The following is a 110,096-nucleotide window of genomic DNA, read 5'->3' on the forward strand; positions in this document are numbered from 1 at the left end:
TGGGGGGCAAGAGGCTGGGGCCAGACTCTTGTCAGTGGTGCCCAGGGCCAGCACAAGAGGCAACAGGCACAGACTGGCACCCAGGAGGTTGCATCTGAGCAGGAGGAGAAAGTTGTTTGTTGTGAGGGTGCTGGAGGCCTGGAGCAGGCTGCCCAGAGAGGTTGTGGAGTGTCCTTGTGTGGAGAGCTTCCAAGGCCAACTGGGCACTGTGCTGCTGGGCAAGCTGCTGTGGGTGCCCTGCTTGAGCTGGGACTTGGACTGGATGATCTCCAGAGGTCCCTTCCCACCCCACGCTGCTGGCACTCTGTAGGTAAATGTGACACCAGGCTCCAGAGGACTTGTCAGAGTCTAGCCCAGCAATACTGATTTTTATTGGTACATTTCTGTCATGATGAAATATTCTTCTCACTCTCAGTGCTGCAGCTCCCATTAAGGGCATTGGATGCTAAGCAGGGCTTCAGTGCCTTTAAAATGTAACTATCAGCAAGAAAGGCTATGCCTCCACATCTGCTGCCCTCCCACCTGCCAGCACGACATGCATGACAAAGAAGCACTCCTGGATGGAAAAGAATGGGATCTGAAGAGGTCAGTGGACTCCTGAAGGATTTTGGAGAAGGTCATTTGCTTTAGAACTACTTTGGATCACAAAAGGGAAACCAGCACCAAAACCAGCTCTGAGCACACCACTGCCTGCTGTGGCTGTGGGTTGGGATCACACAGGCTCAGCACTCAGAGGGCTGGAGCCTGGCTTCTGGCTCTGGGTGTTATTGCTTAGTGACTGTTTTCAGATTGGAGCTCTGGGTGTGGAAGACCTGGCTGAGGTTTGGGACCTTGCAGTGCTGCAGTGTAGGAGCCACAGGACACTGGCCCGCAGCAGCCAATGATCTGCTCCCTGTGCCCCTCTGCACCTCCAGCAGCACTTTGTAGGCCCTGCCCAGGCTGTGGAGCTTGGGCTCCATCTCTGGGGATTAGTTTTAAAACTGAGATGTTCTCGTTGGAGCTAAACCACTCTAAGCTGGTGGCTTGGGATCTGCCCCTGAGCTGCTCTCAGCCTAGACCTGCAGCAGCAATGCCACACCAGCGAGCACCCACTTGGCAGGATGCTCTTTAGTCTTAAGGTCAAAGGTCCAAACGTAGGTCGGTCCCCTCTGGCGTGTCCTGTACAGGGGGCACGAGTAGAGGCTGCAAGTTTCTGCTTTGCCAGCAGGAGTGGCTCTGAGGAAGATGAGAGGCATGGCTGGGGTCAGCTCCTTCAACCTGGCCTCCGTGATCAGCCCAGCCTGCAAGGAAAGGGAGGGAAAGCTTGGTTAGAATGCAAGACATCCATCAGCTACAGGGACACAGGAGCCTCTGTGCCAGCTGCCCTGCTTGGGGAGGTCTGGAGAGCCTGAGGGTGCTGAGGATGAAGAGCTGGAGATGAGCCAGGACTGCCAGCCCAGCCCCAGCCTGTCCTGGGCTGATCCCAGCAATGTGTGGGCAGCAGGGGCAGGGAGGGGATTCTGCCCCTCTGCTCTGTGCTGCTGAGACCTCCCTGCAGTGCTGGGGCAGCTCTGGAGCCCTCAGCACAGCACAGACAGGGACCTGCTGGAGCAAGGCTAGAGGAGGCCACAGCAGTGCTGGCAGGGCTGGAAGGACTCTGCTGTGAGGCCAGGCTGAGAGTTGGGCTTGGGCAGCCTGGAGAAGAGAAGCTCCAGGGAGACCTTCTGGAGGCCTTGCAGTGCTTCAAGGGCTGAGCAGAAAGCTGGGGACAGAGTTTTGAGCAGGGCCTGTGGTGCCAGGACAAGGGGGGAGGGTTTGAACTGACAGAGGGAGATTGAGAGTGGAGAGAAGGGAGAAATGTTTGTCCCTGAGGGTGGGGAGAGCCTGGCCCAGGCTGGGCAGAGAGGTGGGAGCTGCCCCATGGCTGGCACCAGTCACCAGTGCAGGTCAGGGTGTCTGGGGCTGTGAGCAGCCTGCTCTGGTTGGGGATGTCCCTGCTGACTGCAGGGGTGGGTGATGCTGTCTGAGCTGAGCAAGCTCTGCAGCAAGCACCTGCTCTCCTCAAGCATAGCTTATCCCAGGGGCACAGATGCTGCTCACACCTCTGCAGGACCTAGTGAGGGACAGATTGCTGTTCCTGGACACCTTCTGCTGTGTCACCCCTGTGCAGCTCTTACTCCAGGTTTTGCCAGAGCAGAATAACTTTGTGGGAACCAATGCTGGTGCTATAGGACCAATGAGGACAGCTGAGGAGGACCTGGGCTGGAGTAGAATGCTCACCTGAGCTGAGCCTAGGGGACACCAAGGCAGTGTCTCACCACGGCAGCTGGAAGCATGCCCTGGGTCAAGTCCAAAGCTCACCTAGAACACAGCTGCTGAGCCTCTGCCACTAACCCAGGTCCCTCAGCACCACATCCACACAGCTTCTGAGCCCCTGCAGGGATGTGGACTCCAGCACCAACCTGGGCAGCCTGTGGCTGTCCTGAGAACCATCGCTAGGAAGGAATTGCTCCTAATCGCCAACCTGAATCTCCCCTGGCACAGCTTGAGGCTGTTTCCTCTTCTTCAGTCTCTTGCTGCATGTGAGCAGAGCCCAACCCCCACCTGGCTCCAGCCTCCGTTCAGGGAGCTGTAGACAGCAATGAGGTCTGCCCTCAGCCTCCTCTTCCCTGGCTGGACCCCCACAGCTCCCTCAGCTGCTCCTCATAAGAAGCTGTGTTCGGGACCCTTCAGCAGCTTGGTTGCTCTTCTAACATCCTGTGATCCTCCCTGAAGAGAGAAGCCCAAAGCAGAGGGCCAGAATGCCCTCAAGGCAGGAACTCAGCAGCTTGTCTCTGTGCCCTGGGGCTCTGTGGCAGCCTGCTGCTCTTTGGGACAGGGAGCTGTCCCACAGCACAGTCACTTCTCAGGACCTCCTGCAAAACTGCTTAATGGAGGCTGGAGAGGCCAAATACAAACAGATTTTGATGTGGAAACAACTTCTCAGTGCTGGAGAAAGCATCTGCTGCCGCAGCTCAGCCTCACCTCCCATTGTTATTGCAAACGCTCTCAGAGCAGAGCTGTGGGATGAGGCTCAGCCTCTCCAGCAGCCCGTTTAGATCTGCAAATGAGTGCAGGGGAATAATCCCTCTCCCAACACACCTCCCTTTAATTGTACTAATGCCATCTGTTAGACTAAGCTATGATAATTCCAGCTCTGATTTAGGATTTCCTGGATCCAACCTGCTGAACAAACATGAAATAATTCCTATAATACCTTGAGAAGAAGCAATTTATCCACCAGCACGAGGAGCCCTTTGCAAGCCCACAGCTGGCTGCTCTCAGCTGCCTTTGGGTCAGGTCTCCTTTTCCTTTTGCTGCTGACAATTCTCCAACTCAAATTTCCAAGAGGGCTTCAACACACAAGAGTGGGAATCTTGCTGAGGTGGCCTGTAGTGGGCTCCTCTCTGCGAGGACATTGAGGGGCTGGAGCAGCAGTGAGGGCTCCTTAGTGAGGATAAAGCTTTGCTTGCCTCAGCTCTTGTCAGATCTCACTGCAAAACTCCTGTGGGTCGAGTGCTGCCCAGAGCCAACAGCTGGGGGGGGTTGAACATGGAGAAGAGGAGGCTGAGGGCAGAGCTCATTGCTCTCTGCAGCTCCCTGAGAGGAGGCTGCAGTCAGGTGAGGGTTGGGCTCTGCTCCCAAGTCTCAGGTGATAGAAGGAGAGGAACTGGCCTGAAATTGTGCCAGGGGAGGGTTAGGTTGGCTATTAGAGGAAGAGCTTCTTTGGTGCAAGAGTGGTCAGGGATTGGTAGAGGCTGCCCAGGGAGGTGGTGGAGTTCCCTGGGGGTGTTTCAGAAAGGTGTGGCCATGGCACCTGGGGCTATAGTTTAGTGGCCATGGTGGTGTTGGGTTGCTGGTTGGGCTAGGTGATCTCAGAGGCCTTTTCCAGCCCAAACAGGTCTGTGACTTGATGGGCAGCAGGCACAAGTGACCAAGCTGCCCCTCAGCCACATGCTTGGGTATGGCTCTCACCATGGCCACCCCGAGCCTGGTTCTGCTACAGCTGAAAGGTATCAGGCCAGGCAGCCTGTGCCAGTGTCTGAGAACAGTCCCAGGGCAGAAATATTTCCTGAGATCAGCCTGAGCCTCCCCTGGGGCAGCTTGGAGCCATTGCCTCTGCTCCTGTCCCTTGCCACCAAGGAGCAGAGGCTGCCCCCTCCTCACTGCCACCTCCCTGCAGGGAGCTGCAGAGAGCAATGAGCTCTGCCCTCAGCCTCCTCTGCTCCAGCCTGACTCCCCCCAGCTCCCTCAACCCCTCCTCACACTCAGCTGCTCCAGGCCCTTCTCCAGCCTCACTGCCCTGCCCTGGACAAGCTCCAGCCCCTCAATGTCCTTCCTGCAGTGAGGGCCCAGAGCTGGGCACAGCACTGGAGGGGAGGGCTCAGCAGTGCAGAGCACAGGGGATGATCCCTTGCTGTGGTGAGCATCTCTCTGGAGGGGGAAGCTGCCCAGAGGAGAGCAGCAGCCCCTGGGGAGCTCACCTGTGCGTCCCAGCGCGCACCCTCCATGAAGAGCCCATGGACGTAGGCCCCTTCCCGAGGGGGACTGGCCACATCTTCTCTGCTCTTCTTGGTCACCTCACACTGCAAGGTCATCTTGTCCAAGGGCCACTGGTTCTTGCGGGCCGTGGCCTGCATGATGGCTGTCAGGAAGGACTGGGGGTTGAAGAACCCAGCAAGCCACACTGCAGAGGGCAAGGAGAAGTCTCCCGTCCAGGCCTCCAGCTCCTTGATGCGTGTGAGGAGGTCAGCAAACCAGGTGCCCAGGCTGGCAGTGGAGGGGTAAGCCTTCCTCACCCAGGCCTCGGGCACCACGTCCAAGAAGAGGGCATTCTGCAGGCTCTCCATGTCACTGGTCATGGTCAGCTCTCCCTGAGAGAGAGAGGAATGGTCAACACTGAGTGTGGGGTGACAGAGCACAGCCTGCCTGAGAGCAGCAGCTCAGCTGGCACCTGGGGAGGGGCAGGACACCTCAGCCTGGCCTCACAACAGAGCCCTGCCAGCACTGCTGTGGCCTCCTCTGGCCCTGCTCCAGCAGGTCCCTGTCTGTGCTGTGCTCCAGAGCTGCCCCAGCACTGCAGGGAGGTCTCAGCAGAGCTCAGCAGAAGGACAGAATCCCCTCCCTGCCCCTGCTGCCCACACTGCTGGGACCAGCCCAGGACAGGCTGGGGCTGGACTGGCAGCGCTCAGTGCCAGCTCATCTCCAGCTTTGCACCCTCAGCACCCCGACCTGATGTGGCCCTGAGCAACCTGCTCTAACTGGAGTTGTCCCTGTTGCCTGCAGGGGGTTGGACAAGATGGACCTGGTGGGTCCCTCCCAGCTGGATGCATTCTGTGACTCGATGAGTCTGTGCTGTGCCTGCCCCTGCCCTGGGCAGAGGGGTGGATGGTCTGTGCTGTGCCTGCCCTGGGCAGAGGAGTGGACTATCTGTGCTGTGCCTGCCCCTGGCCTGGGCAGAGGGATGGACTATCTGTGCTGTGCCTGCCCCTGGCCTGGGCAGAGGAGTGGACTATCTGTGCTGTGCCTGCCCCTGGCCTGGGCAGAGGGATGGACTATCTGTGCTGTGCCTGCCCCTGGCCTGGGCAGAGGGATGGACTATCTGTGCTGTGCCTGCCCCTGCCCTGGCCAGTGTGGACTTGGTGACCTCCAGCCCTGCGAGCCTGAGCCACTCCAGCCACACAGTTTGCAAAGGCAGAACTCGCAGACACAGGCTCAGTTTGTGCTGCTGTGGGATGCCCTTTACAACCTCCTCTCTGCACACCCTGTGCTGAGCTGCAGGGGTACAGCAGAGCAGGGCAGAGGGGAGGCTGAGAGCTAAAGCTGGTGACTGGTTTGCGTTATGGATGCTGGCTTTTGTCCCCTCATCATCTGCCCAACATTTATCTGACTTCCCTTTGCCTCGGGCTGAGTGCTTTTGGAGAGCTTATGTGAAATCACTTGAGCCCTGGCTGAGGAGGAGGGTGAAGGAATTGGGGCAGTCTATTCACAGTCAAACAGTCCAACTGTTCCTTCAGAGGAGTACAGTGCCTCCAGCCAGCAGGGCAGCAGAGGTGCCCTTCACTGGGGCCACAAAACCCCAGGAAGCTTTAGCAGAAAGTTTCAATCCTCTTAAAGCAAGCCCAGGAGGTGTTCAGCAATGCCTGGCAGCAGCCAGCAGCTACACATCTCTGCAGCTTATTCTTCTGCTGACCATGCCCTGCAGAGCTCTCATCTGCAGATCACACTGACAGCCTACAGGCCTAGAAATGGATAGTCTTGAGGGTCCCTTCTAACCCAACCCATACTGTGATTCCATGACTCCTTCATCCATGTCACTTCAGTTCTCATGGAATAGCAGAATTGGTTTGGTTGGAAGAGACCTTTCAGGTCATCCAGTCCAACCCTTAACCCAGCACTGCCAGGGCACCACTGAGCTATGGCACTCAGCACCATATCTGCACAGCTTTTAAGCTGCACCACTGCCCTGGCAGCCTTGATAACTGGTTTGAGGAAGAAATTTGTCCTCATGTCCAGCCTAAACCTCCCCTGGCACAACTCTTCTTGTCCTGTCACCTGCTGCCTGGGAGCAGAGCCCAACTCCCACCTGACTGCAGCCTTCTCTCAGGGAGCTGTAGAGAGCAATGAGCTCTGCCCTCAGTCTCCTCTTCCCCACACCAAACACCCCCAGCTCCCTCAGCTTCTCCTCCCCAGCTCTGTTCTCCAGACCCTCTGGACCTGCTCCAGCCCCTCCATTGCTTTCTTGCAAGGAGGGCCCTACAACTAAACCCAGTACTTGAGGAGTGCCCAGTACAGGGAGATCATCACTGCCCTGCTCCTGCTGCCCACACCATTGCTGCTCCAGGCCAGGCTGCTGGTGCCCTTCTTGCCCACCTGGGCACATACTTTCTTCTCTTTACAGGTTATCAACCCAGACTCCTCCTCCCATCATCCCAGTGCATCGTCTCTCATTTCAGGAGACCTCAGACACTGAGAGGACCTATTCCACAGGCTGGTCTCTGGCTAAAGCCACAACAAGACCCTGCAGGAAGGAAAAAAAGCTCTGAAGGGCAAAGTTCTGCCCTGACCATAGCAGGGCAGAGAAGCAGGAGGCCTTCTAACGGCAAGGACCAGGGAGACTGAGCAGCCAGAAGCATTCTGCTCTCCAGGGAAGGTTTTCAAATGGGGGGAAAGAAAAGCCTTGCAAACTGTGTGCAAGGAGTGAAGTGGATTTAAACCCCAGCCCTGATGGTCATAGATCATGTCTAGCTCTGTTTTCAGGAAGCCAATGAATTAGCTGAGGCAATGCTCAGGAAGGCTGAAGCAAAGCAGTTTTTTGCAGCCTGTGCACTCGGGCATACTGGTTGGGATCTCCTGTGAGGGTTCAAAGCATCTGGAGCAGCTATCTCATGGAGCTGGCCAAACACAATTATGCATAGATTTGCATTTCAGTTGCTGAATACTAAGATGTGTCAGGAGTGATCCAAGTTACTTCCTTTCTTCTTCTTCTTTTTTTTTTCTTTTCTTATTTTAATTTCCCAATGCTGAGAGCAATTTTCATTAGAGACTCCCTGGCAGGGAGCCCTGCTCAGGATGAGCAGGCTGTTGGCACAGGTTGGTGTCTCACCTAAGGTTATGTTCACAGAACCACAGCATGGTAGGGGCTGGAAGGGACCTCTGGAGATCATCCAGCTGTCTCCAGAGTCTCCAGCTCTGCCAGAGCAGGGTCACCCAGAGCAGGCTGCACAGGACAGCATCCAGGTGGGCTCTGACTCCAGAGCTGGAGACTCCAGCACCTCTCTGGGCAGCCTGCTCTGCTACTCTCAACAAGAAGTTCCTCCTCATGTTCAGATGGAACTTCAGATGTTCAACTTTGTGCCCTTTGCCCCTTGCCCTGCCACCAGGCACCATGGCTCAAAGCCTGGTCCCAGCCTCCCTTGCAGGATTGATGAGCATTGATCAGATCCCCCACAGGCACTTCTAAGATTTCCACTTGAAGCAGAGAAGTGCCCAGTTGGGCTGGCACCATCTGGGCCTACTGCCTTCTTCTAAGGTATTTATTGTCCTCATTTTGAAGAGGTTTCCAACACTTTAGTGACCAAACAGTTTGGTGGCAGTGTTGATCTGCTGGAGGGCAGGAAGCTCTGCAGAGGGATTTGCCCAGGCTGAGCTCAGTGGGATGAGGTTTAGTAAAGCCAAGAACTGGGGGCACAACAACCTCAGGAAGGCTCCAGGCTTGAGGCAGAGTGGATGGAAACTGCACAGCAGAAAAGGACCTGGGGGTGCTGGGTGACAGCAGCTGAAGCAGAGCCAGGGTGTGCCCAGGTGGGCAAGAAGGGCACCAGCAGCCTGGCTTGGATCAGCAATGGTGTGGGCAGCAGGAGCAGGGCAGGGATTGTCCCCCTGTACTGGGCACTGTTGAGGCCACAGCTTGAATCCTGGGTTCAGTTTTGGGTCCCTCACTGCAAGAAGGACATTGAGGAGTTGGAGCAGGTGCAGAGAAGGGCAATAAAAGTGGGGAAGGGTCTGGAGAACAGGGCTGGGGAGGAGCAGCTGAGGGAGCTGGAGGTGTTCAGTGTGGAGAAGAGGAGGCTGAGGGCAGAGCTCATTGCTCTCTGCAGCTCCCTGAGAGGAGGCTGCAGCCAGGTGGGGGTTGGGCTCTGCTCCCTGGGCTCAGGTGAGAGGAAGAGAGGAACTGGCCTGGAGTTGTGCCAGGGGAGGGTTAGGATGGCAATTAGAGGAAAAATTTCTTCGCTGCAAGAGTGGTCAGGGATTGGCAGAGGCTGCCCAGGGAGGTGGTGGAGTCCTCATGCCTGGAGGTGTTCCAGAAAGGTGTGGGGATAGCCCTTGGGGCCATGGTTTGGTGGCCATGGTTTGGTGGCCATGGTGGGGTTGGGTTGAAGGTTGGACTGGATGAGCTTGGAGGTCTCTCCCAACCCAAACAATGCTGAGATTCTGTGCAAAGTGCCCAGAGAGTGCCAAGCAGCTGTGTCAGCCCAGGCTCTGGTCTCACCCGAGGCACCCAGAGCAGAGGGCTCAGAGGCACCCATCCCCAGTTGTTCCTGAGAGCCACCAGGCTGTTGCCTTTTCCCCTTCATGAGCTGTCCTATTTCTGGACCCAACAATCACTTTCTGCTAAACAGACACAATGAATAATTCAAAGATTCAAATCAGCCCTGACATTTCCAAGCTGCCTCCTCTTAGCTCAGTCAGCTCCCAAGCACCAGCCTCTGCCTCTGGCCTTGTTTATTCTCTTCTGACATCTGTGGTTCCTGTTGTGCAAATATCCTCCTCCACACACTGCCACTGAAGATGCCCCAGCCCAGGGCCATCTCTCAGGGGAGCTGCTCTCTGAAGGGACAGTTCAGATGTGGTGGCTCTGCCCAACTGGGGCAGCACTGCCAACAGAGAGCCAACAGCAGGGCCAAGGCTGCCCTCTTCATTAATTCAGAGATCCCCAGAGTCACAGAATGGGTTGGGCTGGAAGGGACCTCAAAGCTCATCCAGCTCCAACTCCCTGCCATGCCCAGGGACACCTCCCACCAGCACAGGCTGCTCAAGGCCTCATCCAGCCTGGCCTTCAACACCTCCAAGCAGGGCACATCCACAGCCTCCCTGGGCAACCTGTGCCAGTCTCTCCCCACCCTTACTCTCAACAGTCTCTTCCTCATCTCCACTCTCACTCTCCCCTCTCCCAGCTCAAAACCATTGTCCCTCAGCCTGGCACTGCCAGCTCTTGCCCAAAGTCCCTCCTTAGATCTCCTGCAGCCCCTTCAGGTACTGGAAGACTGCTCTGATGTCTCTTTGGAGTCCTCTTTTCCCAGAGCTTTGGCATCCCAGACATGGGAAGGACCTGCTGGGGATGCTGGGCAGTGCTGGGGGTCATGCACATCTGTCTCAGCTTTTCAGGGACCCACACACTGCCGTTGCTTGCAGGCACAGACCTGTCCACTGCTGCTATCTCAGACCTTTCAAGGGAGTCTCCTCAGCACAGAGACTCTTCTGCAGGCTCTCAGCCCCAGGGCTCTCAGCCTCAGCTCCTCACAGAGCTGCTCCAGGCCCCTCAGCATCCTTGTAGCCTCCACTGGACTCTCCAGTAGTTCCCTGACTCTCTTGAGCTGGGAAGCAGAGAACTGGACCCAGAACTCCAGATGTGGTCTCAAGAGGGCAGGGCAGAAGGGGAGGAGAAGCTCTCTCCTCCTGCTGACCACTCTCTCCTCCATGCCCTGCAGTGGAGCAGTGTCCATGAGGGCACACTGCTGTCCCATGGGTAACTCACTGTCCTCAGCACTCCCACGACCTTCTCCATGCAGGAGCAGCTCACTCCCTCCACTGTACTGGTGCAGGTTGTTATTCTTCTTGCTGAACCCAGTAGGTTCCCTCTGCCCAGCTCTGCAGCCTGCCCAGGTCTCAGGGGACGGCAGCACAGCCTGGTGGGGGCTCAGGGACTGCTCCCAGCCAGCAGACTGGCTGAGACTCCACTCTGTCCCCTCACCAGGTCACTGGTGATGATGTTGAACAGGACTGGCCCCAGTCCTGACCCCTGGGGAACACTTCTAGCTGCAGGTCTGCACCTGCACTCTCCATGGCCAGCCATATCCCTCTGAGGTCTGCTGTTCACCCAGCTCTTGACCCATCTCACCATCCCCTCTTCTAACTCACCCTTCCTCAGCTTGCCCAGCAGGATCTTCTGGGACATGCTGGAGCCAGGGTAAGTCCTGGCCCTGAGACGCTTCTGTACAGCTACTGAGGCCATTGGGATCCCTCCATGTAGCCACGAGAGCTGCCTTTGCTGCAGGCACCATCTCACCTCCCTGCCTTGATGTGTGCCAGGGTTTGGGGCAGAAGTGCCTGCTGAGCTCTGGGGTGCCTGTGCTTTATTGAAGCCCATGAATCCACTCCCTTCCCGTGCTGAGCAGCTCTTCCTCCCCCAGTTAATCTAACTGCTGCACATCGTCCCTGTTACAGCTCTGCCTGCAGGATTGAAGCATTAAATCACTTCTGTTTACTTGTCTCAGGAAACAGCTCTCACTTCCACCACCTCGTGCTAGAAGATGAAGGAAATCTGCTGCTAATGGCTGAGTACAGAAATATCAGCCCACTGCCAAAGGGACTGGGCATGCTGGCCACCACCAAGCCTGCCTGGCTTGTCTCTCTCTTTAATCAAGACATGAACATCAGCAGGGAATGGAAGGCAGAAACGTCTGAGCCACCATGGACCCAAGCTGCTGGCTTCACCCTGTGCAGCACAGTGTAGCTGGGATGTAGAAGCAGCCAAGGCTTAGCTCTGCAGCCACCCAAAATCATGGACACATAGAATGGCAGACTGGAAGGGACCTCAGAGATCATCTGCTCCAGCCTCCTGCCATGGGCAGCGACACTTCCCACCAGCACAGGCTGCTCAAGGCCTCATCCAGCCTGGCTTTCAACACCTCCAGGGAGGTTGTGATCACAGAATGTGATCACAGATTCTGTGATTCTGTGATCCACAGACTCTCTGCAGGCACTCTCTGCAGGCACAGGCTGCCAGTCTCTCCCCACCCTCACTCTTAACAATCTCTTCCTCATCTCCACTCTCAGTCTCCCCTCTCCCAGCTCAAAGCCACTGTCCCTTGGCCTGGCACTCCCAGCCCTTGGCCAAAGTCCCTTCACAGCTCTCCTGGAGCCCCTTCAGGCACTGGAAGGCTGCTCTGAGGTCTCCCTGGAGCCCTCTCTTCTCCAAGATGCACAGCCTTAATTCTCCCAGCCTGTCCCCACAGCAGAGGTTCTGCAGCCTCTGATCATCTTTGTGGCCTCCTCTGGACCCTCTCCAATAGGTCCAGGTCACTGTTGTGTTGAAGACCCCAGAGCTGGAGGCAGTGCTGCAGGTGAGGTCTGAGCAGAGCAGAGTAGCTCTGCTGGACTGGTAGAGAGCTGAGCCTGTCCCCACCTGCATGTGCTGAGGGCACTGCTGGAGCTGCTGTTTGATGTGAGCCTCTCAGAATGCAAACACTGCCCACAGGAACACTGCCATGGTTCAAGCCCAGCCAAGTTCCACACCTTGACCAGCTCCCACCTCTCCCAGCCTGTCCCCACGTGGGAGGTGCTCCAGCCCAGCCTCAAGACCCCTGAGGTCCTACCTTCAGCCCCAGGTCCAGCTCCTGCAGCGAGTGCCTGATCTCACTGGTGAGGATGTTCATGCGCTCGCACTCCTGCAGGGCAACCACGACGAAGGGTGTCCTCTCCTCCACCTTTGCCAGCAGCTCTGCAATGTTAAACTCATCCACCAGTTTCTCTAACATCTCTTCCAAGAGAGCTTTCACCTGGGAGCCGAAGGGAAATGGGAGAGGGATGTCAGTGACTGCTCTGCAGAACTTCTCTAGCTGCTTGTGTGCAGAGTGGAAACTCCACCTGCCAGTTGGTGCCTCCAAAACAACAGCTCAGCTGTGCTGGGCAGCACAGAATGACAGACTGCATGGGGTTGGAAGGCACCTCTGGGGCTCATGCAGTGAAATCCCCCTGCCAAAGCAGGTTCACCTAGGGCAGGCCACACAGGAACACATCCAGGTGGGTTTTGAAGGTCTCCATCCTTTCCCTGTCCTAATAAAATCCAAAAGCTTACAATAGTTAATGCCAGAGGAGAAGCCTTCAAAATGCTGGTTTGAAAATGTCACTGTGACATGCAGCAGCCTCTGGGGCCTCAGGCCTGTGTTCTCACCTCTGCTAAGGTCAGATTCAATGCAGATCTATGGGGCTGCAGCCTCAGCTGAGCCCCAGGACAACAGAGCTTCAGAGCTGGGTTGCTGGGGTGTACAGCCAGAGAGGGGAGGACATGGAATGTAACTGTGAGCTGCACTGGGCACTCTGAGCTGGCAGTCATGGAAGGGGAGCACAAGGAAACACCAAGGGGCCACATCAGGTTGGGGTGCTGGGGGGTGCAAAGCTGGAGAGGAGTTGGCACTGAGCACTGCCAGCCCAGCCCCAGCCTATCCTGGGCTGATCCCAGCAGTGTGGGCAGCAGGGGCAGGGAGGGGATTCTGTCCCTCTGCTGTGACCTCCCTGCAGTGCTGGGGCAGCTCTGGAGCCCTCAGCACAGCACAGACAGGGACCTGCTGGAGCAGGGCCAGAGGAGGCCACAGCAGTGCTGGCAGAGCTGGAAGGGCTCTGCTGTGAGGCCAGGCTGGCAGAGTTGGGCTTGGGCAGCCTGGAGAAGAAAAGCTCCAGGGAGACCTTCTGGAGGCCTTGCAGTGCTTCAAGGGCTGAGCAGAAAGCTGGGGACAGAGTTTTGAGCAGGGCCTGTGGTGCCAGGACAAGGGGGGAGGGTTTGAACTGACAGAGGAAGATTGAGAGTGGAGAGAAGGGAGAAATGTTTGTCCCTGAGGGTGGGGAGAGCCTGGCCCAGGCTGGGCAGAGAGGTGGGAGCTGCCCCATGGCTGGCACCAGTGCAGGTGAGGATGTCTAGGGCTGTGAACAGCCTGCTCTGTCTGGGGATGTCCCTGCTGGCTGCAGGGGGCTGCACTGAGTGAGCTTTGAAGGTCCCTTCTCACTCAACCACTTTATGACTCTACAACCTGCTGTGCAATCCCTGCGGTGCTGCTGCCGGTGCCAGGCAGTGGCCAAGGCACAGGCAGCTCAGGGTAGTTTTATTACCATGCTCACTGCATTCATATTTCAGACTTTGTGCTCCTTTTCCAAGTGCTCTTCCCAGTCTCCCCGATGGTGTCAGACAGAGAGGTGCTGATGTGTGTGGGCTGCTGCTGCGCCCAGCTCGGTGGCTGCAGCTGGAGACACTCTGCAGCTGCACCCTGAGTGCAGGACACAAATACCCTCCAGCGTGACACTCTCCTGCAGTCCCTCTGCCTTTGCCTTCTTCCCACACCAACTACAGTGCATCTTCTGTTAAGTGGCCTCAGAAACCTGTGGGAGTAACTGGAGTTGACAGAGCCTCAGGAAAATGCCAGGCTCACAATTTCCCTGCACACTCCCTGAAACCACCCTGGGCAGAGCAGGGGCTGGAAAGCCTCAGCTGGAGCAGCTCAGGGACGGCTCTGAGCTGTCTCTCACTCAAGGACCAAGTGAAAAGGATGCAGCCAGCACCAGTTACAGCGCAGATAAGGAAGGACACAGCCTCCAGAATCACAGAACGGGAGGGGTTGGAAGGGACCTCTGAAGATTATCCAGTCCAGCTCCCCCTGCTAGAGCAGGGTCACCCAGGGCAGGGCACACAGCTACACATCCAGGTGGGATTTGAATGCCTCCAGAGATGGAGACTCCACAACCTCTCTGGGCAGCCTGCTCCAGGGCTGAAAACAGTTATTTTAGCATGCCTCATCCCTCTCTCCAGGCTCCTGGAAGCACAACATCCAGGCCAGGGGATTCCACTTCTCCAGCCAAATCTTTTGTCTCTTAACTAGAGCAAGAAAATGAGCTGTGACAGCACCTTCCCAGGCACCAGGCAGTGCCACACTCAGATTGCTTTCAGGGAGTTTCTCAGAGAGAGCACAAAAGCCATGAGGGCTTCTGTGTTCCTGTGACACTCCTCTTGGCTGTCACCAAGGGTCTGCAGGGCAGCCATGCCCTCTGACACCACTGCTGGGGCACCTGCTGACGATTTTGCTTCTCTGGCCAAGGAGGTTCATTGCATTTGCAGAGCCAAAAGGCTGGAAGGGGAGAAGATGTAGTTACACTGGGACACAGTTTTGAGCAGGGCCTGTGGTGACAGGACAAGAGGGCTTCGTCTGGAACTCAAAGAGGGAGATTCAGGCTGCAGAAAAGGAAGAAATGTTTGCTCCTGGGGGTGGGGAGAGCCTGGTCCAGGCTGTGCAGAGAGGTGGGAGCTGCCACGTGGCTTGGCACCATTGCAGGTCAGGGTGTTTGGGGCTGTGAGTAACCTGCTCTGGTAGGGGATGTCCCTGCTGGCTGCAGGGGATGGACTGGAGTAGCTTAGAAGGTCTCTTCCCACCCAAACCAGCCTCTAACTACAATTCTATGATTTGTTCTCTGAGCATCCCCTTTGGCTCTGCTAGCTCTGGATTAATTCCCTCACATCACATTGCAGCAGGAACTGAAACCTGAACACTCTGAGCCCTTCTGAAAGCTCTTTAGGTGCCAGCAGTAAGGTCTCCAGCTGCACACCAAGCCAAAGGAAGCATGGTGAAATCAGAGGCCTCAGGTAAGCCTTCTGCTAGCCAGCTATTGAGTTACAGAGCCTGCAACAGAGCTGGGCCCCTAGGACAGCAGGGACACAAACCTGGGCAAGTGGGGGCTGCTTTCAGAGCCTGTGAGGAATGTTTGGGGCAGCTCTTACTGAGCTGTGAGTTTTGAGAGGAAGGGTTGAGATCAGCCAGTACATGGATGCAGCAGTGGAGATCAGCTGGAAACAAGGAGTTACAAGGCCCCTGGGAGCAAGGGAGTTGGGTGGGAGCTGGTGGGAGCAGCAAGTGGTGGGCTGAGCTCTGGGTGGCACACGGCAGCTGGCATGCTGAGCAGGCCCATTGGTATGCCAGGCACGGCCTGGTGCACAGGGACTGGTGGCTCAGAGACTGCAGAGGCCACAGAAGGTTTATTTGCAGCGTCCTCACAAGATGATAATGAAGGCACTGAGGTTCAGGGGGTAATTAAAAGCCACTGTCCTATTACTGACAATACTCCAATTACATCCCACCCTGCTGATGTGCTGCATAATATGAGGCTGCTGGCTTTAAAGAGGTGGTTTGCATCCAGCCAAGGCAGAAGAGGCTGCAAAGAGCAGCTGTGAGACAAACCTGAGCCAGGCAGAACCAGGGACAGGTCAAAATGCATCCATGGAGTGGATGGGGTTGGAAGAGACCTTAAAGCTCATCCAGCTCCAACCTCCTGCCATGGGCAGGGACACCTCCCACCAGCACAGCTTGCTCAAGGCCTCATCCACAGCCTCCCTGGGCAGCTCCCCACCTCACTCTCAACAATCTCTTCCTCATCTCCACTCTCACTCTTCCCTCTGCCAGCTCAAAGCCATTGTCCCTTGGCCTGCCACTCCCAGCCCTTGTCCAAAGTCCCTCCCCAGCTCTCCTGGAGCCCCTTCAGGTACTGGCAGGCTGCTCTGAGGTCTCCCTGCAGCCTTCCATTCTGCAGGCTGCACAGCCCCAACTCTGCCAGCCTGTCCCCAGAGCAGAGGTGCTCCACAGTGAGTCATGCTCAGTGACCTGGAGGTCTCTGCCCCTCTCACCGTGTCCTCCCTGGTCACCACTCCTCCTTCCCCGGCGCTGCTGTCCCGGGGCTGCAGCTCCAGCACCACGCGGAAGAGCTTCTCGGAGGTGTGGGTGAGGAAGCCAATCTCAGCGTTGGGATGGAGGCCATAGAGGTAAGGAGACTCTGGAGGCAGGGCATCATCTATGTACTGTGCAGAGAGAGCCAGGGGCAGGTTAGAGAGACACAGACTTGTAGAACCACCGAATTCTTGGGCTGGGCAAGCCCTTAGCTCACCCAGCCCAACCATTCTCTAACCCTCCCGCGGCTGCTGCTGATCCACAGCCCCCAGCACCACAGCTCTGCCCTTCTAAACTCTTCCAGGGATGGACATTCAACCACCCCCCTGGGCGCCTGTGCCACGTTTTGAGAACACTTTCAGTGAAGGAGTTTCTTCTAATCTCCAACCTAAACATCCCCTAGGGCATCTTGAGGCCATTTTCTCTCCTCTCACCTGAGCCCAGGGAGCAGAGACCAACCCCCACCTGACTGCAGCCTCCTCTCAGGGAGCTGCAGAGAGCAATGAGCTCTGCCTCAGCCTCTTCTTCTCCACGCTGAACACCCCAAGGCTCTTCAGCTGCTCCTCCCCAGCCCTCCTTTCCAGACCCTTCCCCACCTTTGTGCCCTTCTCTGGACCTGCTCCAGCCCCTGAATGTCCTTCTTGCAGTGAGGGACCCAAAACTGAACCCAGGATTCAAGCTGTGGCCTCAACAGTGCCAGTACAGAGGCACAATCCCTGCCCTGATCCTGCTGCCCACACCAGGCCAGGTTGCTGGTGCCCTTCTTGGACACCTGGGCACACCCTGTTTCTGCTTCAGCTGCTGTCACCCAGCACCCCCAGGTCCTTTCTGCTGTGCAGTTTCCATCCACTCTGCCTCAAGCCTGGAGCCTTCCTGAGGTTATTGTTCCCCAAGTGCAGGACCCAGTGTTAGATGCAGAGCCCAGGGCCCTCTGGCTGCAGAGCTGATGGTGCTGGAGTCCACACCCAGCAGAGCCAGCCCAGGCTACTTGTGCTGGACCCCAGGGAAGGGCTGGAGAAGGAGCAGTGCAGGGCTCCCAGAACAGCTGCTGCTGCTGCTGCCATCACACTGCAGGCATCGGTGAAGTTTGCCTCAGCTCCATCCCTCCTTCCTGGACCTTCTCTAGCACTTATCCACTCTGTGTTTCAGCATCAACATCCTGCAATCTTGCCTGGGAGTTTAGCTTTCAGTAGTTAAGTTTCATGCCCAAGCCCCAGCCTAACAAGAGCCCATCTCTGCTGCTGTCTGTGTGTACCAGGAACAGATGAGGTCAGTGAGAGAGTGGAGCAATAAGACCCTTCAGTGATTTCATCAAAGCTGATGATCAAAGGAGCTCAAAAGGGCCATTTTGGCAAACACTGCCTGGATGTCATTTTCCAGGAGCCCTGCTCCAAACTCAAGAGCTGACACAGTTGTTCCCTCCTGAATGAACAGAATGAGCCTGCAATGAAGCAGCAAATCACCATTAGGCTTGGTTCATCCAAGGGAATGCTGAAACATCTCCAGAGACACAACAGAATGGAAACATTATTGTCCCTAGGCTCAGGTGAGAGAAGGAGAGGCAGTGACTTGAAAGTGTGCCAAGGGAGGGTTAGGTTGGAGATGAGGAAATATTTCTTTGCTGCAAGAGTGGTCAGGGATTGGCAGAGGCTGCCCAGGGAGGCGGTGGAGTCCTCATGCCTGGAGGTGTGCAAGAAAGGTGTGGCCATGGCACCTGGGGCCATGGTTTAGTGGCCATGGTGGGGCTGGGTGGAAGGTTGGACTGGGAGATTCACAGAGACACAGATTGCACCAGGTTTGAAGGGACTCTCCAAGGGCATCCTGTCCAAACCCCTGCAGGCAGCAGGGACACCTCCAGCTAGAGCAGGCTGCACAAGGACACAGCAAGGCTGACCTTAAATGGCTCTAGGGATGGAGCCCAAGCACTTCCCTGGGCAGCCTGTGCCAGTCTCCCCCCACTCTCACTGGGCACAACTTCCTCCTGATGTCCAACCTAACTCTGCCCTGCTCCACTTCCAAACCATTGCCTCTCATCCTATCCCCACAGGCCCTTCTGAGCAGTCCCTCCCCAGCTCTCCTGCAGCCCCTTCAGGTACTGGAAGGCTGCTCTGAGGTCTCTCTGGTGCCTTCTCTTCTCCAGGTTGCACAACTCCAACTCTCCCAACCCATCCCCACAGCAGAGGTTCTGTAGCCTCTGATCACCTTGGTGGCCTCCTCTGGACCCTCTGCAGCAGCTCCAGGTCCTCCTTGTGTTGAGTCCCCCAGAGCTGGCCCCAGCCCTGCAGGTGAGGTCTCCCCAGAGCAGAGCAGAGGGGCAGGATCCCCTCTCTCCACCTCTGCCCACGCTGCTTGGCCCAAAGGCCAAGGGCTGTCAGTGCCAATTGCTGGCTCCTGCCCAGCTTTTCTCCAGCCAGCACCCTCAGGTCCTTCTCTGCAGGGCTGCTCTCAGTCTCATCGGCTCCCAGCCTGGACTGGCACCAAGGGCTGCCCTGACCAAGATGATCTTAAAGGTCTCTTCCAACTGCAACACTTCCCTGACTATGAATTCCCAGCAGCTGTGTCACTCTCTGCGCCGCTGCTGCTGCCTCCTTAGGCAGCCCTCAGGGCACCTGTGGAGACATCTCAGTTGTGTGGAGACCAAAGCACCTACCTGATGGTAGCCATCGTAGTCCATGTTCCCCGGGAGGGGGAATCCTGGAGCCAGGAGGAGTTCTCCCTCCAGCATTTCTGGCTTAATAAACTCTTCCAAGTAGGTTTTGCAAAGCCTCCTGTCCCAGTCATCTGTGATGTGGCCTCCATACATGATCTCACCAAAGAGGTAGCGTAAATCATCGTAGGGGACCTGCAGAGTGAGACAGCAGAGAAAGGCCTGCTTGGGAAAGAGCTGGAGATTCACAGTCCTGAAGAGGTTGGGTTGGAAGGGACTTCAAAGATCATCACCTCCCACCAGCACAGGCTGCTCAAGGCCTCAGCCAGCCTGGCCTTCAACACCTCCAGGCAGGGCACATCCACAGCCTCCCTGGGCAGCCTGTGCCAGTCTCTCCCTGCTCTCACTACCAAGAATTTCTTCCTCATCTCCACTCTCACTCTCCCCTCTCCCAGCTCACAGCCATTGTCCCTCATCCTTGTACTCCCAGCCCTTGTCCAGAGTCCCTCCTCAGCCTGCCTGGAGCACCTTCAGGTACTGAAAGGCTGCTCTGAGGTCTCCCTGGAGCCTTCTCTTCTGCAGGCTCACAGCCCCAACTCTCCTAGCCTGTCCCCACAGCAGAAGTTCTCCTTGTGGCCTCCTCTGGACCCTCTCCAGCAGTTCATCATGTCCAACCATAATCTAACCAACCATAATCCCCAGCTTGTCCCTGTACACAACTCTTAGACCATGTCCCTAAGCTCCTCATCCAACTTTTTAAACCCTCCAGGGATGGTGACTCCACCACTGTCCTGGACAGCCTGTGGCAGCCCCTTAGAGCATGACTTCAGACACCAGAGCTCCACCAGCCCTGTTGCTGAGCTGCAGGTACCAGCACTGAGCTCTGATCTGCACAGTCAAGCCTTCCACTTGGCTGGTTTGGTTTTCTGACTACACAAACCTTAGGAGCAGTTAAATCCTGCCCAAGGAAACCTGGATCACAGCAGAGGATTCCTGCAGCTTCCACTGAAATGCAAATCTCTTCTAGACCCAAGCCTGCTCTGGATTTCCAACAAAGGAGGCCACAGGCATTCTTTGCTCTGGTTTGCAAGGTGCAGTGAGTGGCACTGAAGGCTCCCATCCCACCACAGAGCTCTCCTGGACTGTGAAGTGAGAAACCCGAAGGAAATGGCATCTAAGGACACTTTCCAGGAGCCTCAGCAACAGGCAGCAGGTGGTTGGGCAGCCACTGGACAGCTCCCCTGTGCTTCACACACCTTGGAGCTGGCCTCCAGGTAGTTGTAGAGCACGCTGGCACAGATGGTGAGGTCCCCAGCGCTGAAGGGGTAGGAGCGGTTCCAGCCCTGGGGGCCGAACTTGCGCCTCTCAGCCACCACGGCGTGGAAATAGCAGAGGGCAAAGAGGATGCTCTTGAACTCGTTCTCCCGGCTGCACAGCTCCAGGGTGTCCTGCAACACACACAGAGGGGACAGGACAGGTGAGTCTGCACTGTGCTCGGGCCCAGCAACACTCAGGGGTCTCAGAAGGGCACGGACCTGATGGAGCAGGTTCAGAGGAGGCCACAGAGATAATCAGAGGCTGCAGAACCTCTGCTGTGGGGACAGGCTGGGAGAGTTGGGGCTGCTCAGCCTGGGGAAGAGAAGGCTCCAGGGAGAATTTAGGGCTGCCTTCCAGGACCTGAACAGGAACTCAGAGCAATGGGCCAGCTCAGGCCCCTTCAGCCTCTCCATTATACTGCTCCAGCTGCAAGCAGAGCTCCGCTGCCTGTGCAGAACCAGGGCCCCTCTGCGAGGCCGCTCAGCTGAAAGCTAAATTGGAACATCCACTCTGAAAGGAGCTGGGCAATGAGGTGTGAAGGGGTCCCACCCACTTGCTCCAGGGCTTCTGACTGGAGACTCCAGCGATTTAGAAAATGCTAATCACTGATTGAAATGAGCAGAGGCAGGATGAAAATGTTACTTGGGCTGAAGGCTCTCCCCTCCCATGCTCTCCAGGACCTTCAGTGGAGCTCAGGATGATGAATGGCAGCAGATAACGGAATCATTCTCCCTGGCTGCTGGCATCAATCCTTGCCTGCTGTTTCTCGAACCTCACCTGCTCAGCACTCAACATTCCCTCCCAGCCAGCATCCAACTGCAAAACCCATGAGCTGCCCGGTGGAGGTCCACAATAGGCTGGGGTCACTCTTGCCTGGTCCCAGATGGCAAGAGATTGTATGGAGAGAAAAGCAATCAGTGCTGCAATGTCTGCCACAGTGCTCCTGGCACAGGCACCGTGGAATGGAGAGGGCAGAGTAACTCTCAGGGCTGGGAGAGTTGGGCTTGGGCAGCCTGGAGAAGAGAAGCTCCAGGGAGACCTTCTGGAGGCCTTGCAGTGCTTCAAGGGCTGAGCAGAAAGATGGGGACAGAGGGCCTGTCTCTTGAGTGTGGAGAGAAGGGAGAAATGTTTGTCCCTGAGGGTGGGGAGAGCCTGGCCCAGGCTGGGCAGAGAGGTGGGGGCTGCCCCATGGCTGGCACCAGTGCAGGTCAGGGTGTCTGGGGCTGTGAGCAGCCTGCTCTGGTTGGGGATGTCCCTGCTGGCTGCAGGGGTGGGGCTGGAGGAGCTTTGCAGGTCCCTTCCCACCCAAAGCAGTCTGAGATTCTGTGCCCCATCACTAGTCAGGGCTCCAGACTTTGCATCCTCTCTGGGGGAAGGGAAGGGGATGCAGAGCCCGCAGCGTGCCCGGAGACTCCCAGGCTGCGGGGCCCGGGAGCAGCGATGCCCGCGGGCAGCCTGCCCCAGCAGGGCTCCTGTAGGCTGGCACTGCCCTGCCGTGCTCCCGCTCCCGCTCCCACCTGGCTGAAGCTGTCCAGGGCTGCGTGCAGGTTGGCCTGCATGCCGGTGGGGGCCTCGTTGGTGATCTTGATGGAGTTCTCCAGGATGCCCTGCGGGATGCTGCGGCTGTCGGGGGCCGGCTGGGCGCTCATGAAGAGGCGGAACTGCGGGTGGCTGCCCTCGGCATGCCGCTCCAGCTGCTTCTCCAGGGAGCTCAGCCACTTGGCCACCAGGTGGATGTTCTGGCAAGGAAAGAGGGGGCAAGGCTTCGTTAGCCATCCCTGATTACATCTGCCCTGAGCAGCCATCCAAGCCCTGCGCCCAGCAAACACTCAGGTTGGTGGTGTCCCAGCAGTGCCCAGGTGCAGCTCACAGCCAGGACACCAAGCAGCCTTGAGGACTGAAAGCAGGCAGCCATGCAGCAAGTCATGGTTGGGTCCTTGGGTCCACGGTGACAATCACAGAGTACACAGAATCAGAGCACGGTTGGAAGGGACCTCTGGAGATCTTGCCCAGCAGCACAGTGTCCAGCTGGGCTTGGAAGCTCTCTACACAAGGAGACTCCACAACCCCTCTGGGCAGCCTGCTCCAGGCCTCCAGCACCCTCTCACCAAACAATTTGCTCCTCCTGCTCAGATGGAACCTGTGCAAGCCTGTGCCCCATTGCCCCTTGTGCTGTCCCTGGGCACCACTGACAAGAGCCTGGCCCCTTCCTGGCACCCACCTTTCACATGTTCATAAACATCAAACAAGATCTCCCCTCAGGCTGCTCTTCTCCAGGCTCAACAGCCCCAGGGCTCTCAGCCTTTTCTCTCAGACAGATGCTCCAAGCCCTTCATCATCCTCACACCTCCCCTGGACTCTGTGCAGCAGTTCCTTGCCTTTCTGGAGCTGGGGAGCCCAGAACTGGACCAAGAACACCAGACGAGGTCTCATCAGGGCAGAGTGGGGGAGAACCTCCCCTGACCTGCTTCCCATGCTCTTCTTTATGCACCCCAGGGCCCCATTGGCCTTCTTGGCCACCAGGGCACAGTTCTGGCTCATGGGAACTTGGTGTCCCCCAGCACTGTCAGGTCCTTCTCCACAGAGCTCTTCCCAGCAAGTCCCCTCTCCCCTGTCCTGCTGCAGGAGGTTGTTCCTCCCCAGGGGCAGGACCCTACCCTTGCCCTTGTTGACTCTCATGAGATTCCCCTGCTCAGCTCTGCAGCCTGGCCAGGTCAGGCACTCTCCTTGTTGCCATTCCAAAGGGCTGCTGAAGCAGAGTTATTTCCCCAGACCCACCAAGCCCAAACAAAAACATTTCTTCATTTTTAACAGAATGAGGACCCTCAAAATCAGTTACTGGGGCGGGGGGGGGAAGTCAAATAGGTGCTTCTGCAAAGACCTTTAGCATCAAATATTTATGTCTCCTTGCAGCTGATTGTACAGGTCTTAGAAAATTCAGCAGGACTAGGGTGAAATGGATGAATCCACCAAGAATCCAAGACAGTGTTGGGGTTTCCAGGCAAGAAAACAAGTTTGTGTGTATTAGGATAGGGATGGGGCAGGGCAGAGAGAGCAGGGGCTGGCTGGTGTGGTTGGTGAGACTGAAGGACCTGAAGGACAAAATGTTACACAGGAGCTTTGACAGGCTGCAGAGGTGAGCTCAGGAGAACCTCAGGAGGGTCTATAAGGCCCAGGGCAGGGTCCTCTACCTGGGTCAAGGCAACTCTTGGTACCAATCCAGGCTGGGGAGAGAAGAGATTGAGATCAGCCCTGCAGAGAAGGACCTGGGGGTGCTGTTGGGGGAGAAGCTGGGCAGGAGCCAGCAATGGGCACAGGCAGCCCAAAAGGCCAAGGGTAGCCTGGGCTGCATCCAAAGCAGCATGGGCAGAGATGGAGAGAGGGAATCCTGCCCCTCTGCTCTGCTCTGGGGACACCTCACCTGCAGGGCTGGGGCCAGCTCTGGGGGACTCAACATAAGAGAGACCTGGAACTGCTGCTGGAGAGGGTCCAGAGAAGGCCACCAAGGTGATCAGAGGGTGCAGAACCTCTGATGTGGGGAAGAGCCTGAGAGAATTGGGACTGTTCAGCCTGGGGAAGAGAAGCCTGCAAGGAGACGTGAGAGCAGCCCTCCAGTACCTGAAGGGGCTGCAGGAGAGCTGAGGAGGGACTGTTCAGAAGGGCCTGTGTGGGTAGGATGAGAGGCAACGGTTTGGAAGTGGAGCAGGGCAGAGTTAGGTTGGACTTCAGGAGGAAGCTGTGCCCAGTGAGGGTGGGGCTCTAGAGCCTGGCACAGGCTGCCCAGGGCTGTGTCCCTGGAGACATTCAAGGTTAAACCTGAGCAACCTGCTCTAGCTGGAGGTGTCCCAGGGGCTTGGACAAGATGCCTTTTGAGGGTCCCTGTGACTGTGTGGTGGGAGGGTTCAAAGCAGGCTGCGTGGAGCTGGCTGTGCCAGCCAGGCTGTGGCTGCAGCACTCTGCAGGGTGATTTATCCCATCCAAAGGCAGGACAAGGAACTTGCTAGAGCAAAATTAAAAGCGGCCGCCAGAAAGACAAACTGCTCACAGGTGGTGAGGAAATTACATCAAGGAACCATATTAGAGGCTTAGAATAAATATCTATCACCTATAAAAGGGAGCAGAAAGGAGCTCTGCTGGTTAAATAGCACAGTAATGGAGACCATTAGGAGCAAAATGACCCTCCTCAGGAAGTGGAAATTGTGTCCAAATGAGAAAGCAGAGAACAGCACAAACCCCAGGCATGCTGCAGCCAAACAAGGCTGCAAGAAGCAATATTCTGAAGCCATAAACATCATCATAAAGCCTTTCCCAGACCCCTAGCAGAGAGCCCATAAAGCTGAACGATGGGCAGGGTGTTCAGGGAGTGCCCCACAAAGGCCACCACAGAGCAGCGCAGTTTCGCAGCGGTGCTGACTGCAGAGCCTGGGAAGGGTCCCCCCTGGCCAGCTCTGCAGCCTGCACAGCTCTCACGGGATGCCAGCACAGCCTGATGCTCTGCCAGCCACTCCTCCACCCTGGGATCGGCAGCAAACTGCCCCAGGGTCCACTCCATCCCTTCGGACAAGGCATTGCTGAGGATGTGGAACAAGACTGGACTCAGCCCTGGCCCCTGGGGACACCACAAGCTACAGATCTCCAGCTGCAGGCCTGCAGGGACAGGGCGAGGGCAACGGTTTGAAAGAAGAGCAGGGCAGGTTGAGACTGGATGTGAGGAACAAGTTCTGCACCAGGAGGCTGCTGGAACACTGCAACAGGCTGCCCAAGGAGCTGGTTGGGGCCCATCCCTGGAGATATTGAAGGTGAGGCTGGACAGGGCTGTGGGCAACCTGCTCCAGTTGGGGATGTCCCTGCTGAGTGCAGGGGGCTGGGCTGGATGAGCTCTGGAGGTTCCTTCCAACCCAACCCATTCTATCACTCTATGATTGTAACTAGCCAGCAACTGCTGGAACACTGCAACAGGTTGCCCAGGGAGGTGATGGAGGCTCCATCCTTGGTGACATTCAAGGTCAGGCTTGATGAGGCTCTGAGCAACCTGCTCCAGTTGGGGATGTCCCTGCTGAGTGCAGAGGGTTGGACTCAACGACCTCTAGAGGTCCCTTCCAAGCTGATGCATTCAGTTATTCTAGGATCCTATGACCTGAGCTCTGCACCACTGACCACAGCCCTCTCAGCTCTGCCCTTCAGCCAGTTCCCAGCCCACTCCCTGTGCAGAAGAAAATAAACAGGAATCTAACCACTTCCAACTCTTCCTACATGGGCAGCAGGGGAGCATCTGAATCTGAGCTCATCACCTGAAACTCTTTCTGCACTTCTAGAGGGGCGAGCTCCAGCAGGCAGCTCACCACAGTCACTTCAGATGTTAGATGATGGAGGAGTCAGCTCCATGAGGCCACACCTGAGATGCCTTCAGTTTCAACTCTTTATCCTGCAGCTATTGAGGGTACTGCTGCTAAGACTGAAAGTCTCACATTTAGTCTAGAGAAGAGGAGGCTGAGGGAGACCTCATTGCTCTCCACAGCTCCCTGAAATTAAGCTGTGGTCAGGTGGGGGTTAGGTTCTGTCCCTTAGGCTCAGGTGACAGGAGAGGAACTGGCCTGAAATTGTGCCAGGGGAGGGTTAGGTTGGAGATGAGGGAAAATGTCTTTGCTTCAAGAATGGTCAGGGATTGGCAGAGGCTGCCCAGGGGGGTGGTGGAGTCCCCATGCCTGGAGGTGTGTGAGAAGCTGTAGGTGTGGCCCTTCAGGACAGAGTTTAGTGGTGATGGCAGCTGGGTTATGGATGGACTGGATGATCTTAGAGGTCTTTTCCAACCTTAATGATTCTGTGGTTCCATGATAAGCTACCAGCTGGCTAAGGCACAGAAAGCAGGGGTGGGAAGCTCCTGATGGAGTCTGAGCTGCTCACCACATTCAAAAGGCTCTCGAAAGAGCAAATGATTAGTGAGCTGCCAGAGTTAACCACAGGACAAAGTAATTGCAACTACCGAAAACAGCCCCTGGGGGTACAGCACTGCAGAAGGCTGTCAGGTGCCTGAATGACTGGAAATGGTGTGGCAGAAGTCCTGTGCTGGAAGCTGCAGAGCAAACAAGCCTGGGCTCAGAGTGAGCTGTGGACACTCCAGGAAGACTCTCAGGGCCTCCCGGGGCTTCTCTGCACAGCTCAGCACTAGACAATGGCAGAGCAAGCAAGTGCCAGCCAAGGGACCCAGTACACAGCTGCACACCTTACTGCAGCACTACACACACCCACCGTGGGTCTGCACCTAAACACAGTGCCCACTGCACACTTTTCTGTGCCCAAAAGGACAGGAATGCACACAAGGAGACACTGAGCTGGTACAGACTCATACCACACCTTAGGCTGCTTCATGCCATGTCCTGGGCTGCAGCCAGAGCAGGCAGAGCAGCGGCACAGGGAGGGGATTCTGCCCCTCTGCTCTGCTCAGACCTCACCTGCAGCACTGCCTCCAGCTCTGGGGAACACAGCACAAGGACCTGGAGCTGCTGGAGAGGGGCCAGAGGAGGCCACCAAGATGATCAGAGGCTGCAGACCCTCTGCTGTGGGGACAGGCTGGGAGAGTTGGGGCTGTGCAGCCTGTGGAAAAGAAGGCTGCAGGGAGACCTCAGAGCAGTCTACCAGCACCTGCAGGGGCTCCAGGAGAGCTGGGGAAGGACAAGGGCTGGGAGTGCCAGGACAAGAGACAATGACTTTGAGCTGGGAGAGAGGAGAGTGAGAGTGGAGAAGAGGAAGAAATTCTTGGGAGTAAGGGTGGGGAGAGACTGGCACAGGCTGCCCAGGGAGGCTGTGGCTGTGCCCTGCCTGGAGGTGTTGAAGGCCAGGCTGGATGAGGGCTTGAGCAGCCTGTGCTGGTGGGAGGTGTCCCTGGGCATGGCAGGGGCTTGGAGCTGGATGATGTTGCAGGTCCCTTCTAGCCCAACCCATTCGGTGCTTCTATGATTCACCAATTTTGAGAGAGGAGATGAGGGGGGAAGGGCTGAGTGAGAAACAGCAGTGGAAGGAGGAGCAGCCTGCCAGTCTGAAGCACATTGCCATACACACAACCAAGCTGTGAACTGATTGCCTCAGGGCTTAGAGGAACTTGAGAGGATCACAGAATGAAGCTGAGCTTAGATCCGCGCTGGCAATGTTTGTACAGCTCAGAGCGTGGACGTGGCTTCCCACGGGCAGGGAGATGGACTGGCAGCATTTTGGTATGCCCCAGGATGGTGCTTTTGTGGTCTGATCACACATCAGAAACCCTTCAGGAGAACGTAGAAACCCTCTTCTGGCTTTTCTGCTGGAGGTTTCAGAAGCCTTTCATGAGCTGCTTCTGGAGAGATCCCAGCCAGGGCTGGAGAAGAGGATGGACAGTGGTAGGAAATGCAAAGCTGGGACAGTGCTGGCTGCTGGCACAGATGTTACACATGGGGAAGGGATGGGGTAGCACCCAGAGATGGACCCAGATGTAGGAAGAGCCAGATGCTGAAACATGTCTCCAGAGCAGCTGGGGTCCCTCAGAAGAGAGGGGACTAAGAACTGAGTCACACCCAGAAGCAGCCCCTTCACCTGTCCCTGCATGCTGGCATGTCCTGGCTGCAGGAGTCGGAGTCACCTCTCACTCTGTAGAGGGATCCTGCACAGGATCTCAGCTCTGCTGCTCTTGGACCTACTTCTTGTGGCCTTGCAGTGCTCAAGTGGGCAACCAGAGAGCTGGGGACAGGGTTTTGAGCAGGGCTTGTGGTGACAGGACAAGGGGGGAGGGTTTGAACTGACAGAGGGAGATTGAGAGTGGAGAGAAGGGAGAAATGTTTGTCCCTGAGGATGGGGAGAGCCTGGCCCAGGCTGGGCAGAGAGGTGGGAGCTGCCCCATGGCTGGTACCAGTGCAGGTCAGGCTGTCTGGGGCTGTGTTGCAGATGTCCCTGCTGGCTGCAGGGGGTTGGACTGGACGAGCTTTGAAGGTGCCTTCCCACCCATAGCAGTCTGAGATGCCATTGATAGCTGCAGTTACCCTAACAGTGACTGCAGTGCCCTCCTGGTGAGCCTTGGCTCTGCGAGCAGTGCCACTCAGCCCCAAGCACTGGCAGGCAATGCCACCCTGCTCCAGAGGCTCACGTGGCACCAAGCAAGAGCTCAGCTCTTGGCTGCACAGCACACTTCAGCAGCTGCTGCCTTCACGAGGGCGTTGTGCCTCTGGAGCTGCACCAGCAGAGGTGCCACAGATGGGCATGTCTGAGCACAGATGGCTGTCACCCCACCAGGGAGTCCTAGGGAAGGTAGGTCAGCTCCTCCTGAGAGAGATGTGTGCAGCCATGGCTGTGCCCAGCTGCTCTGCTGGCCTGCAGCAGGGCTGTGCTGCCTGGGGCGGATGGAGCTCCTGCTGCTGCAAGGTGAGTGGTGCTTGCAGAAGCCTTCTAGGAACAACACAGGAGGTCCTTCACTCTTGCTGGCTTCAGGAGGATCAGAAAACAGCCCAGCAGGGCTGTGAGGGCATTTTAAAATGGGCACCTGAGGGTTTCCATCTCTTGCCCTGGCTACAAAGTGTCCTAAGGACTCAGGAGAAGCTGAGGAGAAGCTGTGGGGGGCTCAAAGCTTTGGGGGAAATGTGCAAATGAATTCTCTGCAGTCAGAAAACACAGACAGAAAGGGACTGATGACAACTTAGGCAGTCAGGGAATCATGGAAGTGTTTAGGTTGGAAAAGGCCTCTGAGACCATCCAGTCCAACCAGCAACCCAACCCCACCGTGGCCATTAAAACATGGCCTCAGGTGCCATGGCCACACCTTGCTGCAACACCTCCAGGCATGGGGACTCCACCACCTCCCTGGGCAGCCTCTGCCAATGCCTGAGAACCCCTTCAGTGAAGGACTTCTTCCTAAGATCCAACCTGAACCCCCCTTGGTACAACTTGAGGCCATCTCCTCTTTTTGTATCTCTTGTTACTTCACAGAATCCATGTCAGGGCCTGGAAGGGACCTCTGGAGCAACCCCTGCCAGAGCAGGGTCACCTAGGGCAGGTCACACAGGAACACACCTAGGCAGGTTTTGACTCTCTCCAGAGAGGGAGACTCCACAACCCCCCTGAGCAACCTGTTCCAGGACTCTGTCACCCTCACAGTGAGAAAATTCCTCCTCATGTTTCCATGGAACTTCCTATGCCTCAGCTTCCACCATTGCCCCTTGTCCTGTCACTGGGCATCACCCAGCAGAGCCTGGCCCCAGCCTCTGGGTAATCACCTCTATGTATTTATCAACAGTAATGAGGTCAACAGTAATGAGGGGGTTGAACAGACCAACCCCCACCTCTCTACAACCTCCTTGCAGGCAGCTGCAGAGATACAGGAGGTCTCCCCTCAGCCTCTTCCTCTCACTGCGTTTCTCACAGAACCATAGAATGCAGCAGGTGGGAAGGGAGCTGTAGAGGGCATCTTGTCCAGCACCCATGGGCACATCCTCAGCTACATCAGGTAGCTCAGGGCCACGTCAAGTCTGACCTTGAATGTCTCCAGGGATGGAGCCTCCAGCACCTCCTTGGGCAACCTGTTGCAGTGCTCCAGCACCCTCACAGTCCAAAACTCCTTCCCATGCAGTTTTTTACTTCTCCTGTCCTTCAAAGTTTGTCCTTCTGAAACTTTGCACCTTGTTGAGTCTGGACTCACTCCTTTGCTCCAGTAATTTCCCACCCTTGTAAGTACAGATGCTAAAGGAGCTGCTAATTGCTAGTCAGATGGCAGCCTCTGCTTTGACAGATTCATTACAAAGCCTGGCTCCTGGACCTGCAGTTTCTTCTCCCAGACTCTTAATATTCTGGGATAGAGATGATCTGGCCCTGCCAGTGGAGCACATCATGTTCTTTGATCTGATTTTTCCTTCTATTTTTATTAAAGCTTGTTTTCAAGCACAGGCCTGTGTGTGGGTGTCTCAGCCAGCCCTCAAGGACACCACGACTTCCAGCCCTGACAGGGAGCCGCCACTGGGACTCTCACAGACAACATATTCCAGAGCCAACTGCACCAGGTCCAACAAGTCAAAGCCAAGGGACCTGCAGCTGGGTCAGGCCAAGCTCAGGCACAAATCCAGGCTGAGTGCAGAGAGGGTTGAGAGCAGGACTGAAGAAAGAGCCTTGGGGGTGTTGGGTGCTGAGCAGCTCCCCAGGAGCCAGCAGTGCCCTCCTGCAGCCCTAAGGCAGCTGTGTGCTGGCTGCAGCCAGAGGAGTGTGGGCAGCAGGGCAGGAGAGGATTCTGCTCCTTGGCTCTGCTCTGCTCAGACCTCACCTCCAATCCTGCCTCCAGCTCTGGTGTCCCCAGCAGGAGAAGGACACAGAGCTGCTGGAGAGAGTGCAGAGGAGGCCACAAAGATGCTGCAAGGGCTGGAGCAGCTCTGCTGTGAGCACAGGCTGAGGGAGCTGGGGGTGTGCAGTCTGGAGAGGAGACTCTGGGGGACCTTAGAGCTGCCTGCCAGTGCCTGAAGGGATCCTGCAGGAAGGCTGCAGAGAGACTTTCCTCAGGGTGAGTGGAAACAGGCCAAGGGGAAATGGTTTGGAGCTGAGGCAGAGCAGGGTTCGAGTGGAGCTAAGGAGGAAGTTCTTCAGTGTGAGGATGGTGAGAGTCTGGAACAGGCTGTTCAGGGAGGCTGTGGCTGCCTCCTGCCTGGGGGTGTCCAAGCCGAGGCTGGATGAGGCCTTCAGCAACCTGGGCTAGGTGAGACATGTCCCTCTCCATGGCAGGGAGGTTAGAGTAGATGGTCTCTACAGTCCCTTCCAACTTAAGCCATTCACTGATCCCATGATTCCTGGGAGAGAGGAACTTGGGAAGGCACTGCCACTGGAATGGCCCAGCCCTGGCTTCTGGACCTGCTGGCAGCAGGATTCATCTTCACAAGCTCACAGATCTCAGGTGTTGGAAAGGACCCAAAGAGATCATCGAGTCCAACCCCCCTGACAGAGCAGGGCCACACAATCTAGCTCAGGGCACACAGGAACACATCCAGACAGGCCTTGAAAGGCTCCAGAGGAGACAACTCCACAACCTCTCTGGGCAGCCTGTGCCAGTGCTCTGGGACCCTTACAGTCAAGAAGTTGCCCTTTGTGTTGAGCTGGAACCTCCTGTGCTGCAGCTTCCATCCACTGCTCCTTGTCCTATCCCAGGGAGCAGTGAGCAGAGCCTGTCCCCCTCTGAACTCTGTCTTGTAACCAGCTCCTAATCCACCTCACTGCCTGCCCTTCCATCCCACACCTCCTGAGCTTGCTCACAAGGATGTTATTGGAGACAGTGTCAGAAGCCTTGCTAAGGTGAAGGTAGCCTACATCCACTGCTCTGCCTGCATCTACCCATTCAGTTATGGCATCACAGAGTGCTATCTTCCAAGAGAGCTGCACAATGGGAAGGAAGAGACTCTTCAGGCAAGTGTGGGGCATTTTACTTCAGCTGCCCCTCATCTTAGGAACCTTCCACCCAACCTCAGCTGCAAGGGGAAGAGCCCTGCTGCACATCCAGGCCATCTGCCAGCTCTGGCACCTTGCCATGTCCTGTCAGCAAAGCTACTGAATCAGAGATTCAGAGAAGTACTTTGGCTGGAAGGGATGTTTGAGATCACCCTGTCCAACACTGCCCCAGCACTGCCAGGGCACCACCAACCCAGGGCCCTCAGCACCACATCTCCATGGCTTTTAAACCCTTCCAGGAATGGGGACTCCACCACTGCCCTGGGCAGCCTGGACAGCTCTTTGGGGGAACAAATTGTTCATCATGGCCAACCTGAACCAGCCCTGCTGCAACTTGAGGCCATTTCCTCTTGTCAGATGGATTGTTCCTTGGCAGCAGAGCCCAACCCCTGCCAGACTGCAGCCTCCTCTCAGGATGCTGCAGAGAGCACTGAGGTCACAGTATCACAGTATCATCAGGTCTACCCTCAGCCTCCTCTTCTCCAGGCTGAACATTCCCATATCCCTCAGCTGCTCCTGGCCAGACTTGTCCTGCATTCCTTTCATCATTATCAGTGAGGATACAAAACCTGTGACAGTGTTTCCTCTGCCATGGGGGATGCTGAGCTGTCCCTTGCACATCTGCTTCCCTTTTCATGCTCCCTGCTCCTTCCTGTGGGTCTACAGAGCACCACGACACTGGGACTGCACAGCTGACACCACCTGCTGGAAGAGAACCTTCTGCCCCTTCTCTCTGCCTCCCTTTCTGAAGGACACGAAGACAATTTGCTCTGCTGTTCAGAGCCTCTCAGCTGTGACCTCTCTAGAGACCAAACCTTTGCAGGCCACTGCTTGCTGGGGACCAACAAAGAGCTATGGCCCATGTGCAGCACAACAAAGCTGGCCAAGAGGTTTCTGGTACATTTGGCCACAGGCAGAAGAAGTCACTTTGTCAGAGGGAAACCTCACACCAAGAGCTGACCTCTCTAACTTCCTTTTTCTGTTCCCTTTTTTGTTTTCTTTAAGATATTCTGGGACAGTCACACACTTCACACTGCTCTTTGCAGCATAATGAATCCCCTCTCTGCTTTCTCCCCCCACAGCCACTGTTGGCTAAAAAGTGGAAGTTAAAGAGGGTCAAAATAAAGATTCATAGACTGACAGAATGAGCTGGGTTGGAAAGGACCTCCAACATCACCTGGTTCTGACCTCTGCTGCCATGGCCAGGGACATCTCCCACCAGCACAGGCTGCTCAAGGCCTCAGCCAGCCTGGCCTTGAGCACCTCCAGGCAGGACACATCCACAGCCCTCCTGGGCAGCCTGTGCCAGGCTCTCACCAAAATCACTCCCAAGAATTTCTTACTCATCTCCACTCTCAATCTGCCCTGCTCTTGTTTCAAACCATTGCCCTTTTATCCTACCACTACAGCCCCCTCTGAACAGTCCCTCCTGAGCTCTCCTTCAGGTACTGGAAGGCTGCTCTGAGGTTCCCCTGGAGCCTTCTCTTCTCCAGGCTGCACAGCCCCAACTCTCCCAGCCTGGCCCCACGGCAGAGGCTCTGCAGCCTCTGATCATCTTGGTGGCATCCTCTGGCCATGCTGCAGCAGTTCCATGTGCCTGATGAACACCTGCTGCTCCCTGCACCACCCTCAGCAGCTCAGGGTGATGTGGTGCCCTCCCCACTGTGCTCAGCATCCTGGCCCTGCCACCATGGCTGCTCAGAGACCATACCTGCAGGATGACCCAGTGACCCTCCTTGACAGCCAGCTCCAGAGCTCGTTCAGCAACTACCTCTTGGCCTTGCCCAAGGGAAACATTGTGGAGGTTGTTGTTGTTGAAGGTGTACCCAAGCTTCCTTCCTGGAATTGAGAGGGAAAGAGTCACATTCAGCATCCTCACCTGCTTGGCCACACAGCACAGCTCAGCATCAGCAGCCAGCCACAGCTCAGCCTCATTTTCCTGAGGTACCCAATGCCAGGACAAGGGGCATTGGGCACAGACTGGAAACCAGCAGGTTCCATTTAAACAGGAGGAGAAAGTTGTTTGGTGTGAGGGTGCTGGAGGCCTGGAGCAGGCTGCCCAGAGAGGTTGTGGAGCCTCCTTGTGTGGAGAGCTTCCAAACCCTGCTGGGCATTGTGCTGCTGTGAGTGCCCTGCTGGAGCAGGGGGCTTGGACTGGATGATCTCCAGAGGTCCCTTCCCACCCCCACCTTGCTCAGATTATCACAAATGCTCCCAGAAGAGCTGTCTCAGCTCTTATCTCTCACACACTGCCTGCCAAAGCACTGAAACCAGCAGAGGCTTCTCCCAACCTACTTTTAATTACAGAGCTCCATCCCACAAAGGTACAATAATATGCATCAGTACAAAGCTGTTCTTGTTTAAAGAACATTATTCTCCTGCAACCCGGTGTGAAAATACATTTTAGAGTGATAGGAAATGAAAATAATTTCCTGCTGCTTCACCAGGCTGTGAACAAGCCATAGCTGGGTGGGGACAGGCAGCCTGGGACAGCCCAGCAGCAGCAGCAAGGCTAAGAAGCTCTTCAGCTGTGAGCAGGCAGCTGCCATCAGCTCTGTGACAGCTTCCTGTGGCCTTGTGCCTGACAGGTCTCACAGAGTCACAGATTACATCAGGAAGGGACCCTCCAAGGTCATCTAGTCCAACCACTCTGCAGTCAGCAGGGACACCCTCACCAGGGCAGGCTGCCCAGGGCCACACCAAGTTTGTCCTTGAACACCTCCAAGCAGGGGGCAGCCACAACCTCCCTGGGCAACCTGTGCCAGTCTCCCCTCACCCTCACTGCCAAGAATTTCTTCATCCTCACTCTCAATCTCATCTCTCCCAGCTCAAGGCTACTGTCTGCTCCAATCTCTTCTCAAAAGTCCCTCCCCAGCTCTCCTGGAGCCCCTTCAGGCACTGAAGCTGCTCTGAGGTCTACCTGGAGCCTGCTCTTCTCCAGGCTGCACAGCCCCAACTCTCCCAACCCATTCCCATAGCAGAAGTTCTCCAGCCCTCTGATCACCTTGGTGGCCTCGTCTGGACCCTCTCCAGCAACTCCAGGTCTCTCTTGTGTTGGGTGCTCCGTATCTGGCCCCAGCCCTGCAGGTGAGGTGTCCCAAGAGCAGAGCAGAAGGGCAGGTTCCCCTCTCTCCCACTCTGCCCACACTGCTTTGGATGCAGCCCAGGCTGCCCTTGGCCTTTTGGGCTGCCACTGCCCACTGCTGGCTCCTGCCCAGCTTCTCCCCCACCAGCACTCCCAGGTCCTTCTCTGCAGGGCTGCTCTCAATCTTATCAGCCCCCAGCCCAGACAAGGATTTTGCTGCCCTGGGTGCAGGACCTTGCACTTCTCCTTGTTGAACCTCAATGAGCTTTAACTATTACAGAATCTTCAGCTGGAGAGGATCTTGAGGCTGGTCTGGTCCAGCCCTTCTCAGCAAAGAGCAGCTGTCTGACAGCCTGGTGGATACCTCTGACAGCAATTATGGGTTGTGAACAAGAGCAGCTCAGAAATCCCTGCAGTGTGAAGCTCAGTGGGAATGCAGGCAGAGCAGGAAAGAGTCAAATTCCATTCAAACTCCAGATGAAGACCCAAAAACCCTTAAGAAAGAAAGAAAAAGGCATACCAACCCCCCCCACCCCTGCCAACAATCACATCCCTTTCACAATAATCTATTTTTAACAGATTACTCCATTATCTGCAAAGAGATGAGGAAAAGAAAAAGCCCAGCCTGTCCTGTCAGGATAATTATGCAGCAGACAAAAGCAGGGCTGTGCTGTGCCTTCAGACAGCATTTGCTTACCATGCTTCTCCACATCCTTCAGTGGGTCAACTCCTGGGGACAGGATGAAGAACATGGGGGTTGCAGGTCCTGATTCCTCAAAGGTTGTGGCGAAGTCCAGGGATCTCCCCACCACGTATTTGCTGCCAAGCTTCTCTTCTACAAAATCCCTGCCAGAAGGAGCAGAGTTTTGCCAGGCTGCTGCAGCAGCTGGGAAAGGAGCTGGTGCTGCAGACACACACTGGCCCTGGGGGCTGCTAAGGCAAAGACATTGGGACCCAAGGGGAAAAAGGAGGACTAAGGGATTTTAGAGAGGGTCTGCAGGCTGGGCTGATGGAGCTGTCACTCAGTAGCAGTGCTGGCACCTGGATAGGGGTAAAATGAAACATGGCACAGCAATGGGCACAGCCTGGAACCCAGGAGGTTCCATCTCCTTCTCTAAAGACTTTCAAAGCCAACCTGGATATGTTCCTGTGTGGCTTGCCCTAGGGGGTCCTGCTTTGGCAGGGGGGGTTAGGCCAAATGATCTCTGGAGGTCCCTTCCAACCCCTAACATTCTGTGATCTATGACCTGAGCAGGAGGAAAAAGTTGTTTGGCGTGAGGGTGCTGAAGGCCTGGGGCAGGCTGCACAGAGAGGTTGTGGAGTGTCCTCCGGAGAGATCCCAAGGCCAGCTGGGCATTGTGCTGCTGGGCATTGTGCTGCTGTGGGTGCCCTGCTGGAGCAGGGGGCTGGGACTGGATCATCTGCAGAGGTCCCTTCCAACCCCCCCATGCTGGGATTCTGAGCTATCTGACAATGAAAAGAAGTGATAAGGGAAAATGTGGAACCTACCAGCCCAGCACCGTGTTCAAGAGCTCCAAGGAGTGGCTGGTTCCTGGCAGAGCTCTCTCAAGAGAAATCACTTCATAGATCCACAGAACCACTTGGGTTGGAAGGGACCTTCAAAATCTGACCTCCCCTGCCATGCCCAGGGACACCTCCCACCAGCACAGACTGCCCAAGGCCACATCCAGCCTGGCCTTCAACACCTCCAGGCAGGGCACAGCCACAGCCTCCCTGGGCAGCCTGTGCCAGTCTCTCCCCACTCTCACTCTCAACAATCTCTTCCTCATCTCCACTCAGTTTCACCTCTCCCAGCTTAAAGCCATTGTCCCTCATCCTGGCACTCCCAGCCCTTGTCCAAAGTCCCTCCCCAGCTCTCCTGCAGCCCCTTCAGATACTGGCAGGCTGCTCTGAGGTCTCCCTGCAGCCTTCTCTTCCCCAGGCTGCACAGCCCCAACTCTCCCAGCCTGTCCCCACAGCAGAGGTTCTGCAGCCTCTGATCATCTCAGTGGCCTCCTCTGGCCCCTCTCCAGCAGCTCCAGGTCCTTCTTGTGCTGGGTTCCCCAGAGCTGGAGGCAGTGCTGCAGGTGAGGTCTGAGCAGGCAGAGGGACAGACTCCCTCCCTGTGCTGCTCTCCCTGCCCTGGCTGCAGCCAGCACAGCTGTCCCTGCACAGCTCCCACCTGACAGCGTAGCTCATGCGGTCCGGCCGCAGGGCTCGCAGCATGCAGAGGTGCTGCAGAGATGATTTATTCTTCCACTCCTGAGGGAACTTCTCCTTTTCAGGACACTCAGACTCAACAAATTTCTTCCAGCGTTTTGCAGAGCCCTCTATGTCCCGATCCAGGTTTCTGAACTCCTCCATGGACGACAGAGCCTGCAAGAGATCAAGGAAGGTCTTCACAGAGCAATTCCATCTGCCTCTGAGCCTCGCTCCTGGCATTCCTGACTGCTCATCTTCTACTCCACCAGAAGGCTCATAGCTGGAGCCTGGGAGCCACTGCTCACCCCCGGGGCCAGGCTTTGTCCAGCCTTCTTTTGCCAAGCCTGTTGGCAGCAGTGTCACACAAACAGGAGCCCACACAGGCCACTGGCAAGGCCATGGGAAAGCCTGGCTGAGGGAGGAAGGTCCTCAGAACCTAGCCCTGTCTAAAGCCTCCCACAGGGTGGCAGCTCTGGAACCCTGCTGCAAGCAAGAGCCTGTCCTAATGTCCTGACCCACAGCACTGCAATGCTCCACCCTGCGGTGAGCTGAGGCAGAGCCCATCCTGCTCAGAGCTGTCCCTGCCCAGCTCAGGCTGTGCTCTCTGAGGCACTTTCTGCACTTCAGGGCAGCTTGGCACAGCCAGGGGCTGCTGCTAGCAGGCAGGAGCTGATGGGGACACCTCCTGACAAGGGCTGGGATGCAGAAAACCCCTGCCTTGGACTGGCTCTTGGACACACCAAGGGCACTGCCACAGCTTGTGCCACTCCAGCCACTCTGTCCCCAATCTGTAGCCTGCATGGGGTTGTTGTGGCCAAAGTGTAGACAGAAAGTGTGTCCCAGGTGACAAGCCCTTGCTACTCAGAGTTGTCCCAGAAATGCCTGGTTTGGAGGGGAGCTGGGAATGTTGAGCCTGTGTATGCAGCAGAGCACATCAGTGGCACTCCTGGGAGCCATGAGACAGCAGAGAATGGAGCTGCCAAACTCCTAGCTGGGGGAAGAGGGCTCTTGGGCCCAGAGTGCTCCTGCTCAGTGCTAGGCACAGGCATGGCCAGGCCCTGCTCACCCAGTCTGGGCTTTCAGGCATTTCACAGCTGCAGTATTAACTCTCTTCACCTTTACACACAGGCACTGCTTCCTCTCTCCCCTCTTCCCCAGGCAGTGTCTCCCACAGAGAGCACTGAGACTTCCCCTGAGCTCCTGCTGATCATGGAGCCACAGACCTCACCCTGCACCTGGCTGCCTGCTTCTTGCCCACTGCCCTGCACAACAAATCCCAGAACCCCAGCATGGAGGGGTGGGAAGGGACCTCTGGAGGTCATCCAGTCCTACCCCTTGCTCCAGTAGGGCACCCACAGCAGCTTGCCCAGCAGCACAGTGCCCAGTTGGCCTTGGAAGCTCTCCACACAAGGACACTCCACAACCTCTCTGGGCAGCCTGCTCCAGGCCTCCAGCACCCTCACAACAAACAACTTTCTCCTCCTGCTCAGGTGGAACCTGCTGGGTGCCAGTCTGTGCCTGTTGCCTCTTGTGCTGGCCCTGGGCACCACTGACAAGAGTCTGGCCCCAGCATCTTGCCCCCCACAGCTCCTTCAGCTCTTGCTGAGCATTGCTCAGCTCCCCTCTGGGGCTGCTCTCCTGCAGGCTCTCAGCCCCAGGGCTCTCAGCCTTTGCTCCTCACAGAGCTGCTCCAGGCCCCTCAGCAGCTTTGCAGCCTGCCCTGGACTCTCTCCAGCAGTTCCCTGTGCCTCTTGCACTGGGGAGCCCAGAACTGGACCCAGCACTCCAGAAGTGGCCTCACCAGGGCACTTCTCCATGCAGGCACATTGCTGGCTCTGGGGAGCTTGCACTGCCAGCACTCCCAGGGCCTTCTCCATGGATCTCCTTCCCTGCAGGTCCCCAGTCAGCTGTGCTGCTATGGGAGAAGCTTTCTCCCCAGCCTTCTCCCTTGCTGACCTTCATTCTGTTCCCCCTGCCCAGCTCTCCAGCCTGGCCAGGTCTCCCTGAATGGCAGCACAGCCTGAGGGGTGCCAGCCACTGCTCCCTGCTTCTGCCACCCTCCCACACCCTTCTGAGCCACTGTGAAAAGCAGACCACTCAGATTTCCAGGTGTACAATGTAGTCAGAGACTGACTCCAGGTCTGTAGCAGATGCAGGTAGTCAAAGACCAGCCTCAAGAAGAGCTGAGGAAGACAGAGAAGCCCTGATGCTGACAAGGAGAATGCAGCTCCACTTGTGGCTGGAAAGCAGCAGCTCTAAATGTCATGCAGAGGAGGGAAGAGCTCAAATACTCTTCCATACAAGTGGTGGCAGAAAGCACTGCACAGCTTGTGAGGATCTTCTGGCTTTCTAGCACAACTGTGGCTGAAACAAACATCTTCTGGGAGCTTTGCACAAGCTGATGGTGCAGGCAATTGAAGTGGCAGAGATAAGTCAGGTATGACAGAGAGGCAATGATCCGTTTTCTATGGAAACAGAAACACTGAGAGTGCAGCAGAAGCTTGTTGAAGGGCGGAGGTGTTCCACAGCATTCACACATCACAGACTGGAAGGGACCCCAGGGATCATCTGCTCCAACCTTTCTAGGTCACAGCCCGGTTGGAATGAGCTGTCCCAGCACCCTGCCAGGCTGAGCCCTCAAACTGCCCCATGCAGGGACTCCACCACTTCCCCTGGGAGGTGATTCCAGTGTCAACTGCTCTCACTGTGGAACATTTCCTTCTGCAGCCCAATGGGAATGTCCCCAGCAGTCACTTGTCCCCATCCCCCTTGTCTCTGCCATGGCACTCCTTGTACAAAGGCAGTCTCCATCCTCCTGCTGGCCACCCTGCATGTCCTGCTCCATGGCAGTAAAGTCTACCCCGAGCCTTCTCTTCTCCAGGCTGCACAGCCCCAGCTCTCAGCCTTTCTTCAGAGGGCTTGCAGGCCTCTGATCCTTCTCCTGGCCCTTCCCTGGGCACTTTGCAGCCTGTCTGCATATTTACTTCTTTTTTTTGTACGGAGGAGACCAAACCTGCAGGGCAGCACTCCACAGAACTGAGGCTGACAAGCTCCAGCTCACATCCTAAACAGCTCCACTATGGAAAGCTGAGAGAGTTGGGGCTGTGCAGCCTGGAAAAGGCTCCAGAGAGACCTGAGAACTGCATTCCAGTACCTGAAGGGGCTCCAGACAGGCTGGGGAGGGACTGTCGAGAAGGGCTGTGGGGCTAGGACGAGAGGCAATGGTTTGGTACTGCAGCAGAGCAGAGTTAGGTTGGAAATCAGGAGGAAGCTGTGCCCAGCGAGGGTGGGGAGAGACTGAACAGGCTGCCTGAAGGTGTGGTGCAGACATCCAAGTTCAGCCTTGCTGTGTCCCTGCACAGCCTGTTCTAGCTGGAGGTGACCCTGCTGCCTGCAGGGGGTTGGACAGGATGACCATGGAGGGTCCCTTCCAACTCCATGCATTATTTGAAGCTCTCTCAGCCCCACTGCAAGCTCCTCTGTGTTTCTGCTAAAGATGATTTGGTTTCATTCATTCAAGCTCAATCTCCCAGCCTCAGGCAGTCATGGTTGATCCTGACAATGCCAGTAACAAGCAGACTTTGGCTCTGTCATAGCTGGACAGATCCCTCCACCTTTCCTCAGAGGTCATGAGCTCTAGGGCCAGAACTGGAGCTATCAGCAGAGAGGGAATTGTAGATATGACCATAACAGATCCTGCAATACATCAAAGCTTGCCCAAAGCCCAAATATCATTCACAGCTCCACAAAAGGGGAGACAAGAGCAGAAGGTTTGGAATACCACTTGAGAGCTACACTATGGACCTGATTCCAGCTGGTGCTGACCATCTCCATGCCAAACTCCCAGGGATGCTGGGAATTTCCAGAAGAAGAATTGAAACAAAGCAGTGACTGTTTCCAAGAACACAGAGAAATGACAGCTCCACCTTCAGTGCCATGTCCTGCCTTCTGTGGAGAGCTTGGAACCACAGCAGAGAACATGAGTAACTCATTAGCTGATGGAAAACTGCTCAGGAGCCAGCACTGATGGCTGGCAGCCAGAGGATTCTGCCCCTCTGCCCAGACCTCACCTGCAGCACTGCCTCCAGCTCTGGGGAACACAGCACAAGGACCTGCAGCTGCTAGATATGGTCCAGAGGATGCCACCAAGATGATCAGAGGCTGCAGAACCTCTGCTGTGGGGACAGGCTGGGAGAGTTGGGGCTGTGCAGCCTGGGGAAGAGAAGGCTGCAGGGAGACCTCAGAGCAGTCTGCCAGTACCTGAAGGGGCTGCAGGAGAGATGGGGAGGGACTATAGACAAAGGGCTGGGAGTGCCAGGATGAGGGACAATGGCTTTGGGCTGGGAAAGGTGAAACTGAGTGGAGATGAGGAAGAGATTGTTGAGAGTGAGGGTGGGGAGAGACTGACACAGGTTGCCCAGGAAGGCTGTGGATGTGCCCTGCCTGGAGGTGTTCAAGACCAGGCTGGTTGAGGCCTTGGGCAGCCTGTGCTGATGGGAGGTGTCCCTGGGCATGGCAGAGAGCTGGCACTGGATGATGTTGTAGGTTCCTTCCAACCCAACCCATTCTATGCTTCCATGGATCTCTGAACTGAGTCCCACAGGAAACGAGTCCCACAGTTCTCATCTACCCAAACTGTCCTTAGAGCCATAACCAGCTGTGGGCCAGCTCTCCTGGCTGAGCTTCACACAATGGCAAATGTGGAATTCAGTGGAGTCATCACTGCAAGTGCTTACAGAGATCTCAGCACTGTTGACTTTTGAAGTGCCTGACTTGAAAAACGCCTCCTCAGAACCTGGGCTGATACAACTTTGAGAAGCCTTTTGGCTGCTGTGAACAAGGGAGGCTCTGAAAGCTGCTTTCTTCTCCCTGAATGGCAGACCTGCAGCTAGAGCTGGGAAGTTCTCTCTCTCCCTCAACAACATGTTGCAGAATCCAGAGAGCTTTAATTGCAAGGAGCAAGTCCGTGTGATATAAATTAAGTCAGGTTTTCATCAGCCACCACTTCCAATTACATTCATTAGCAGTGATGGTGTTAATGAGAGGCTGCTATTCAGAAGGCAGTGCAGAGCAAGCCAGCTCCATCCCTCACCTTTCCCTCCATATCAGCTGCTTTCCAACACCTCTGCTCTGAAATTTCCCAAGCAGCTTTGGCCAACGAGCAGCAGGAGAGCAAATGTGGATGGAACAGACTGGGGCAGCAGATGGGTCCTGCACATCCACCTCTGCACTGGTTGTGTCAGCACGGTGGAAAGTGTCAGTGAGAGTTGTCATGGGAATGGAGAGAGACAAAAAACACTCATCAGAAGAAAATAAAAAGGGCTGGAGGACTCCAGCTCTGCCTCCCCACCCACACTATAACCACCCCAGAGAGCTGAGCACAGGAGAGGCTTTGGTTTGTGTCTCAGGATGAGAGGCTGTCAGCAGAACAGAGCTCTGCACAGCATGGCAGGGCAAGGACCATTGCTTACCGAGGGAAGAGAAGGCCACAGAGATGGGCAGAGCTGCTGGAGCACCTCTCCAATGGGGACAGGCTGGGAGAGTTGGGGCTCAGAGAACTCCAGCACACATTTGGCTAGCAAAGCCCTCCAAGCTCACCCAGCCCAGCCCTCCCCCCAGCACTGCAGGCTCACCACCAAACCATGGCCCTGAGCACAGCTCCACAGGCTGCTGCAACACCCCAGGGATGCTGACTGCAGCACTGCCCTGGGCAGCCTGTGCCAGTGTCTGAGAACCCTTCCAGGGCTGAAATATTTCCTGAGATCAGCCTGAGCCTCCCCTGGGGCAGCTCGGAGCCATTGCCTCTGCTCCTGTCCCTTGCCACCAAGGAGCAGAGGCTGCCTCCTCCTCACTGCCACCTCCCTGCAGGGAGCTCAGAGAGCAACGAGCTCTGCCCTCAGCCTGGAGAAAAGAAGGCTTCAGGAAGACCTCAGAGCATCCTGCCAGTACCTGAAGGGGACCTGCAGGCAGGCTGGGGAGGGACTGCTCAGAAGGGCCTGTGGGGTAGGACAAGAGGCAATGGTTTGGAACTGAGCGAGGCAGAGTTAGGTTGGACATCAGGAGGAAGTTGTGCCCAGTGAGGGTGGGGAGAGACTGGCAAAGGCTGCCCAGGGAGGTGGCTGAGGCTCATCCTTGCAGACATCCAAGCTCAGCCTTGCTGTGTCCCTGTGCAGTCTGCTCTAGCTGAAGTGTCCCTGCTTTGTGCAGGGGGTTGGCCAAGATGCCCTTTGAGGGTCCCTTCCAAAGCAATGCAATCTGTGACTGTGACTCACAGAGAAGTTATTTTAGCACTTCAATTTCCATTGACAGGTTCTCACCTAAGTCAGAATCATCTTTAAACTGGAGCTGCTGTGCCAGCAGAGCTGTGAATTCCACTCACCAATGCAAAGTGCTCTCCTTCCCCACACATCTGTAGCAAACACAACATGCAGCAGCCACCAGCCTGGATGCAGAAATGCACTGCGGAACTCTGCTGTATGCTTCCAGGGTGTCACTCACCCCCAGCTCCTCAGAGCCAGTGGAGGTGGCAGGAAAGGAGATCTTCAGAGAGACAGTGTATGGGGGGACAGGATGAAGTGCCAGGCAGATGGGCACAATGCAGAGATAATACACTCAGACTGACAGCATGGGGGGGAAGGAAGGGACCTCTGGAGGTCATCCAGTCCAACCCCCTGCTCCAGCAGGGCACTCACAGCAGCTTGCCCAGCAGCACAATGTCCAGCTGGCCTTGGAAGCTCTCCACACAAGGACACTCCACAACCTCTCTGGGCAGCCTGCTCCAGGCCTCCAGCACCCTCACAACAAACAACTTTCTCCTCATCTTTAGATCACAGACTCAAAGAATGTCCTGCTCTGTCAGGAGGGTTGAGCTTAATGGTCTCTGAAGGTCCCTTCTAACATCCTGGGATCCTGTCAATTGTTTGGGTTGGAGAAGCCCTCTGAGATTACCCAGTCCAACTGTCTACCCACCACCAGCGTGGCCCCTAAACCATGGCCCCAGTTGCCATGACCACACCTTTCTGGAACACCTCCAGGTGTTTTCCACTATTTCTACAACTTCAAGCACCCTGCCCCAGAGCCATCTGAGTCCAGAAGAGCTCTGGGGCAAGTGAAGTCCAACCAGCTCCTCAGAAGGATGCCATGCACTAGTAGAGTGAGTGTGGACAAGAACAGAGTGCACAGACTTGCAGAGGTTGAGGCACCTCCTGTGTGTGCAGCAGGGCAAAGCAGAGCAGTTGGATGGCTGCTGGATGCTCGGGCAGAGCCCTGGGTGTTTTCCAAACTCCCTCTAAAGCTCTTCCCCTGCCCAGGTGCACTGCCAGGCTCTGCAGATATTCCTCCTCTTCTTCTCTCTATTTTCTGCAGGGCACCCAAAAGTGGTTGAGAATATCCAGCTGGGAAATGCAGCTCCTGGAAGAATGGGGAAGGCAGAGCTGCATCTGGCTGGGCTTGATGGATTGGAGCATGCAGGAAGCAGAGGCTCAGGCAGATGAATGGCTCCATCTGAGCACAGCTATTAACTGGAAGGATGAATGGAGGAGATGATTAATTCTTTGCCATCTCTCCCATCCTGGGTTGGGGTTTGTATCAGTCATGCTCTGAAGGTGTTCCTTTCTGATTAGCTGCCTTACCTGAATTATTCAACTCATAAGCAAACTCTCTACCAAGGGTGAAAATAAATGCATGGCCCAGAGAGACAGAACCACCATGGCTGGAAAAGACCTTCAGGATTCATAGATTCATAGAATCAGTTGGAAGGGACCTTCAACATCATCCAGTGCCAACCCCTGCCATGCCCAGGGACACCTCCCACCAGCACAGCACCTCCACCTTGCCAGCAAAACAACAAAGTCCACCTTCAAACAGGAGATGTGATCAAAAGCTCTGCTGTATTGCAGCTCACCATCAAACATTAGCAGGCAGGATAAAAGGGAAGGGAAGAAAGAAAAAAGGAAAAGGCCCTCAAGTAGTGTTTCATTGAGGCACTGGAGCATCCCTGTGCCACTGCAGTGCTGCTGAGGAGCTGGGAATGGCCTTAGAAGGCTTCTAGGTGAGAGCAGATGAAAGCAGCCGCAGGTGCGACAGTCGCTGCTGTCTACCAAAGCTGCACATCTGAGGAGCTGAGTTAAGGGCAGGTATTTCTGGCCCTCCCAGTTTAGGAGGGACATTGAGATGCTTGAGCATGTCCAGAGAAGGGCGATGAGGCTGGGGAGAGGCCTTGAGCACAGCCCTATGAGGAGAGGCTGAGGGAGCTGGGATTGTTTAGCCTGGAGAAGAGGAGGCTCAGGGGTGACCTTATTGCTGTCTACAACTACCTGAGGGGTGGTTGTGGCCAGGAGGAGGTTGCTCTCTTCTCTCAGGTGGCCAGCACCAGAACGAGAGGACACAGCCTCAGGCAGTGCCAGGGGAGATTTAGGCTGGAGGTGAGGAGAAAGTTCTTCACTGAGAGAGTCATTGGACACTGGAATGGGCTGCCCGGGGAGGTGGTGGAGTCGCCGTCCCTGGGGCTGTTCAAGGCAGGATTGGACGTGGTACTTTGTGCCATGGTCTAGCCTTGAGCTCTGTGGTAAAGGGTTGGACTTGATGATCTATGAGGTCTCTTCCAACCTTGGTGATACTGTGATACTGTGATTTCATTAAGGCCCTGGCTGCAGCTGTGCTGCGTGGCGGCAGCAAGCTGCGAGCCGCAGCCTTCCAGAGCTGCCCAGCCCCAGCAAAGGGCCTTGCTGTGCACGAAGAGCACAGTGCAGGCAGCAGGCTGGGTCTCAGCGAGGCTCTGACAGGAACGAAGAGGACAAAAAGGCCTTCAAGGCATGAAAAGAAGTTCAAGTTGGAAGAGAGCTTTTGGTTCTGCCGTCAGAGAAACCCAACCCTCCCTCCCAGCTTTCCTCCTTGACTTGCTGGTTTAGCTCCTGAGCCCAACACCCTCCCTGACCATCTGCATGCTGCTGAGGGATAACTACAGAGCTCACAAAGCACTTAGCTGCTCTGCTGCTCCTGCAGGGCTGCATTCAGACTGTAGAGCTCAGGCTTCAGCAGCACAGTCATCGAACAATGCCCTTTCGGCAGCATCTGCAGAGCCACAGGATGGAAATCCTCCCTCTCCAGAAAGGGAGCAGGGAAAAGGATTGGGAGTGAGGAATGCAGTCAGCCAGGAGCTGCGCTGACCCCACAGGACACATCTGTGTGCAGCAGGGAAGGGACACCGCAGAAAGGATCACAAAGGGAATCAGAGCTGGGAACCATCAGTCTGTGCCGAGGGGGTCCAGAGCTGCCTGCACCCAGCCTACAAGAACTCTGCCCTGGGACACAGCTGCAGCATGGCTCACAGCATCCCAGCATCAAGGGGGTTTGGGAGGGACCTCAGGAGATCATCCAGTCCCATTCCCTGCTTAAGCAGGGCACCCACAGCAGCTTGCCCAGCAGCACAGTGCTCACCTAGGCTTGGAAGCTCTCCATGAAAAGAGACTCCACAGCCTCTCTGGGCAGCCTGCTCCAGGCCTCCAGCACCCTCACACCAAACAACTTTTTCCTCAGCAGTGTGGGCAGCAGGGCTGGAAGGGCTCTGCTGTGAGGCCAGGCTGAGAGTTGGGCTTGGGCAGCCTGGAGAAGAGAAGCTCCAGGGAGACCTTCAGGAGGCCTTGCAGTGCTTCAAGGCTGAGCAGAAAGCTGAGGACAGAGTTCTCAGCAGGGCCTGTGGTGCTAGGACAAGGGGGGAGGGTTTGAACTGACAGAGGGAGATTGAGAGTGGAGAGAAGGGAGAAATGTTTGTCCCTGAGGGTGGGGAGAGCCTGGCCCAGGCTGGGCAGAGAGGTGGGAGCTGCCCCATGGTTGGCACCAGTGCAGGTCAGGGTGTGTGGGTCTGTGAGCAGCCTGCTCTGGTTGGGGATGTCCCTGCTGGCTGCAGGGGGCTGTGCTAGAAGGAGCTTCAGAGGTCCTTTCCTATCCAAACCAGTCTGGGATTCCATGATTGTATGTTCCAAGTGCCATGATCTGACAACAGCCTCCCAGCTCTGAAGGTCTATTAGCTCATTCCTATTATTAATCCAGCAGCACCAGTAAAGGATCAGTCCAGTCACAGCAGGCTGGCTGCATACCCAGAGCCCTCAGCATTTAATAAGGTCTCCTTTGAAGTGAATGTGCTCAAAATGGAAGGCACAGAGTGGGCTACAAATGCCAGTATTGATTTCTTTTGGCCTGTCAGCCATGGCATGAGCAGGGCTTTGGGCAGGAGCCTTTGCAGTGCTTCCCTGAGACACCAGCAGAATGCTGAAGCCCGAATCTGAAGCGTCCTTTGCCCAAGCTTTGTTGAAGAAACAATTTATTACAGCTCTTAATCTCCCTGATGAAAGAAAAGGAGATTTTTGCCTGCTAATAAGCTGTGTAGAAGCCATGACTAATTAACCTAATTATAGGAGCCTGTGACAAAATGGGATTGTGCTCAAAGTGTGCTTCCAGTCACGGCGGCTGCCAAACCCTCGGAGGCTAATAAAGCACCAAACACAGGAACAGAGCAGGGACCCTCAGCAAGTTGACACCAGGCATATGATTAGGGCCAGATCAATAGCAAAGCCATCACCAAAGGCAATCTGAAGAGCATCCAGGATCTGAAATCCAGAGTTTGGCATCTGCAAACGCTGAAAGCCATAAAATCAGCCCAGATCCCTGGCATGCAGCGCAGCTGCTGGAGATGTGCAGCTCACAGGGACAGCAGCGAAGGTGAAGGCAGATGGGACATGCAGCAGGCTGGCTGGGCATTGGAACAGCCTGCCAGGGAAGTGGAGCAGTCACCAGCTCAGGAGGTGTGGCCATGGCACCTGCACACCTGGTGTGATGGCCGTGGTGGCATTGGGTTGATGGTAGGAATGGATGGTCCTGGAATCATAGAATGGTAAGGAACTGCTGTGGGACAGGCCATGTGGCACCATAACTCCTGCAGAGCATCCCAGAACAATGTAAACAGGAAAAGAGAATTAGAGCTGCCTTGAGCCTGGATGAAGCTGTTCTGCCTGGTCACCCTCCAGCAACCACAGACATGCTGCATGAAGCATGGTGGAAGAGAAAGAGAAAACTCCATGTCCCAGGTGAAAATTCCAGAAGTATCTCAGTGAACTCAGGATGTCTTCACTTCAGAGCAGCAGAGAAATGTCCTACAGAGGCAGCAAGCTGTGAAGAAGCCCCTGAGGAGAAGGACCTGGGGGTCTGGATTGATGAAAAGCTCAACATGAGCCTGCAGTGTGAGTGCAGCCCAGACAGCAACTCTGTGCTGGGCTGCAGCAAGAGCAGTGTGGCCAGCAGGACAAGGGAGGGGATTCTGCCCCTTGGCTCTGCTCTCCTCAGACCCCACCTGGAGTCCTGTGTGCAGTTCTGGAGCCCCCAGCACAAGAAGGACATGGAACTGTTTGAGCCAATCCAGAGGAAGCCACAAAGATGCTCAGAGGGCTGCAGCAGCTCTGCTATGAGGACAGGCTGAGAGAGTTTGGGCTCTGCAGCCTGGAGAAGAGAAGGCTTCCAGGAGACCTTGGAGTGGCCTTCCAGTATCTGAAGGGAGCTACAAGAAGGCTGGGGAGAGACTATTGACAAGGCCTTTTAATGACAGGATGAGAAGGAATGGAATTAGAGTGGCAGAGGGGAGATTGAAACTGGATGTCAGGGGCAAGTTCTTGACAGGACAAAAGGAACAGCGCCAGATGCGGGCAGGTGCGAAGGACCATGCCGGGCCTGAGGAACAAAGCACACCCTGCTGAACCAAGGCCTCAGCCAGCAGACTCTGCAGCTGCTGGCAAACAGCAGCAAGGATGAGATCATCGACAGCAATCTGCAGTGCCCTTCCTCTCCAGACACCTGGCAGCTGCTACACCTTCTGCTGCCCGTGGCACTGTTCTGTGCAGGAGTTCTGTCAGCTACCTCTGCAAAAGGCCACACAGAACGGTAGGGGCTGGAAGGGACCTTTGGAGACCATGGAGTCCAACTCCATGAGAAAGTCACACAAGAACGTGTTCAGGTGGCTTTAGCATCTCCTCAGAGAGGGAGACTCCACAACATCTCTGGGCAGCCTGCTCCAGGGCTCCACCATCCTTAAATCAAAGAAGTTCCTCCTCATGTTCAGGTGGAACTTCTTTGGTTCCACTTGGTGCCTGTTACCCCCTGTGCTGTCACTGGGCACAGCTGAACACAGCCTGGCCTCATCCTCCTGACACTTGTCCTTCAAGTATTGATCAGATTGCCCCCCAGGTTGCTCTTTTCCAGGCTAATCCCCCCCCCAGTTCTCTCAGTCTTTTGTCACCAGAGAGATCATAGAATCATAGGATGGTTTGGGTTGGAAGGGACCTCCACAGCTCATCCAGTCCAACCCCCTGCACTCAGCAGGGACATCCTCCATAGATCAGGCTGCCCACAGCCCTGAATATCTCCAGGAATGGGGCCTCAACAACCTCCCTGGACAACCTGCTGCACTGTTGCAGCAGCCTTCTGGTGCAGAACTTGTTCCTCACATCCAATCTCTGCTCTGCTTTCATTTCAAACCACTGCCCTCCTCCTGCCCCTGCATGCATTTGCAGACAGTCCTGCAGTCTGATTATGGCCCCTTCAGGCACTGGAAGGCAGCTTTAAGATCTCCCCAGAGCCTTCTCTTCCAGTGCCCTCAGCATCTTCATGGCCCTTTTTCATATCCTCCCCAGCAAGTCCCTGTCCCCTATCTCCCTCATATTCCCACCCCCTCCAAAACACAGCGAAGATGCCATGTCCTGTACAACCTCTAATCACAAAACCCAGAGGATGTCCTCATTCCTGCATTATGGAGAGGTCTAAATCTCAGTGGGAAAAATGTCAGTTTGCTGAGGACACACAGATCAGTCATGAAAAGCTCCCAAAGCTGAGCTACCTACACAACTCTCTGCTCCTGTGCTGGCTTCTCATGTATGCTGAGGACTTTGTTCCCCCAGTGCTCTTAGGACCAAGCTGAAGGCTGCTTGAAAGGCTTTTAGAGGAGCTAAGGGATGTTGCTTCCACATCAGCAAGAGGAGCAGGTACCTTGATTCCTCCCCAGGAGTGATTAGACAGGAACTCCACAGGGCTTGTGACTCCAGTCTCTGCTGGGTACCTCAGGAGGAAGTCCAGCTCCACAGGGTTGATCTCTTTACTCATCAGAAGTATCTGCAATGCCAAACACATAGGGTAGCTGTGAGCAGCCAGGGTACAGGGCAGCACCACACTCCAGCACAGCAACAACTCCAACACAGGACTCACAGGTACCCAGAGGGCCGTGGTGAAACACACCATGGAGGTGCTTTGGGACCCCCCAGCAGAGGAGCAGGAACAAGATTGGAGTTTGGCCACACCAGATCTAGGGGAAAGTGTGCAGAAAGAGCTGTGATGCAGATTCAGAGAGAGCAGACAGGAGCAGGCCCTGCCAGCACAGATCCAGGCTCTTGGCTCTCAGAATCCCTACTGGGCTCTCTGCAGCAGTTCCCTGTGTCTCTCAAACTGGACCCAGCACCCCAGCTGTGCCCTCACCAGAGCAGAGCAGAGAGAGAGCAGAACCTCCCTTGATCCAAATCTGAGTGCCCACACTCTTCTTAGTGCACCTCAGGACCCCACTGGCCTTCTTGGCCACAAGGGCACACAAGGTCACTCTTGGTGAACTTGTCCCCCAGCACTCCTAGGTCCTGCTCCAGAAGATCCTCCCTCCCCTGTCCTGCTGCAGGAGGTTGCTCCACCCCAGGGGCAGGACCCTACACTTGCCTGTGTTGACCTTCATGAGGTTCCTCTGCTCAGCTCTACAGCCGGGCCAGGCCTCACTGAATGGCAGCACAGCCTGAGGGGTGCCAGCCACTGCTCCCAGTTTGAGGACATCTGCAAACTGAGTGAGGGGACTCTGAAGCAGCTGAGCTACAGCTGTAGGATTAGAGTCCATTTTTCCATGTGTGTATCTGTTCCTGACCTTCCCTCTTACACAGGGTATTTGCTTGTGCAGAACCAAGCAGGGCCTGGCAGGCACTGGATCAAGGTCAGCCAGGCTCAGTGTTGCAGCAGCTCAGGCATGGCTCATGGCTGTACCCTTCATGTCAGGGCAGTTAGAGTCATGCACCAAATAGACCTCAGAGCAGCTGCACAGCATCATGCCAGGCACTGCTCAGTGATGGAGTTTGATGTCAGCACAGGGACACACAAAGGGCTCCTTGCTCGGGTGGCAGAGCTGCAATGAGCTGCCAGAGCAAAGAGAGCAGCTCTGCAGCTGGCACCTCTGTGAGACCACCTGCAGCACTGCTGGCAGAAAGGGATCTGAGGGTGGCAGTAGACAGGAGCTGAATATGAGCCAGCAGTGTGCCCAGGCAGCTGAACATGAGCCAGCAGTGTGCCCAGGCAGCTGAACATGAGCCAGCAGTGTGCCCAGATGGCCAAGAAGGCCAGTGGCATCCTGGCTTGGATTAAAAATGCTGTGCCCAGCAGGAGCAGGGAGGGGATTGTCCCCTTGGACTCTGCTCTGGTGAGGCCACACTTCGAGTGTCATGTTCAGTTTTGGGCACTGCAATACAAGAGAGATGTGGAGGTGCTGGAGCAGGCCCAGAGGAGGGCAAGGAAGCTGTGAAGGGCCTGGAGAGTAAATCTGATGAGGAGTGACTGAGGGAGCTGGGGATGGTTAGTGTGAGGAAGAGGATGCTGAGGGGAGACCTCATTGCTGTCTACAGCTACCTGAAAGGATATTGTGGAGAGGCTGCTGCTGGTCTCTTCTCACAGGTAGTTGGAGACAGAACAAGGGGGAATGGCCTCAAGCTGAGGCTGAGTAGGTTTAGATTGGACATTGGGAAGAAGTTTTTCACAGAGTGGTCAGGCACTGGAATGAGCTGCCCAGGGAGGTGGTGGAGTCACCCACCCTGGGTGTCTTTAAGGGTCATTTGGATGTGGTGCTTGGGGCTATGGTTTAAGGTGAACCTCGTAGAGCAGGGTTCTAGGCTGGACTTGGTGCTCCTGAGGGGCTTTGCCAACCTGGGTGTTTCTGTGATTCTCTTTGTATGTGTCCCTGAGGGACCTGCCCTAAGTGATGCTGCGCTGGCAGGGGACTGGACTGGTTGGTCCGCAGAGGTCCCTTCCAGCCCCTACCACTCTGTGATCCTGTGACAGGTACTGAAGAGAGAGGCAGAGAAGGAAATCACCTCCCCAGCCCCTCTGCTTGCTGCTGCCCTGCTGCAGGCCACAGCAGTGTGGGAGCTCTCCAGCTGGGGCAGGCAGCTGCCAGGCTGCAGCGCGTACCTGGAAGGTGAGCTGAGCGGTGTAGGTCAGCCTGTCGCGCTGGAACAGCCCGCGGCTGGTGTACTGGAACAGGCTGAAGGTGATGCTGTCCAGCAGGCTCCGCAGCCGCCCCGCCAGGCTCTCCTCCGCCGCTGCCCTGCCCATGGCCTTCTGGAACACGGTGCTGAACGCCTGCGGGGAGCAGAAGGACACTGCTGGTTTAGAGAAGCACTTTGCATGCCCCTGGGGATGCTCTGAAGTGTCCTGGGTATCAGACCGAGGGATTCTGCCCCTCTGCTGAGCCCCCTCTGCAGTGCTGGGGCAGCTCTGGAGCCCTCAGCACAGCACAGACAGGGACCTGCTGGAGCAGGGCCAGAGGAGGCCACAGCAGTGCTAGCAGGGCTGGAAGGGCTCTGCTGTGAGACCAGGCTGGCAGAGTTGGGCTTGGGCAATGAGGAGATACTGGCACAGGCAGCCCAGGGAGGTGCTTGAGGTCCCATCCCTGCAAACATTCAAGCTCAGCCTTGCTGTGTCCCTGGGCAGCCTGCTCTAGCAGGAGGTATCCCTGCTGTCTGCAGGGGATTGGCCAAGACGCCTTGGAGGGTCCCCTCCAACCTGTGAATAACAGCACCAGCACTTCCCAAGGCTTCAGCTTCCACCTCCAGCCCCTGCACTTTGTTTGTGTTGCGTTTTCCAGCTGCCCTCAGCACTGTGTGGCAATACCCAGGGAATTATTGGGTGCAAAGCTTTTACCTAATCCATTTTGATGACAGGTCATAAACCATGGTGTGAAGACACCAGGAGATGATGTTCCCTGCCTCACCTCCCAGCTAGAAGCCCATTAGAAAGTGGAGCACAGCAGATTTATCTGCTGCTCTGCAGCATGGTAGAAGACAATTTAGAGCCATGTTGAGCAGGGAGATGCATTCTGTGGCTATTTAATAACGCAGAGGGTATCAAATGCTGCTTTCATTTCTAGAGGCACCATTTTTCCTCTTTAGAACCCTAAAATTACTGCTGCCACCACTCCTGCCTCCTCCACCTGGTGCTATCAGTTTGGACTGGCTCAGTTTTTGCCTGGAGCTGGGTCCCTGTGTATGGAACCTCTGAATTCCTAATCAGGACCTTGGCTTTGTTTGCTGTTTCTACTTGCAGCTGGTAATTTGCCAGCGAGTCTTCCTCAAGTGGCTCTGTCAGCTCTTTGTCTTTTCTCATTTAGATCAGAACTGTTGTTCCAAGAGCCTTTAGTATCCTAAGGAAGAGCCTAGATGCAGGTAGCCACCCCTGAGGGGATTCACTGCCTTGTGAGGTGAAGTCCTACCTGCTCTGCCCACCCAGGCCTCTACTGAAACCTGGCACCAAAACAAAAGCTTTTTATTTAGGATTAGGTTGGAAGGGACCCCCAAAACTCATCTTGTCCAATCCCCTGCAGACAGCAGGGACACCTCCAGCTAGAGCAGGCTGCACAGGGACACAGCAAGGCTGAACTTGAATGAGCTCAAGCTGAACATGACTGAACTCAAGCACCTCCCTGGGCAGCCTGTGCCAGTCTCTCTCCACCCTCACTGGGCACAGCTTCCTTTTGGTGTCCAACCTAACTCTGCCCTGCTCCAGTTCCAAACCATTGCCTCTCAACCTACCCCCACAGGCCCTTCTGAACAGTCCCTCCCCAGCTCTCCTGGAGGTCCTCTTCAGGTACTGGCAGACTGCTCTGAGGTCTGCCTGGAGCCTTCTCTTCTCCAGGCTGCACAGCCCCAACTCTCCCAGCCTGTTCCCACAGCAGAGGTTCTGCAGCTTCTGATCACCTTGGTGGCTTCCTCTGGACCCTCTCTGACAGCTCCAGGTATCTCTTGTGCTGTCTATATCTGGCCCCAGCCCTGCAGGTGAGGTGTCCCCAGAGCAGAGCAGAGGGGCAGGTTCCCCTCTCTCCAGCTCTGCCCACACTGCTTTGGATGCAGCCCAGGCTGCCCTTGGCCTTTTGGGCTGCCACTGCCCACTGCTGGCTCCTGCCCAGCTTCTCCCCTACCAGCAGCCCCAGGTCCTCCTCTGCAGGGCTGCTTTCAGTCTCATCACCCCCAGGCTGGACTGGTGCCAGGGCTGCCCTGACCCAGGTGCAGGAGCTTGTGCAGCAGTAAGGGCTGGGTCTCTGCAGAGCACACTGCACACAACCTCCTGCCCACTGCCCTGCTGAAAGCCTTGCAGCGCATGAGTCCAGAGCTGTGATGCCCTGGGGTCTGTTTGAGGCCCTTTCCCTGGGGTACACATGCTGAGACCTGATCTGGCCCTGGGCATCCTGCTCTACTTGGAGGTGTCCCTGCTGCCTGCAGGGGTGGGACAGGATGACCTTTGAGAGCCTTCCAACCCGCTGCATTCTGTGACTGCGAATCGGACATCAAAAAGAAAACCTCTTTGTTTGTGGTTGAGGCTCAAAATATTGCATCCTCTGTTCTGCTACTTTCCAGGTCACTTGGCAAGGTTGGACACCTTTTAGAAGTTCTAGCCCAGGAAGCCTTCTCATTTAACCCTCCAGTCCCCAGTCTGGAGAAGAGGAGGCTGAGGGCGGAGCTCATTGTTCTATACAGCTCCCTGAGAGGAGGTTGCAGTCAAGTGGGGTTGGGCTCTGCTCCCTAGGTTCAGGTGACAGAAGGAGGGGAACTGGCCTGAAATTGTGCCAGGGGAGGGTTAGGTTGGAGAAGAGGAAAAATGTCTTTGTTGCAAGAGTGGTCAGACACTGGCAGAGGCTGCCCAGGGAGGTGGTGGAGTCCCCATGCCTGGAGGTGTTGCAGCAAGGTGTGGCCATGGCACCTGGGACCATGGTTTAGTGGCCATGGTGGGGCTGGGTTGCTGTTGGACTGGATGGTCTCAGAGGCCTTTTCCAACCCAAATAATCCTGTGATTGTGTGAAGACACTTGGAAAACATGGCCCTGCTCTCATTGCCATACAAGCTGTCAGCTTCCCACTGGGTGACTTAGACAAGCCAGACCTGGCCATGTGTGGCCAAATCACAACTGGCAGGTTGGGAGCTGAGCAGGTCACTCTTTTGCCTGGGAGTTCAAACATCTCCCAGAGGCCCAAGATGACACCTTTGGACTAGAGGAAGAGGAGAAGCAGCAGCAGAGGCTCACGGCCTGTGGTTCACAGGACAGTACCTTCAGAGAGAACTGGTACATGGGGTGGATGGCCTGGAGGTCACTCATGGTGAAGTAGAGCAGAGAGGCCCTGGCAGCAGCAGGCCTGTAGTGCTCCCTGGCCTCGTTAATCCTGGCTTCTGTCACCTTAGACTGCTGCACCTGAGGGCAAACACAGGACAGGATTACTGTGAGCACATCCCTGGGCATGCAGCCTGCATCCACATCAAGGTGCCAGGGAGCCCACACATGCACACACAGGGACCAGCCTCTACCCAGCCACCACTGCTGAGGCTGGAGGAGAGCTCTGAGATCACCCAGTCCATCCCCCCACCCACAGCTCACATCCCCACTGCTGCTGCTGAGCCTCCCCACCAAACCACAGCCCTCAGCACCACACCCAGGAGGCTCTGAAACCCTGCAGGGTTGTGAACTCCAGCAGCTCCCTGGGCAGCCTGTGCCTGAGAACCCTTGCTGGGAAGGAATTGTTCCTGATATCCAACCTGAACCTCCCATGGCACAGCTTGAAATGCCCATTCCTACCATCCTCCTTCCTCTGATCTGTTGTCCATGTGACTGCATTCCCATCCCATTCCCAGTCTGTCTTCCTGAGCCCCCTTCCAGGCTGCTCAGCAGGGTCTCTGCTCTTGGCTGACCAGAATTGGTTTTGTCATCAATGTGTTTCTTCTGCTAATTGCTCCCCCTTGCCCCCCTGCACAGGTGACAGAGCAGAACCACAGAACTGTTTGGGCTGCAAAAGGCCTCTGAGACCATCCAGTCCAACAGCAAGCCAGCACCTCCCTGGCCACTAAACCATGGCCTCAGGTGCCATGGCCACACCTTGCTGCAACACCTTCAGGCATGGGGACTCCACCACCCCCCTGGGCAGTCTCTGCCAATCCCTGACCACTCTTGCAACAAAGACATTTTTCCTCTTCTCCAACCTAACCCTCCCCTGGCACAATTCCAGGCCAGTTCCTCTCCTTCTCTCACCTGAGCCTAGGGAGCAGAGCCCAACCCCCACCTGACTGCAGCCTCCTCTCAGGGAGCTGCAGAGAGCAATGAGCTCTGCCTTCAGCCTCCTCTTCTCCAGGCTGAACACCCCCAGCTCCTTCAGCTGCTCCTCCCCAGCCCTGTTCTCCAGACCCTTCCCCACCTTTGTTGCCCTTCTCTGGACCTGCTCCAGCTCCTCAATGTCCTTCTTGCAGTGAGAGACCCAAAACTGAACCCAGGATTCCAGGTGCAGCCTCCCCAAGGACCAGCAAAGGGGCATGATCCCTGTCCTACACTAACAGAGGCTGCAAAGCCCCAGTGCTGCTCTGCAGGCAGTTTCTCCTGAGCCTGGGAGCCGCTCATCTCTATCAGTGTTTGCTGCCACTCCTCTGCAGCATTTCACCTCCCTCACCTTGCAAGCCAGGTGTCTGCTGTGATAGACAGGCCCAAAACCCTTTTGGCAGCTCCACCAGCCCATTATCGTCTCAGCCATGTTCATCCTTTCATTCTACTTCAGCAGCACAAAGTGACATTCTTGAGCCTCTCAGGGGTTATTTTAGGTTCTGTTCTGTGACACAGCCAGTGCTGATCCACCAGCTCAGCCAGCCCTCCAGTGAGGACTGGGCAGGGAAGGGCTGAGGAGAACATTAGGAGTTCAATAAGGCCAAGGGCAAGGTCCTGCACCTGGATCGGGGCAATCCTAGATACCAATCCAGGCTGGGGGTGATGAGATTGAGAGCAGCCCTGCAGAGAAGGACCTGGGGGTGCTCGTAGGGGAGAAGCTGGGCAGGAGCCAGCAATGGGCACTGGCAGCCCAGAGCCAGCTGTGTGCTGGCTGCAGCCAGAGCAGGGAAAGCAGCAGCACAGGGAGGGGATTCTGCTCCTCTGCTCTGCTCAGACCTCACCTGCAGCACTGCCTCCAGCTCTGGGGAACACAGCACAAGGACCTGCAGCTGCTAGATATGGTCCAGAGGATGCCACCAAGATGATCAGAGGCTGCAGACCCTCTGCTGTGGGGACAGGCTGGGATAATTTGGGCTGTGAAGCCAGCAGAAGAGAAGGCTGCAGGGAGACCTCAGTGCAACCTTCCAGTACCTGAAGGGGCTGCAGGAGAGCTGGGGAGGGACTTTGGACAAGGGATGGGAGTGGATGAGAGACAATGGCTTTGGGCTGGGAGAGGGGAGACTGAGAGTGGAGATGAGGAAGAGATTGTTGAGAGTGAGAGTGGGGAGAGACTGGCACAGGTTGCCCAGGGAGGCTGTGGCTGTGCCCTGCCTGGAGGTGTTGAAGGCCAGGCTGGCTGAGGCCTTGAGCAGCCTGTGCTGGTGGGAGGTGTCCCTGGGCATGGCAGGGGGTTGGCATCAGTTGATGTTGAAGGCCTCTTCCAACCCAGCCCCTGCTCTGGATGTCTGATGTTAAAGAGGTCCCAGCCCTGGTGTATCAAGCAGACTCAAGTTCCCTCAGGGCTAGAGGACACTCAGTGTACAGCTCCCTTTCCTCTCCTGGAGGCAGGCAAGAGGCCCTGCCCACACTGCACAGCTCATGCAAGGCCAATTTGCACCCAGAGGGGAGGCTGTGCCACAGCAGGCTCCTGCAGATGGCCTCCAGATTGCAGAGTCAAGGGACTGCAGTCTGGTCAGCACTAAAATCCATCTTCATTGGGAAGTGTGATGTGCTCAGGATTAGACTAGAGCAGTTTAAAGCTGCCTTGATACACTGTGTAAATTTAATTGTCTTTACATCAGGCTCTGACATTTTCTCTGGGCCTTAACTAGGCCATTTAACATCCAAAAGCTCCTAACTGCTGGGTGGCCTGAAGCTGTCCAGAGTAGAGAGCACTCCCATCTATACCTCTTCAGCAGAAGAGGCAGATATGAGCAGAGTAAATCATTTGTGTTCCCCCCTCAAGCCCTCCCAGGTACCATCTCACACAGCTTTTCTCCAGCCTGGCACTGCCTTCCTACCTTCTCTTCAATTTCTGCAGCTGTCTGCTTGGTGATCTCCAGGTTCTCCACCAGGGTAGTGTCTCCCAGGAAGTTCCCTGATGCTGAGGACAGCCTGGACAGTAAGTTGTCCTCGAGGGTCTTCAGGGTGATTTTGAAGCTGTTCTGCTGCTTGGTGAGATCTGACTGCAAGCAACAAATTCAGAAAGTGTGAGCCACAGAACACCTGGAGGAGAAAGGATCAACCTCCTGCACATGGCTACAGGCTTCTGACTGGCACTCCAAAACCTCTCTGGGCAGCCTGCTCCAGGCCTCCAGCACCCTCACACCAAAAAAGTTTCTCCTCATGCTGAGATGAAACCTTCTCTCTTCCAGTTTGTATCCATTGCTTCTTATTGCTGTGCACCACCTAAAAGAGATTGGCCCCAGACACTGACCCCCAGCCCTCAGGTATTTGTACACATTGATCAGATCCCCTCTCAGCCTTCTCTCCAGACTAATCAGCCCCAGGGCTCTCAGGCTCTCTCCACAGGGCAGATGCTCAAGTCTCCCAGTCACTCCTGTGGCTCTCCACTGGACTCTCTCCAGCAGGTTTCTGTCTCTCCTGAACTGGGAAGCCCAAAACTGGACACAACATTCTAGGTGAGGTCTCAGCAGGACAAAGCAGAGGGGGAGAAGACCCTCCCTAGCCCTGCTGGCCACACTTCTCCTGATGCCCCCCAGGCTGCCATCAGCTCTCCTGGCCACAAGGGCACATTGCTGCCCATGCAGAACTTGCTGCCCACCCACACTCCAAAGTGCACTCCATGGAGCTGCTCTCCAGCAGGGCAGCCCCAGTCTGTACTGGTGCCTGTTGTTGTTCCTCCCCAGATACAGAACCCTGCTCTTGTCCTTATTGACCTTCCTCCAGCTCTCAGCCTGTCCAGATCTGTCTGGATGGCAGCACAGCCTGAGGGGTCTCAGCCACTCCCCCAGTTCTGTACCATCAGGACACTTGCTGAGGGTGCACTGAGTGCCCTCATCCAGGTCATTGATAAAGATACTGAACAAAGCTGAGCCCAGCACTGATCCCTGGGGAACACCACTGGCTGCAGTGGTTATCTCCATTAATTCTGGCTTCCACCTCTGCCCACAGCAAGATGCTGACCTCACTTACAGCTGTGCAGCACCACAGGAGTCACCTCCACCTGCCTCCAAGCCCTTAACCTTTTCCCAGCCACCAAAGGCCTGTCCCTCTTGTTCTAGGCTTCAAAGGGTGGCTGAAAACACACCCAGAGAAGTGCCCTCTCCTTTGGGACATCCAAACATTCGAATCTGTGTCTTCAAGGAGTTCTCCCCAGCTCTCAGACAACAGCCTGAGTGGCTTTTTTCCACATCAGTAAATGCAGGAGAGGCAAAAGAAGGTCCTGAGTCCCTGTCCAGCAGCCACCTGCAGAGCTCAGTGCAGCCCCAGGCTTTGTCCCCTCACCACACCAGAGGAGACCAAGCTCTACCTTTTTCCCAGTAGGGAAGAGATTGTTTTGTACTGACTGTTCCCCAGCCAGCAGAACATCTTCAACACCAAGCTGCTTTCCTCCTCTCTGATGCCTGCTGGGGCAGCAGGACTGTAGCAGAAGGGAAGCAGATGAGATGGAGAGCACAGAGGGCTCTGTGTTATCTTGCTCTGCTGAGAACAAGAGGAAGGTCTGAAATATTCTTGAAGGGAAAGAAAGTCATATCCTGAGCACAGCAACCTGCAGCTGCTCAGTGCTGGCTGAAGGAGCCCACAGCTCCTCAGCCTCCTCAGTGCTGGCATCATCATCTGGAATTACGAAACTTCAGTGGAAGAGACCTTCCAGATCACCCAGTCCAACCCTCAGCCCAGCACTGCCAGGGCACCACCAAACCACGGCACTCAGCACGGCATCTCCATGGCTCTGAAGCCTCTCCAGAGATGAAGTTCCTCATGGCCAACCTGAACCTCCTCTGGTGCATCTTGACACCATTTCCTCTGTGTCTCTCACTTGTTACTAGGGAGCAGAGCACAACCCTCTCCTGACTGCATCCTCCTGCCAGGGAGCTGTAGAGGGCAATGAGGTCACCCACAGACTCCTCTTCTCCAGGCTCCTCCCCAGCCCTTCCTTAGCTTTGCTGCCCTTCTCTGGGCCTCCTCCAGACCCTCAATGTCCTTTTTGGAGTGAGTGGCTCAATCCCAGTGCTGAAGGTGTGCCCTCACCAGTGCCTCAGTTCTTGTCCTATCAGTCAGAGCCTTTCCCTGATGCTCTGCCCAACCTCCTTGCCCCACAACACACACTCCCTGTGGGATCAGCGACCTCAAAAGATGCCATCCCTCATTCCCAACAGCCAGTTCTTGTATAGCACAGGAGGGAAGTGCTGCCCATTTGGAGCTGCTCATTTTCAGAGCCTAATTATCCATTTCCTAACTGCTGACAGGGTTAGAGGTTGAATTTGTCTTTCTCCCTGTAACAGTAGCCACCACCAGTGGTGCTGCTGAGGCTGAAAGGGACAGACCTTGACACAGTAGCAGTTAATGACTCCACTGTGCTAATTGTAGGCATCCTCCAGCCACCTTCAGCACAAAGCACTAAAGCAAAGTGGTTCTTTGTAGTGTCTGCAGCCCAGTGCTGAGCCTGTCCCTCACAGCCCAGCAGAAAGCTCTTGCACCTGGGTCAGGGCAATCCTAAATACCAGTCCAGGCTGGGAGTGATGAGACTGAAAGCAGCCCTGCAGAGGAGGACCTGGGGCTGCTGGTGGGGGAGAAGCTGGGCAGGAGCCAGCAGTGGGCACTGGCAGCCCAAAAGGCCAAGGGCAGCCTGGGCTGCATCCAAAGCAGTGTGGGCAGAGCTGGAGAGAGGGGATCCTGCCCCTCTGCTCTGCTCTGGGGGGTCCTCACCCTCCTGCAGGGCTGGGGCCAGGTATGGAGCCCCTAACATAGGAAAGACCTAGAGCTGCTGGAGAGGGTCCAGAGTAGGCCACCAAGGTGATCAGAAGCTGCAGAACCTCTGCTTTGGGGATGAGTTGGGAGAGCTGGGGCTCTGGGGAGACCTTAGAGGAGCCTTCCAGTATCTGAAGGGGACCTGCAGGCAGGCTGGGGAGGGACTGTTCAGAAGGGCCTGTGGGGATAGGACAAGAGGCAGTGGTTTGGAACTGGAGCAGGGCAGAGTTGGGTTGGACATCAGGAGGAAGTTCTGCACAGTGGAAGTTCTTCACAGGGAGAGTGATTGGCATTGGAACGGGCTGCCCAGGGAGGTGGTGGAGTTGCCATCCCTGGAGGTGTTCAAGAAAGACTGGATGAGGCACTTAGTGCCATGGTGTAGTTGATTGGACAGGGCTGAGTGCTAGGTTGGACTGGATGAGCGTGGAGGTCTCTTCCAGCCTGGGTGATTCTATGATTCTGTGGTAGTGAGACACTAGCACAGGCCTGCCCATGGGTATGGTGGAGTCTCCATCCCTGCAGACATTCAAGGTCAGGCTTGGCTAGGCTCATGCAGCTTTTGCCAGGAGAGGTCTGACCACATGCTGATGCTTGAGGTCCCCCCCAAGCTGGGATGCTGTGGTTCTCTGATCTGTGCCCCATGGCACATGAGCCACCAATACCTTGGCACTGCCATAAAAAGCATTATTGGCCACTGCTGCAGCTGTCTGCTGCTGTCATTGCCATTGCTCATCCTTGCTCCCAGTGCCTACCCCCAGCTGCTGACCTTCAGCTGCTCCAGGTCAGGTCTCTCCATGCTGACGACAGCAGCCAGCAGCTGCTCCTCCAGCCCGTCGCGCGTCACGCTGAAGTTGATGAGGGTGCACTGGGCCTGCAGCTCGGGGGGGAAGTGGGGGTTGGCCAGCTTGGTGTGCAGGATGAGCCGGAACGAGGGGCTGAAGGCACACTCCTTGTCCCCAATCCTGATGTACCTGCCAGCACAGCCAAAGCAGCGTGAGGCCCTCTCTGGTAGCTTGGGAGTTTCCCGCTCCCCCCTCCCCCACCAGACTAACTCAGCCAGCTGGAGGTTAAGGACTGAGGCTCTCTTTACACCCTGGCACAAGTATACAAGCACATATACACAACAGATGCAGGTATTTACAACTCTACACAAGCTAAAAGTAATACAGAAGTACAAAACCCCTCCTGAACAGCAGAGCCGCCCGGGAAGCCTTCCAAACCAACTCCTCTCCTCCTTTCCACCCCCACCCCTAAGTCAGAGGCTTTATGTGCAGGGGTGAGATAGCCAGTTAAGGAGTCAGAAGCAGAGTGATTAGTTGGGGTTACACAGGTGCAGGCAGAGGAATTAGTGAAGCAAGCAGCAGCCAGCCAGAGACTGCCTGACTTTGCTTATGTTGCTTGGTTTTGTACCTCTCACCAGAACAGATGAGTGACAAAGACATCACCATTATTTTCTTTTCACAGCCAATGATCTGATTTCTCTCATTAAAATACCCCAATTAGGCTCAAACCAGCACACCCTGACCCTTCCAGGACACTTCACCCAAGAGGAACAGGGCAGGCAGTGGCCCCTCACATTTCCTAGGGACCGGCACTTGGGACACAACAACCCCAGGAAGGCTCCAGGCTTGGGGGAAAGTGGCTGGAAAGTGCCCAGCAGAAATGGACCAGGGGGTGCTGACTGACAGCAGCTGAAGCAGAGCCAGGGTGTGCCCAGGTGAGCAAGAAGGGCACCAGCAGCCTGGTCTGCATCAGCAATGGTGTGGACAGCAGGAGTAGGGCAGGGATTGTCCTCCTGTACTGGGCACTGGTGAAGCCATAGCTTGAGTGCTAGGTCCAGTTTTGGGCCCTGACTCCAAGAAGGTCATTGAGACACTGGAGCAGGGCTAGAGAAGGGCAACAAAGGTGGAGAAGGGTCTGGAGAAAAGAGCTGGGAAGGAGCAGCTGAGGGAGCTGGGGGATTCAGTGTGGAGAAGAGGAGGCTGAGGGAACACCTCACTGCCCTCTGCAGCTCTCTGGAGGGAGTCTGAGCCAGGTAGGGGTTGGGCTCTGCTCCTAAGGAACAGTCCATTTAACAAGAGGAAATGGCTTCAAGTAACCCCAGGCTCAGTTTAGGTTGGCCATAAGGAACAAGGCCAGTAGCAGGTCCGTCTTGGAGCCAGCTGGCACTGGCTGCCCGGGACAGAGGAGAAGCTTCTGGCAGCGTCTCCCAGCAGGCAGCCCTGTGCCTGGCCAGGGGGATGCTGCCCGGGGAGCTGTGCTTTGCTGCTGTGCTTTGAGCAGGCACTGACAATGTGCTTATTTTTCACACAAAGAAGGAGAAAAGGAACTGCCTTCTGCCCCTGCTGCTGACCTCCTCTTGGCTGGAGGGTGACCAGCAGCTGCCAGGAAGCAGTTGGCCTCACTAATGAACACAGATCCTCTTCACACTTACACCTGCAGCTGCGCTCCCGAGCGGTGCCGCAGCCTCTGCTGCCCTCCCCTCAGCAAGAGCTATTTTGGTCACAGCTCAGCATCAGGGCAGCCAATTAGCACCACCAAGGTCACCGCAGAGAAGGATGCCAGGGCTCTCCTTCACATGCAGTTTGAGTGGCACTGTCCAACAAAAGGAACCACCTGGGTTTATTTCAAAGCCATCCTGAGTGAATTTCCCCTGCTGGCCAGAGTTGCAGTGGCCCAGCTTGGGAAGGCAGGACAAGAAGAGCACCCACCCTGTGAGGTGGGCAACAGAAGGCCCAAGGGCACACTGAGCCCATCCACACAAGTACTAAACCTCCCCCAGCCTCACCTTCCTTTCTTGATTGTTTCTCTCCCCAGTAATGGTCCCAGGACTGGATCCAGGGACTCCTCCAGGTTCTCAGCCAGCACCAGCTCCCCTGCAGCCAGGGCTGCTTCCAGTGTCTCCAGGTACCTGTGGGAAGCAGCACTGGGATCAGCTGGAGCTGATGCTGGGCTCAAAGGAGGATTCACAGATTGACAGAATGGCTTTGGGCATTGAATAACACCACCAGCAACCAAGCACCACCATGGCCATACCTTGCTGGAACACCTTCAGGCATGGGGACTCCACCACCTCCCTGGGCAGCCTCTGCCAGTGTCTGAGCACTCTTGCAACAAAGACATTTTTCCTCTAATCGCCAACCTAACCCTCCCCTGGCATAATTCCAGGCCAGTTCCTCTCCTCACCTGAGCCTAAGGAGCAGAGCCCAACCCTCACCTGACTGCAGCCTCCTTTCAGGGAGCTACAGAGAGCAATGAGCTCTGTCCTCAGCCTCCTCTTCTCCACACCAACCCCCCCCAGAGCCCCCTCAGCTGCTCCCCCCCAGCCCTTTTCTCCAGACCCCTCCCCACCTTTGTTGCCCTTCTCTGGCCTTGCTCCAGCCCCTCATGCCATGCTGAGGCTGATGTTTACCCCTTCTGTCCAATCCGGATCACTCTGAGCTGCTCTCCATGCTTGGCTTTGATCCAGCTGCTGCCCTGCAGCTGTGGGTCCACCATGAGCGCCCAGCGCTGGCAGCTGCTGAGGATGGCAGCGTTCTCAGTGGACATGCGGTCGGCAGGCAGCCCCTCGTTCTGCCAGGCTGCCATCTCAGCATCATCTGCCAGCATGCTCAGAGGGTCCAGGGATGGAGTTATGGGGATGGGCACCTGGGGGGAAAGGAGAAATTCTTCCTAGGCTGCTGTCAAAAAGCAGTGAAGGTGAACCTCATCACAGAGCTGAGCGAAGAAAGCAGGGCTCGGGGGAAGCAGGGCTCACCTGGAGCTGCTGCAGATAGGGCTTCCAGCTGCCCTCCAGCAGCTCCTGCCGGTACTGCTTGCTGAAGTAGCCCAGGTAGGAGACGAAGGCTGTGACCAGCAGGACATCTCCACACAAGGTGCTCTGCTGCTGTCTGAAGTCCTTCACAGCTTCAGCCCATCTGACGTTCTCTGAGGCAAGGCCACCAACCTGGAATTCCCAAGTCACACAGATCAGGGCAGGGGCTCTGGGAGCAGCTCTTGGCTGCAGCAGTGGCAGGCATGGGAAAGCCAAAAGAAACCAAACACCAAGCAGGTGGCCTCGTGGAGTCTCCCACTCTGGAGAGATTCAAAACCCACCTGGATGTGTTCCTGTGTGACCTGCTCTAGGTGATCCTGCCCCGGCAGGGGGTTGGACTGGATGAGATTTCCAGGTCCCTGACAGTCCATGATGCTGTGACTGAAGTGACAGTCACAACATTTGCTCTCCAGCTCCAGCCAGGAGCCCTGGAGGGTCTCTGCAGGAAGCACTGTCCAGGGGCTCATGCACTGCCTTTGGAGTTGCTGTGTCTGGCTGACTTTGGCTGTGTTTTCCTGGGCAGTGCTGGCATTAGATTTCACAGCAGCATCAGGAGGGCTCCCAGCACTGCTCAGGTCTCCTTCCAGAGCTCTGCATTTGGAGACTTGGCAGCAGCAGCCACTGAAGGGGTCACAGCTTTGGCTTTCCTCCTCATTTGCTTCCTTGGTTGCACTCTTTGAAGCTGTAGGTTGTTTGCAGCAGCAGGAGACCCTCAGTGGTGTTCTGTGTCTGTCCATGTGTGGATTCACAGCTCTCAGCAAGCCACAGACACAACCTGGATGCAAACAACCCCACTGCAGCTTCTCTGCTCTACAAAAGCCCAGGCCTGACACTGCCTTCCCAAGCCCTCAGCCTCTTCCTCTGACCAGCTCGAGGCTCTCACGCAGCCAGCACATGTGTGGCAGGGGATGTGCACCAGTTAGAGAGCAACAACTTCACTGCTTTGTTCTAGCAGAATCCAGGGCATTGCCCAGCACTCCTCTTCCTCACCCCTGCAATAGCTGTGCCACTCCTGTGATGGCTCAGTTTGGTGTAAGCCTAGATGCAGGATGAAGATTTCCTTCCCCCTGGCTCTGCTGTTTCTCTCCCAAAGAAAGGAGAGGGAGCTGCTGCCTTGGGGAATATGTCTCCAGGCAGCAGCTGTGGGTAGGTGATGATAATGTTGTCACTGCCTGGAATTCTGGTGTCCCCTAGCACAAGAAGGACATGGAACTGCTGTAAAGAGCCAGAGGAGGCCACAAAAATGATCAGAGGGATAGAGAACCTCCCATGTGGGAACAGGCTGAGAGGGATGGGGCTACAGGGAGACCTCAGAGCAGCCTTCCAGTACCTGAAGGGGCTCCAGGCAGGCTGGGGAGGGACTTTGGACAAGGGCTGGGAGTGCCAGGATGAGGGACAATGGCTTTGAGCTGGGAGAGGGGAGAGAGTGGAGATGAGGAAAAGATTGTTGAAAGTGAGGGTGGGGAGAGCCTGGCCCAGGCTGGGCAGAGAGGTGGGAGCTGCCCCATGGCTGGCACCACTGCAGGTCAGGTTGTCTGGGGCTGTGAGTAACCTGCTCTGGTTGGGGATGTCCCTGCTGGCTGTAGGGGTTGGACTGGATGAGCTTTGCAGGTCCCTTCCTACCCAAACCATTCCATCATTCTCTGATTTTAAGACTCTCTGAGGCAGTGAACAGCTCAGGCTGTGGTCCAGCACCAGCAAATGAGCTGAACAAGTGCTGCTGTTCAGCAGGTGCTGAACTGGATCCTGGGCTCAGTCCCACTTCATGGCCGGGGTCGAAGAACACACTTCAAAGTAAAAAGATTCCTGTTCCTTCCCTGAGGTTACACTGCCTGTGACACAAACCTGCTGCTGTCAGCCCATGGACAGTGCAGCATCATCACAAGGACCACAGCTGCAGCCTAGGGCAGTCTGCCCAACACTTGAGTCCTTTGCCTTGTCTTGATTTCAGAATCACAACACTTTCTGAAGGAAACTATAAAGCTTTACAAATCCTGCAGAAGCTAAAACCCTTCTGTCTCTCAGGGATTATTTTTCCAATGCAGCTAAGAAAACACAAGAGAGCCAACCTGAGCCCAGACCTGCAGCTTGTCCTTAGCTCACTGCCACAGCTGGGCATGGACCTCAGTGGTCAGGAGTTCAGTCAATAATTTCCATGTTAAGCACCTCTGAGAAATCAGAGACTCGTGGAACAGTTTGGGTTGGAAAGGACCTCAAAGCTCATCCAGTTCAACTCTCTGCCGTGGGTAGGGACACCTCCCACCAGCCCAGAGTGCTCAGGGCCTCATCCAGCCTGGCCTCGAACACCTTCAGGCAGGAGGCAGCCACAGCCTCCCTGGGCAGCCTCTGTCAGATTCTCACCATCCTCACACTGAAGAACTTACTCCTTAGCTCCACTCCAGCCCTGCTCTGCCTCAGCTCCAAACCATTTCCCTTGGCCTGTCTCTAGGCACCCTCAGGAAAAGTCTCTCTGCAGCCTTCCTGCAGGATCCCTTCAGGCACTGGCAGGCAGCTCTAAGGTCCCCCTGGAGCCTTCTCCTCTCCAGGCTGCACACCCCCAGCTCCCTCAGCCTGTGCTCACAGTAGAGCTGCTCCAGCCCTTGCAGCACCTTTGTGGCCTCCTCTGCACTCTCTCCAGCAGCTCTGTGTCCTTCTCCTGCTGGCAACACCAGAACTGGAGGCAGGATTGGAGGTGAGGTCTGAGCAGAGCAGAGCCAAGGAGCAGAATCCCCTCCTGCCCTGCTGCCCAGCACACAGCTGCCTTAGGGCTGCAGGAGGGCACTGCTAGCTCCTGGGGAGCTGCTCAGCACCCAACGCCCCCAAGACTCTTCTTCAGGGTTGGTCTCAACCCCCTTTGCCTGGATTTGTGCCTGGGGCTGGCCCGACCCAGCTGCAGGACCCTGCGCTGGTACCTGCTGCACCTCCTGCAGTCTGCCCTGGCTCTGTGGAGGTGCTGCTGCCGGGGGTGGGCTGAAGCTGTGCTCAGTGTGAAGCACACGGACATGCAGGTACATCTCAGGCAGCAGAGCTGAAACCATCATTTCTCTGCTTCCTTTCAGGAAACATTTTCTTTCTGCAGTTTGTGTTTTGTTGTTTCCTGACTCCTCCATGAGCCACAGTGACCTCCACATCCCACGCTGAACAGGGCTTTGTTAAGCAGTGGAAAGAGACAGGAAAATATCCTGCAAGATCTGCCCAGAAACACAAATGGCTCTTTGAGAGGAAAAAAGCTGCTTTTGCTGTCTTAATTAAAGGTTCTGGAAGCACTCAGTGAGAATTAACCTGAGGAAGATGAAAGCAGAAACCTCCCCTCGGTGGCTACATAAAAGAGCCAAGTCAATACAGGGAGGGACTTGTCTGCTGCTTCTCATTGACCCCTGCCAAAAGCATGGAATCACAGAATTGTTTTGGTTGAAGAGACTTTTAAGCCCATCAAGTCCAACTGTTAACCCAGAACTGCCAGGTCACCACCAAACCTGCTGTCCACTCTGCTGGGGATCAGCTCAGGACAGGCTGGGGCTGGGCTGGCAGCGCTCAGTGCCAGCTCCTCTCCAGCTTCACACCCCCAAGTCTTTCTCCTCAGGGCAGCTCTGCAGCCCTTCATCCCCAGCCTGGATTGGTACCAGCAGGGGCTGCCCAAACCACTTGGCCTTGTTGAACTTCACAAGGTTCACACACAACCACTTCTGCAGCTCGTCCAGGTCCCTCTGGACGGATCTTGTCCCTCAGGTGCGTCAGCTGCACCACTCAGCTTGGTGTCATCTGCAGCCTTGCTGAGAGTGTCTGTGTCACTGGAAAAGGTACCAATCCCTACTGCTGCTGCTGTCCCCTCTGCAGTCACAGTGAAGCACAAGCTTTAAAGCCACACAACAGCTGGGGCCCTCCACGTGAGCTGCAGGGGGAGCCAGAGCCAGCAGTGCCAGCTGCCAGAACCAGGGCAGAGCTCATTCAGCCAACAGCCTCCTGCAAGCCAAGAGCTGGTGCAGAAGCCACAAGACAAAGAGTTAAGGGCAGTGCTGGATGGGAGTGGGGCTGCAGGCAGCAGCACACAGGATCACAGGCTAACAGGATGTCAGGGGTTGGAAGAGACCCAAAGAGATCATTGAGTCCAACCCCCCTGCCAGAGCAGAACCATACAATCCAGCTCACACAATCTAGGAACACATCCAGACAGGCCTGGAAAGGCTCCAGAGAAGGAGACTCCACAACCTCTCTGGGGAGCCTGTGCCAGTGCTCTGGGACCCTTACAGTCAAGAAGTTCCCCCTTGGGTTGAGCTGGAACCTCCTGTGCTGCAGCTTCCATCCATTGCTCCTTGTCCTACCCCAGGGAGCAAGTGAGCAGAGCCTGTCCCCCTCTCCTGACCCCCAGCCCTCAGATAGTTATAAACATTGATTAAATCCCCTCTCAGTCTTCTCTTCTCCAGACTAAGCAGCCCCAGGGCCCTCAGCCTCTCTTCATCAGGCAGTGCTCCAGTCCCCTCACCATCCTCATAGCCCTGCCTTGGACTCTGTCCAGCAGATCCCTGTCCCTCTTCAACTGGGGAGGCAGTGAGCAGGAGCCATTCTGTCCATCTCCCTTTTGCCCCAGCAGAGCAGCAGGAGGCTGTGTGGTGCAAAGATACAACAGGCTGTAATGGTCACCAAGGGTGTGACGGTGGGGACAGGCTCTGCTCTTCATAGCATCAGAGCACAGTTTGGGCAGGCAAAGCCCTCTGAGATCACTGAGTCCAACCATCGACCATGCACGTGGCTGGCAGCTCAGCAGCCACTGAGAGCTCCCACCCATGCCCACGGGGCTGCAGCTGCTGGCACTCACCAGGCGGTTGGCGAGGGCGATGGTACAGGCTGTGGCCTCAGCTTCCTGCTGGCACTGGAGTTTGTCTGTTGTGGCCTTCTCGAACCTGGCTGTGAGCTTCCTTAGGTTCTCGTTGAGGCGCTGCAGGGCACAAGCAGAGAGACAATAACAGAAGGGCTTAAAGGCAAAGCCTGCTCCAGACCTGATCCACCTGCCAGCAGGGCCTGCCCAGAAGCCACCACAGCTCACACTGCCCAGCCTGGCACCCAGAGAACCATAGACTCACAGACTGCTTTGGGTGGGAAGGGACCTGCAAAGCTCCTCCAGTCCACCCCCTGCAGCCAGCAGAGACATCCCCAACCAGAGCAGGATGGACTTGATGAACTTAAAGGTCTCTCCTAACAAAAATGATTCTATCATTCTGAGCACTGGCAAAAGAGATAGAAAGGCTACAAGGTACCAATTCTGCCACAGCATCACAGGGTGGGCAACGTTGGAAGTGACCTCTGGAGATCATCCATACCAACCCCTGTTCCAAAGCAGGATTGCACAGGGCAGGTCACACAGGATCACAGCATGTTAGAGGTTGTAAGGGACACAGGAACAAACCCAGGCAGAGCTTGTAAGCCTCCAGAGAAGGAGACTCCACAATGTCTCTGGACAGCCTGCTCCAGGCCTCCAGCACCCTCACACCATACTGAGGTGGAATTTCCTGGGTTCCAGCTCACTGCCCCTTCTCCTATCACAGGGCAGTACTGACAAGAGCCTGGCCCCTTCATCTTGCCCCCCACCCTTCAGACATCTACAGATGTTAATAACAGCTCTCAGTCTCCCCCAGGCTCAGCAGCCCCAGGGCTCCCAGCCTGGCCTCCTCAGACAGCTGCCCCAGCCCCTCCGGGTCCTCCCTGCGCCCTTCGAGCACAGCAGTGCAGGAGCAGCTTCCCCGAAGCAGAGGGCTTGTGGCCAGGGGGTGCCGGGCACGGCAGACGCCCCCGGAGGGCAGCACTTACGGCGATTTTGGCCTTGACGCTGGCCAGCTTGTCCTGGGCGGCTGCCAGCTCGGCGTTGGCGGCGCTGAGGGCCTGGCGCTTGGGCTGCACCTGGCAGTGGAGCTGGTGGAAGCGCACAACGTTGAGCACCCAGCGGCACAGCCCTGCCGCCGCCAACGACTTGCTGCCCACCAGCTCGGGCTGGAACTCGGGGTCTTGCAAGTAGGGCTGAAGGGCCTTCAGGCAGCTCTCGGGGATGTTCTCCTTGTCGAACCTGACCAGCGTGTCCAGGAAGCTGTCGGCCCTGGCCATGGCTCCCTTGGCCGCCTTCCAGCTCCTGTCCTTGGGGATCCTGCCGCCGGGCGCCAGCAGCACCAGCACCGCTGCCAGGACCTTGCTGACGGCTGGAGGGGGCGACCCGAAGGACCTCAGCTCCGTCAGGTTCTTCTGCAGAGGGGGCAAGGAGGCTGTCAGGCATACACAGAGTGGCAGCATCGCAGCATCACTGTCACTGCCTCCTGCTCACCGTCAGCTGTGCAGGGACTGAGCAGCACTGGCCAAGGACTCCTTCCCAAGAGGGCACAGACTGACTGTCTACAGCACAGCCTTGAGAGTGCTTCGTGCCCAGCTTAAGCAGGGTAGGTTTAGACTGGAGATGAGGAAGAGATTCTTTGTAGTGAGGGTGGGGAGAGACTGGCACAGGCTGCTAAGCGGGGCTGTGGATGTCCCCTGCCTGAAGGTGTTCAAGGCCAGGCTGGATGAGGCCTTGATCACCCTGGGCTGGTGGGAGGTATCTCTGGGCATGGCAGGGGGGTGGAGTTGGATGGTCTTGAAGGTCCTTTCCAACCCAACCCATTCTGTGAATCTATGAAGTAGAGACCCAGTGGCAGGGGAGGGCAATCCCAGGACCATCATCTACCCAATACCACCTCCCCAGCAGGGGATGTTCATGTACCTAGCCCCTGACTGAGCTCCTGGCAGCTCTGTCTCTGTGCTCCACAGTCAGCTTCTGCCACTGCTTGCCCCATCAATGCTGCACCTGGCAGTGTTTTCTGAACACCACCACCGGGGTAACTGGGGAGAAACTGCATCTGCAGAGCTGCTGCTGATTATTCACATCAGCAAGCAGGGCAAGCTGCCTGCTGCATCTCTGATCAGCGGTTAAGGGAGCTCAGCCCTTCCTGTACTCTGCTAGCAGCACTTCACAGCTCCCTGGAGAGCATCTCAGCATCTCCCTCAGCTTCACCTAATGAGATCCTCCTGCAGCTCCAGCACAAACTCCAAACTAACAAAGAGACAAAAACCTTCCCTTTGGAGGTTTCCTTCCCTTATAGGAACAAAACAACCTGCAGCAAAGCCACAGGTGCTGAAAGCTTGGCAAATAGGAACCACATCCCTGAACAAACTCAGGATGATGGGGCTGGAAGGGATCTCCAGAGACCACTGAGTCCAACCCCCCTGCCAGAGCAGGATCTCTGAGGGCAGGTAAGGAACACACACAGATGGGTCTTGAAAGTCTCCAGAGGAGACTCTGCAACCTCTTTAAGCAGCCTGCTCCAGTCCTCCAGCATCCTCACACAAAGGTTTTGCTCATATTGAAGTGGAACCTCCTGGGTTCCAGCTTCTGTCCATTGCCTCTCATCCTGTGCCAGGGCACCTCTGGGAAGAGCCTGGCCTTGGTGGCTGAGAGCTACCTGGTCTCCTCCCAGCAGGGTTAGGACCTGTGACACTGTGTCCCACAGCATCCCGCTGGCTGCTCATGGCTTGGGACACAACAACCTCCTGCAATGCTGCAGGCTGGGGCAGAGTGGCTGGAAACTGCCCAGTGGAAAAGGATCTGGGGGTGCTGGTCAACAGCCAGCTGAAGACGAGCCAGGGTGTGCCCAGGTGGGCAAGAAAGGCACCAGCAGCCTGGGCTGGATCAGCAATGGTGCCAGCAGGAGCAGGGCAATTCTGGGCACTGGTGAGGCCACACCCCGAGTATTGTGCCCTGTTTTGAGCCACTCATGGCAAGAATGACATTGAGGGGTGGATCAGCCCCAGAGAAGGGCAACAAAGCTTCCCTAGAAGAGCTTTTAGGGTCTAGAGCACAAATTTTGTGAGTGTGAAGAAGAGGAGGCTGAAGGCAGACTTCATTGCTCACTGCAGCTCCCTGAGAGGAGGCTGGAGCCAGGCAGGGGTTGGGCTCTGCCTCCAGCTAACAAATGATAGGACAAAGAAAATGGCCTCAGGCTACACCATGAGAGGTTTAGTTTGGACACAAGGAACAATTTCTTTCCCAAAAGGGCTGTCAAGGCCTGCCCAGGGCAGTGGTGGAGTCCCCAGCTCTGGTGGGATTGAAAGGCCAAGCAGTTGTGGTGCTGAGGGCCATGGGTTAGCACCAGACTTGGCAGCATTTGGACTCATTGATCTTTGAGGGCTTTTCCAAGCCAGCCTTCAGGGCAGTCCATGGCTCTAGGGCACTCTCACTGAAGCTACCCCTCTGTGTTCCTGACTTGGCCACATTAATTCCCTGCCTCCACAGCACTCTGCTGTCACCAGCTCCTTGCCACAGGACCCTGGCAGCACCTGCAGCTTCTCCTTCTGCAGCTTCTCCTTCTACAGCTTCGCTCCTGGCAGCTCAGTGCTAACTGCCTCAGACAAGTCTGGAGCATGACCTGGCCTGTGCCCATGCCCTGCAGCCCTCCTGTCCTTCTCCAGGCTGGCACAAGATCTGAGCATGGGCAGCAGGACAGAGGTACAGCACTGCTGATGCCTCTGTGACACTCGTCCCTGGGTCCTGAGAAAGGCTGGCAGTAAGGTCACCTCCCTTTCCCAGTGGGACAGGGTGAGGGGCAGTGGAACCAGCCAGCAGTGGAGGTGTAAACACAGCACCCACTGCCAGCTCCTTCTGCTCCCTGTGGGCATGAATGAAGGGTAATGATGCAGCCTTGTGGCTGCTCCCAGTAACACCATGAACCAAGCATGTGCCAGCTGGGAAGAAGCTGGAGAAAGGCCAATACAAAGGCCCTGAACCTGGGCCATGGCACAGCACTCCACAGCAGGAGTGAGATGGTGGATTCCCAAAGGAACCTTCACCCTACCTTGTTGAGGGTGTTCAGTGCCTCCTGGGCAGCTACCAGGGCAGGCTCAGCTTTGGCCAGGTCTTCCTCACAGTCCTTCTGTTTCTGCTCCACCTCCTTGGTGATGAGTGCCACCTTCTGCTCCTCCTCATCGGCCACTGCCTTCTCCTTGCTCACCTTCTCTGTCTCCACTCCCACCACCTGGATCAGTTTGTCAGCATCATCGTTCTTCTGCTTCAGCTCCACTTCCTGCACTGCCAGCTTGGCCTTCAGCTCATCCACCTAGAGGCAAGAAACAGATGGGCACCCCATAGTCTGCTTCCTGCCCTGCCCACCCGCGGGGGCTGGCTCTGGAGTGGTGCTGAGCGGTGCCCAGCACCATGGAGGGCCTGTATGCAGAGCAAGCAATGTCCTGGCAGCACAGCAAAGCTGCTGCTCCACATGGCTCTTGGTGCCTGGCTCACAGCTGAGAAACCATGCCCATGCCATGGCCCAGTGGGCGGCTAGCAGTGAGTAACACAGCAGGAGTGAAACCAGCACCAGCAGGAAGGGCTGCTAAGGAGCTTGCCCCAGCTCTGTTGAGTGGGCAGAGGTGCCAGGGCACCACAAATAGTGCTTGGAGGAGGACCCAATGGGAAGCAGGTGGATGCTTCAATTTCAGGTGGTCATGGGATTGGTTCAGTACTGCCAGGAGCCTCGCCATGGACCTGGCACCTGCAGGAAGCTTCTCTCATTAAAGAACCAATCACATTCAGCTGTGAGCATGAGCTCAGACCCCCCAGCCCAACCCAGCTGAAGGAGGTATGGATGTGCCACGCTCAGATTTTTTGTGGTGGAGAATCCCAGCACAGGGGGGTTGGAAATGACCATTGGAGATCAGCCAGTCCAACCCCCCAGCTCAAGCAGGTCTCCCACAGAAGCTTGCCCAGCAACTGCACTTCCTTTCACACCTCGCCCCTCCTGCAGAGCCCCAACTCTCATAGCCTGTCCTCATAGCAGAGCTGCTGCAGCCCTGCAGAGCAGGAAGCCTGGAAGGTAGGGTCCCAGCAGCCTGGACTCCTCTGGCTGACTCTGCCTTGCTTCAGGAACACAAAACACAACCTAGAGGTCAGCCATTCACAGACAGACAACTCAGAGATGCAAGAGCAACCAAAGCCATTCCCCATGACTCAGTGATTGGCTCTGAACACTGCGATGACCTCTTCAGAGCCATCATCAAAACAAGTGACTCATCCCACTCGTTCCCAGAGCTCCTACATCCTAAAGACTGAAGCTGGCTTCTGCTGCTCTGAGTGCTGAGGACAGGCACTGACTTCAGGGCTAGGAACAGGAGGTGATGGAAGACAGGTCTCTAGAAGAGTTGGTCAGATGTCCAGTGGCAAGATGTCCAGGTCTTTCCACAGCTGAAAGGCTGGGGAGGGGCTGCTCAGAAGGTGGTGTTATCACTGAGGTGACAGGACAGGAGGCAATGGCTAGAAACTGGGATGGAAGATTAAGGTTGGATGTCAGGAGGGAGCTCTGCACAATGAAGGTGGGGAGAGACTGGCACAGGTTGCCCAGGGGGTGGTGGAACCCACCCCTGGAGACCACAGAAACAGAGAAGGTTAGAGGTTGGAAGGGACTTCAAAAGACCACCCAGTGCAAAGCTCCTGAGAAAGCAGTACCATCTGCACTAGATCACACAGGAACACACCCAGGGGGGATTTGAATGTCTGCAGAGGAGGAGACTTGATGAGACCCTGATCAACCTGTCGAGTGCAGGGGTGTTGGACAAGATGCCCTTGGAGGTCCCTTCCAATCCAAAGCAATCTGTGAAGCTGTGGTTTTATGCCAAATTTTAAAGAAAGCAGAAAGGCAGGTGGGAGAAGAGCTGATTTTGGAACTGGAGCTGCCCAAAAGTGCCCTGCAGCCACCTGCACAACAGCCCCTCAGGCTGAAGCCACACTCGGCAGTCTGAAATGCATCAATGTCCTCAGCAGTCTGTCACAGCAGCCACACAGCAGGGACCTGGAGAAGGCTGATGATGGCAGCACTGCTCCTCAGGGCAGAGGCACACCCAGCTACTAAAATCCTCCTCCTTAGGTTTGAAAACCAAACCACCAGAGCCTGTCACTTGCAAGCATCTGAGCACAGCTCTTGTGCTGGGTTCCCCAGAGCTGGAGGCAGTGCTGCAGGTGAGGTCTGAGCAGAGCAGAGGGGCAGAATCCCCTCCCTGTGCTGCTGCTCTCCCTGCTCTGGCTGCAGCCAGCACACAGCTGGCTCTGGGCTGCCAGTGACCAGTGCTGGCTGCTGGGCACTTTGGCACCAACTGACACCCCCAAGGCCTTCTCCTCAAGGCTGCTCTCAAGCCATTAAAGTTGTGCTCACAACCAGGACCCAGAGATGTCTCTGGCAGCCAAACAGGGCAGCTAAGCAGCGCTGCCCCCGCAGGCTTGCTCACCTGAGCAGAAGTGCTCTTCAGCTTCTCCAGCCCATTCTCCAGCCTCTCCAGTTTTGCTTTCAAGTCCTTGCCCTTTTTCCTCAGCAGGGTCTGGTAGAGTTTGATCTGCTCCAGGAAGGACTTGGGGGTGGTGTAGTTGTAGCGCCGCTCCCGGATCAGGTAGAGCCGCGAGGCCTCCTTGACGCTTGTGTGGGCATGAGCCATGAATCTGCTTATGGAGTCCTTCACCGAGTCCTAAAGGTGAGAGAAGAAGGCAAGGAGAGGCTGCTTTGAAACACAACGACTCCACCTGACACAGAGCCCGGCTGGAGAGAAAGGAATTTATTCACTTTTTGTTCTGCTGCAGCTAAATCCAGGCTGGAACATCTCAGCTGATCCCTTTTCATTTGTTATCTCTGAAATAACTTTGTCTGCCTGTGTGCTTTATCCCTCTCTTGATATCTTTTTATCTCACACTTTATCTTATTCCAAGCAATTTTTCTAATGCTCAGCTCTACAAACCCTCACCCTCTGCAGCAGAAATGTGGCCTTTTCTTCCCTGCAAGCTGGGGGAAGCACACACTGAACCTAAGAGACATTGAAGGCTTTATTCTTCCACAATCCAGCCCAGAAAAGCTAAATAAATAGAACTGGATCCTTCTTAGCTCAGCAGCAAGTTGACAACAGGAAAGAGGCTCCAGGAGAGCTGGGGAAGGACTTCTGACAAGAGTTGGGAGTGAGGGTGGTGAGACACTGGCACAGGCTGCCCAGGTTGGATGAGGCCTTGAGCAACCTGTTCTGGTGGGAGGTGTCCCTGCCCATGGCAGGGGGTGGTGATCTTGAAGGTCCCTTCCAACCCATTCTGCGAGTCTGTGATCAGGGAGAACTTGTCCTGGTTTTGCCCAATCACAGAGGCTCAGACACGGGTGTGGAGAGCAAGGGGCAGGTGCCCTGCAACAGTCATGTTGCTCAGGTTCTTCTCTGCACCCCTCTGTCTGCTGTCTCTCCTGTCTGTCCCCAGCAGCAGTGGTGCCAATGCTTTGTGTCTCTGTATCTCTTGTCCAGGGCATTGTTCTTCTCTCCAGCCCAGCTGGCTCAGTTTCTTTCCCTTTCCATCAGTCTCTCTCCCTCCTTCCCTTTCTCTTCCCTGTGGGAAGCAGAGGGCTCCATTCAGAGCCTCTGGCACTCAGCTGGTGCCAGCCCAGTGGTGACCCCGTGCCAGCCCAGTGCCCCCCGGTGCTGATGGCGAGGAGCTCACCTCCATGGCCTCTGTCTCCTGCAGGAAGCGGAGGCTGACGGACTCGAGGGCCTCCCGCGGCCAGTCCTGGAACCAGTCCATGGCCACGCAGCTGATGATGGCAGGGAACCTCCTGCTGCGGACGCGCAGCTTGCTGCCAACCGGGGAGAAGCACAGAGCCACCTGCGGGCAGGCAGAGGGCAGCAGCTGACACCAGGAGCAGGCTGTGGGCTCTGACCAGGCAGCCCAGCCTGGACTCTCTCAGCCATTCCCAAGGGGAGATCTCCAAGAGTGCAGCAGCCTCCATCCTGCAAGGCAGGCATGGAGCAGGCCTAACCCAGGAGCACTCACAGCTCTTCTCTGCAGCCAATCCTGCACTGACAAAAAAAGCTGGGGAGGGACTTTTCAGGCTGCCAGGGAGTGACAGGACTAGGGGGAATGGAGCAAAGCTGGAGGTGGGTACGTTCAGACTGGACGTGAGGAGGAAGTTCTTCAGCATGAGAGTGGTGAGAGCCTGGAATGGGTTGCCCAGGGAGGTGTCTGAGGCCCCATCCCTGGAGGTGCTTAAGGCCAGGCTGGATGAGGCTCTGGGCAGCCTGATCTAGGGTAGAGCATCCCTGCCCATGGCAGGGAGGTTGGAACTGGCTGATCCTTGTGGTCCCTTCCAACCCTGACTGATTCTATGATTCTAATCTGAGCCCTGGTGCAGGCACTGCCATGGGCAGAAGCAGAACCTGGCACACACTGAAAGCTGCACAGGGTTTAATAGAACCACTTGTCCCTGCTGTGGCAGTGACACAAAGCTTCACCCAGCAGGCATCTGGCATCCAGATTCAACTGGTGCAGACAGGAATTAAAGTGAATGGATCTAAATTCTCCTGGCAGGACCACAAGCCCACCTGGGAAGACATCAGGGTTGAGGTGGATGAAACTCAAAACCTGCTTTTAGCAGAGTGAGAAGTTATTTAGAGAAGCCAGAGCAGGGCAGAAAGCCAGGAAGGGACTTTGAATAAGGACTGGGAGTGCCAGGATGAGGGACAGCTTTGAGCTGGGAGAGGAGAGACTGAAAGTGGAGGTGAGGAAGAATGAGGGTGGGGAGAGATTGGCACAGGCTGCCCAGGGAGGCTGTGGACCACAGAATCACCGAATGTGATCTGCGATTTGCAATCCACAACCTCCCTGTAGGTGTTCAAGGCCAGGCTGGATGAGGCCCTGAGCAAGCTGGGCTGATGGCAGGTGTCCCTGTCCATGGCAAGGGGTTGGCACTGGATGATCTGTAAAGTCCCTTCCAACCCAAACTGTTCTGTGAATCTATTCCATGAGCCTACGGAGTTGCCACCACGCAGTGGAGCAGCAGCACCTAAGCAAGGGTAGGAGGCACCAGGTCTTGCTCTGTGCATCATCCCTCTCTGACTTATTTGCCCTGGCTGGGCCAGCAGAGCCTTGCAGATGTCCTGGGGCAGCTGCTGTCAGCTCCAGTGTCTCTATAATGTGTCACCAGCTCCACCATGAGCTAAGATCTAGCTCTCAGAAGCTGCTGGATCCAGCCTGTCACAAACCCATTTTCATTTCCATTTCAGAAGAGGCTCCTCTGACACGGCCACTCACAGGGCATCCTGCAAACCCTTCCTACACCTTCAAGCACAAGCCCTGGGCACCTCAGTGTGGCAGTCTCAGGACCAGGTATGCCTCAGGAAGCTCTCCATCTCCAGCAGCCCTCCTCTTCACCTGCCCTCTCTCCAGACCCCGAGGCAGAAGCTGTGCTGCTGCTCACGCTGCGCTGGGCCAAGCTGTGCTTCTGTGCTGTTCCCAGAGGTGCAGCAGGGTCTGGATAAGCCACAGCTTGATCAGCTTTCTGCAGAGTGTTTGATGCCATCATAAAGTGCTGGGACAATAAAGAGCACTTCCCAGCTGCCCCCATCCATCTGCTCCACCACGTCGTGAAGGAGAAGGGCAGACAAGGGGAAGGGACTAGTCCCAGGTACATCACATCCTTGCTGCCCTTCCACTGCACCTCACAGCTCAGCAGAGATATATCTAGGGAGTGACACCAGGCAGGAGACAACCAAGGTGCTAGGAGAGCTACAAAACAGCAGCAGCACTCATTAGAAATTCCCCTCTGCACTGGGGGAGGGCAGAGAGAAGAGGACTGGATTCCCTGTCCTTAGGAATCTCTCTCGTGTCACAGTGCCCCCTGAGAAATCAGCTCTTGAGCAGTCCCCCACCCTGAACGCATACCCTACACCAACAAGCACGTCCCAGCAGCACAGAGGCAGCAGTGGGGAGGAGAAGGACAGGCATACACTGAGCAAACAGCAGTTCTTCACTTGTGGCCCACTTCACATCCCTGCTCTGGCACCATGGAAGAGTCTAATTCCTCCTGCTTTGTGTTTTCTCCATGTACCTGGCAAGCGCTGGAACTGTTTGGGGATCTTAGGACATATCCATAAAGTCTTTCTGTGCTGGAACACAGTTTGAAGCCCACTTCAGAACCACAGAATCATAGGACTGTTGAGGTAGGAAGAGACCTTCAAGGTCATCAAGCCCAACTATTCTGTCCCACTCAGCTCCAAGCACTTTGTTTATAAGACAGTCAGGTTTAAATTCTTCTGGTTATGGATTTTCAACATCATGAGGATCCCCTGTGCAACTTTTCCAAGCAGCAGAACCTAATCCTGACATACCCCAGTCAAACCCCTCTGCATGGTCTTCAAAATGGAAAGGCAAAGGTTGGTGTTGCTCAGCTATTCCAAGAGACAATGGTCATAGAATCACAGAATGGGTTGGGCTGGAAGGGACCCCAAAGCTCATCCAGCTCCAAGACCCTGCCATGCCCAGGGACACCTCCCACCAGCACAGCTTGCTCCAGGCCTCAGCCAGCCTGGCAGGGCACATCCACAGCCTTCCTGGGCAGCCTGTGCCAGTCTCTCCCCACCCTCACTCAACAATCTCTTCCTCATCTCCACTCTCAATCTCCTCTCTTCCAGCTCCAAGACATTGTCCCTTGTCCTGGCACTCCCAGCCCTTGTCCAAAGTCCCTCCCCAGCTCTCCTGGAGCCCCTTCAGGGAGTGGCAAACTGCTCTGAGGTCTCCCTGCTGCTTTCTCTTCTCCAGGCTGGCCAGTGGAGCTCCCTGGTGCTCTCTCAGCCCAAGCAGGGTGACACAGACAGAACTTCTTTGCTTTAGCTCTGCTCACTAGGACAAGCCCTGCTCATGTTGTCAGCAGGCAGAAAAGCCTTGCAGGTTGCAGTCCAACCTCCTTACAAGGTGTCCCAAAGCATCTCCACCTCCTGCCCGCGCCCCAGACGGGTGGTGAGACCCCAAGTTTCCTCTCGGCTCTCTCACCTTCAGCTGCCGCCGAACTCGCTCGATGAAGAACTTCCAGCAGGTGTCCCTGGAGTCCACCAGCCCCCGGGCCCTGACCTCACCTCTCAGGCTGCTGCTGATGTTTTCAACTTCCTCCTCAGGGAAGAGGTCAGGGATTTCTCCTAAGAGAAAAAGGCAGAGCAGTTCTGGTCTGCATTTTGTCGAGCAAAGTGACTCAGCTGCCTCCCTTCACAGGGAGTCAGGGAAGCCCCTTCCTGGAGGAAAAGCACTGTGCCAGCTCCCCAAGGGCACCACCAGCAGCAGAGGCACAGAAGTTCAACTGCTAAAAAATAAACACTTGTGGGAGCAAACTTGTAAAAGCAGAAGGAAAACAACCATAGGATAGAGTTATTTGGGTTGGAAAAGGCCTCTGAGATCATCCAGTCCAACAGCAAGCCAGCATCACCACTAAACCATGCCCCAAGTGCCATGGCCACACCTTGCTGGAACACTTCCAGGCATGAGGACTCCACCACCTCCCTGGGCAGCCTCTGCCAGTGTCTGACCACTCTTGCAACAAAGACATTTTTCCTCTAATCGCCAACCTAACCCTTCCCTGGCACAATTTCAGGCCAGTTCCTCTCCTTCTGTCACCTGAGCCTAGGCAGCAGAGCCCAACCCCCACCTGACTGCAGCCTCCTCTCAGGGAGCTGCAGAGAGCAATGAGCTCTGCCCTCAGCCTCCTCTTCTCCAGGCTGAACACCCCCAGCTCCCTCAGCTGCTCCTCTCCAGCCCTGTTCTCCAGACCCTTCCCAGCTTTATTGCCCTTCTCTGGACCTGCTTCAACCCCTCAATGTCCTTCTCGGAGTGTGGGAACAAAAACTGAACCCAGGATTTCAACTGTGGACACATCAGTGCCCAGTAGAGGGGCACAATCTCTGCCCTGCTCCTGGTGGCCACACCATTGCTGCTCCACTGTACACAAAGTCCATTTCTCTCAGACCTACCCTGCTAATGAGATTACAAAAGAAAAATCCTGTACTTGATGTGTCCCACAGAGAAATGAAACCACTTTGGGTTGGCAAACGAATTAGTTCCACATACCATATGGTCTCCCAGTGATGTCCCTGCCTGGAGGTGTTCAAGGCCAGGCTGGATGAGGCCTTGAGCAAACTGTGCTGGTGGGAGGTGCCCCTGCCCATGGCATGGGGTTGGAACTGGATGGCCTTGAAGGTCCCTTCCAACCCAACCCCTTCTGTGACTCCATGAACACCTGCAACTGGTGGATGCCATTTGAGCAGGCAAACAGCTCCCAGGTCAGCAAAAGGCTTTATGAGTGAGAAATCCTCTAACCCCCTTTCAAAATGTAACAGTGCTGCAAGTGGCTGCCAAGGATGCACCAAGCAAAGTGGTTTCCAATGACTCCTCCAGTTATCTCCTCTTCACTTCCTTTCCTGATTCTGGTTTAATGGAGATCATCATGACTGAGTGAGCTGCTGCAAATATGAGCACTGATCAGCCAGGAGAGGACACAGATGAGAAAGCTGCTGATTGATCAGACAGACTTCAAGCTGTGCCTTGGTCTAGCGCTTTAGTGATGATAAGGAGTGAAATGAGTAAGAAAGATAAGGATGGAGAGAGCTGAGAGCAGGCAGAGCCATCAGCCAGCACCTCTGACTTAGTATCAGCTCACAGAGTGTCTTTGGCTGGAGGAGACCTTCAAGGTCATCCAGTCCAAGCTTCAGCCCAGCTCCAGTGGGAGTCCTTGCATGGTCCTGACCTCACTGGATGCAGTTTTGGGCTGCCTCGCAGAATCCCAGAATGGTTTGTGTTGAAAGGGACCTTTCAAGCACATCCAGTGCAACTCTCTGCAGCCAGCAGGGACATCCCCAACCAGAGCAGGCTGCTCACAGACCCACACACCCTGACCTGCACTGGTGCCAGCCATGGGGCAGCTCCCACCTCTCTGCCCAGCCTGGGCCAGGCTCTCCCCACCCTCAGGGACAAACATTTCTCCCTTCTCTCCACTCTCAATCTCCCTCTGTCAGTTTAAAACTTCCCCCCTTGTCCTGGCACCGCAGGCCCTGCTCAAAACTCTGTCCCCATCTTTCTGCTCAGCCCTTGAAGCACTGCAAGGCCTCCCAAAGGTCTCCCTGGAGCTTCTCTTCTCCAGGCTGCCCGAGCCCAACTCTGCCAGCCTGGCCCCACAGCAGAGCCCTGCCAGCACTGCTGTGGCCCTCCCTTGACCTGGTGGCCTCCCTAGACTCCACATACTCTGCAGGGAGGCCTCAGAACAGCCTTCCAGCACCTGAAGGGATTCTAGGAGAGCTGGGGAGGGACTTTGGACCAGGGCTGGGAGTGCCAGGCTGAGGGACAATGGCTTTGTGCTGGAAAAGCCTGGATTTAGATGAGGCATTAGGAAGAAAGTCTTCACCCTGAGAGTGGTGAGGCACTGGAACAGGATGTCTAGAGAAGCCATGAAGACTCTGTCCTGCAAGTGTTCCAGGCTACACTGGATGAGGCCTTGAGCAACCTGTGCCAGTGGGAGGTGTCTCTGCCCATGGCAGGGGTTTGGTGCTGGATAATCCTGAAGGTCCTTTCCAGCCCACCCCATTCTGTGATTCTGTGCCTGAGTGCATCCCCTCAAAGAAGACTTGGCACTGGCCCTGCTCTGGGCCATAACCCAGGGACATTGTCACTGAGGGCACAGACTGCTTATCTGTGTGGCTAGAAGATGTGTGAAGCTTTGCTGTAAAGCAGCAGAGGCAAAGCCAAGCAGCAGAGCCTCACCTGATGCCAAGAAGTCGTTCAGCAGCACCAGGAACTGCTCCTCAGGCAGCTGTGCGTCGCTCAGCAGCACCACGGTGCCAATGTTCTTCACTCCAGCCTTCAGGTACTGCCTTGCCAGGTCTGCCTGGAGGGTGGAAAAGAAGTGGAGTCAGAGTCAAGGCTGCACTCTGCTGCAAAGCATGGGCTGGAGCCACAGCCACCAGGGCCTGCAGCAGTGCTATGAGGAGGGACAATGGCTTTGAGCTGTGCAGCCTGGAGAAGAGAAGGTTCCAGGGAGACCTCAGAGCAGCTTTCCAGTACTTGAAAGGGCTCCAAGAGGGCTGGAGAGGACTTTGGACAAGGGCTGGGAGTGCCAGGATGAGAGGCAATGGCTTTGAGCTGGGAGAGGGGAGACTGAGAGTGGAGAGAAGGAAGAGACTGTTGAGAGTGAGGGTGAGGAGACACTGTCACAGGTTACCCAGGGAGACCGTGGCTGCCTCTGACCTGGGGGTGTTCAAGACCAGGCTGAATGAGGCCTTGAGCAAGCTGTGCTTGTGAAAGGTGTCCCTGGGCATGGCAGAGGGTTGGCACTGGTTGAGCTTTGAGATCCCTTCCAACTCAGTCTATTCTGTGACTCTGTGAATAGCTGAAGCTGGTCAGTATATTAAAATGCTGGAAGTGAAGCAGGAGGAAAAGACTTTGGTCCATCCTCTCACAGGATACCAGAACCCCAGCATGGAGGGGCTGGAAAGGACCTCTGGAGATCTTCCAGTCCAACCGCCTAATCCAGCAGGGCACCCACAGCAGCTTGCCCAGCAGCACAGTGCCCAGCTGGCCTTGGAAGCTCTTCACACAAGGACACTCCACAGCCTCTCTGGGCAGCCTGCTCCAGGCCTCCAGCACCCTCACAACAAACAACTTTCTCCTCCTGTTCAAATGGAACCTCCTGGATGCCAGTCTGTGCCCATTGCCTCTTGTGCTGTCCTTGGGCACCACTGACAAGAGTCTGGCTCCAGCCTCTTGCCCCACACAGCTCCTTCATCTCTTGCTGAGCACTGCTCAGCTCCCATCTGGGGCTGCTCTTCTGCAGGCTCTGAGCCCCAGAGCTCTCAGGCTTTGCTCCTCACAGAGCTGCTCCAGGCCCCTCAGCAGCTTTGCAGCCTCTGTGGGGTCTCTGCAGTCACCCCTTCAGTGCTGGCTGCCTCCAGAGGCTTGGGCTCATTCTCTGAGCTGCATCTGAAGCTTTTCGGCATCCCCACACCAGGTTGGTCAGAGCACATCAAGACAAAGGCTTCAGGGCAGGTTCTGCTCTTGATTTCCTTCCCCTTCAGGTCAACCTTAAGCATGACCTACCTTCAAGTCAGGGATGCCATAGCCCTTGCTCAGAGTGATCTGGAACACCTCCAGGGAGCTAATGAAGGCTGCCAGTCTGGTCAGGCTCTGCTTGCCACTTCCACCCACGCCGACCAGGAGCGCGTTTCCACGGGGGCACTGCAGGATGCGGCTGATGCGGCAGCTGCAGCCAAGCACACAGAGCCTCTCCTTAGTGAAGGCTTTTCACTCTCTCTCTCTCTGCCTCATGCTCCACTAAAGCATTGTCTTTGGAATGGGAGGAAAAATGCCAGTCTAAGGGACGTGGCAGCAATCACAGAATGGTTTAGATTGGAAGGGACCTCAAAGAGCATCTGTCGAGAGCTCAGCACAGCACACAGCTGATGGAGAAAAGAGTTTGGTGGCAGCTCAGACAGGGGCAATGCCACCCTCATTGTGCACAACTTCCTCCTGATGTCCAACCTAACTCTGCCCTGCTCCAGTTCCAAACCATTGCCTCTTGTCCTACCCTCCACACCTGCCATATCCTGCCTGACAGAGCTGTCTGGAGCTGGAGGCTGAGCCTGGGACATCTTCCCAGGGAGGCCAAGGGAAAGCTCAGTACACCAAGATGCAGGAACAGAGAATTCAAGGCCCTGATGCAGGCCCCCAGTAAAGACTGGGTGAGGCCTTGAGCAGCCTGCACTGCTGAGAGGTGTCCCTGCACATGGCAGGGGGTTGGAACTGGATGATCTTGAAGGTCCCTTCCAACGCAAACCATTGCACAAATCCATGACCCTGCCTCAGCAAAGGAATTGGATTAGATGATCTCCAGATGTGCCTTCCCACCCCCACCCTAGCAGAGAACCTTCATCATTCTGCAGTGGCTGAAGGTTCAGCAGACTGTGTGGAAAGGCCTGTGGGGGTAGGCCAAGACACAATGGTCTGGAGCAGGGCAGGTTGAGGCTGGAGCAGGGCAGGTTGAGGTCAGAGCAGGGCAGGTTGAGGTCTTCCAACCCAGGCCCAGTGCATTCTGTGACTCGATCTCACTGTGCCAATCCAGCCCTCAGGCAGCTGTGGCAGCATTTGAGCACTGCCAGTCTAAGTGGCTCTGGAGCTGGCTGCCAAGGGAATACAGCCAAGCCCTGAGCCCTGTCTCCCCCAGTCAGTGTCTGTGCCACGTACAGGGCACTGTGGGCCAAAGATACCCCCCCAGCGGGCAGAGTGAGCTGCCAGCCTGCAGCTCTCCACTTGACAGCCCTGGGCACCCTCACGCTGCCTACAGCCCCCTCCCAGGACCAGCTAGGGCAGCAGAGCAGTGTCTGTGCCACAGAGGCACAGCTCCAGCTGTGGGTATGGATCTCTGTGTCCCCAAGGGAGCAACCTCCACAATAAAGCTGTGCTGAGCCCCTCAAGCCAGAGAGTCCTTACACATGGCACATGGCATCCTCAAACAGCACCAGGTTCATGGCAGCATTGACTTCATTGTAGCTCTCCAAGGCTTCCACAAGGATCTGGTTCAAGTCCTGCCAGGCTGGCACTGCCCTGTAGCTGGGCTCACCCACGCCCTTAGCAAAGTGGCAATAAATGTTCAGCCTCTTGCTCTGCTCTAAAGTGTCCTCCATGTCCTGTCAAAGCCAAAGAAACAAATCTGGCTAGGGAATGGGATCAAGGCTCCTTCAGGGAGTTTGCAAAGGAGCCCAGGCTGGGGGATGCAGCTGGCATGCCAGAGGGACAGAAAGTCAGGCAGAGAGACCTGGACAGGTGGCACTGTGTGAACCTCAACAGACTCAACAAGGCCAAGTACAAAGTCCTGCCCCTGGGGTAAGGCAACACCAGGTACCCATGTAGGCTGGAATGAGGGCTGGAGAGCAGCCCGCTGGGAAGGGACACTGGGGGTGCTGGGGGTGCAGAGCTGGAGATGAGCTTACACTAAGCACTGCCAGCCCAGTCCCAGCCTGTCCTGGCCTGATCCCAGCAGTGTGGGCAGCAGGGGCAGGGAGGGGATTCTGCCCCTCTGCTGAGACCTCCCTGCAGTGGGGAGAGCCTGGCAGAGAGGTAGGAGCTGCCCCATGGCTGGCACCACTGCAGGTCGGGTTGTGTGGGGCTGTGATCAGCCTGCTCCGCTTGGGGATGTCCCTGCTGACTGCAGGTGGGTGCACTGGAGGGGCCTGAAAGGTCCTTTCCCACCCAAGCCAGTCCGGGATTCCAGCTCCATGCCAGCTTTCCAAGCGTGGTGTTCCAGCACATGCCTTTTCCTGCTCATAGAGTTGGAATAGAGGGAAGGCAAGAGGGGAAGAGGAAGAAGGGAAGAAGCCTCCCTGCTGACATTGCTCTGACCTGTTGCTCCTTACCCACACAAGAAAATCCCTGCAGGAACAGGCACAACACCTGACTGCTCCATGGGCAGCAGGAGCTGGAGGAGAAGCTGCTGTCTGCTCTCTGTGTCCCTGCCCAGTGCCCTCAGAGGGCAGCAGTGACCATATCTCAACTTCTGCATCCCAGGACATAGCTTAGAGAGATTTTTCTCCTGAGATCCCATCAAGAACATTGAAAGGGGCAGACTCAGGGCTCACACTGCTTTTCCAAGGAATCCTTTCCCTGAGATCAAGGAGGCTGTTATCAGAGCTATGGCTTTCCACACTCACATCATAGAACTTCTTCACCAGCTCCATCTGGATTTTGTCAAAGGTCTCATAATCCTTCTCTTCGACCATCCTGTCCCTGTACACCCTGCTGGACTCATGCAGGTAGAGCTTCACCAGGTCTTGGGGCTGCTGCAGACATTCAGGGGTAGAGAACAGGAGCCCCTGTGGAGAATACAGACTTGGTAAAAGCATCCTGAGGTGGAGGCTCTAGAGCAAAAGTCTTGTGAGGAGAAGCTGAGGGAGACTTCAATGCTCTCTGCAGCTCCCTGAGAGGAGGCTGGAGCCAGGTGGGGGTTGGGCTCTGCTCCCAAGGAACAAGTGACAGGACAAGAGCAAATGGCCTCAAGATGCACCAGAGGAGGTTCAGGTTGGACATGAGGAACAATTTCCTCCCCAAAAGGGTTACCAAGTCCCGGCCCAGGCTGCCCAGGACAGTGGTGCAGTCCCCATCCCTGAAGGGATTTCAGAACTGTGCAGATGTGGTGCTGAGGGCCATGGGTTGGTGGTGCCCTGGCAGTGCTGGGTTAGCGCTGGGTGCCCTTAAAGGTCTTTCCCAGCTGAAATGTTGCTGTGATCCTTCGATTCCACTGCCCCAAAGAGACCAACCTCACCCAGCCCTAAGCTACCACACTGCAAGGAGCTGCAGCACTGCAGACAGAGCTGCTGGAGCAGCCTGCAGAGGAGCTTCTGAACAAGCCTCTGCTCAGCAGCCCTTGCAGCACACATTCTGTGTCACCTGCAGTCCCCCAGAGCACCTCATATTCTTGTGAGCACAAGAGCTCACTTGCATGCCCCCAGCCAGCATCCCCAGCACAGCCTGGCTTGGCTGCTGCTCCTGAGAGAATCACAGAGTGGGGTGGGCTGAAAGGGACCTTCAATATCACAGAATCACAGAGCTGACAGGGCTGGAAGGGACTTCAAGGATCATCCAGCTCCAACCCTCCTGATTTAGTGATCAGGTTGCTCAGAGCCACATCCAGCCTGGCCTTAAACACCTCCAAGAATGAAGCTTCCACCACTTCTCTGAGCAACCTGTGCCAGTTTCCCAGTGCCCTTATGGTGAAGAACTTCTTCCTAAAGTCCAATCTAAATCTCCCCTCCTCTAGCTTGGATCCATTCCCCCCAGGCCTGACACTCTAAAAAGTTTCTCCTCAGCTTTCTTGTAGCCCCCTTCAGGTACTGCAAGGCCACAATAAGGATTCCTTGGAGCCTTCTCCTCTCCAGACTGAACACTCCCCAGCTCTCTCAGCCTGTCCCCACAGCAAAGCAGCTCCAATCCCCTGCCATTCCCAGGGACACCTCCCATCAGCACAGGCTGCTCAAGGCCACATCCAGCCTGGTCTTGAACACCTCCAGGCAGGGCACATCCACAGCCTCCCTGGGTAACCTGTGCCAGTCTCTCCCCACTCTCACTCTCAACAATCTCTTCCTCATCTCCACTCTCAGTCTCCCCTCTCCCAGCCCAAAGCCATTGTCCCTCATCCTGGCACTCCCAGCCTTGTCCAAAGTCCTCCCCAGCTCTCCTGGAGCCCCTTCAGGTACTGGAAGGTTGCACTGAGGTCTCCCTGCTCTAAGATCTCAGGAGCAGAGCCCATGCAGAGGCAGGCACCAACCCTGGCATGCAGCTTTCTGCATCCCAGCACCACTCCATGGTCGTTTGGTAAAGAAGAAAGGAAAAAAAAAAAGAGTTGGGAATTTTTAGTGGTGAGGAATTTAATTTCAATCAATTAATTTTAATTAGGTGGATGCTGCCTGCAGGGACCCCCAGTTGCTGGCTGCTTCTCACACCGCACCATAAGCTCCATTAACATGCAGTAAAGGAGGAAATTTCAAAGAGGTGTCACCTAAAACTGAGCCCATTAAGAGCAGACAGAGTCCTCAGCAGCATCAATTAAGCAGCCATCTAATTATTTATAGATAAAATAGGCAGTGCTGGGAATCAGCCTCCCCCTGCTCTCTGGCCCGGGGCAGGCAGCAGCTGGGGTTCACCTTCCTCATCCCAGCTGCCAGCCTGCTGCTGCTGTACTCATTTCAGAAAGCAGCTCTGAGTGAGGAGAGCTCCAGGAAGGAGAAAGCCATCAGGCCTGATTTTAAAAGATCATCATAAGAAACTCACTCAGTGATGACTCTCGAGAACACCCAAGCCACAGGAGCTCTGCCCCTGATGCACTTGGGAGTCTGCCTGGGAGGGAAGCACATCTGCAGCCCATGGAGCTGGGATGTGCTTCTGAACATCTGAACATCTCCTCCTGGATCACTCTGCAAACTCAGCCCTCCTCGTGGCTCTCAGAAGAGCATCCAAACTCTTCCAGGAACCTCAGAATATCAGCATGGAAGGAATCTCTGGAGATGATCCAGTCCCAGCCTCTGCTCAAGCAGGGCACCCACAGCAGCTTGCCCAGCAGCACAATGCCCAGCTGGCCTTGGAAGCTCTCCACACAAGGACACTACACAACCTCCATGGGCAGCCTGCTCCAGGCCTCCAGCACCCTCACAACAAACAACTTTCTCCTCCTGCTCAGATGGAACCTCCTGGGTTCCTCCAAGGGGAACAGGTCTGGAGAACAAGGCTGGGAAGGAGCAGCTGAGGGAGCTGGGGGTATTCAGTGTGGAGGAGAGGAAGCTGAGGACAGAGCTCATTGCTCTCTGCAGCTCCCTGAGAGGAGGCTGCAGTGAAGTGGAGGTTGGGCTCTCCTCAAGCATTACAAGCAGTAGGACAAGAGAAAATAGCCTCAAGTTCACCAGGGGAGGTTTGATTTGACACGAGGAACAATTTCTTCATGGAAATGGCTGTCAAACCTGTCCCAGGCTGCCCAAGGCAGTGGTGGAGTCCCCATCCCTGGAGAGGTTTCAGAACTATGGAGATGTGGTGCTGGGGGCCATGAGTTAGTGGCGCCCTGGCAGTGCTGGGTTAGCGTTGGGCTGGGTGATCTGGAAGGTCTCTTCAGCCAGTCTCTTCTGTGACTCAGAGAATTCTGCTGGGCACGTGTGGAGGCAAACTCCTCTGGAGCCTGGCACAGCAGAGCCACAGCTCACTGTCAGGAGGAGCTGCAGGCTGCTCCTCTTCAGTTGCCACAGCCCTTAATGTGACACGCTGCTGGGAGATCTTGACAGGGATGGCAATAAAAAGGCCAAGCCAGCCCTGCTGAGCCTGTGATTATTATCTTAGAGAGCTGACAGATATCATTTAGAGCAGAGTTCCATGGCAACCCTTTCAGCTGGGGAGGAGCACAGCAGCAGAGCCTGCTCTGGGCTGAGACAGCAAAGAAGAGATCTTGGACAAGCAGGATGCAGAGGGAGGCCTCGCTGCAGAGACCTCTCTGCTCCACCAAGGCTGAACTGCCCACAGCAGAACAACCCACGGAGCCCAGCGGTGCCTGGGGACCCAGAGGCATGGCTGGTGCCCAGGCACAGGAGTGTTGGACTTTAACCAGAGACAGGACATTCTGCAGAGGGAAAGCAACAGATCAGACCTTCTGAGGAGCCCAAAGGATCCTGCAGGACCAAAGGGTGACCTTGATGCTGCAGCAGTGACATCAGGAAGTGCTGCAGGCCAAGGACCAGGAGCCAGGGCTGCAATTCCTGCAGGTCTGCACAGAATCACAGAATGGCTTGGGCTGGAAGGGACCTCAAAGCTCATCCAGTGCCAACCCCCTGCCATGCCCAGGGACACCTCCCACCAGCACAGCTTGCTCAAGACCACATCCAGCCTGGCCTTCAACACCTCCAGGCAGGGCACAGCCACAGCCTCCCTGGGCAGCCTGTTCCAGTCTCTCCCCACCCTCACTCTCAACAATATCTTTCCAATCTCCACTCTCAGTCTCCTCTCTCCCAGCTCAAAGCCATTGTCCTATTGTCCCCATTGTCTTCTGGAGCACCTTCCTGGTACCATTCTATGAATCTATGGCAAGACCCAGGAGCCAGAGCCCCCCTGCTGCACCCAGTGAGGAAGGAAAAGCCTCCTGAGCTGCTGACACCCGAGTTGCCACACTCCATCAGGCAGGATGGCAACTCCCACCAGCTTAGCAGCCTCCGAGTGTGCTGCAGATAGGATGAAAGCTTCCCAGATGAAATGCTCCTTTTCTCTCTCTGCCTCTGAAAGCAGGGGCTCAGTAGCAGGCAGGACTTAAGGTGCCCCACATCTACCCTCAAAGGCTGAGCACAAGTGACAGGGCCGAGTCCTTCTGGACACAGTGGAGCTATTAACTCTGTCAAGGTTCTGCTCTTGGGTTTCTCACTGCCTCTCAAGACTTCATCTCTTGTTTGATGGAGCAGACCACAAGGCACTGAACTGTCAGCCCCTGCTTTTTACACCAGATGTCAATAAGGGCAGAAAGAAATGACACACAGAGTGGGTTACAGCAGGTTGTGATGTTTCAAACCTCTTGAGCTGCCTGCTCAGAACACTCCCAGAACTTATCAACCATCTTCAGACTCCACAAGGCTTTCTGAGCAGTAACAGCTCCTGTCTCAGAGCATGGGATTCCTGGGAAGGCAAGGAGAGCAAAAAGCTCTCCACTGCTGAGGCAAAATAGTTCTAAAGCAGAGCAGCTTCCCCTTGATGCAGAGCTGGCTCTGCTCTGGGCACTCAGTTTCAGCCATCAGCATCAAAGCTCGGTTTGATCTGTTTATCAGCAACATCCGTCATGCACACATGGAGAGTAGCTGACCATGGAGCAGCTCTGCTCTGCTGAGACCTCACCTGCACTGCTCTGTCTAGCTCTGGAGCACCCAACACAAGCAGGGCCTAAACCTGCTGGAAAGGCTCCAGAGGAGGCCACAAAGATACTCAGAGGGCTGGAGCAATTCCTGTAGCAGGACAGGCTGGGAGAGTCGGGGCTGAGCAGCCTGGAGAAGAGAAGGCTCCAGGGAGACCTCAGAGCTGCATTTCAGGATCTGAGAAGGACCTGCAGGCAGGCTGGGGAGGGACTGTTCAGAAGGGCCTGTGGGGGTGGGACAAGAGGCAATGATTTGGAACTGACGCAGGCAAAGTTAGGTTGGACTTCAGGAGAAAGTTGTGCCCAGTGAGGCTGGGGAGAGACTGGCATAGGCTGTTCAGGGAGGTGCTTGAGGCCCGTCTCTGGAGACATTCAGGATCAGCCTTGCTGTGTCCAGAGAAGGGCAACAAAGGTGGGGAAGGATCTGGAGAACAGGGATGAAGAGGAGCAACTGAGAGAGCTGGGGATGTTCAGTGTGGAGAAGAGGAGGCAGAGGGCAGAGCTCATTGCTCTCTGCAGCTCCCTGAGAGGAGGCTGCAGTCAGGTGGGGTTGGGCTCTGCTCCCTGGGCTCAGGCGACAGGAGAGGAACTGGCCTGGAATTGTGCCAGGGGAGGGTTAGGTTGGCAATTAGAGGAAAAATGTCTTTGTTGCAAGAGTGCCTAGACGCTGGCAGAGGCTGCCCAGGGAGGTGGTGGAGTCCCCATGCCTGGAGGTGTTCCAGCAAGGTGTGGCCATGGCACTGGGGCATGGTTTAGTGGCCATGGTGGGGCTGGGTTGCTGTTGGACTGGATGAGCTTCAGCCCAAACAATTCTGTGATTCTCATGATCCTCAAAATATGAGTGCTGGCTCTGGAATCCATCCAAAACCAAGCAGGAGTTAGGGAATGGCCAAGGTCACCCCCTGGACTCAGACACATACATCCTGGGCTACTGCTAGGTGGGAGGCTGTGTTTTGCTCACCAAGGCTGGCTGGACCAGAGAGACAGAGGTCTACAGGCTCTCATGGCTCTGGGACAAGTGCCCCAGGACTGCCTTACCTGGAAGATGTTGGAGAAGTCTCTCAGGTTGAACAAGTAGTGGAACTTGATGGCTGTAGGCAGGAAAGTGGCAGCTACCTTCTGGTGCAGGGCCAGGGCCAGGGCAATTAGCTGCTGAGCTGACTTCTGCACAGGCCCTGGGAAGTGCCCACTGGCCAGGTGCTGTGTGAGGATGGTGCTATAGATCCTGGACAGGGCCTCCTGCCCAGGCATGGAGACAGCAAAGGTACAGAAGTGGCGCTGAGGAGGAGAAACGAAGAGTCAGGAAGACTGCAACAACCAGAGGTGCCCCAGGGGACTGGACACACAGGATCACACAATCACAGAATGGATCCTCCAAGCTCACCCAGCCCAGCCCTCCCCCCAGCACTGCAGGCTCACCACCAAACCATGGCCCTGAGCACAGCTCCACAGGCTGCTGCAACACCCCAGCGATGCTGACTGCAGCACTGCCCTGGGCAGCCTGTGCCAGTGTCTGAGAACCCTTCCAGGGCTGAAATATTTCCTGAGATCAGCCTGAGCCTCCCCTGGGGCAGCTTGGAGCCATTGCCTCTGCTCCTGACCCGTGCCACCAAGGAGCAGAGGTGGCAGCCTCAGGGAGCTGAGAGCAACGAGCTCTGCCCTCAGCCTCCTCTGCTCCAGCCTGATCCTCCCCAGCTCCCTCAGTGGCTCCTCACAGGACCTGTGCTCCAGGCCACTCATTCAGTGCTAGGCAGACTCATCTAGGCTCCCATTCCCACAGAAGCTTGGACCAGATGATTCCTGAGGTCCCTTCCTGCCTGGGATGCTGTGGGATGCTGTTGCCTGCATGCAGCTGGACAAGGTTGTTTCCCTCTTCTCACCGTCCCTCAGAGGAGGGACAGGAGGGGACATCACCCTGCTGGGTAAACAAGGCCTTTGCACCTGCACTGCACAACTGCCCTGCTGGAAGTTCAGTCCACTGAAGAACTAAAGGGCTCTGAGCTCTGGTGAAGGCAAATCACTCTAGTTGGAACAGACACTAACCCAGCTCAGCCCTGGCAGCTGCCAGCTGCCACGAAACACCTTCAGTGACTTCAGACTTTAACGACAGAGAAGACCAGAAAGTGATAGAATGGGCTGGGTTAGAGAGAACCTCCAACATCATCCAGCTCCAGCCCCCTGCCATGCCCAGGGACACCTACCACCAGCACAGGCTGCTCAAGGCCTCATCCAGCCTGGCCTTCAGCACCTCCAGGCAGGGCACATCCACAGCTTCCTTGGGCAGCCTGTGCCTGTCTCTCCCCACCCTCACTCTCAACAATCTCTTCCTCATCTCCACTCTCAGTCTCCTCTCTCCCAGCCCAAAGCCATTGTCCCTTGGCCTGGCACTCCCAGCCCTTGTCCAAAGTCCCTCCACAGCTCTCCTGGAGCCCCTTCAGGTACTGGAAGGCTGCTCTGAGGTCTGCCTGGAACCTTCTCTTCTGCAGGCTGCACAGCCCCAACTCTCCCAGCCTGGCCCCACAGCAGAGGTTCTGCAGCCTCTGACCATCTTGATGGCCTCCTCTGGACCCTCTCCAGCAGTTCCAGGTCCTTCTTGTGCTGGGTTCCCCAGAGCTGGAGGCAGTGCTGCAGGTGAGGTCTGAGCAGAGCAGAGGAGCAGAATCCCCTCCCTATGCTGCTGCTTTCCATGCTCTGGCTGCAGCCAGCACACAGCTGGCTCTGGGCTGCCAGTGACCAGTTCTGACACCAACTGACACCCCCATGGCCTTCTCCCCCAGGCTGCTCTTGAGCCACTCCTCACCCAAGCCTGCTTTTGTGATTGGCATTGCCCTGACTCAGCTGCAGGACCTCGCCCTTGGCCTTGCTGAACTTCAGACAGCTGGCTTGGGCCCTCCTCTCTGAGTCCTTCTGGATGGATCCTTCCCTCCTGTGTGTCAACCACAGCACACAACATGGTGCCACCTGCAAACTTGCTGAGGGGATGCCCAGTGGTGCTCCTCTTGCTGCTGCCTAGCCAATGCCCGGGTGCGTGCCCAGCGCCGTGCCCGCCGCAGCGCAGGGCAGTACCTGCAGGCGAGGGTTGATGGTGAAGCTCCCTGCGGTTGGGTTCATGCAGGCCACATACTGCACGTTTGTGATCTCCTTCAGAGACAGCTTGGTCCTGTCGTACCTTTGGGAAAGCAGAGGAGCAGCAGCAGGGTGAGCACACAGCCAGGAACCTGCTTCTGCCTCACACCTGTCCCTGGGCTGCAATCACAGATGGGGATGGGCTGGAAGAGATCATCCAGCACCAAGCCCCCTGCCATGCCCGGGGACACCTCCCACCAGCACAGGCTGCTCAAGCCTGGCCTTGAGCACATCCAGGCAGGGCACATCCACAGCCTCCCCGGGCAACCTGTGCCAGTCTCTCCCCACCCTCACTGCAAAGAATCTCTTCCTCATCTCCAGTCTCAGTCTCCCCTCCCCCAGCTCAAAGCCACTGTCCCTCGGCCTGGCACTCCCAGCCCTTGTCAAGGATACTGGCAGGCTGCTCCGAGGTCTCCCTGGAGCCTTCTCTTCTACAGGCTGCACAGCCCCAACTCTCCCAGCCTGGCCCCACAGGACAGCTGCCCTCCTCTGTGTGACACTTGACACCACAGTTTGCTGGACTGGAGACTCCTGAGTGGATGGCAGGGCTCTGCTCTGAGGCCAGGCTGGCAGAGTTGGGCTTGAGCAGCCTGGAGAAGAGAAGCTCCAGGGAGACCTTCGGGAGGCCTTGCAGTGCTTCAAGGGCTGAGCAAAAAGCTGGGGACAGAGTTTTGAGTAGGGCCTGTGGTGCCAGGACAAGGGGGGAGGGTTTGAACTGACTGAGGGTTTGAACTGACTGAGGGTGGGGAGAGCCTGGCCCAGGCTAGGCAGAGAGATGGGAGCTGCCCCATGGCTGGCACCAGTGCAGGTCAGGGTGTCTGGGGCTGTGAGGAGCCTGCTCTGGTTGGAGATGTCCCTGCTGGCTGCAGATGACCTTTAAAGGTCTCTCCTAACCCAGCCCACTCTGTGCCTCTGTGGCTCCAGCAGAAGACTCCACACTGTCAACTTCCTCTCCAGCAGTGGAGCTGAACCCCCAGACCTTGCATGGCCCAGCCCAGGCAGCCTCCTACCAGTGGCCATAGTCCAGATGCTGCCTGATCAGTGTGTGGGGCTGCACTGTGCCATAGGCATCCACCTGTGGCATGTTGAGGTCATCAATGAAGTACACCAGCTGCTTGGTGCCCACTGGGCCGTAGCTTCTGCCAGCCTTCTTCTCCAGGGGCTTCTCAAGGGCACCTGTATGGAGGCAGAGGAACAAAGTTCAGTCACCAGTGGTGTCCCCCAGGGCTCAGCAGTGGGGCCTTTGATGGGTGAAGGCACCGAGGCACCCTCAGTGAGTCTGCAGATGGCACCAAGCTGTGTCCCGCTGCTAGAGGGCAGAGAGGCTCTGCAGTGGGACCTGGACAGGTGACAGCCATGGACCAAGGCTCATTGTGTGAAGTTCAACAAGGCCAGTGCCAGGTCCTCAACCTGGGTCACAACAACCCCATGGGGAGCTACAGACCTGGGGATGTGTGGTCAGAAAGCTGCAGCTGGGAGAGGGCTGCAGCCTGGAGCTGTTGGTTGACAGTCACTGAGCATGAGCCAGCAGTGCCCAGGTGGCCAAGAAGGCCACTGGCATCCTGGCTTGGATCAGAAGCAGGATGGGCAGCAGGGACAGGAGGTGCCTATCCCACTGTGTTCAGCACTGGGGAGGCCACAGCTTGAGTGCTGTGCCCAGCTCTGGGCCCCTCACTGGAGGAAGGACTTTGAGGGGCTGGAGCCTGTCCAGGGCAGTGCAGAGAGGCTGGAGAAGGGCCTGTGAGTAGCCACTGGGGGAGCTGGGGAGGATCAGTCTGGAGCAGAGGAGGCTGAGGGCAGAGCTCATTGCTCTCTGCAGCTCCCTGCAGGGAGGTGGCAGTGAGGAGGGGGCAGCCTCTGCTCCTTGGTGGCAAGGGACAGGAGCAGAGGCAATGGCTCCAAGCTGCCCCAGGGGAGGCTCAGGCTGGATCTCAGGAAATATTTCAACCCTGGAAGGGTTCTCAGACACTGGCACAGGCTGCCCAGGGCAGTGCTGCAGTCAGCATCGCTGGGGTGTTGCAGCAGCCTGTGGAGCTGTGCTCAGGGCCATGGTTTGGTGGTGAGCCTGCAGTGCTGGGGGGAGGGCTGGGCTGGGTGAGCTTGGAGGGCTCTGCCAGCCAGATCCGTTCTGTGACTCCCCAGCTGGTTTCTCCACAGCTCAGTGCCCTGCTGGGTGTCAGTGCAGCAGCCCAAGGAGGAGCTGACCTGTGCACAGGACAGGCAGGGCTCAGCTCACAGCACAGACAGAAGCCCCCAGCCCCCCAGATGGCACCTGGGCTGTTCATGGCTTTTTGAGGAGTGTCAGAATCATTCAGGTTAGAAATCATCTTTCAGATTAATTCCAACTGTTACATCAGCACTGCCAGATCCCCACTAAACCCTGCCCCCCAGCACCCAGCAAGGGAGCGAGGCAGCTGCTGTGGGCAGCCAGTGCAACCCCTGCAGCCAGCAGGGACATCCCCAACCAGAGCAGGCTGCTCACAGCCCCACACACCCTGGCCTGCACTGGTGCCAGCCATGGGGCAGCCCCCACCTTTCTGCCCAGCCTGGGCCAGGCTCTCCCCACCCTCAGGGACAAACATTTCTCCCTTCTCTCCACTCTCAATCTCCCTCAGTCAGTTCAAACCCTCCCCCCTTGTCCTGGCACCACAGGCCCTGCTCAAAACTCTGTCCCCAGCTTTCTGCTCAGCCCTTGAAGCACTGCAAGGCCTCCAGAAGGTCTCCCTGGAGCTTCTCTTCTCCAGGCTGCCCGAGCCAAACTCTGCCAGCCTGGCCTCACAGCAGAGCCCTGCCAGCCCTTCCAGCACTGCTGTGGCATTCTCCAGCTCTGCTCCAGCAGGTCCCTGAGCACTGCTGCCTCTGTCCCTGTAAGTGCAGTTCTGTAGCTGTGTCAGACAAAAGCAGCTGATAATTTTGTGGTTCCTTCCCTGAGCATCTCCAGAACAATCAAATCAATACTTCTAAGTGCAGCAAACATCCCCAAGTTCTCTCATCCCCTCCCTAGCACTTCCCAAGCCTCCAGATACTGTGACAAGGCTCAGTTTCAACACAGGCTGTCACAGGGTCACAGAGTGGTAGGGGCTGGCGAGGACCTCTGGAGATCATCCAGTCCAAGCCTTCTGCCACAGCAGGGCCAGCCAGGGCAGGGCTCACTGCAACACATCCAAGATGGTTTTGAAAGTCTCTAGAGAAAGAGACTCCACAACCTCTCTGGGCAGCCTCCTACAGGGCTCCTCACACCAAAGAATTTGTCCATCATGAGCCTCCTGGGTTCTAGCTTGTACCTGCTGTGCTACCACAGGACACCACTGACAAGAGCCTGGTCCCTTCCTGCCCTCCACCCTTCAGGTATTTGTAAACATTGATCAGATCCCTCCCAGCCTTCTCTTCTCCAGGCTCAGCAGTCCCAGTTCTCTCAGCCTTTCCTCCTCAGACTGATGTTCCAGCCCCTTCATCATCCTCACAGCCTCCACTGGACTCTCCCCAGTAGTTCTCTGTCCCTCCTGGACTGGAGAGCCCAGAACTGGACACAGTACTGCAGATGTGGTCTCAGCAGGCCAGAGCAGAGGGAGAGAAGAATCTCCCTTGACCTGCTGGTGTACCTCAGGGCATCAGTTTCAAGCAGGACCATGAATGATCAACAGAAATCATGGAGAACAGGTTCTTATTCCCAACCTGTGGAAGGTTTCCATTTGGTCTGGCTGAGGCTCTGTAGTACTTTGGGTTTAAAAATTGTGGTGAACAGGGATAGTGCTGGGCTGGTGCTGAGTGAGAATGACCCCACCCTGCCCCACAGCTGCTCTGTAGGGTTCTGCTCTTCAGCCTGCAGAAGGGAAGGCTCTAGGGAGACCTCAGAGCAGCCTTCCAATACCTGAAGGGGACCTGCAGGCAGGCTGGAGAGGGTCTGCTCAGAAGGGCCTGTGGGGATAGGCTGAGAGGCAATGGTTTGGAACTGGAGCTGGACAGGTTGAAAATCAGGAGGAAGTTGTGCCCAGTGAGGGTGCAAAGAGACTGGCACAGGCTGCCCAGGGAGGTGGTTCAGGCCCATCCCTGGAGACATTCAAGCTCAGCCTTGCTGTGTCCCTGTGAAGCCTGCTCTAGCTGGAGCTGTCCCTGTGAGTGAAAGAGGTTGGACAAGATGCCCTTGGAGGGTCCCTTCCTGCCCAGTGCATTCTGTGCATCTCTACAGATTCCCATTCTGGTGTTTTTCAGGCCACAGATCTTTTCCACCCCCAGGTTTTGCTGCCTGGGTGCTCTGCAGCCTCTTGGCTTTGCCACCACTCCCAGCCCAGCTGATCCCTGGCACTGACAGTTGCTGCCCAAAGGACTGAGCTGTGCGAAGCAAAATGCTGAATCTTTCCCTTCCTGCAGCCTCTTCTCTCCCCCTTCAACAGAAGCACAAAATTTGACATTTCTGGTAGCAAGTTAAATTAAGTGTTCCAAATAAGCATTTAATGTAAATTTAATTAGGCCTTAATTAACATCTAAAATCAGCCCTTCCTGAGGCCACACAAGTCTGCAGCCTCACAGTGCAGTGCAATTCCAGGCCTCTGACAGCAACAGCAAAGGGACCCTGCACTTGCCCTTGTTGACCCTCATGCAGTTCCTCTGCCCAGCTCTGCAGCCTGGCCAGGTTTGAATGGTTGGCAGCACAGCCTGAGGGGTGCCAGCCACTGCTCCCAGTTTGGGGTCATCAGCCAACTGGCAGCTCACCACGAGGGCACAGCCAGCTCACTATGGGGACACAGCTCACCCCGAGGACACAAGCACCTCACCCTGAGGACACAGCTCAGTCATGAGGACACAGAGAGCCCACCCCGAGGTCTTCCTGCAAGCACCACGGGGCTCAGCCTGCTCCAAACCCCAGCAGACAGCACAGGACTTGAGCGAGGTGCCAGGCAGAAGCCGTTGCCTTACCTTGCAGCATGGCAGAGGTGGTGTAGTAGTTGAAAGGGACCTTGCTCAGCACGTACGCCTCGGCGTCCAGCGCGCGGAGCTTGTCCGCCAGCAGCGCGGACTTGCCGGTGCCAGCGCTGCCCACCAGCAGCAGCGGGCACCGCCGCGCCAGCAGCCTGTCCACCAGGTACCGCAGCCGCACCGTCTCGGCGGTGGGCACCAGGCAGGCCTGCCGGAGACAAGGCAAGCAGGTCAGCAGCCCCCTCCCTGCCACAACCCCCACGGCACGTTCTGGGAAGCAGGAGGTGAGGACACTGCGGAGAGGCTGCTGCTGGTCTCCTCTGCCACGTAACTGGAGACAGAACAAGAGGGAATGGCCTCAAGCTGAGCCTGGGGGGGGTTAGATTGGACACTAGGAAAAAGTTTTTCATGGAGAGAGGGGTCAGGGACTGGAATGAGCTGCCCAGGGAGGTGGTGGAGTCACCCACGCTGGGTGTGTTTAAGGGTCGTTTGGATGTGGTGCTTGGGGCTGTGGTTTAAGCTGAACCTTGTAGAGCAGGGTTCTAGGTTGGACTTGGTGCTCCTGAGAGGCTTTGCCGACCTGGATGGGTCTGTGATTCTGTGATCCCAGCCTCTAGATGGCACTGGGAAGGGACCAATACCAAAGGGCTCCTGCCCTGCATGAAGAAAAGTGTGGCCAGCAGGTCTAGGGAGGTTGTCCTGCCCCTCTGCTCTGCCCTGCTGAGACCACACTGTGGGGCAGTTCTGAGCTCCCTAGTTCAAGACAGCCAGGGATCTGCTGGAGAGAGTCCAGAGGAGGCTTTATAGAGGAGGCTGAAGGGCCTGGAACATCTGTGTAAGGAGCAAAGGCTGAGAGCCCTGGGGCTGAGAGCCTGCAGAAGAGCAGCCCCAGAGGGGAGCTGAGCAATGTTTACAGATATCTGAGGAGTGGGGGGGCAAGAAGGTGCCAGGCTCTTTGGAGTGCTGTCCTGGGACAGGACAAGGGGCAATAGGCACAAACTGGAACACAGGAGGTTGTATCTCTACAGGAGAAGAAACTTGTTTGGTATGAGGGTGCTGGAGGCCTGGAGCAGGCTGCCCAGAGAGGTTGTGGAGTCTCCTTCTCTAGAGAGCTTCCAACCCCATCTGGATGTGTTCCTGTGTGACCTGCCCTGGGTGACCCTGCTCTGGCAGGGAGATTGGAGTGGATGATCTGCAGAGGTCCCTTCCAACCCCTACCCTTCTGTGATTCTCTGATTCCTCATCACGAGGTGCTTGACCTTCAGTGAGACTCCATCAGAGCACCCATGTAAGCCACTCAGACACAGGCACTGCTGCCAGGCTAAGGCCTGCAAGGGTCACCCACCTGTAATGGCATTTCTGGATCCAGTTCAAAGTGGGGGATAAGTTTAGACCAAGGCTCAAACTTCTTTGTCTCTGGATCGATGTAAAAGTCAAAGACTGTGCCCTGGGAGGGAAACTTGATGGTCTTGAATTCTGCCACCCACCACTTGCTGAACTCTACCCTGTGGTCCACAAGCTGCAAGACACAAAGTGGGGCAAACATCTTACCCTGGAGCCCAGTGCTGGGCAATGTTATTGATCCCAGCCCAACAGGCAGGGACTGGACCTTCAAAGCCATTCCCCAGCCCAATGATTTTATCCCTTTCCCTATAATTAACCCTAATTGTTCATTTCCTTCCTTTCTTCTCATCACTCCTATTTATTTACTTCTGTGGTGGGCACCCTTGGTGTGTCTGGGCTGAGGCCAATGGCTCAGCTGGATAAAGACAGAGATGTACCCATGCCTAAAGGCAGCTTTGACTGATTGCTGCAGCCTGCTCCTCCCAACAGCCAAAGACACAGAGTCACACAACTTTAGAGGTTGGAAGGGACCTTCAGAGATCATCAAGTCAAACCTCCCTGCCAAGGCATCTGCACATGGCAGCTGCCTACAGCTGTGGCCATGGCTGGTGGCAGAGAGCCTACCAAAGCCTCTCCTCATCAGTCACACTCAGGCTGAGTTGCAGGCTCCCTTCTGCCTCCCAGCCCCATCCCTCTGCTCCTGAATCCACTGCCAGAACCAAGCTCCTGAATCCAGTTCCCACCTGCTGCTGAGTCCAGGCTGGGCCTTGCCCAGTGCCTGCCCCCAGCAGCAGTGGTGCCAGTGGTGCCATCAGGGGCTGAGTTCCACACTGCTTTGTTTCTCTGTGTCTCTAGCCCCAGGCATTGTTCTTCTCTCCAGCCCAGCTGGCTCACTTTCTTTCCCACCCCATCAGTCTCTCTGCCTCCTTCCCCTTCTCTTCCCTGTGGGAAGCAGAAGGCTCCGTGGAGAGCCTCTGGTGCTCAGCTGGTGCCAGCCCAGCCCTGACAACTGTCAGTGAAGAGGTGAGAAGTGCTGTGAGAAAGGCACCTGTGAGCTGCTGGTTCTAGCAGCAGTTTCTTCCTGCAGCGTGTGCAAGTCTCTCCACCCCACAGCCATTCCATGTGCTTTGCCAGGCCAGAAGCCCAAGGGGGACCACTCAGCACAGTGCCCATGGACTGCTGAGGCTCCGTCAGGAAACTTGAGCCTCAAGTCTGTGTGCAACAGAAAATTCTATCCAAAGGGGAGGAACTTCTTTACTTTGAGGCTGGTGGAGCACTGAAGCAGGCTGCACACAGAGCTGCTGCCATCTCCATCTCTAGGGTCACACAAATCCCTCCTGGGCACCATCCTGTGCAACCTGCTTTGGCAGGAGGGTTGGACTCAGTGATCTCCAGAGGTCCCTTCCAACCCCTACCACTGTGTGGTTCTGTGGATGATCTGAACCAAATGCCCTCTGGAAAGCCTCCTGAGCCACCATCCAGCAGCAGAGCAGAGCTTTGGCCACCACACGGTCAGTGCCCATGACTGCAGCCTCCTGCTGTGGGGGAGGCAGCAGAGCTGCCGTTCTGCACTTTCCTGCTGCTCCAGCTCCTCAGGGCCAGCAGCCAAGAGGCTCCTGCAGAGCTGCTAAAAGCTTTCTCAGGAGGGTGCCCTAACCCCTGCCCGGGCAAAGTGCCCACAGCAGCACTGCCAGAGGTTGCCCATCCTCCCCAGCCCAGTTAAGTGGAGCTGCTCCAGCCCTGCCAGAGCCCTGTGAAGCTCAAACAGGTTCCTGAATCAATCCCATCAGGAGTTCTGCTTCACTCAGAGCCCGCAAAAGGCAAATCCATCATCTGCTCTTAGCCAGTGACAGGCACTGAGCACTGGGAAGCCTTCTCCACTGCTCCTCCTGGCATTTCTGCAACAAAAGGTCAGCCTGAAAGGCACTTTGGCTGCAGAGCAATAAGCAGAGGTTAGATTGGATCACTTTTCATCAGGCTTCCCTTGCTCCAACGGCTGCACCTCACACCTTCAGCCCAAACATTTACAGAGCTTCACAAGCAGCAAGGCACAGTCCAGCCTCAGAGTTAGTGCTCCACAGGAGTGCTATGCCCCTGCTCTGCTTCCATCCTTCTCAGGCTGTCCCTGTCCAGCTCAGGCTGTGCTCTCTGTGGCACTGTCTGCACTTCAGGGCAGCCTGGCACAGCCAGGGGATGCTAGCAAGGAGGCGCTGATGGGGACTGCTGTGGGGATTGGTCTTCTCTCCCAGAGAACAAGTGACAGGACAGGAGGAAAGAGCCTCAGCTTGCTCTGGGGGAGGTTCAGGCTAGACATGAGGAACAACCTCTTTCCCAAATGGGTTGTCAAGGCCTGGCCTAGGCTGGTGGAGTCCCCATCCACAGAGGGCTTTTGAACTTAGAGATGTGGAGCTGAGGGCCGTGGATTAGTAGTGGCCTGGCAGTGGAGGGTTAATGGTTGGATTGGGTGATGTGGAAGGTCTCCTCCAACCAAGACAATTGTGTGGCTCTAGAAAAGAGCCTTAGGAAATGGCATCACAGCTCTGGAGGGCACAAGACCATAACAAAGAAGACAAAAGTCCTGTGTAAGAGATGCTGAAGAGGCAGCTCTCTTCTTACCTGGTCTTGAAACAAAGACCCACCGAAGGCCCAGACAGCAGCAAAGACAAAGTAAAGCTCATAGAGCTCCTTGGGACAGTCAGGAGGAGTGTTCTGCTCTGTCAGCAGGCACTCCAGCAGGCAGCACAGCAGCTGGACCAGGCTCTGCTCAGGAATGGGAACGATCCTCTTAAACCTAAGGGAAGGACATTGCAGGCATGGAAAACACAAGCAGCTGCAGCAGCACAGGCACCGACAGCCCAGGGAAGCAAGGGAATCATGGAATGGGTGGGGTTGGAAAAGACCTGCAAGGTGGCCTGGGGGCACCACCACCTTAAAGTGACAGATCCTGTACACTCAGCACCCAGATTCAACCCCTTGCAGACACTGGGCAGTGCTCAGGGGACAACACAGACCAGGCAGAGCAACATTGAGAGCAGGTAAGCAATGAACACAGGTGGACCCATGAACACTCTGGATTCATGGATTCACAGAATGGGTTGGGTTGGAAGGGACCTTCAACATCATCCAGCCCCAACCCCCTGACACAGGCAGGGACACCTCCCACCAGCCCAGGTTGCTCAAGGCCTCACCCAGCCTGGCCTTGAACACCTCCATGACTGTGCTTGGCAGCTCTCATGCTCAGCTCCACACTCAGGATTTTAAATGAAGGTGCACAGGTGGGAAGCAAGCAGAGGATGGGAGAGAAGCTCCCTTAGTCAGATTGGTTTGGGCTCTGCTTTGGTCAGTCCTCACCACAGCATGAAACGAGAGCTTCTCCCTAGACACTCCCCAGGGACAGCCTTGTTCAGCATCTTCAGTGACCTGGTGAAGGGATGCAGTGGACCCTGAATCAGTTTGCTGTTGATCCTAAACTGGGAGCAGTGGCTGGCACCTGTCAGGCTGTGCTGCCAGCCAGTGAGACCTGGCCAGGCTGCAGAGCTGGGCAGAGGAACCTTGTGAAGGTCAATAAGAGCAAATGCAGGGTCCTGCCTCTGGGAAGGAACACTCTCCTGCAGCAGGACAGGGGAGGGAGGAGCTGCTGGAGAGAGCTCTGTGGAGAGGAAGCTGGGAGACACCAACTTCCCATGAGCCAGCAATGTGCCCTGGTGACCAAGGTCAATGTGGCCCTGGGGTGCATGAAGAGTGTGGCCAGCAGCTTAAGGGAGGTTCTGCTGTGCCTCTATCCTGCCCTGGTGAGGCCCGCTCTGCAGTACCACGTCCAGTTCTGGGCTCCCCAATTCAAGAGGGACAGGAAAGTGCTGGAGAGAGTCCAGGGGAGGCTGCAAAGCTGCCGAGGGGCCTGGAGCAGCTCTGGGAGGAGCAAAGGCTGAGAGCCCTGGGGCTGAGAGCCTGCAGAAGAGCAGCCCCAGAGGGCATCTGAGCAATGCTCAGCAAGAGCTGAAGGAGCTGTGGGGGGCAAGAGGCTGAAGCCAGACTCTTGTCAGTGGTGCCCAGGGACAGGACAAGGGGCAGTGGGCACAGACTGGAACCCAGGAGCAGGAACTCTGTTCCATCTGAGCAGGAGAAACCTGTTTGTTGTGAGGGTGCTGGAGGCCTGGAGCAGGCTGCCCAGAGAGGTTGTGGAGTCTCCTTGTGTGGAGAACTTCCAAGGCCAGATGGACATTGTGCTGCTGGGCAAGCTGCTGTGGGTGCCCCGCTGGAGCAGGAGGTTGGACTGGATGATCTCCAGAGGTCCCTTCCAGCCCCTCCATGCTGGGATGTTGTGATAAGCAGGAACCACAGCTTATGTGTGGGAACAGCTCTGAAGCTAATTCAAGCCAAGGAGCTCCAGGGCCCTTCCAAATATCCAAGCTCTTCACTTTCACTGTCTGGATGAGGCCTTGAGCAAGCTGTGCTGGTGGGAGGTGTCCCTGGGCATGGTAGGGGGTTGGCACTGGATGAACTTCGAGGCCCCTTCCAACCCAAGCCATCTGTGAACCTACGAAGCCAGTGGTGCTCAGGCTCTCAGCAGCAGGGAGGAACCCAGACACGTCCATGTGCAGCACAGCACAACAGTGCTGCTCTGGTCGGTGCAGAGTGTGCTGCCCTCTGCAGCGCAGCAGGCAGTCAGTGTGCAGGGGTACCTTGTCCTGAGGGTGTCCAGGCAGCTGGGCAGGTACTTGTCAAAGAGGATGCTCAGGTTGGCTCGTTCAGCCTGGATCTCTCTCGTGTCGATCCAGCTGCTGACAGGGGCGCTCCAGCCCAGGTCCAAGGGGTTGATGTACAGGATCCCTTGGGCCCAAGGACAAGGAAGCCATATGGTAAGGACACAGCACATTGTTCCTCACTCCTCAGCTCCTTCCACACCACTAAAACCCTCTGCAGTCCACCTGAGTGCCCCATTACCGACCCCTCTCCTGCTGCGCTGCAGAGCAGAAGCATGAGCAGAGCACAAGCTGCAATCAGGACACCAGGACATCACTCAAGCTGTCCAAAGTGCAGGCCATGGCCTTGCCTGGCTCACCTCATTGCTCCAGGCCCCATTCCTCCATGGGCATAACTAAGAGACACCTTCATTCCATCCCCCAGCCTTCACCAACATCTCCAGTTGAGGAGCTCTTTGGGCCAGAGCCTGTGCACTGCTGACCACATCCAGGCAGGGCTAGGCACAACAGGAGGCCCTCTCTCAGCAGTGCTGGCCCAGCAGCAGGCAGCCAGCTCTGGGTGACTCCCCAAGGTGCTGACAGTTCCCCACCTGCACTGGGGTCAGGAGCTCTTCACTGTCCAGCTATTTCAGGAATCTAGCCTGCCTACCAAAGGCCTACCAGGTTGGTGGCTTTCAGGAGGGACCAAGCTGGCCAGCAAGAGGCTGGTTAGCAGCACCAGGTCCTGCTGAGCCCAGGCAGAGCCCCCGTGGGCAGCTGAGGGCAGGACTCACCTGCCCTGGACACAGTGGCAGGGGTGGCTGCGCGCAGGTGGCTGACCTCGAAGAGCAGTCGCATGCTTGGCTTCAGGGGGATCCTCTCATTGCTTGCCAGGGTCAGCACCTGCAGACAGACATAGGCCAACAGACAGACTGACAACTCCACAGGAAGAGGAACTAAAAGCTTCCAGCATTTTGCACTGCAGTGCTTGGCTGCAGCCAGCACAGCTCCTGCAGGGCAAAGCAGCTACTTTCAAATAGAGGACCTCGAAGGAGGTCACCAACTCTGCTGCAGGCAGGGGGAGAGGGCAGGGGTAGCACCCCACTCCATTTCTTACAGAAGCACATAGAAGCTGCCCCCTCCTTGAAGGTACTCAAGGCCAGGCTGGATGAGGCCTTGAGCAAGCTGGGCTGTACCTGCCCGTGGCAGGAGGTTGGAGCTGCATGAGCTTGGAGGTCCCTTCCAGCCCAGCCCATTCTGTGAGTCTGTGAATCTCCCCACACAGAGCAGCTGTGCCTCCCTCTGTAACTCATGTCCACAGTCACTGACTGCTTTGCGTGAGGAGAGATCTTCAAAGCTCCTCCAGTCCACCCTCTGCAGCCAGCAGAGACATCCCCAACCAGAGCAGGCTGCTCACAGCCCATACACCCTGACCTGCACTGGTGCCAGCCATGGGGCAGCTCCCACCTCTCTGCCCAGCCTGGGCCAGGCTCTCCCCACCCTCAGGGACAAACATTTCTCCCTTCTCTCCACTCTCAATCTCCCTCTGTCAGTTCAAACCCTCCCACCTTGTCCTGGCACCGCAGGCCCTGCTCAAAACTCTGTCCCCAGCTTTCTGCTCAACCCTTGAAGCAGTGCAAAGCCTCCAGAAGGTCTCTCTGGAGCCTTCTGTTCTTTGTTACCTTATTATCATCCATCACAGTATTAAGTGATTCAATCCACATTGGATCAATATCTCCATCCAGTACCATCCACTTGGGTCCGTCGTGGCTGATGTTCACCAGCTCTCGCATGATGGATGAGAACAGCCCTGGGGGGGTGACAGGAGACATTGAGCTCTGAAGCTGCCATGGCTGCTAACAGTTCTCTCCAGTGACCTGCTAAAAGTGATCCTGCTCAAAGCTTTCCTCCAAAGCCTGCAAACCTCCCTGCATCCTCCACCCCATCCACATGGAGCCAGACTGCTTTGAAGAAAGAAACTTTTATCAGTTACCATCGCTGCAGATGGTTGCAGACCTACACAGGAGCTTCACTCCCACCCAGAATCTCCGAACCATAGAGTTGGTTGGGTTGGAAAAGCCCTCTGAGACCACTCAGTACAACCAGCAACCCAACCCCACCATGGCCACCAAACCATGACCCTGAGTGCCATGGCCACACCTTTCTGGACCACCTCCAGGGATGGGGACTCCACCACCTCCCTGGGCAGCCTCTGCCCATATCTACAGAGAGAAACTGAGGTGTAGGAACAAAAAGAGATTGATCAAGGAGACAAGATCACAGCAACCCTGCCCAGGCCAGAAGTGGTGCTCTCCACTCTAAGAAGGCCATTAAGGGCCTGGTGGAAGTCCAGAGAAGGGCAACAAAGCTGGGGAAGGGTCTGGAGAATAGGGCTGGGGAGGAGCAGCTGATGGAGCTAAGGGTGTTCAGCCTGGAGAAAAGGAGGCTGAGGGCTCCTTTGCTCTGCAGCTCCCTGAGAGGAGGCTTCAGTCAGGTGGGGGTTGGACTCTGCTCCCTAGGCTCAGATGACAGAACAAGAGGAAATGTCCTGGAATTGTGCCGCAGAGAGCTAGGTTGGAGAGGAGGAAAATTTTCTTTGGTGTGAGAGTGGTCAGGGATTGGCAGAGGCTGCCCAGGGAGGTGGTGGAGTCCCCATGCCTGGAGACGTTGAAGAAAAGTGTGGCCATGGTTTATTGGCCGTGGTGGTGCTGGGTTGATATTAGACTGGGTGATCTCAGAGGCCTTTTCCAGCCCAAAGGATGAGGGAAGAGCAGATACTCAAAGGCAAAAGGAGGCAAGGAGCACAACAGGAAGAGAAAAACATCTAAATGTGCCTTGGAAATTCTTATAAATGTGGGGTTTTTTGGTGACTAAAAGTGTTTCTGGGACATTGAAGTTTGGGTCATGGCTTTAGAGAGATTGAGAGAGAACAAGCAGAGACTGACAGTGAGCAACAGCACAAAATGTCAGTGAAATGAAGGAGAAGGAGAGGATCCCACATCTCCAGGGGAGTGAATAATGAATGGTAAGAAGAGCAAGAAGGCTGGGGATAGAGCAGAAGCACTGCAGAGCAAGTGAAACCTGCACAGAGCACTCTGCTCGACTGCTCTGCATGAAAACCCATCAGGCAATCAGCAGACAGAAGCCTCTCTCCTGGTGAGGTGGGACAGGCACTTTTCTCCCCTCCAGGACAAGCTGTGTCCTTGTGATGCAGGTCAGGGACAGCCAGCAGCAGTGCACGGCTGAAGGCAAAGCTCACGGAGCACAGTTGCAGAGCAGATCAGTTGGAACAGGCACCCAGCCTGAGATGGGGACCAAGAGAACAGCATTTCACTGTCCCTGCCTCTGCCCAGCTCCTCACACCTTGGCACAGGGCTTTGGAACCCCTCCACAGTCACTGGTGCTAGCCCCAGCCCCAGAGCAGCACTGCTCCCCTCGCCCACACCCCAACAGCTCTGTCCTCAGTACAGAGCACCCCTGGGACTGCAGAGAGGAACTCGGTTCTACAAAGAACACTTTGTAGGAGCCTTTACCCCCTGACCTGTCACCTTTTCAACTGCTGCTAAGGCAAGGAGAGTCAGGAGAACAAGGAACAGGAGTGGGGAATGCAGCAAGCACGGTTTGGGCCCTGGGGGAGAAGTCCTCTCAGCTTCTTTGAAAGCAACCTGGGCCAATGGCATGAAGCTCAACAGGGCCCAACAAAGCCAAGAGCTGGGTCCTGCACTTGGGCTACAATAACCCCAGGAAGGCTCCAGCCTTGGGCAGAGTGGCTGAAACCGCCCAGCAGAAAAGGACCTGAGGGCGTTGATCAG

The 110,096-nt window shown here is 56.1% G+C and overlaps 1 protein-coding gene across 3 annotated transcripts; it reads right to left on the minus strand.

Annotated features, from left to right (window-relative positions):
- Positions 1 to 358: 358 nt before the first annotated feature.
- LOC135179399 (dynein axonemal heavy chain 9-like) lies at positions 359 to 108,069 on the minus strand. 3 transcript variants are annotated; one of them, XM_064151163.1, is made up of 37 exons: positions 107,967 to 108,069; positions 107,079 to 107,187; positions 106,285 to 106,432; positions 104,219 to 104,393; positions 101,604 to 101,777; positions 100,259 to 100,466; positions 96,352 to 96,517; positions 95,282 to 95,384; positions 93,254 to 93,493; positions 87,498 to 87,659; positions 86,281 to 86,477; positions 84,892 to 85,054; positions 83,560 to 83,683; positions 80,809 to 80,951; positions 77,485 to 77,646; positions 76,248 to 76,481; positions 73,829 to 74,089; positions 70,767 to 71,192; positions 69,778 to 69,897; positions 64,905 to 65,093; positions 64,560 to 64,795; positions 63,936 to 64,058; positions 61,914 to 62,118; positions 58,234 to 58,398; positions 55,298 to 55,438; positions 52,169 to 52,339; positions 49,949 to 50,071; positions 36,897 to 37,090; positions 35,412 to 35,560; positions 33,341 to 33,468; positions 21,705 to 21,926; positions 20,127 to 20,318; positions 18,874 to 19,065; positions 16,184 to 16,354; positions 12,117 to 12,299; positions 4,503 to 4,892; positions 359 to 1,280 (listed from the first exon to the last, which is right to left on the minus strand). In XM_064151163.1, exons 1-37 carry the CDS (start codon positions 108,033 to 108,035, stop codon positions 1,053 to 1,055), a joined length of 6,786 nt encoding a protein of 2,261 aa, XP_064007233.1. In that variant the 5' UTR covers positions 108,036 to 108,069; the 3' UTR covers positions 359 to 1,052. The 3 variants fall into 3 exon arrangements, with proteins under 3 accessions (XP_064007233.1, XP_064007234.1, XP_064007235.1); XM_064151164.1 differs by lacking the exon at positions 77,485 to 77,646; XM_064151165.1 differs by lacking the exons at positions 95,282 to 95,384; positions 100,259 to 100,466; positions 101,604 to 101,777; ... (2 more) ...; positions 107,079 to 107,187; positions 107,967 to 108,069 and having other exon boundaries at positions 96,352 to 96,377.
- Between the last annotated feature and the right edge of the window lie 2,027 nt (positions 108,070 to 110,096).

The sequence above is a fragment of the Pogoniulus pusillus genome, chromosome 11 (assembly GCF_015220805.1).
Source record: "Pogoniulus pusillus isolate bPogPus1 chromosome 11, bPogPus1.pri, whole genome shotgun sequence".
NCBI lineage: Eukaryota > Metazoa > Chordata > Aves > Piciformes > Lybiidae > Pogoniulus > Pogoniulus pusillus.

Bases quoted from the DNA above. Each gene is read 5' to 3' on its own strand.
- LOC135179399 (XM_064151163.1), bottom strand. From the start codon at position 108,035: ATGGTACTGGATGGAGATATTGATCCAATGTGGATTGAATCACTTAAT. The intron at 86,478-87,497 runs GTGAGTGTGGAA...TGGCTTTGACAG, and splicing joins TGGTGAAGAAGTTCTATGAT to GACATGGAGGACACTTTAGA. The intron at 37,091-49,948 runs GTACCTGCTCCT...GATCTCTTGCAG, and splicing joins ACTCCTGGGGAGGAATCAAG to GCTCTGTCGTCCATGGAGGA.